The 144,179-nt window shown below is 41.0% G+C and overlaps 2 protein-coding genes across 2 annotated transcripts; both read left to right on the top strand.

Moving 5' to 3' along the window:
* Nucleotides 1-53,844: 53,844 nt before the first annotated feature.
* On the top strand, nt 53,845-115,835 carry LOC149299880 (E3 ubiquitin-protein ligase MYCBP2-like). The gene is made up of 72 exons (XM_089485804.1): nt 53,845-53,959; nt 55,433-55,591; nt 56,220-56,424; nt 56,610-56,755; nt 57,948-58,049; nt 63,058-63,177; nt 64,171-64,252; nt 64,752-64,869; nt 66,789-66,993; nt 67,300-67,453; nt 67,680-67,852; nt 68,112-68,237; nt 68,331-68,458; nt 68,841-68,932; nt 69,194-69,328; nt 69,634-69,717; nt 70,018-70,114; nt 70,837-71,029; nt 71,987-72,261; nt 72,395-72,616; nt 72,848-73,039; nt 73,249-73,455; nt 74,430-74,561; nt 75,184-75,362; nt 75,690-75,832; nt 76,260-76,360; nt 76,535-76,750; nt 76,860-77,082; nt 77,579-77,697; nt 77,993-78,080; nt 80,017-80,066; nt 80,571-80,743; nt 80,834-80,978; nt 81,456-81,662; nt 82,245-82,300; nt 82,914-83,029; nt 83,237-83,334; nt 84,027-84,143; nt 84,753-84,893; nt 86,337-86,411; nt 89,347-89,571; nt 90,247-90,379; nt 90,876-91,001; nt 95,751-95,912; nt 99,355-101,007; nt 101,141-101,310; nt 101,580-101,824; nt 102,312-102,479; nt 102,917-103,074; nt 103,301-103,500; nt 103,652-103,801; nt 103,889-104,049; nt 104,271-104,427; nt 104,687-104,911; nt 105,302-105,367; nt 105,706-105,945; nt 106,335-106,433; nt 106,695-106,775; nt 106,958-107,224; nt 108,504-108,787; nt 109,843-109,939; nt 110,124-110,243; nt 110,481-110,582; nt 110,723-110,851; nt 111,051-111,183; nt 111,808-111,911; nt 112,047-112,235; nt 113,142-113,249; nt 113,693-113,902; nt 114,333-114,440; nt 115,112-115,277; nt 115,720-115,835. The coding sequence occupies exons 1-72, from the start codon at nt 53,845-53,847 to the stop codon at nt 115,833-115,835; spliced, it is 12,261 nt and encodes a 4,086-aa protein (XP_089341930.1).
* A 20,153-nt stretch (nt 115,836-135,988) lies between these two features.
* LOC149299879 (F-box/LRR-repeat protein 3-like) lies at nt 135,989-139,843 on the top strand. Its single transcript, XM_089485927.1, has 4 exons — nt 135,989-136,351; nt 137,748-137,870; nt 138,355-138,526; nt 139,200-139,843. Exons 1-4 carry the CDS (start codon nt 135,989-135,991, stop codon nt 139,841-139,843), a joined length of 1,302 nt encoding a protein of 433 aa, XP_089342053.1.
* The last annotated feature ends 4,336 nt before the right edge of the window (nt 139,844-144,179 follow it).

Raw genomic sequence — 144,179 nt, 5'->3', positions numbered from 1 at the left:
CAACTTGTCTGTGCCATTTTTGTCCTCAAACAGCTTATCTGTGCTATTTTCATCTCCAAACAGCTTCTCAATACCCCAATCAGCTTGCCTGTGCAATTTTCATCCCCAAACAGTTTGTCTGTGCCGTATTTGCCACAAAAACACCTTCTCAGTACCCTAACAGCCTACTTGTGCTATGTTTGTCCCCAAACATCTTGTCTGGGCCACCTTTGTCTCCAAACAGCTTGTCTGTGATATTTTGTGTTCTCAAATAGCTTCACTTGTGGAATTTGTGTCCCCAAACAGCTTGTCAGTGCCCACAAACACCCAGGACCCATGTAAGGGCGGGCTTTGCCCGTTATTGTTAAACAATTATTTTACTATACAGTATAACATGCCCAAGGCAATGGCAATCATTTATATGTATACATATACTTAAGTATATACGATTACAAATGATTAATTCTGTGAGGCATTACCCTGCAAACATGCATGAAATGGACTAAAGTGTTATTTTTCAGCTAGACCCATAAACGGGCTTCCTGGAGCGCATGCCCAAAAGGGCGTAGCATCCGTGCACACTCTCTCCCTGATTAGAGGAACAGGGGAGAGGATGTCCTACCAGGGCACACTGTGGCTCTGCCCTTTTGTAGAACCACTCCATGAGGTCGGAATTACGCCGACAGATATACGGAGATAGAAAAGTGTTATTTCTCAGTAAATCTGTTTGCATTATTCTGGCCTTTTGGAGTACTTCTGCAAAAGGAAGAGCCACAGTATGCTCCATGGGGGGAGGGGGAGATGCTCTGTTTTTTTCTTGACTATACATGTACAGTGTGAAAAATTGTTTTTTGTTCAGTGGCTACACAAAGTTTAGTCTGGTCCAGCGGATTTTCAGCAAAATATTTTAATGGTCTTAACTGTAAGGGGAAAAAACAAACCTATAAGCTGACTATAAAAATAATGCAAGAAACAGCAATGTATATCTAGGTATATGCTAGTTAATGTTCTTCTTTGAGAAAAAAATATTTTGCTGCAACTCTGCACTGTCAATGTCAACACATGCTATGTGCATTTATCTGCGATGTCACACTGACCAGTAGGTGTCACTCTTCCTCTTTTATAAACATATAGCTGGACACAAAAACCTTGCATGAACTTAATTTAGCAAATATACAGAAGCATATTGCATTAAAGAGGTTTTGCTATATGTAATGTAATATCTGTTTTTCATATTTTAGGTCATATCAAGAACCTGCTATAAATGTGTAACATCTTCTTCAGCCCTAGCCACCCACTCATTTACCATTCTGTTGCACATCCCTAATGGCCCTGTGTGTCCTTTACTTGCTGCCCATGCAAACACTGTCGATTGGAGCTCCATAGCAGCCTGAGGTAAGTTCTCTGTATAGAGCTGTTGTATGCACATCATTCCAGTGCTCGCGATTAGTATATCGCAGAGCTGCGCATTCATCACAGTCAGGCCTTGGTAGCACCACACCCTGGGAGAGCTATACTGTGTGACTCCCCAATTGGTGGGGCAGGGAGGCAGACTGGATGCTGTGCATCTTTAAGTTGTTGAGACCAGGGTGGGCCAGGTGCAGAAGTAGAACAGCCAATGGCTGGACCCCTACCAATTCCCCTCACACCCTCCAATTGGTGCTCGGTTGTCTAATATCCATACTCCAGCATTTCTGAAGTCTACAGCTAAAGTTTAACTGTTCTTCAGATCTCTACTGTGCTATTATAGGTCCTGCCCCTGGCTGTCTTATGGTTTTGGTCTCTGTCTCCGGCTCAGATTCTCTGCTACAATTATCACTTCTCAACTTCCATTGCTGTTACTGATCCCTGTGACTACGCCTCTGCTTCTCCCTTCTATTGTCCCAAGACTTTACTCTAGTGCCTTGTACCTGCCTGAGTGACTCTGTCAGTGGCACCTTTTCTAGTGTCAGCCTCTCTGGTCCTGTATTTCAGGACCGCAACATAAGTGATACCTTTTATTGGGCCAACACAGAGAAATGTATAGCGAATATTACGGACTGATTAGTTTTGATTAGAAAACACAATCTCACCTAAATTTAGTACAAAACCCTATCACAGTGTACCTAATCTACATATATTTTGCATATCTGAGGTGTGTCCTCCTAACATGACATCTCTAGACCGTGCACCATCCCAGCACATGTGTGACACATTATATGGACACAGGAGAACTGTAATTGTGTTCAACCTTGAGATGCTTTAGGTTCTCAACATACAACTAGAGAAGATATTCAGCAGAGATGATCTAAGCCCCCCTAGTCAAAGTGAAAGGGTTCTTTGCGCCTACACCTACTCTTGTACATTCAAGCTGCAAGAAAACAAAATAACTAATAAATACAAGAAGGCAGTCCTGCCTTATACAATCCCCTTTTCTAGCACTGTTACAAAAATGAAAACCTAAAAACTAATTAAAGAAAGCTGGCTTTTATCATGAATTGGTTGCAATTGGATCAATTGCTTATTGCAATTTTAAATCTAGACAGAAATAAGGGTAGTCCTCAAGTTCAGACGACTATGTAAATGAATTATCCTTTTGATTGTAGTATGTAGAAAAGGCTGCACATTGAGGAAGAAGTAGCAAACTTGAACGGTTTGTCTTATGGTGATTTTTGCTCATTTTGCTGCATTGGATAGTGTGATTTAGCTATACAACTGTGTTTGTATAGAGACTTTGGAATATTTATAGAAAAATCACTCAGCGACAAAATAAAACAAAAATTGGCACCACATCTAATACAGAATTCATCAATTTTTGCATTGCCACTGGAAGAGGTTTTGTTCTTCTTTGATAAGTTTGATGTTATTTAAAACAAATAAATAAGGTCAAATTAACTTTAAAGCTCTTTTGCTCTGTCTGACATACAACAAAGACTAATGGACTATACCCATTACTGCAAACATCTCGTCTTCCACTGAATGTAAATGAAGCAACAGTGTGATTCATGGCTTACATTTTATTCATGGGATGATAAAAAAGATATATAACAATGGTTTGCCGTGTTCTTTTTGGAGCCAGAAAGTCAAATGAATAACGGAAATCACTTTCATTCACTAAGGCTCAAAAGGTGGAGAAAAAAAGTATTCAGTAATCATAGAAATAATGTTTTATTTAAATAAAAACATTGCTGCCTTGTTAAAACTATATTGTCACTTGTGACGCTATTGCATTGTGTGAGAAATACCAACCCCAAGAGGGGTAAGTGTAACTCAGGCTTCATTCTCTTAGCTTGTCAGGCATAACTTTTATTTGCCACTCTGCCCTAGTTATGCACATTGGGCACCAGATATGCCTTATACCTTCTTATATGCCACTCTGCCCCCCCCGAAATGGCTTATACCCCCTATATGCCACTCTGCCACAGATATGCCTTTTAATCCCATATTTGCCACTCTGCCTCCCAGATATGCCTTAAACACCCATATATGCCACTCTGCCTCCCTGACATGCATTTTAAACCCCTATATGCCACTCTGCCTCCAGAAAACCATTGAACCCCATCCTATATGCCACTTTTAACGCCCCCATGCCGCTCTTAACCCCCTCCATGTCACCCTTAACCCCCTCCATGCCACTCTTAACCCCCTGACTTACCAGTGCATCCCTTTAGTTGTGACCCGTGTTTAGACTCCCTGGTGTCTAGTGAGGCAGCTAGTGGAGATCTGTGCGATGCAGACATCCACTGCTGGTGGCCAGTACCTCCACCGGGGCTTCTATGACGGAGCGCCGGCATCGCATGACCTTCCGGTGCTCCACCATCACACACATAAGACTTGCCAAGCAATCAGATTGAACACACACAAAGGATCAGCCCCAGCACCTAGATTCCACATAGACACGGAACTTGACCAGATTGCATCCACAGGACATACCTAGCACACAAACTGCAAGTCCTGTGGTTGAAGCACAAGGCTCCTCCATTGTGATGTTCGCAGCTTTACTGATGAGCGCTGGGATATGATGTCATATTCCGGCGCTCAACAGCAATCGCCAGCACAACAGGGCAGAATTGAGACAGAGTCCTTACCCTCCCGCCACTTTATGAAGTCACTACCCCAATGTGGAGGTTCCCAGATATGGTAATTGACAATGCTTACATCATTGTGGTTCCTCTGAAGAGTCATTATCATTACTGTCTCAGGTCAGAACAATAGTTTAAAACATGTTAAGCAGCAACATGATGCTTTAAATATAGTAAAACTGAAAAGTAAGATAGGTATTTTATTTATAGAAAAAAACAAGATAAATATTAGATTTGGGCACCAGGGGGCTCTTCTTGTTCGTCTTCGTGCTCATCTTCGGCAAAAAAAAATCTTCGTATTCAGCGAATATTCGCCTGTTCCTGTCTTCTCTTCGGGCGAATATTCGTGGACATTCTTTGTAGTCGTTTTTTCTTAGTTTTTTCCTTTTTTATAAGGGGTTAATACAGGGTTAACGCGTACCACAGCAGCTCTGGCGCCAGGAGTTTAAATGTCCGTATGAGCAACTTTATGAGCAACCATTGGTTGATGACAGACGAACCCCCTGCTGGCGACCAATAGAGTCGCTCGTACCGTAACTTGTCCGGCAGATACCACTGGTCTCCCTGCTCTATCAGTTAAATGTCCGTATGAACGACCAATAAAGTCGCTTGTGTTCACTCTTCGTGTTCGTTTTCATGTTCGCACTCTTCGTGTTCGTTTTCATGTTCGCCCGAAGACGAATGCACAAGTCTAATCAATATGTTGTGTACAGATGTAAGATTTACAGGTAGGATTGGGAATAACATGAAATCTTATGGTGCTGCTTAAATTTAAAAAATGTTAACATTTTTGAAATAATCACACTATGGTTATTATTTTAACCATAAAAATACACTATACGTTCCCATTAATACATTTTCCCTGTAAACCTATTTGCATTTTTTTTATAATTTTGATTAAATATTCACATAGTTATTTGTACATGAGAGCTCTTCATTAATGTAATCATGTCAGCAAATGCTTTAACACTGTGCCAGCTGTTTTTTTGATATAGCATAAAAGTCCCTAGTGTCTGCTTGTCTCTGCTATATGCTATAATGCTTTTGTGTATTACTTCTAGGTACATTTATTAAAAATGGAGATTTACTCTTGTGACATAGTTATCAAGTTAATGTAAGATCTTGTCGATTCTGTTTTTTATGTTGTCTTATACACCAAGTATTTACTAAGGATTTAACTTTGTGGTCCACCACTGGCAGCAACCCCATATGGTGTTATATGGATATGAGCGACAATGATGACAAATAATTAGTCTGCATATGGTGCCACATAATGATTGCATAAAAGAGGGATAGAGCCAAGAAAGTAAATGCAATTTGTTTATGCTCTGCATTAACTCTTGATATACAGTTTAGGAAATATTATCCTTTAATATGGCTGTGTACTATTTCATATTCTATTCTCAAGGAGGTATCACCATTTTGTGCCTGATCATGTATTGAAGTGTTTGATAAATAGATAATTTTTTACAATTAGGAAGCAGGAGTCTTGTGGTTTAGCTGTGTGTTTTTAAAGCACAATTTCTTGTTCTCGTTCCTGGAAAAATCATAGTTTTTTTCTCTCTGTAGCTAGACACATCAAGGCAAAACTGAAGAAGCGTATGCAAACCTATCGTTCTGTTGCTTGGCAACAAGGATTTATGCAAGGGAAAAAAAAATTATGATATAAACATATTTTAACAGATAAAATAGCACATACTGTATATATTTGTTTGTATTGACTTCTGACAGTGAAGTATAATTCCCATATCAACTTCTCTGTGATCTGGATGTATTATTATATTACAAAACCTTCCAGACACTATCCAGATCTGATGAAGCAAGCACCAAAAAATAAAATAAGATAAAACCAAAATAAAATACAACAGAGGCAGGATAATAGAAAAAGGTAAATATCTTTTATAGACAGATTTATGTCATAGCCAAATGATAAGAAATCCCATCTAGATACCAGAGCAGCATATAACCATTTTAGTAACGAAAATGGGTCAAATCCTTATCCTCGTTAAGACTACTTGGGTATCGGGTCTGCAGATTATATATATCCAATATTATTCCTCCTTCTCGGGCATTCTCTCTATCACCTGGTGTGTATGTGTATACAGTGGGGCAAAAAAGTATTTAGTCAGCCACCAATTGTGCAAGTTCTCCCACTTACAAAGATGAGAGAGGCCTGTAATTTTCACCATAGGTACACTTCAACTATGAGAGACAGAATGAGACAACAAAGTCCATAAATCACATTGTCTGATTTTTAAAGAATTTGCAAATTATGGTGGAAAATAAGTATTTGGTCAATAACAAAAGTTCATATCAATACTTTGTTATATACCCTTTGTTGGCAATGACAGAGGTCAGACGTTTTCTGTAAGTCTTCACAAGGTTTTCACACACTGTTGCTGGTATTTTGGACCATTCCTCCATGCAGATCTCCTCTAGGGCAGTGATGTTTTGGGGCTGTCGTTGGGCAACATGGACTTTCAACTCCCTCCAAAGATTTTCTATGGGGTTGAGATCTGGAGACTAGCAAGGCCACTCCAGGACCTTGAAATGCTTCTTACAAAGCCACTCCTTCGTTGCCCGGGCGGTGTGTTTGGGATCATTGTCATGCTGAAAGACCCTGCCACGTTTCATCTTCAATGCCCCTGCTGATGGAAGGAGGTTTTCACTCAAAATCTCACGATACATGGGCCCCATTCATTCTTTCCTTTACACGGATCAGTCGTCCTGGTCCCTTTGCAGAAAAACAGCCCCAAAGCATGATGTTTCCACCCCCATGCTTCACCGTAGGTATGGTGTTCTTTGGATGCAACTCAGCATTCTTTCTCCTCCAAACACGACGAGTTGAGTTTCTACCAAAAAGTTCTACCTTGGTTTCATCTGACCATATGACATTCGCCCAATCTTCTTCTGGATCATCCAAATGCTCTCTAGCAAACTTCAGACAGGCCCGGACATGTACTGGCTTAAGCAGGGGGACACGTCTGGCACTGCATGATTTGAGTCCCTGGCGGCGTAGTGTGTTACTGATGGTAGCCTTTGTTACTTTGGTCCCAGCTCTCTGCAGGTCATTCACTAGGCCCCCCCGTGTGGTTCTGGGATTTTTGCTCACCGTTCTTGTGATCATTTTGAGATCTTGCATGGAGCCCCAGATCGAGGGAGATTATCAGTGGTCCTGTATGTCTTCCATTTTCGAATAATTGCTCCCACAGTTGATTTCTTCACACCAAGCTGCTTGCCTATTGCAGATTCAGTCTTCCCAGCCTGGTGCAGGTCTACAATTTTGTTTCTGGTGTCCTTCGACAGCTGTTTGGTCTTGGCCATAGTGGGGTTTGGAGTGTGACTGTTTGAGGTTGTGGACAGGTGTCTTTTATACTGATAACCAGTGGCATTGCCAGGGGGGGGGGCAGAGGGGGCCATGGCCCCCCCTACATTATGCTGTGCCCCCAGTGTGCCCCCCCAATTGAAACGCTATACCATTGACCCGGCCCACCGCCGGGAAACCGTAACATTTCCCAGTGTGCCGGCACACTAAGCTCCAATTGCAGCCGATGTTGCTGACAGTTTCAAAGCAGCTGTAAAACCGCCTCCGCTGGCCACTTAATAGATTGCCGGCATGCCAATCACTGACTGAGGCTCTTCGTCCCGCCCCTTTGAAGGGGCGGGCTCTTACGGAACAGTTGCTTGTCACTGTGTGACAGGGAGAAGAGCATGAGGGAGAAGAGCAGTCTGCTGTGTTACAGTGGAAGAATGAAGGCCAGCAAAAAAAGTATTTTATTTTAAATAAATAGTGGAGGTGACAGAAGGAGGGACATTAACAAGGGGGGGGCTGCATTGGGAAAATTAAATAATACAAAAAGATGGTGGCTGGGACATAATTACACATCAGGGTGGTTAGAAGGATGTCACATATATCAATACACAAATGGGGGGGGTTAATACACATGGGTATGGGGGCCATTATATTAACCAGTACAAGGGGTTGGTGCATCAATACACAAGGGAGGGGGGCTGGCTGGGGGCATCAAATAAATAAATACACAAGGGAGGGGGGCTGGCTGGGGGCATCAAATAAATAAATACACAAGGGAGGGGGGCTGGCTGGGGGCATCAAATAAATCAATACACAAGGGAGGGGGGCTGGCTGGGGGCATCAAATAAATCAATACACAAGGGTGTATTGCAAAAATGCACAAAGGGGGGGTGGCACAAATACACAAGGGTCAATACACACAAACAACAAAGCAATGTGGAAGGCATTTTTTATACTATTAGTAGGTTATCCCATCCTGATGTGGGGGTCCATGTGGCAGCAGAGCCTGTCCTGGTGTATGTGTTTGGGTGTCAGTGTGGCAGACCCTGTCCTGATATGTGTTTGGTCATCTGTTTCCTGGCACTTTACTTGCTGTAGAGGGTTAAATAGAACTTTGTAATTTGTATTTATCCAGATTTTGTGGTCACTTCAGAGGACAAAACTTTCTAGGCCTAGAAATCAGTGAGAGGAAAAGTAAAGGTTTTGTGTTATTTACTCTTATTTCAATCTGAATATATTATTAAAAGTTAGATGTTGGTTCAGAGTTTGTGAAAACGCTATTTCCCTTTGGTTTTCACAGACCAAGTGCTATTCAGCTTAGTTATATGCAGCTGTATGCATTTTGTTATCTGTGATGATGTGTTCATTTGGTGATGCAGTGCGAAGATGGTTGTGTTGCATTAATGGCTAAAAGTTTTGTGACTTTTTTGATTTCTGGGATTTTAATAATGTGATAAAAAAGAATGATTTACAGTTGTTTGGATGTCAAATAGTGTGTCAAATTCTGTTGATCTGTATCGGCTAAGTTTCCATACATTATTTATGTATACCTGCAAATACAGTTTTTTTTTTTTTTATCTTATTCAGTTGCATGTGCTCTTTCCATGTGTTGTTTATTTGAGCTATACCTGAACTACAGGGTGTAAGTAAAAGAGCGGTATGGTTTAGTGAATGAGGGGACAAAGGGACTCTGGGGATGATTACAGGGGAGAGGACCTCTCAATGTCACGGTGCAGGACTGACTCACGGTCTTCCCCTGATCTGCAGTCAGTGTGGCAAATATATATTTTTGGTGTGGTACCGGAGGGAGTGATTGCATGCAAGGGAGCGTTGAGCGGGGCCCAAGGAAATGCTTGGGTAGGGTCCAATTTTTTCACTATAAAATATATTGGCAGCAGGTTCTAATATTTATTTATATATTGGCAGCAGGGGCAAATATTTATATATGTTTTGGCAGCAGGGGCTAATATTTACTTATATATTGGCAGCAGGGTCTAATATTTATTTATATATTGACAGCAGTGTTTAATATTTATATATATTGGCTGCAAGGGCTAATATTAATATATATAGGAAGCAGGGACTAATACTATATATATCGGCAGCAGTGGCTAATATTAATATATATCGGCAGCAGGGGCTAATATATATTGGCAGCAGGAGCTAATATTAATATTTATTGGCAGCAGGGTCTAGTACAGGGGCGTCCAACATGCGGCCCGCGGGCCCTCGGCAGCCAAGATCACAAGAGCCCTGCTGCTTACTTGTGGGAGGGTCTATTGTACTGCACAGAGGAAGCGGGAGGCCACACCCCCTGCTGAAGTCTGTGAGTGGCATCGAGAGCTGTAGAGCAGGTAAGGGGGGTGGGTGTTTGAATGAGATGCGTGATTGAGGGAATGAATCTGTGAATGAATTTGTGTGTGTGTGTGTGATAACATGGATGTGTAAGTGCTGGAACCTAGGCATGATGGGACTGTGATTGCTGTTAGCAATCACACTCCTATCATGCCAAGTCAGCCAGTACATGCTGAAACCTGGCTAGCTGCCCCCTTTTGTATTGTATTGATGCTGCCAGCAGTATGGGGTCTGCACTTACAGCCACCCTGTACCAGCATGTACTGGCTGACTTGGGATGATAAGAGTGTGATTGCTAACAGCTAACAGCAATCTGCTAGCCGTAATCACAGTCCCATCATGCCTAGGTCCCAGCATGCCTAGGTCCCAGCATTTACTGGTTGTCTGGGTATAAAAGAGTGTGTTTGCTGTTAGCAATCACACTCCTATCATGCCAAGTCAGCCAGTACATGCTGAAACCTGGCTAGCTGCTCCATTTGTGTATTGATGCTGCCAGCAGTATGGGGTCTGCACTTACAGCCACCATGTACCAGCATGTACTTGCTGACTTGGGATCATAGGAGTGTGATTGCTAACAGCAATCTGCTAACAGCAGTCACAGTCCCATCATGCCTAGGTTCCAGCATTTACTGGTTGCCTGGGTATAAAAAGAGTGTGTTTGCTGTTAGCAATCACACTCCTATCATGCCATGTCATATTGTTGATTTTTTTTTCCAATTGTGGTGTGTTAACGCACTAAAATTGGACAAAAAATACAATAACTATTAATTTATATATGATTGTTGACAGCAATCACACTCCTATCATGCCCAGCCAACCAGTACATGCTGGAATCTGGGTATGCCTGAGATTGCTGTTAACAATCATAATATATAATTTTTTTGTACAATTTTGGTGTGTAACTTACTTTTATTAAAAGCGTGGGATTTTTTTATTAAGGGGGGGGTCATTTTCGGCTAAGTGAACCCTGAATTTTCGGTTTTGGTCCAGAATTTTCATTTTAGTGCATCCCTAAAATAAATAGAACTATTTCATTTTTATTTATCCAGAATCCTGAATTTGTAGTCACAAAACTTTCTAGGCCCAGAAATCAGTGAGAGGAAAAGTAAAGGTTTTGTGTCATTTACTTTATTTTAATCTGCATATCTTATTAAAGGCCATATTTTCTCACAGTGAAAAATGAGTGCGGCCCTCGCACGTATACATTTCTGATGAAGTGGCCCACTGCAAAAAAAACTTGGACACCCCTGGTCTAGTATTTATATTCATATTGGCAGCAGGGTATAGTATTTACATATATATATATCGGCAGCAAGGGCTAATATTAATATATATTGGCTGCAGGGACTAATAATATATATTGGCAGTAGGGGCTAATATTAATATATATCGGCAGCAGGGTATAATTTTTATGTATATCGGCAGCACGGTATAATATAGGTATATATATTCGCAGCAGGGGCTAATATCAATATATATCCGCAGCAGGGGTTAATATTAATATATATCGGAAGCAGGGTGTAATATTTCTATATATCGTCAGCAGGGGCTAATATTAAAGAATGAAAAATAACTGCCAGTTTAGCTGTTATTTTGAAATCATATTTCAATCACGGTCTTTACTTCAGAGATAAGTGCATATTATGCAGTTAAAAATGCACGTCTAACGTGTGTGTGTGTGTGTGTGTGTATATATATATATATATATATATATATATATATAGTGTATATCAGGGCTTGACAAATTTGTTGTGAATCTAGGCGCCAGGTAAAAAAGTTAGGAGCCAGGATTTTTTTAAACTAACAGTTGGTTAGGAGTGATCGGATCATCATCAGCCCACTTACTAAACTCACAGCATTTGACCTGGAAGCACCCTGGACTTTCAGGTCAGTGCTGTTTTTTTTTAATTATTAATTATTTTTTTTTTAACTCTTTCGATGCTGATGTTCCATTGGAGCACAGCATTGACTGATATTTAGTCCCCACAAGCTTGTGGGGAAAAATGTTAACCCCTGCAATGCCACGAATGTGTCATACACAAGTGTGGCATTGAAGGGGTTAACGCTGCACTGTCGCTCTCATGGAGCGATCAGGCAGCAGGGGGTGTTGGGGCTGGTGTCCACACTCATGTGGAGACCAAAGAACCTTCTCCCCTGTCCCTGAAGCTGCCTCTGGCAGCTGGGACTCAATTGCTGGTCTATAGACCAGCCATTGCAGGGAGGGGAGTCTTTGATGACTGCTGTAGGCTTCCATGCCTACAGGAATCTTCAAAGGGCTTGTGGGGGCTCGTTTTTGCTGTTGCTGGTCTGCCTGAGCAGCAGAGCCCCGTACAAAACGGGAATTAACCCCTAAATGGGCATTGAAGGGGTTAACGCTGCACTGTCGCTCTCATGTAGCGATCAGGCAGCAGGGGGGTGTTGGGTCAGGTCCCCACACTTGTGTGGGGAACCAATCAACACACAACCCCCTTCCCTGAAGCTGCCTGTGGCAGCTGATAACACGATTGCTGGTTTTGCAGCAACCGCAGTTTCAGCCTACAGAATCACTCTGTGGGGGTGATCTCAGGCTCGGGGCGGGCTCTGAGTGGCTGTGCTGTCTGCCCAGACTCCTGGGCAGACAGCAGCAGCAGCGCCCCCGTGTGGTTACTCAGCCTCTTACATCCACATTTTTTTATGGATGTAAGAGGCTGACAAAACCTAGGCGCCAGGACAAAATTCTCTGTCGCCATGGCGACCTGGCGCCTGGGATTTGTCGAGCCCTGGTGTATATGTACCGTTTTATAATTGGCCCCCCTACTTTGGTCCCTGGCCCCCCATGTGCCCCCCTAAATACGAAAGCTGGAGATGCCACTGCTGATAACAAGTTCAAACAGGTGCCATTAATACAGGTAACATGTGGAGGACAGAGGGGACTCTTAAAGAAGATGTTACAGGTGAGAGCCAGATATCTCGCTTGTTTGTAGGTGACCAAATACTTATTTTACCGAGGAATTTACCAATGAATTCATTAGAAATCCTACAATGTGATTTCCTGTATTCTTTTCCCCCATTCTGTCTCTCATAGTTGAAGTGTACCTATGGTGAAAATTACAGGCCTCCCTCATCTTTGTAAGTGGGAGAACTTGCACAATTGGTGGCTGACTAAATACTTTTTTGCCCCACTGTACATATTAAATGGACACAAATCTTTGCTGGGATACTACATGCCCAAATTCACAAAATGATGTCCTTTACATACCCTTGCTTACATGCAAACACTTGGTTTTTCAGCTGCAGTGGACTACAATGAATGCTGGTAGTTGAGTATGACTAAAGGCTACCCAATGATTCACTTGAGGGCCAGGGATTTTGTTTTTTCATGATTATTATCTGCCATGGCAACCAATATGTAAAACATTATCCAAAAGAAATGATGTGTTAGCAATTTTTGAGAACTGGGTGCTTCACAGTAATGTAATATTAATTAATATTCATAACATGCAATTCGCTTTAAAACAACATTGAAACTTTGTCATTATTAGTCTAATGCATTTTACCCTTTCAGCAAAGAGAAAATTAATGGAAAGTAACTAAAATTCATAATATTGACTAGTCTATTTTTAGCTGATTTAATAATCAATAATAATAAATACAGTACATTTACTCAAAAATATTACAAGGAGGTTAAGTTACTAAAGCTTTCTAGCTGTGATGCAGGAATAAGATGCTTAATATTGCAATCAGACTCAGTTGTTTCTATAGCACATTCAATAATCACATGAAAAAACATGGTGGTAGGTTATTAGAGTTATTTGAAAGTCAGAGCTCATCTTTCATCAAATACTAATGACCTTTAAATATTTACCTACTTATTTCAAGAAGGTTGCATAATACAAGAAAACATTCACTGAGCATGACCCATTGGGATCTCCAATGCAGGAAGAAAGTCAAAGTGAATAATTAGCCTTCTTACAGAGAAAATTCCTAATGAATGTTATATCAGACAAATCTCCTACTAATGCATTGGCCTATGGAAAAAAAAAAAGGTATTCCAATCAATGAAGGGGCCAATACGTATGTATACTGAGTTTGAGTCCAAAGGCATTTAAATTAATCTATAAACACCATGTAAAAACTAGCCAAGCTACACCCCACATGCAGACAAATAGGAAACCTCTCTCTACCCTCATCCCTTATGGGGCAATTGTGGACTGTCATTTGACAAACCTTTCAGTGCCCTGTTTATGGACACTTATAGTTAGACATGTATTTGCTCCTTATCCTTCCTCCTCACCACCACTTAGTTAGAAACTAGAAACATACTGTCCAAGTGGTGCAAGTATCCTGGTGTGCTCATATTACTATTACAAATAAAATATTAAATGAGCAACAAGAAAGAAATTACATGCCCCAGGTTTAAATACGTGATTAGGTTACATTTTAATAGTGCAATACTTCCTTATATCAACCTTTTACCTCATTAGAGGCTTGTTGAAGAAGGCTGAGTGCTCTGTGAGAAGGGTTCGGGAAGTAGAGAAGATGGCAAAACATAGTCACAGGGATAATTGGGCTTATATTGAAGCGCGGTATACAATGAATAAGCAGACTTTAAACACTTCTGTCACTTTTCCACAAATATTCCACTTAGCAGCTGTACTTAATAAACCCATGCAATTCATTTTACAGATTAAAAAAAGCCACAGTTATGAAGTATTAGGAATCTACTGTATGTCGTGGGAGCAGATGTCTTTACTCTTCAATCTTTTCCCCATTGTGAGGTTACTGCCATTTTGGTGGCAAGTGGTTAAGGCAGCCTTTGTAGAGACGAAGAGTAAAAGACATCAGGAGTGATTGATGTTGAATTGATAGAAATAGAATATCAATCAATATGTAACACCAATCTTCCATAAACTAGTCCCTTATTTAAAACAAAATCCCCAAAATTTCAGATTTAACTGAACTAGTATAGATAGGTAGATTGTATAGGTCATTAGTCACCTCCATTGACATCCGAACACATGAGAACATTTTCAGGGTTACAAGGACCATAATGTATTCCGTGTTAAGAGACATTTTAAAATGAATACTCAAAATCGGTGTTTTTCCTTATGCAAAGCACAATACTGCTTCTTTTTAAATTGGCTCGTTGGATGACATTGTAGTGATACATCTAAAATACGTTCCTTCTAAAATGAAACCTTATCAAATGGCTTTGCTTAGAAACCTACAATGAACATATACCTGAAGTAATTATTCACCGAGCTACAGTGTTACAATTAATTAACAGCTTTTGACATCAATTCCAATCATCAGTGGTTCCAAGCCTTTATTTTCAAAGCTAGGCTACTTTCCAAAAAAAAAAAAGAGAAAAAAGGCCTAGAGGGAAAGAGAAAACCATGACAACCTGCAAATGAAGCTCATAGGATGTCACATCACAGTGTACAATGAGGTTATTATTCCTCTGTGATCCAAGCATGTCCCTTACACATGTGAATTATGAAATATTCCCCAACAACTGGATTAAATAGTGAAAGCACATAATATTTATTGTAATGTGTGCATCTTATAAAGCAATGTCTGCTATAGAAAAGGACTTAGATATTAAATAAAATATTTTTTTTTATGAGAGCAAGCACAAAATCCTGTCTCTTCCCTCCAGCACTACAAAGCTCATAAAGTATTCTGCTGTCAAGGGAAGAAAATCTCTATCCCTTCCAGTTTCCACACTCATCTTCTAGACTTAATGATCAAGTGTAAAAGACTCTTCTTTTATACTTTCCTCAGCCTCATTAAATGAGACTACATTTATAAACTTTATAAAAAGATGTTCATAGATTACTGTATCTAGAGCCCTGATAGTTAGCCGTACATGCATATAAAAAAATGAAACAGTGATTGGTCAGAGATCAGAAATATCTACTGATTTGTTTGCTGTTTACAGCACAATCTACAAATACAAACTGTTTATAAAGTAACACTTTAAGTAATAAAGACGAACCCTCCTATGGCTAATTATATGTCATGGCTAAATGGCATTCAGTTAAAATTGATTTTCTGTTACTCTTCTCAGCGTATACCATTTAATGACTCTAATATAGAATCTAATGTAGGGTTGGGTTTTGATTTGGGAGACTGAATGTATACAAATACCTACAGGTTTAATGTAACATGCTTGCCTCCTTTTCCACGCAGATCTACTTGATTATGGTGTTCCTCATTTATTTGGCATTAAATTGGCCAACATAGTTTGAAAAAGTGCTCCTGTAAGTCATGCCACCTGCTTACAAACAGAATTATAAATATATTATGTAGACATAACACAACATACCACAAATGTTGTTATCTACTCCAAAATACAGGCAAAAAAAGTAAATTTGGTTTGTGGGTTTAGATTAATGTAAACAGGCTTCGCTTCAGGTGAAATTGCCCTAGGATATCCTGGATTTCAGCATTTTTAGAAATCTAAAATATCTCAGTTTAAATGTTGCGGTGACTAACATGCTAGAAGTGGAACCATTTATGATCTCACGTGGATTCACTGTTGACAATAAATGCTTATTTTTATAATAATTTGTGCAATTTTCTTCCATTTCTGTTTTCTATTTACGTGTTTATTTTACAAGGATGTAGCTGAAATAGCCAAATTGAAGTACCAAAAGTAATACCAGTAACATTGAGGATTCATTTTATGTATAAAGAGTTCATAAGGTTTCATTACCATGTTTTTTTCTGTCTATTGAGCGCTACCTTCTTGTAGGAATTTAAGGACATTTGAGACCTTTTATTAGTTATTACTAATTTGCTGAATTGTTGATTCTAAAATGTCTTCTCTATGTTGTAATAACACCTATTCTGGTATAGCAGGTCCACCTAAAACTACATAAGTGTAAGGACTTACCAGGAGTTGGAGCCCAGTTGCAGGAGATGACTTGTGCATTCAGATTCATATGAATTCAGCGATTGGTACAGAGCCACAAAACCGAGATCAGACATAAAAAAAAGTTTGCATCTGAAATTTGTGGCTCGACACTCACGTTCTCGTTCACGCTCTCACGTTCTCTAAATGTTTCCCTACCTTCTCTGACGGCCACGTCTGCTTCTGATGGCCACTTCTGCATCTTCATTTTCTTCATCTTCAATCTTCGCCGGCGGGGACTTCCAAAATGGTGGCGCTTGCAGTGATGTCCTCTGCCCAATTCTCCAATAAGGGGAGAAGACGTCACTGCAAGCGCTGTCGTTTTGGCAGAAGTTCCCGCCAGAGATGTTCTCAGAGATGCGGACGAAGCTAGAAGATTGAAGATAGCAGATTGAAGATAGAAGAGAAGGGAGAAGATAAAATATAGAAGATGAAGGTGCTGAAGTGGTTGGTAGAAGCGGAAGTGGTCTGCAGAGAAGGTAGGGAAAATTTAGAGAGCGTGAAAGAGAGTGTGAACAAGAATGAGAGTGAGCAAGAGTGTGAATGAGTGTGTGTGAGAGAGAATGTGGGCACCAGGCAACAAATTCATTCTCAATTTAAAAATCCCCCCGAATTTTTGACCAACCTGAATAGGCAGGGATTGTAATTTGTTAATTGTAAATGGGCCAAAAACAAACTGAAAAAAATGTCTGAATTGCTGTTGGCCCATTTGCACATATCTAGTTAAAACCATAACACTCTCCTGACAACTTAATTCCAAAATGCTGCATTTGATTTTACAGGTATGGACCACATACCTGCATTTAGATAATTTTTTAGATTCCTGTATTCATTTCTTGTAACCTTCCTGCCGTCAGCCCTGCCAGTGGGCTTCCTGCCTTGCGCCCTGCCATCGGGCTTCCAACCAAAGAGACTGTATTTACTTGTCCTGCCAGTTTCCTCAATATAGACTATTTCCTAGTATTTTGTTTCTGGTGTCTTCCTTTGTTTGCGCCTGTCTGTATCATCCCTCAGCTATGAGGCATCGTGTGGTACAGACAGACCCCCAAGTATCCCTTGCCACAGGGCTCCTACCCGATTAAAAGCAGTGAGGAGTGTACTAGAAACCAAAGCCCAGGTGAAGCCAAAGACAGGGACGCTTAGTAAACGAACCTCACACCTCACAACTTCTGGCATACTGTAATCTGGAGAGATGAGACCAAAATAGAGCTTACTGGTTACATCCCCGCTGTGAAGCATGGTGGTGGCTCATTGATGTTTTTTTTTGGGGGGGGGGGGTATGAGCTCTAAAGGCACAGAGGATCTTGTGAAAATTGATGGCAAGATGAATGCAGCATGTTATCAGAAGATACTGGCAATTTGCAGTCTTTCACATAAAAGCTGCACATGGGACACTCTTGGAGTCTTCAGCATGGCAATGATCTTGAGAACAAGGCCATGTTGACCCTCCAGTGGTTACAGCAGAAAAAAGTGAAGGTTCTGGAGTGTACATCACAGTCTCCTGACCTTAATGTCATCGAGCCACTCTGTGGAGATCTCAAACATTCGGTTCATGCAAGACCACCAAAGACTTTGCATGAACAGGAGGCATCTTGCCATGATGAGTGGGCAGCTATACAACCTGCAAGAATTTGAGGCCTCATAGACAACTATTACAAAAGACTGCTCGCTGTCATTGATACTAAAGGGGGCAATACACAGTATTAAGAACTAAGGGTATGCAGACTTTTGAACAGGGATCAATTCATATTTTTCTTTGTTGCCATGTTTTGCTTTATGATTGTGTAATTCTGTTATTACCTACAGTTGAATATGAATCCCATAAGAAATACCAAAAATGTGTTTTACCTGCTCACTCATGTTTTCTTTAAAAAGTGGTTAATATATAACCAATCATTCAAGGGTATGCAAACTTTTGATCACCACTGTATATACCGTACTGGCTCGGATAAAGGCCGCCCCCGTATATAGGCCGCCCCCTAAAAGTTTGGTGCTTTTTTAAAGAAAAAGTTTTTTTAATAGACATGCTGCCACTCTGCCCCCCCCGAGATATGCTGCCACTGTCCCCCCCCGAGATATGCTGCCACTGTCCTTCCCCCCTGAGATACGCTGCCACTGTCCTCCCTCCCCCGAGATATGCTGCCACTGTCCTCTCCCCCCCCCCGAGATATGCTGCCACTCTGCCCCCCCCCCCACTTACCAGAGCAGACTCCCGGGTGTCTTGCAGGGCCGGCGGGGGACATCTACGCAATACACGTATACAACTTCCGGTGCCGGCACTCAGCGGATGTATACGCGTATTGCGTAGATGTCCCCCGCCGGCCCCGCAAGACACCCGGGAGTCTGCTCTGGTAAGTCTTGGGGGCAGAGGTAAAACGTATCGTGCGGACGTTCACTGGCTGCGGCGATGCCCGTAAACAACCTCCGCTGCCGGCACGTCTGCACGATGTGCTTTAACAATCCCCCTTGCCGGGGACTCCCCCTGTGCAGACGTGCCGGCAGCGGAGGCTGTTTACGCGCATCGCTGCTGCCGGTGAACGTCTGCACGATGCGCTTAGACAACCTCCAGTGCCGGCACTCCCCCCGTGGAAAGTGCCGGCAGGGGAGGCTGTCTCAGCATATCAGAGAGTAGGATGAAGGTCCCCTGCACCGCTGCGGGGGATCTGTATCCTAACCCTGCTGCCTGCCCGGCGCCCGGAACTGCATGTCCCGGGCGTCGGGCGCTAGACCCAGAATATAGGCCGCACCCCTACTTTAAAGACTTAAAGTGGGGGGGGAAAGTGCGGCCTATATTCGAGCCAATACAGTATATATACGTACAACCACACACATTTTAAGTTTCCCTTTCGTAGAATGGATGTCCCAGGGGAAGATCAGACGCCTACATTAAGATTAAGTTAAGATATATATTAAGTTTATTGTTCTTTTCATTGACTGATATAACACAATTTGGTGTATATGTAAGACGTACCATAGAGGTTTATAATGGCATACTGACTGCTTAGTAAATCCAAGCGGGACAGATCTAAGGCAAGTCCTTGAATGATAAACTATACGTTTCACTTCCAAGGACAATATACTATATCATCTTTATGGGAATATACCATGCCTTCTTCATTTCCATCCTCCTAATGGATGTCTAGAAATAGGAAGGAGTCAGCTGGATGTATAGCAACAAAAATAGTGGGTGCTATCGAAAATGCTTTATTATATTATTAAATAATATATCAGATAATCTAATATTATTTAATAATATCATTTAAAATGAATATGTTTGTTTTAATGTAGCACTAAAACACAGCAGTCTTATAATGACGAATGCGGCTTAAACACATCACATTACTTTATCCCGGTTCTAAATGCCCCCCACTCTAATGCAACACATCGCGTTAAACGCCTACTACCGTTCGCACTCTTTAAACGGATCGTTCTTGCTTTGTTTTAGGCTCAGTGACGGCACCCATCAATGGCGTGACCCAGCCCAGCGAGGATACCTGCCGCCGTCTGCTATTGTTGTGTATGGGGAAGAGGTGCGATGTTGGGATAAGTAGCATTGCTCGAGCAGTGAGAAGCTGTTGCCGGCAGGGGGCGATGTGTCGCAGGGAGGAAGCTGCCAGAGGAGTAAAGTCTTCTCCCGGCATGCTCTGAGAGCCTGAGTGAGGGAGATAGGGGAGAAATAGCAGCAGCAGGCACATAATGAAGCTAAGATGGCAGCACTGAGTGTGCAGCTTTCGCTTGAGTCCGTGCCTAATTGAAGCTTGCGTCCCGTGGTCGGGTGGAGGCACCGTTTTGCTTGCCCTTGTTTCTTGTCGCAGTGCTTTGCCCCGGCCGGACTGAGAGCCCAGGAAGCCGGATAGGAGAGTCGAGGAGGTACAGGCTTGTTTGTATTTGCTGAGCCCCGGCTGCTGCACACCGGAGGATGGTGAGGAGAGCTGGGTGTGTTTTGGGACTGCGGTGAAAGCTCTACACCGCTCTGCTCGGCTGTCACGGGCCACACACCGGGGCCCCGGAAAGGAGAGAGGGAGGTCACCGGCCAGCCCCCCTCCCGGGCGGACACTCACCTACCGTGGATCCTGTGTGGGTAGATGAGCCGGGCTAACACGGACTGCTCCTCCATGGTGTCAGGGAAGTGACACGCACGCACGGCCGCTGTCTGTACTAAGTCCCCGGGAGGCCCGCTCTCTCTGCCCCAGGGAGGGGTAAAGATGATGTGCGCAGCCACCGCACCCCCACCCCCGGCTGCAGCCGCAGCCTCTACTTCTGCATCAGGAGCTGGGGGACACAGTTTCTTCTCGGTGCCTCCGTCTACAGCCACTTCCTCGTTGTGCATGGCGCGGCCGCACATGCCGGGGGCCCAGGATGGGTCCTCGGGTTCCGACTGCAGGAGCCGCTACCAGCTGCTGCTCTTCGGCAAGGCCTTGGCTGACCGCTACCGGCAGATCTGCACAGCGGCGGTGAACGACAGGGACCAGCAGGCTAGCCAGCCCGGCAGGTACTTACATTGAGCGCGGCCCTAGACAGGCCCTACGGCATATGCTGTTACTGCACAGCCCCTAGATGAGGTGGGGCACTGACAAGACGCCGGGAAGATGAGAGATGACATAACCCCAACCCCCACCGAGGGCAAATGATACATTGACCACCCGGCTTCCCTGCGTCTTATGCCAAGGGGAAGAGGGAGGGACACCAGAGGTGTGGCGCACTAACGAGTGGCGCAAGGTGTGTGCACCGGAGCCATGGGGCATTGGTGCCAGGTGCTGGGATCACGTGCCTGCCACCTTCACTCTGTCATCTCTGAGCTGATTGGCTTAGCCCACCTACATGGGAAGATGGCTGTGGGTCCTCCTGGAGGGCACTTCCCTTGTAACTAGGCAGATTCAGGAAGCTATATATACAGATGTGTATGTGTGTATATATACATATGTATACTGAAATGGTCAGCAGGCTTTCCAGACGGTCCTTGCTTATGTATTGTAAATGTCTGCTGAGCCCTTTGACAGCTGGGTTATACAGTGCTGCGGTACATGGATCGGCCCCTGTGCCGTGGCCCTTGGTATATTCAGTTCTAGCAGGTATTGCTGCTTGGCCACCTGCTTAGTTGCATGGTCCTGTAGCAATTGGAGAGGGGGTTCAGCGCAGAGCGGTAACGCGTTCTACCCGCAGCACCCTTGCAGGCTTATCTGGATTATGACTTGCTGGTTATTAACCTGGTGGCTCTGTAAGAATGCAGTAGTATTGGCCATGTTTGGGTGCAGTAGGCCTGAGTGGTCGCTGCTCCGTAATGCTCACTCGTTAGTGTGTTTCCATCGCTAGGCATGCAATGGCAGCCGGTGCATGTCGCTGGCACGTACCCAGCCCTGATACTTTGTCCTGTTGTGTTATCAGCAGCAGACACTTGTGGCTGTAGTGTGTTAGAACGAGTATCACACATACACGTCTTCGTGTATTTCTTTAAATGTGGCTGTCGGCGGGCTTGTATGTATCTGTCAAAATATACTTTTGTTCATGTACTTGCTGTGTACCTCCTTAAAATCTGTATGAGACAGTAGGAAATGTTTTCTAGCACAGATATTGAGTTGGCCTTGGTAAGGATTGCGGATTATTAGCTCATTTAGTATTGCAGTGTATCTTCTGATGACATCACTCTGAGGCTTTCAGAACAATAGGTTTGAAGCCTTCACGTCGTTGATGTTTACAGAAGCTTTTTAGCAAGTAGTATCATCATGAGAGTGCCTTCTATTACGGCTCTCATCTCTCTTGCTGTGGTCCTTGTTGTTTTTTTCACCCTGACAGCTTGGGTATCAATGAGGCAGGCCTGTCAAATGTGATTGCTGTTGTAGCTTTTGAGATGAACCTTGGCCTGTTTCACATTAACACAAATGGCTTTTTCCCACTAACCATGTGTACTGTCTAATTTTATCGCCGGTAAATAGTTTTGTAATGCATTCTGGATTACATCACACAAGGCCTTCTTCATACAGGAAGAAAATACTAATATTCCGGACGAGAGGGCGTGACTAGCAAACCCTGCCTGCCTGTTTTTGGTGCTTGTATTGTTTGCAAAGTATGTCATTATTTTGCAGCTGGCACAGGCATGAAAAAAATAAATCCACTTTTGATACGTAGGCTAGCTAGCCATCTCATTCGCAAAATGGAAAGACCCTGGGTCATAGGATGTGACAAACAAATGCAAAGCCAAATAACCCCACGCTATATTATCAACACTTCTGGGGTTCTGTAATGCCCAGATACTAATCTCCGGTGGGCACCTCCTGACTTCGCTGCCTGCTGGTGTATTTAGACTGCTGTCCATGTGCTTTGTCAACTCCACTGCTTCATTTGTTAAAACAGAGGGGTCCCAAAGTGTTGCCTTAGGGCAGAATATGTATTTGTGCTGCCAACGCATTCTCCCTTACCAGCAGTACTCGAGATTAAACCCTGCAGTGACCCATCTGTGGCACTGGCGTGTTGGTCTTCTATATCAAGACAGTCTGATATGCCAAAATAAAGTAAAGCGGGCAGGGTTAAGGTGTCTTTTTCCCAATAGAAAGTAAAGTATTTGTAATGATGAAAAAACACTATAGTTGATACACAGTGATGGCAGTTGGTGATACAAAGAAACAGAATTTGACATCAGATAAGAACTTTGGCCCATATCGTCTTACATGAAACCATCAGACCTTATTTGGTTCTTCTGCTTTAAAACTCTGTGTATAAGAAAAAATATAATCTGTAAATCTAGGATGGGTTCAAAAATAAGTGTTGTAATATATTGAAGAAAATCCAACATTAACATCAACACTCTTCTTTCTTTAACGTTGCAAGGAAAACCTTTCAATCAAAGCTTCTTATCTCTGATATTTAAGTCAAGGCATTTAGTTCTAATACTTGTTTGTTATTTCGGCCCTGTGGAGGTGAAGTTGGAGGTCGTGTGTGTGGGTAGAAAATGAGTGCAGACGTGATGTCAGACCGATGAGGTCATTTTCAAAAATGCTTTGTAGGCATTTTGTTAAGTTTCTGTTCAACTTGCTCATGCGATGACCTCAACTACATTTTTTTTTTGTTTTTGTTTTTTTTTTGTTTTTTTACATCCCAGAATACATTCTTTACAAAACATATATTTTTTTTTCTTGTCTTCAATGAAGTTACCCATGTAGCCTTATTTCCCTGCTGATGTTCCATGGAGGTTTGTGGGTTTCGCCTCTGTTACCAGGACATCGACCATTCCTGAAACGCTGTGCACTTCAGTTGATTTTAATGGCAACACATTCCTGTCGCTGATTGGGTGCTTCAAGTGACCAATCTATGGCAAGAATAATAGAAGGTGGTTGCTGCAGCAGGGCTCTCGCTTTTGTCAAGTAAGAATTCCTTATGGATTGCTTTAATATACATTCTTCTATAGTAATTTGTCAGGGACATTAAACTGTCTCTTTAATGATGTATTCAGCATAACTTTACAGTAGTTTTTATGATAGTCGGAGAGTCCTTTGAGCTAAAGGTTGCCATTGCGCTTTAATCACTGTTACAGTAGATTCCCTCGCAGATTTCCAAAGGTCATTTTTGCATAACATTCGTTGAAAATGATGACGTGTTCCTGCCTTGCAAAATACACACCTCTAACAGGCCTATGGTGGAATTATTTTACTTCATACATCAGACATAGATGCATGACTTGTATATTTGAACTGACACTGCAGTTGTCCAGGCAGCACCCCACCACTTCTGTGTCCAGACGTTTCTCGCCACCATTGATCAATGCCAAGAAAGCAAATGATGGCTGGAGTGTCTGTTTTAATGTCTCAGTTTAGTAAGGGTTTTCTTTTAGCGCAGAGAAAAGTGGTGCTTAGACTTGCCTCTGTCCCACGTTCGAAATATCATCCTAAGGCTAGGTTTCCACTTGGGTTTTTGTCCTGCGTTTTTTTTCTTGATGAAAAACGCCAAGAAAACTGCCACTGCATTTTCCTGCGTTTTGGCGTTTTTTTCTGGAGTTTTTTCTGGCGTTTTAGCCTTTCTGTGGAAATTGCTTTTTTTGACCTTAGGCAGTTTTTCCAGCCTTTACAAGTTAGACGTTTCACCCAGCTAAAAGGGATTAGGATAAATGGCAAGTATCTGCCCCCTCCTGATGCCATTTACTTGGTAGAGTTCTACTTAAACGCCCCGGCGGACCCTTTTGTCACTTTTCTGTGGTTTGTAAGGCATGCTTTATTCAGAATGTCTGCTCCTCTAGGAAGATTGGCCCCAAATGATGGTGCAAATTGTTTGCTGTTGCTTTTGGCACGCAGGATCCAGTTGATGCGTCGCGTATGTTTGTTTGTAATGGCATGTTTGTTCCAAATGGTGTAGAATTCAATATGAACTTTGTTTTGTGTGAAACTGTTTGTTTTCAGCCTATTTCTCGTAGGACACACAGATACTGGGTCCATCCTCTGCATTGTAACTGTGGAAAAAAACGCCATAAAAAACGCCAAGGCAATAAACCCACATGGCTTTTTCATGGCGTTTTTTCTCTCCCATAGACTTCTATTGGAGAAAAACGCCAAGATTTCCTTGCAAAAAACGCCAGAGTGTCAACATGCTGCGATTTTGAAAAACTGCCACAGAGCCCAAAAAAGCAGAAAAACGCCAAACGAAAAAACGCCAAACAAAAAAACGCCAAGTGGATATGGCATTCTGCGATTTCCTATTGAAGAACAGCTAACATCTGGCTGCAACGTTTTTTCACTAAAAAAACGCCAGGTGGCGCTATTGGCGTTTTTATGGGCGTTTTTAGCTAAAAAAAACCAAGTGGAAACCTAGCCTAAAGGCGCTCTCCAGCTAGGGTTTTATGTAAATTACAGCTTGGTGCCCATTTTGTATTTTATTACATGCGGTCTTTAGTTACTGGAGTTAGACGCTGCCCCCCCTCCCATCTCGCTGCTGCCTCTAGTGGAAGCAGGAAATGCCCTTAAGTACACTTTCTGTTGTATAGTGTTCCCATTGACACCAAGAAGAAACAGCCGATAAGTGTTCAGACACTATATATATAAATAATATATGTAGTGAAATAATGCTTATTATTGTTTGAACATTTGTATCTTTATCAGTTGGAGATAGACACAATAAACTAATGCTTTTGTGTTAAATTTTTTTAAATCTTTTGGATTTTACTTCTTAGGGGTCTTGTGACGCTGGTAACAATAATAGTAAAACAGCATCTTGCTTCCCTTTACTTGTGTATTTAAAAACTTCACTTTGCAGGTAGAACACGCATGCTGTCCTCTAAGTTAAATGAATGGATTACAGGAAGTATGGGGATAAATGTGTATATTGTAAATCTCAAAATGTATATTATGCTAATATAATTATTCTATTGTTCATATTAAACTCTCCTTTAGAATTCCTTAAGGGATATTAAAAATATACCGTATTTGCTCGATTATAAGACGAGGTTTTTTTCAGAGCAAATGCTCTGAAAAATACCCCTCGTCTTCTAATCGGGGTCGTCTTCTAATCAGACCTCAAATAGAGTCTGATTAGGAGACTAAGATCCAGATCCCCCGCACCGCTGCAGGGGACCTGGATCCTCCTGTCTCACCCCCCCCCCCCCATCATACACACACTTACCGGTGCTTCCTGCTGTATTGCCGGGGCAGCGGGTTGACGTCTACAGCTGGAAGGAGGTGTGGCTAGCAGCGGGGGTTGTCTGCGTCCGTCGCGCAAACCTTCCCCGACTGTCAGAGATCAGAGTTCCCCGCACCGGTGCGGGGAACTCTGATCTCTGACAGCCGGGGAAAGTATACGCGACGGACGGATACAAACCCCCGCTGCCAACTCCACCTCCTTCCGGCTGCAGCAGAAGGCGACGTCAACCCGCTGCCCCGGCTGGAAGCACCGGTAAGAGAGGGCTGAGAGGGGAGGGGAGGGGAGAGTGTGTGTGTGTGTGTTAGTTAAATGGGGGCATAGGGCATTTCTGGAGTGGCGTTAAGGGGGCATTTAATAGAGCACTCTGCCTCCTGAAATGCCTTATACACCTATATGCCACTCTGCCCCATAATATGCATTTTAACCCCCTAAATGCCAGAGTGGCATATAGGGGTATAAGGCATTTCTGGAGGCAGAGTGCTCTATACAATGCCTTTTAACTCCCTTAATGCCACTCTGCCTCCTGAAATGCCTTATACCTCCCTATATGCCACTCTGCCCCATAATATGCATTTTAACCCCCTAAATGCCAGAATGGGATATAGGGGTATAAGGCATTTCTGGAGGCAGAGTGGCATATAGGGGTATAAGGCATTTCTGGAGGCAGAGTGGCACATAGGGGGTCAAAAGGCATACCATGGGGCACAGTGGCATATAGAGGGTTAAAAGGCATATCATGGGCCACAGTGCCATATTGGAGTGGCAAGCCTGGGGGCAGATGTGCGTAACTGGGGGACAGGTTGGAAAATACAAGAAATAAAAACAAAAAAAATATTTTTCTCAATCATAACTTTTATTAAAAAAAATAGTTTACATGAATTAACATTTACTGGTAAAACTTTTTTCCTTTAGGGTCGTCTTATATTCAGGCTTTTTCTTTTTTTCCTAAGTTAATATTCAGATTTTGGGGGGTCGTCTTATAATCAGGGTCGTCTTATAATCGAGCAAATACGGTATATACAGTTGACTAAGAGGAATGTATTTGAGATGTAATGAATTCTTTATACCACATTGTCTTCCAATCTAGGTGGAAGCATTTTTTTTTGTTTGTTTTTATCCGTGACTCGGAGATGGGGTGGAAGAAGTATAATTGCATTCTCTTTGTACCGGCCATCGATAATGTTGGTGGTGTCTAGAAGCATTACACATACTGCACAATTACATCATAGGACTATTTCAGGATACTGACATAACAGCTTGGATTAACTCTTGCATGTTTTCAGGGATCGGCAATACCATGAGAAACAAACATGCAGGTTAACCTTCTGCCTTTTATAACTATGCATTTTTAAACAAATGTAGCTTTATTTTAATTTATACTTTTCTCTGGAATTCTAACTTGCCAAAGGCAGGTGATCTACTAAGAATATTTTTTTTTCTCATTATATTTAATGTAGGAGGAATTCATGTGCAACACCAACCACATTGCATAAATCATCTTCAGCACCACACAATTTTGGGAATTACCTGCTTCTGTATCTTAAACCATTTTATATTTTTGTGGCCATGGTTTTTGGTACAATGCTTATATCGTTAAAAAGGATTGATGCACAGGCAATTTTCTCCCAAATTTTCTCCCAACCTTTGTTGTGAAGGCTTTTTAGTGCTATAAGCACTATTTTATTTTCTGTCCATTTTTACCATATACGAGCTTAATTAAGATTCCCCTTTTTTTAATTTTTTGCACTGTTAGTGCAATATTTATATCTTATGTATGCCAGTGGTGTCGAAATGACAACACTGAGCTCACTGTTTTGTGTTTTGTTTTTTAATTTCTAATTTTTATTTATATTTTCATAAAAGAGCACTTTTTTCTTTATCGCTTTGTGAGGATGTGTGGGAAACCTTGTTTATCGCTCTTTCTTCCAATCTCCTCTGCACCGATTACACAGTGATCAGCAAGCAGGGCTCCATGGTCTTGCGTTGCTGATCGCGATGCTCCTTCCTACGCAAGCAGTTCATTGCTCCTATGGAATTCAATGGTAGCAACGGCAGTTAGTAGCGTGTTTTTACCTTAGCATAATTCAGCTGGGGGATGGGATGACAGAAGATTACATGCAAAGAGTTGCAAAAAATGCATTGGAGTCCATGCATCATAAACTGGAATATGATTTTTGCTTAAATATTGTCTGGGTTGGTCTTCTAGGGGCCAGTGTTGAAGTGTAGTAGAAAAAACTTGGTATATGGTGTTGACCAAATATGATTTCAAGCATACATGCTGTAAGAAAAATGACTGATACTTGAACATTACATAGTTCATAAGGTTGAAAAAAGACCAAAGTCCATCAAGTTCAACCTATATACATATTGTGTCCCTACTGTGTTGATCCAGAGGAAGGCAAAAAACCCTTATGAAGCAGATGCCAATTGCCCCATACCAGGGGGAAAATTCCTTCCCGACTCCAAATATGGCAATCAGAATAAATCCCTGGATCAACGTTCTGTCCCTATTAATCTAATATCCATAACTTGTAATATTATTGCTTTCAAGAAACACGTCCAGGCTCCTTTTGAACTCTTTTATTGAGTTTACCATCACCACTTCCTCTGGCAGAGAGTTCCATAATCTCACCGCTCTTACTGTAAAGAACCCCCGTCTGTGCTGGTGTAGAAACCTTCTTTCCTCCAGCCGTAGAGGATGTCCCCTTGTTATAGATACAGTCCTGGGTATAAATAGGTCCTGGGAGTGATCTCTGTACTGTCCCCTTATATATTTATACATAGTTATTAAGTCCCCCCTAAGCCGTCTTTTTTCCAAACTAAATAACCCCAATTCTGATAATCTTTCTGGGTACTGTAGTCCTCCCATTCCCCTTATTACTCTGGTTGCCCGTCTTTGAACCCTCTCCAGCTCCACTATATCTTTCTTGTACACTGGTGCCCAGTACTGTACACAGTATTCCATGTGTGGTCTGACTAGTGACTTGTACAGGGGTAGAATTATTTCCTTGTCGTGGGCATCTATGCCCCTTTTGATGCACCCCATGATTTTATTTGCCTTAGCAGCAGCTGCCTGACACTGGTCGCTACAGGTAAATTTACTGTTAACTAAAACTCCTAAGTCCTTTTCCATGTCAGTCGTCCCCAGTGTTTTCCCATTTAATACATATTCCCAGCCTGGATTTTTCTTCCCCATGTGCATAACCTTACATTTATCTGTGTTGAACCTCATCTGCCACATCCCAGCCCAAGCCTCCAACCTATGCAGATCCATTTGTAATCGTGCACTGTCCTCTATTGTGTTAACCACGTTACAGAGCTTAGTATCGTCTGCAAAGATTGATACTTTACTATGCAATCCCTCTACAAGGTCATTAATAAATATATTAAAAAGAATAGGACCCAAAACTGACCCCTGTGGTACCCCACTAGCAACAGTCACCCACTCAGAGTATGTACCATTAATAACCACCCTCTGTTTCCTATCACCGAGCCAGTTACTTACCCACATACACACATTCTCCCCCAGCCCAAGCATTCTCATTTTATGTACCAGCCTTTTATGTGGCACCGTATCAAATGCTTTGGAAAAATCAAGATATACGACATCCAGCGATTCACCCCGATCCAGTCTTGAGCTCACCTCCTCATAAAAGCTGATCAGGTTAGTTTGACAGGACCGATCCCTTGTAAACCCATGCTGATATGGAGTCATACACTTATTTTCATTGAGATACTCCAAAATAGCATCTCTTAGGAAACCCTCAAACAGTTTACACACAACAGAAGTTAAACTAACAGGCCTATAATTCCCCGGGTCACTTTTTGTCCCCTTTTTGAATATTGGCACAACATTTGCTATGCGCCAGTCCTGGGGAACAGACCCTGTCACTATAGAGTCCTTGAATATTAGAAATAGGGGTCTGTCTATTACATTACTTAACTCCCTTAGAACGCGGGGGTGAATGCCATCTGGACCTGGTGATTTGTCTATTTTGATTTTTTGTTAGGCGGCACTGCACTTCTTCCTGGGTTAGACAGGCGACATGTACTGGGGCATTTATCTCATCCTGCTGTATATTACCTGGCATTTCATTTTCCTCTGTGAATACAGCAGAGAAGAATATATTTAATAGATTAGCTTTTTCCTGATCCCCGTCTATAACTTCTCCCTCATTACTTTTTAAGGGGCCAACGCTTTCATTGTTAACCTTTTTACTATTTATATAGTTAAAGAACATTTGGGGGTTTGTTTTACTCTCTTTGGCAATGAGTCTTTCTGTCTCCAATTTTGCTGCTTTTATCTGATTTTGACATATTTTATTTTTTTCCCGATAGCTTTTTAGTGCTTCCTCACTGCCTTCCTGTTTTAGTAGCTTAAATGCCTTTTTTTTGCCATTTATTGCCCCCTTTACATTTTTATTTATCCACATTGGTTTTCTCTTGTTCCTGACTCTTTTATTCCCATACGGTATGTACCTTTCACAGTGAGAATTTAAGATATTCTTAAAAATCTCCCATTGAGCGTCTGTACTCTTGTTTTTGAGGACATTTTCCCAATTTACAGTGTTAAGGGCTTCTCTTAGTTGATCAAACTTTGCCCTCCTAAAGTGCATAGTTCTTGTGGCTCCTCTAAGAGTTCCCTTATTGAAGGACAAGTTATAATGCATCATATTGTGATCACTATTTCCTAGATGTCCCCTGACCTGCACATTAGTTACTCTGTCAGGTCTGTTGGTTAATATTAAGTCCAGTAGGGCGCCCCCTCTGGTCGGGTCCTGTACCATTTGGGACAGATAATTATCCTTACTTATAGTCAGAAACCGGTTTCCTTTATGAGATTCACAGGTCTCGGTTTCCCAGTTTATGTCGGGATAGTTAAAGTCCCCCATAATAACCACCTCATTGTGATTAGCTGCCTTGTTTATTTGCTTTAATAATTGATCTTCTGCTGCTTCCATTATATTTGGTGGCTTATAGCAAACCCCGATCAGTATTTTATTATTTTTCTTTCCATATATTTCTACCCATAATGACTCCACATTATCATTTCCCTCACATATATTCTCCCGCAGTGTGGCCTTTAGGCTGGACTTTACATAAAGGCAAACTCCTCCCCCTTTTCGTTTTTTCCGATCCTTCCTGAATAGACTATACCCCTGTATGTTAACCGCCCAGTCATAGCTATCATCCAACCATGTCTCTGTTATACCCACTATGTCATAATTTTCTTCAGACATTATTAACTCCAGTTCGTCAGTTTTATTGGTCAGACTTCTGGCATTAGTAAGCATACAATTTAGAGGTGTATGGTTTTTTTCCCTATGAAGCCTATCCCTATTAACTATTCTAACCCCTCCCTCTGCTCCACCCCCAGGTACATTTATAAGCCCCAGCTCTCTATCTACACTATCTTCCCCTTCTATATTGTAGTTTCCCTCCCCCCCTTTCCCTAGTTTAAACACTCCTCCACCCTTCTGACCATGTTCTCCCCAAGCACAGCTGCACCCTCCCCATTGAGGTGCAGCCCGTCCCTACCGTAGAGCCTGTATCCGACAGAGAAGTCGGCCCAGTTCTCCATGAACCCAAACCCCTCCTTCCTACACCAGCTTCTGAGCCACTTGTTTAGCTCCCTAATCTCCCGCTGCCTCTCTGGTGTGGCACGTGGTACAGGTAATATTTCAGAAAATACTACCTTGGAGGTCCTTGCCTTAAGCTTGCTACCTAAGTCCCTGAAATCATTTTTAAGGACACTCCGCCTCCCTCTCACTTTGTCATTGGTGCCAATGTGCACCATGACTGCTGGGTCTTCTCCAGCCCCTCCCAGTAATCTGTCAACCCGATCCGCGATGTGCCGAACTCGAGCGCCAGGCAGACAACACACTGTTCGGCGATCCCGGTCTTTGTGACAGATCGCCCTGTCTGTCCCCCTAATAATTGAGTCCCCCACTACCAGCACCTGTCTGGCCTGCCCTGCGCTCCTCCTTCCCTCCTTACTGGAGCAGACACCCCTCTGGTGGTCAGAGGCAGTGACTTGCTGCAGTACTGCTAACTCTGAACTAACATCCCCCTCATCTGCCAACCGGGCAAACTTGTTGGGGTGTGCTAGATCAGGACTAGCCTCCCTGGCGCTTTTCCCCCTACCCCGCCTTCTAACTGTAACCCAGCTAGCTGCCTGACTGTCCTGTACCTCCATCCCACTATCCTCCCCCACCTCCTACCTGCGAGAGAGCTTGCTCAGTGAGCAGCAGACTCCTCTCCAAGTTGTCAATAGATCTCAGTGTTGCCAGTTGCTCCTCTAGACTCAGGATTTGTGCTTCCAAATGAGCAACCCGCACACATCTCGCACAGCAATATGCACCCTCGAAGCGCTGATCAAGGATTGCATACATTGAGCAAGATGTACACCTGACCGCATTGTCAAACATGGAGGACATCTTGGCAATGGGGATAGCTCCAATAACTGGCAAAAACAGACAGTAAGGCACAAAATATATATAAATATATTATATGCAATCACAAGGATTTATACTTTACCCTCCTTCTTGCTTTTTAACTCCTTCTTTGCTTGTAACTCCTCACTTAGAGATGTCACTTAGGAGATTCGCCCCAGCTCAGGATTCGCTTGTGTGTCCAAGCTAAATGCAACTGCAAAAGCCAAGCAGAACTCACAGAGAAGGTTACTTAATTAGCAACACACCTGAAATAGCCCTTACCCTTTTTTTTTTTGCTTTTTTCAACAAAACTTTACACTGAACACAACACAAACAAACACAGTGCTCCCCCTTGCAATAGTAATGAATATACTCTCCTTCTTTGCTTGTAACTCCTCACTTAGAGATGTCACTTAGGAGATTCGCCCCAGCTCAGGATTCGCTTGTGTGTCCAAGCTAAATGCAACTGCAAAAGCCAAAAGGGGAGTACATTTGGCCTGGGAGTCCATTTTCTGTGTCCTTGACGGTGTCACGTGCCGATGAAGGGTGGTCTTCTCTGCCGTCATAAAAGCAGAAATCCGTGACTGCTCTTGCTCACAGCCAGCTAGTGGCCTCGCCCTTTCACGGAGCATAAAATTGATTTTGAATTCAGTAATTGATTTGTGTCTGCCTATCTGGATTACAAGTGTTTTTAAATTGAAGTGGTAATGCACAACATACCTGTGGGCAGTTCGCAGCTATGTAGCACAATAAAAATAATTACATTAATATAAATGTGGTTGCCAAGGAAACTAACTCTTCAGCATGCTGGTTTGTGGGCCAGTCGTATTTCCTTAGCAACGTTTTTTTTTTACTTTTTTCTGATGCCTAGCTTTGCCCCCCACACACAATGCAGTAAGTATCTACCCTCTTATTCTTTTATTGCAAAAAAACACAAAAAACAGTTATTTAGACATTGGGTAACAATGGCTGTATGCATGTTCTGCTCTGCATACTATTCTGTATGGACAGAACCTTATACTCCTTAAGCTGACTTTAACAGCAGCCACCTTTGCTGTTTGAACTGCTCGGTGTGCTGTGTGTTTTGTTGTATAATATTTAATGAAAATGTCACGTGAGTTAGTACAAATAAGCAGAGACATAGAGAAAAATCTGCCTCGTGTCAGACAGGCAAATCTTCCTGGTCTGTCTGACACCCCCACTATAGAAAAATATATATTAAAGTAATCTGTGAATAGTATAATATGCATTATGCCACAGTGCAAAACTGCCTTCTTCCATGATCCAGCATTTCTTTCCAATGGTTGGCTGCTTGAAGGAAAGTGCTCACATTCACATGGGAAGACATTACACGTGGGCTCTGGGATGTAAACAGACTCCTGCATGCGGTGTTCACCAGAGCTAGCACTCTGCAGATGAGTAGATCACATACAGGGAGATGCGGTCAAAGGCACCTAAAATATCATGACTGCAGGTTTTTGTCAGTGCTGATTTACTTTACGTTTAACAACCTCTGATTTTCAAGGACTTTCGTTGATAATGAGGGGCAGAGGGAAGCAACTCTCTGCATTATAGAGAAATGTTTTCCACTGTCACTTACTGGCAACCACAAAGAGGGGGGCCCTGATGTGGCACCGTAACTGTTTTCTTCCTTTGCCTACATTAATAGTGGTATGTTTAATGTGCTGACCAATATTGGTAGATAGCAGCTTTCAGTTGGGGAAGGGCATTTTATATTAGATTAGTGGCGATGATGCTTGGAATACAGACCACCTTTTGCCATCAGATCTCCCGTATACTTCGGTGGGTGCTTTTCATCTAGAAGGTCTATATGTGTGTGACCCATTTTTCTTTGCTTGTTGTTGCAGTTTAGACCACTAAATATGAGGGATGTAGCCATGTATGGAAAAGGATGATACATCCATATAAGATGGAACAGATATACCGTATTTGCTCGATTATAAGACGACCCAACAAATCTGAATATTAATTTGGGAAAAAAAAGAAAGCCTGAATATAAGATGACCCTATAGGAAAAAAGTTTTACCAGTAAATGTTAATTCATCAAAACTATTTTTTTTTCTTTTAATAAAAGCTATGATTGAGAAAAATATTTTGGTTTTATTTCCTTCTATTTTCCAACCTGCCCCCCAGGTATGCACATCTGCCCCAGAAATCCCTTATACCCCCTATATGCCACTGTGCCCCATGAATTGCCTTTTGACCCCCTATGTGCCACTCTGCCTCCAGAAATGCCTTATACCCCTATATGCCACTCTGGCGTTTAGAGGGTTAAAAGGCATATTATGGGGAAGTGGCATATAGGGAGGTTTAAGGCCTTCAGGAGGCAGAGTGGCATATAGAGGGTTAAAAAGGCATTTCTGGAGGCAGAGTGGCATTAAGGGGGTTAAAGGGCATTTCACAGAGCACTCTGCCTCCAGAAATGCCTTATGCCCCCCATTTAACACCTCTCCCCCCTGCCCCCAACTTACCGGTGCTTCTGACTTCCCTGTCATGTAGCCGGGGCAGCATGTAGATCCCAAGCACTTCCGCTGCAGCCGGAAAGGAGGCGTGGCTAGCAGCGGGGGTTGTCTGCGTCCATCGCGCAGACCTTCCCACGGCTGTCAGAGATCAGAGTTCCCCGCACCGGTGCGGGGAACTCTGATCTCTGACAGCCGGGGAAGGTCTGCGCGATGGACGCAGACAACCCCCGCTGCTATCTACGCCTCCTTCCTGCTGCAGCGGAAGTTGTCTACGCGAATCGCGTAGACATCTACACGCTGCCCCAGCTACACACCGGGGACTCAGAAGTACCGATAAGTGGGGCGGGGGGAGGGGGACAGGAGGATCCAGGTCCCCTGCAGCTGCGGGGGATCTGGATCTTAGTTGTCTCATGGTCAGACCTATTTGATGTCTGATTATAGACGACCCTGATTATAAGACGAGGGGTATTTTTCAGAGCATTTGCTTTGAAAAAAACCTCGTCTTATAATCGAGCAAATACGGTACTTGAGGAAAAAAAAACAGAGGTAGTTTGCAGGAGTCTTTCATTTTGCCGTCCACTTGTGATAAAGGGTATATTGGTGAGATTTCTGTGCTTGCTGTTTGGTCATCTTAGCTCTTCTTGCAGAGACTTTTCCCGGGATGGCCTTCTGTACTGAATTTGGGTATATTTAGTATATAAGCCCCAGTGTGTAAAATCTCTAAGGGAACTTCTATTTTAACCCGCACATGCTACCAGAGAAGTTGCTGTGAATAACCCCGTATTCTTTTTCTGTGGAGTCTTGGTTATGAGTCATCTGTGGATTTGCTGAGAGGCTTTCTTTCTGTAATCTTCAGCAGACACTTGACCGGAAACAAACTACATCAATGCAAGGTACAGAAAAAGAAAGCTGCCACTCATGCTCTTTATTCTGTTTACACTTTGAGCACCTTCAGAAATGTTTATTTTCCTCCTTGGTTTGGGGGAACAAATCTGGAGTATTTGCTAGCATGTAAGTGACAATAGCTAGTTTGTGTGTTAGGAACATGTAGCACAATTTCACCACGTTCTTTGTCATTATATGAAGCACAGAATTACCGTAATATTTTGATTTCTATAGTACATACTTTTATCTCTGTATATATGACAATGAAACTTTTACAGTGACCTTTTTGATTTATTATTATTTATTAAATGACTGTGTAAATCATGTTAAGTTATAACGGATGTTGAGTAAATATGTTGCTGGAAAATGCTTGAAAAATAGTACTGACCCCCCCCCCCCCCCAGAATCTGACAAAATATCACAAGTTTTCAGATATTTGTTAGGAAACATACCGGGAGGGGGGGGATACTGAATTTGCAAACTGGTGCTGATGGGTAGAGACACGCAATGTTTTTAGACAAGATTAGAACATCTTGGCTATGAGTGCTTTACAATTAGTGTGTTCATCATCTTAAAATTCTATTAACTATATATGTCTGTCTTGCCGGGTCTGTTTCCTGAGATGTCTCTACTCTCACAACAGTTGTAGTAGTGTCTCATTTTGTGCTTGACAATATGAGCATATGGCCTAAATTACAGCCACATGCAAAGTATAGTACACCATGATGTCTATGTAACCATTTCAGCACGAGACATTTGGAGACATACCACTTCATGCCAGGTTATGATATTTTATAAAATGCAGAGTGCAAGGAGCTTCTTGGCAATGGACTAATACCTGGACAACCGCCTTAACACGTCCACACTGCCCTTTTTACACCTTAACGACCAATGTTGTGCCAAATACCTCATGGGAAAACATATGGTTAAGAACCAATTATGTCCCTGGCGCTTAATGGGGATCAAGCATCGCTTTCTTTCGTCAAATGGTGTTCCTGCATTGCATTGAGGCATTCAGCAACGCCAAAAAAAAGTTGCAGGGGTTCTATGCCCTCAGGAGCAGTCACATTTGCCATATTCATTATGGCGGCTGGCTGCTTAAAAAAGAGCTTAGGAAGTGATCAGCGCCTCCTAAGATAAATCATTATTGCTGAGATGCCTTGATATAAAGGCATTAAGCAACACACACACACACACACACGAATCAAAGGCCCCCTGTAACTACTACCAAGTGCCATAGTGAAAAGAATCCTGCCTCTCGCGAGATGGTGGTCCCCAGTAAACGCTCCTATAGGATCTATCCAGACCCGCCTTAGAACAGGTACTTCAGCCAACCTAAAGGGTGAATAGAGCCTAGCTTACTAATCACTATGTGACGTCACTATGGCATCATAAGGAGAACTATCCAGCTGCAAAAAAATGAAGAAAATAAATTATTTTTATGAGCAAGCCCTTAAATTGGCACTATATCTTTACCAAAAATTCTAACACAGGAGGTGTTACAATGCCAACATTTGAAATACCCTGTGCAGGGCCGGCCCAAGACATAGTGCCGCCTGGGGTGAAGTTTGAAATGCCGTCCATTAGTCCATTTTGTAAGGACTCTTTGCATGCATTTTTTTTTTTTATTATTTCCCCTCTCGATTTGTGGTAGAAAAGGGCATACTTAAGTACGCCAGTTTGTCACAAAGGGAGCTTGCAGATGGGGAGCTGAAGAGGAAAATGAGACCAAAGTCTAGTTCCCATAAAAGGCATAAGAGCCAAAAAAACGATATCTCATCAACTTGAATTTAAACAATGTGCTGTTGAATGAATGGCTTTACAATCTCATAAGCAAAGCTGGACTTGGGTCTAAAGATAATAAAAACTGTCAGACAAATGTCTTGATAAATAGCTATGTCATTGCATCACGAGCTCCAGGGGTTCTTGTCAAGTTGACTTGAGGTTTCCTTTAATGAAGCGGCATAAGATTCTCATGGGAGTTGGATGGTTGATGTAAAACTGTGGGATTGCACTTCATAGTAAAAATACTCTTACAGTGGATATAAAAAGTCTACACACCCCAGGTTCTTGTAATGTTAAAGAATGAGACAAAGATAAATCCTATCAGAACTTTTTCCACATTTTAATGGGACCTATAACGTGAACAATTCAATTGCAAAACAAACTGAATGGACTTAGTTCACCGGTATTAGCTGCCTGGTCAGGCCGAAATGGGTTCCTGGAGAACTGGTGGTTGGGCTGGTATAATATCCACAGCGGTGTACCCGAAGGGGACGAGTCCGTCAAAAGGTCATGCCCTGGCATTAGTGCATCCTACCTTCTCTAGCATACAGGTCCTTATTCATGGTAGCTTAGTAAAGGGGACACAAGATCATGCCTCGGCCAGCGCAGATGTCTGTAGCCTCCTATCTCATGGCAGTATTTGTCACTAAGCACTGGCACATCACAATCCATTCCCGCTCTTATGATATACCACGATCCACACAACACAGTAGTAGCATTTGGTGGTAATTGTGGATGTGTAGATGTCGGACTACACTGCTAGTCTTTGCTGTATAGGAATTGTACCTAAAAATGCATTGGGTAAAACCTAGGGAAGCGATCCACGGCCCTTGTCTGAAAAGTCGTAATTATTCCAAAAGGAAATCCTTCTTTTTTTTTTTTTATGTGAGTTGTTATCCTTGTGCCAATATGAGGTTTGTGGAATACAATGTGTTTTGGGAAAATGCAAGCAAAATCCTAGAGGAAATGGCCACTGGAATTGTTACAACCTTTGCCTAAGTCTTTCTTTTTTGTTTTTCTTGTTTTAGGAATAAGAAAATTCTAAGTAAGAAAAAACTTAAAAGGAAGCAAAAGACCAAATCAAAAGGAAAAATGAGAAGCAAGGTAAGCCTCCCCTTTTCCCCCGAATTGCAAATATCTATTCCACGTTTAATTTGCAGGAATCTGGAAGCTAAAGGTGTGTGTGTGTGTGTGTGTATATATGTATATAATCTTATACTACTGTTCAAAAGTTTGGGGTCACTTGGAAATTTTCTTAACATGAAATGGATCACAATGTAGACATTGTTTATGTTGCAAATGACTATTGTAGCTAGAAGTGGCTGATTGGATATCTTCATAAGTATAGAGGCCCCTTTATCACTCCCATCGCGCCTGTGTTCCAAGGCACATTGTGTTAGCTAATTGATAATCGTTGCCAACAAATGTCATTATCGATTAGTTGAATCGATTTTATCGATTATAAGATGAGGGTTTTTTTCTGAGCAAATGTTCTAAAAAAAATAAATAAATAAATATACCCCTCGTTTTATAATCTGACCTCAAATAGAGGTTGGATAATAACGCTAAGATCCAGATCCCCCGCAGCGCTGCAGGAGACCCAGATCCTCCTCTCCAACAGCCTTTGCAGGGTGTCTGTGCGATGCGCGCAGACATCCTCCGTTACTGTCCTCCACTTCCGCCGGGGCTTCTATGATGGAGCACCAGCATGATGTGACCTTCTGGTGCTCCACCATAGAAGCCCCGGCGGAAGTATCGGCAGAGGTGGTCTGCACGCATTGCGCAACATTTGCCGGCTGCCAGAGAGGACGATCTGCTGCAGGGGACCTGGATCATTCTCTCTGGCAGCCGGTGGGCGTCTGTGCATTGTGCGCAGACATCCTCCTCTACTGCCGGCACTTCCACTGGGGCTTCTATGATGGAGCACCGGTGTCATATCACCTTCATAGAAGCTCCAGCGAAAATGCCGGCCAGAAGCAGAGGTTGTCTGTGCATCATCATGCAGATGCTCACCGTCTGGAGTACGGGGGATAAGTCTGGGGTAGCATATCAAGGGCACAGTCCTATATAGGCAGTTATAAGGCATATCAGGGGGGTTATAAGGCATTTCTGGGGGCAGAGTGGCATATAGGGGGTTAAGGCATATCAGGGGGGCCCGAGTGGCATATCTGGTGTATAAGGCATATCAGAGGGCACTATGGCATATAGGGGGTTATAATGCATATCAGTGGGGCACAGTGGCATATAGGGGCTTAGAAGGTATATCTGGGGGTATAAGGCATATCTGGGAGGCAGTGTGGCAAGAAAAAAAACCAAATGCATATATTTTTTTATTTTATTTTCCCCCGGTTACAAATGTTTATTTTATGAAGGAGTTTAGCAAGATTTAAAAATTTCAAATGTATTCCTCCATTGATCAGTTCCTGGACCCACAGTAAATGTTCAGAGGACCGATTGGAAGTAAGCAAGGCAGCTGGCAATACTTGGCAGGGCCTGCTCACTCCCAAAATACTGAGTCTGAGTGCCGAGATATGTCATTTCATGGCACTCAGATGCAGGGAGCAAGGGAACAGCAGAAGAGAGCTGCCACCGGCACATTCTATAATGGTGTGAGAAGGTTGAGGGTTTTATTTTTGTTCATTCGTAAATTAGCACATGTTAAAACATGCTACAGTTTGTAATGTATTATACACTCCTCCTATTTCCCATGGGCAAAGAACAATAGATCTAAGTAAAATATAATTTATTCAGGGTTGGGCAAATATATGTACAATGTTGAGTCTACTTCCAATGGAGAAACATCTATGAGAGAGATCACACATTCAAGAGGCAAAATAAAATGTCATTATGCCAATACTGGCATGTTTAAAAACAATCCTACATGGATTAAAAAGTTGATTACTTAAGAACTGTAAAAATTCATGTTACTGTGCTTATCTACAAACTAAAGGCCTGATATGAAGCATCCTTATGTCTGTTGATATTGCCTATTGTCCTTGACTAGCATTTAGTTTGGCACTGGTTAGTAGGACTTATGTCTCTGACTTGGGGGGGGGGGGACTACAAACCAGTTGCATGTATAAAAGCCTTAAATAAACCTAACAAGCAGTATGTACTCTCTCATAACTGTCATATGAATAACATGCATGTAAAGTGACATATTTTACATTATTGATGTTCATGTGATGTAAACATTATAGGCAAGTGTAATGTATTGCCTATAGTATTGCCTATAGTATAATGTATTGCCTATAGGCAATGTTATGGTGCCCAACCCAACAACCACATGTTGAGACTTGTGCACGTGTTCAATGCAGTGGATCTTCTGATATGTTTTCTCTCATTTAAGTGATTCTGTGGCGGTTTATGTTGTGCTCATTACGCAACGGTAAATTTTGTTGAGAAGGCTTTTTTAGAAGGTGTTTCACAGATTACGTTACACAGCATGTACCAGTCTTGTTCACATTAATACTGATCCGTTGTAATTGTTTCTGCGGAGCCAATATCTCAACGTAGGCATGTTCTTTAGGTCTGAAATCTGAGTATCTCTAGCTAGACTTCTTGTGTTGCTGTGTACTGTGTAAAAAGGATACAACAAACTCTTTCTTACAAATGTTTTCGCTTGGCATCGTCATCTTTATTGTGTGTAGTCGCCAACGGCTTCCTCAGCCTCAAGAGTCGCCTACATCGAGAACAGTTATAAACTTTTTGCTTTCTTACTTTAGTTGAGTAAGTGATTGAGAGGAACCATTTGAATATCTTACTCAGACAATACTTTTTACATCTACTGAGCTCTATGTAGTACCACAGTGAGTCCTCCTTCCACCGGTATCTGTAGAAGTTCATTCATCGAGGGAATTTAAATACCTGTGAAAGAGGCAAGATTGTTTCTGAACATAAGTCCAAGGGCCACATGTATTTTGAAGTAACTACAACAAATGTACGGCGTAGTCTGTCCATAAACCTGCAGCCGGAGAGTGTGGGTAATCTGACAGCTTTTTTTCTGTGAATTCCTTTGTGCTTCTTGTTAGCGAGTCAGCGGATCTAGTCACGCAGGGTTCTGTACTGGCCTTGCTGGTCCCTTGATATGCAATAATCTCTGCTTGCTTGTAGTTCCCAAGTGAAATTGTAACCTTGTCTCACGCATTTATTTCTGTGGTTCCCATCATTGCTACTTTCTTTTCTTATGAACTGCAGTCTTCCAGTCCCAGGGCACCTCACCAATTTCAAGGGACCTCAGCATCCTATCTCACATGAGCAAAGAACACTAGATGCAACCAACGATTAATTTCATAATCGATTAGTTGGCCGATTATTTTTTTCGATTAATTGGATAAAAAACAAACAAACGGTAGAATAATAAAAACTTTGATAAAAATGCATTTCTTGTTTTTATTTCCCAACCTGCCCCCCCCCAGATATGCACATCTGAGCCCAGGCTTGCCACACTGCCTCCCACAAATGCCTTATACCCCAGATATGTCACTCCGTCCTCCCCAGATATGCCAAAGTGCCCTCATAGATTCACAGACTCGTTCACAGCAAACTGACACAATACTTTTATAAATAAATACAGCATTAACCCCTTAACCCCTTAAGGACCGGGCTCATTTTTCGTTTTGTACCCTGTGGGACCGAGGCTGTTTTGACACTTTTGTGGTGCTTGTGTTCAGCTGTAATTTTCTCCTCACCCATTTAGTGTACCCACATAAGTTATATATTGTTTTTTTCAGGACAAGATGGGCTTTCTTCAGATTATTTTGATCGTATCATCTTATTTACTATAAAAAAAATAAAAAACACATGGTGCAAAATTGAAAAAAAAACACATTTTATGACTTTTATTTGAAAAATCTTTTTACTCACCTAAAAAAGCAAGTAAAAAAACTAGCTAAATAGATTCTACTACTTGTCCTGAGTTTAGAAATACCCAATGTTTTTATGTTTTTTTGCTGTTTTTTGTAAGTTATAGGGCAATAAGTACAAGCAGCGTTTTATGATTTCAAAATCTTTTTTAACAAATCTGGTCAGTCTGCCTCCATCTCCTCTTTGGAACATCTTTGAAGCCGGTTAACTCAATTTAACCCATTCAAACCATATGTTTTTGAAAACTAGACACCCCAGGGTATTCCAAATGCTGTTATTTTAACCCTTTCCATGCACCAATTATACAACTACACTTTGTCAAACTTTGTAATAGTAATTTTTTTTATTTTTTTTTTCCACACAAATTGTACTTTAGTTATAGATATACAGGTGCTGGTATATGTCACTGTCAAACACCCCAATATGTGTTCAGCAACATCTTCTGAGTACAGCGATACCCCACATGCATGGGTTTGTCAGATTGTTTGGCTGGTAAAAGGCTACTTTTGGGGCATGCGTAATTCAGGTGGTCATTTGGTCATTGTGCCTCCCTCTCCTCTTTGGAATATCTTTGAAGCCGGTTAACTCAATTTAACCCATTCAAACCATATATTTTTGAAAACTAGACACCCCAGGGTATTCCAAATGCTGTTATTTTAACCCTTTCCATGCACCAATTATACAACTACACTTTGTCAAACTTTGTAATAGTAATTTTTTTTTTTTTTTTTTTTTCACACAAATTGTACTTTAGTTATAGATATACAGGTCCTGGTATATGCCACTGTCAAACAACACGCCAATGTGTGTTCAGGAACATCTCCTGAGTGCAGTGATACCCGACATGCATGGGTTTGTCGGGTTGTTTCAGATTTAAAATGCCACATTTGGGAAGTGCGCTTTTTTTCTCCATTTTGGTCAGTCTGTACCTATGCCCTATCTCTGAGCTAGGCCACTCCAATTTACCCCATCAGCCATTTTTTTTATATATTAGACACCCCTTGGGTATTTGAAGTGCTTTTATTTTAACTCTTTGTTGAGATTTTTGAGAAATTTTAGCACTTGCTCAAAATAATACACTTTATTTTTTTATTTTATTTTTTTAATACTTTTGCTGGTACTGGATGGTTCATCTAGTGACATCACTGCATAATTTTTTTTAAATGTTAGCACATTTTTTTTAAATTTTTTTTTTCCATTTTTTATTTATTTTTATTTTTTTTGAATATTTTACTAATCACATAGTGATTAGAAAGCTGGGCTCCATTGACTTGCATGGTTGAATGCAGTACCTGTATTCAACCAGCAAGTGGAGCCAGTTCTCTAGAGGGTCTGGAGACCCTCTAGCGAACTTTTTCGTCTTTATTGTTTTATTTCCCGGGCCGCCGCCATCTTGCTTGATGGCGAAGATCACTGGCAGCGGCGGCTGTGACCGCTCTCCGGAGCGGTCACAGCCCACCCAGAGGTAAGTGTTTGGTGTCGCTGGATGCCTCCTGATCGAGGCATTCCAGCGACACCATTTAAGTTTAGGAGGCGATCGTTGATCGCCTCCTAAACGCTTTTAAAACGGGCGTCCGCCGCCATACAATGTATGGCGGCTGTTGACGCCCCGGGGAGGGGCCAGACATGGCCCCCGATGCCGATCTCGGCCTTGCTGAATGCCTCGACATCGAGGCATTGCAGCAAGGCCGTTTAAGCGAAGAAAGTGATCCTTGATCACTTTCTAAGCTTATTTAATTTTTTGACGGTTCAGGACCGTCAAAGGTCATTTAGTGACCTTCTTGTTATGACGGTCCTGAACCGGCAAAGGTCGCGAAGGGGTTAATCTTCACTGCCCCAGGATTTAGATTCCCCTTAGTTTCCTCCCCCCCTTTACCTCTAACTGCACCTTAAGTAAACCTTATTAAATTAACCCTGAAGACCCCATTAACATAACTGCCCCTAAATTAACCCCCACCACCCCTTTCAGCAACCCAAATATTTTATACTCTGATGAATTGCTGAGCCATGTGGACGCTATAGGAAATGGGCGGGGCCAATCTTCAGTGTGACCGCAGTGAGGGACTGGTAGAAAGAAGGGGCGTGGCCAAACAGAGACTGCAGGGAGGGACTAGGAGAAGAAAAGGGGCGGGGCTATCGTCAGAGTGATTGCAGGGAGGGACTGTAAGTAGTAACCGCTGTAAGTCACGCTGAATGAAACGGATTATATAACAATAAAACCCCACATTTTATTATCGATAAAAATCAATTCAACTAATCGATAACGAAAACCGTTGCCAACAAATTTCATTATCTATTTTATCGATTCCTTGTTGCAGCCCTAAAGAACACTAATAGGAACATAGGAATATACATAGTGGTCTGCATGCATTGCAATACAGATATACTGTATTTGCTCGATTATAAGACGACCCCCCCAAAATCTAAATATTAATTTAGAAAAAGAAAAAGCCTCTATATAAGACGACCCTATAGGTAAAAAAGTTTTCCCAGTAGATGTTAATTCGTGTAAACCATGTATTTTAATAAAAGCTATGATTGAGAAATATTTTTTTTTATTGCCTTTGATTTTCAAACCTGGCCCCCAGTTATGCCACTGTGCCCCATGATATGCCTTTTAACCCTCTATATGCCACTGTGCCCTATTGATATGCCTTTTGACCCCCCTATGTGCCACTGGCATTTAGGGGGTTAAAAGGCATATTATGGGGCAGAGTGGCATATAGGCAGGTATAAGGCATTTCAGAAGGCAGAGTGGCATATAGAGGGTTAAAAGGCACTTCTGGAGCCAGAGTGGCATGTAGAGGGTTAAAAGGCATTTCTGGAGGCAGAGTGGCATTAAGGGGGTTAAAAGGCATTTCATAGAGCACTCTGCCTACCCCCAGCCTAGAACACTCTGCGCCCCCCCCCCCCCCCCCAAGGTGCTGTCTTTGTAAAGTCTTGCAAATCGATCTGTATATTTTGCTGGCAAAACAACCAGACTCTTGATACAAAATAAGTTTGCTTATCGCCTAATTCTGCTTTGATACGTTGTATCCAAAGCATCTCGCACAGTACATTAAGGAAGCGGCTAGCAATGAGTGCCAGTGCTTCTACACTGACTCGCAGCATCCATACAGTGTGGGATGAGTACGAAGAATAACTTCAGCAATAACTTTGTGTTGGTGTCCTTGGTGGTTTCGTCACTTTACACTAGAATTGCCTTTTTTCCCCCCATGTCTTACGTGGCTCTGCCACTGAATTTGTTTCCCCATTGCCAGAAAGATACAGATTTGCAGTCTGTGTACCATGTTCTAATCCACTTATGTTATGCTTGAAATAGGCCTCCTATACCGAGCAAAGCAATTCTCTGGATGTCAGCAGACTTCTCCCAGCTCACTCCTACCTTGTTATTTTGCTTTATTTGTTTTAAATATTAATAATCTGTCTGCTTAAACCCATAGGCTGACAACCTGGAAAATGTTCTTTTCGTACCTGACCTCAAACTCCACAGCAACCCTTCAGCGTTCAATGTTTATTGCAGTGTGCGTCACTGTGTTCTGGAGTGGCAGAGGAAGGAGACCTCCCTCCTTTTGTCCTCTAAGAGCTCTGTGCAGAGTGGGGAGTCTGACAGCGATGAGGAAGAGGAGTCCAAAGACCCACCAGTCAAGCTTCCAAAGGCAAGTGTCACTGCTAGTCCAGGCAAATGCTATTCATTTAATAATATAGTATCTATTTCTCTGCGTCCCTTCATAAATGCAACCTGGTGAAAGATTACATTCAACTAATTAATTAATATGCCTAATGGCTACTTGTGAACCTCTGCAAGTCTTCTGCCATGAATTACTCAGTTTGTTTGCATTTCTACAGTGATTTTGTCACCAGAAACATGCAGATATGTGTTAGATCATAAGTTCTTAGCGTGCTGCCAAACATGACCTACCTCTTTTCTCTACTACATGTACAGCTATAACCTGTTGTAAAGGTTGGATCCAGTCCCTCCTTTTTAAATGTATGTCTGTTCTCATTTTGCCTGACTTCATATCCTCTTAACCACATATACAGTGTATTGTTTTTCTGGCAGGGTCTCGTTTGTCCTTTCTCCCAGATAGTGGGATCAATGCTGTGCTGAACATATGCAGTGCAAATTTACAGTCCCACTACATCTGTCTCTGGAAAATCTGTGAACTCAGACCCTGTTGATTTGGGTCTAATGCTAATCAGACGCACAGTGATCATGCATACTGCATGGTATGTGTTGGCTTCTTTTGTGTAGCCTGACAAAACCCTATTTTTAGTATTCTTCTGCTAAAACACCCAAGACTTAAAGACCCAGGAGAATGTTTTTACACTTTATAAGCGGAACAGACTGCACATGTTGGAGCTATCTGTATCGTTTTGGATGATCCAGTCTACCTAGCTACATAACATTACATGCCCTGACTTCCATACCACTGCTCATCATACCAGACTACTGTAAGCCACCCATCAAACTCAAAATGTAAAAAAATCTGGTGATTTAAAGATGCCATTTTGTTGCTTGTCCTACGACCACAGGGGTAAATATTCATTGTACCTGCTCGTTAAGTCTGTAACTAATCCTTATGAAAGACATAATGTGACAATAATAATGTGAAATAATAAAACAATAGTGAAAACAAGAAAGCTGATACATAGTTGTGTATATGTGACATCTGAACTTGTCTTGTGGGTTTGTGTGCAAATTAAAATCTGTGCGTGCTTTCCTTTCAATCAATTCAATACAATCCCTTTTAATTATTTTAATGGTTGTCTCCCCAGAATTACAATGCAGTTATTCAGTAATTACGCCAAAAATAAAACCTACCCCGACACCTGTCCGCAAAGGAGACCTTTTAAAACGGGGACACTTAAATTTAACAATATGTTTCTTTTGTAGCTCTGGCTACAGGCAGTGTAAACCATAAAACTGTAGGACCGATAGAGAAGTGATACAGATGTAGAATACTTTGATTTATAGCCAACGGTACGTTAAGGTCCAGTACGTAAAATCAGTTATAGTGACTTTTTTTCCCTCCTCCAAAAGTCAAATTATCTAAATGTTGTCTTTTTTTTCTTTTGTCATATTAACGAATCACCCCTTTTTATTCTACAGATAATTGAAATAGGTTTATGTGAAGTTTTTGAATTGATCAAGGAGACGCGTTTCTCGCATCCGTCACTGTGTTTGAGGAGCTTACAGGCTCTGCTGAATGTGCTGCAGGGTCAGCAGCCTGAAGGTCTCCAGTGTGAACCTCCTGAAGTATTAGGTAAGATCTGATACCCAAACCACTGGCAAACTAGAGCTCTCCAAATGCTGAAGTGTTCAGTGTCCCCTCCTGCTCTGTGGAATGCTGGGAGAACTTCTGTTCCTCCGGCTCCTTCTCGCATTGCGTAGCCTGTGTAACATAATATTGGTTTTCCACCTATTCGGTAGCGAGACTGAAGCCTGTGTAAGATTTTGCTTTGGAGGTGCACTGGTGGGTCGGTGGCTCATCTTCCTTTGATGTCATGGGACAATGATGTACCACTGGCATCATAGGGTTACTTGTACCCTGTTTTGCCGTGACTAAGATACTTGTATTATATTGTTAATTTAAGATTGGTTGGAGGCAAATGTGGTATAAGGCGGGCATTGTGGGCCAACATAATTGTGTATGATTTTGCTGTATATTTCTTTTCTTTCACTTTATTGCCCACATATATGGTCAGTCTGGACACCGTGACACAAGCACACATTTGGTATAAGTCACCTCGAAAGAGAAAAAGCGGAAGTTCTGCTTGGTCTTAGACTGGGGTTCTCCTTGTTAAATGACCAGAGTAACCCTTGAGCCATGTGTTTTATCAGCACTACGATTCCATAACGCACTTTTTTTGTTTGTGCAAAGCCACTGCTTTGTCGTTCCATCTCTCCGGCCAAAAACGATTGTTGTTTACTCTATCTGTGCCAGAAACTTGCTCATTTAGTCAATAAAAAGGGTATTGAGTGCAAGCTTTTGAGGACTCTCGGGTCTTGTCCTCATCCATATGAAGCTTGCACTCTTAATATCGGCCAATAAAGGTATCATATTGCCTCTATTTGTTTCCTGTGTTTCTATGACACGGTACCAACTCTCACCTTTTCTGAAATTTTTTGTTCCTTAACTTCTGAAATAATTAACAAGTATGATGGCAAGTCTTTTTACTCAGTAGAAGTTAACATGTTTTGGTATGAATCCCACGTAATGTGTTTGCAAGCATCTGTTTATCGTCATTCCTGTCAAGTTTTGTGTGAAAATAGCTGTTATTTTACTTGAAATTACAGTGTTTTATTTTGTGCTGTGCAAGAGTGATTTGAGATTTCTCATCGTTACGACATTAAAAGAACAGCTTTATTATAAGGATCTGGCCACTTGAATGTAGAAAAACCTCTTAAAGATGCGAGTTATCAGAGTGCACTGGCTCAGTTGCCTCTGCTCCCAAATTAAAACCTAGTGCTCGGCACCCATCTTTGTTTTATCATTCCTTTAGAAGCCAGATGGTAACACGGCTTTTTTTAATTGAAACCAAAGCACTCTCTCTTTATAGAGTTAATAACTGTCTTGTTAGAATATGCACTTTTAAAGTTTACAACTAGCATAAATCTTTGCTTAATGACAATGTTTGTGATGTCCCCTTGCAAATCCATGGGGGGGGGGGGATCGGCAGACTCCCCCCAATATGCATTTACTCCTTTCCTCACCCCAGCTAAATGGGGAGAAAGCACTTGTATTGATTGCAATGGGAGCCCTTTCCTGCTGCTGATTGAAGCAGGCAATTAAAGGCAAGTAGGCATTGGGCCATGGATGAAGAGTGCAGTTGTAGGGCTACAGCTCCGACCTCAGGTCCTATATTTATTATTTTTGGAGAGTGGATATTAAGGTATTCACACAGTACTTTAATATGCGTCCTCTAGTGTCGGGGTCATTATACTGTACTTTAAGGTAATCCAGAGCCATCCAGTTAGCATTGGGGAAAATGTGTTCAGGAAAAGCATGTACATGGCATGTAATGCCACCAAATGTAATTCCTACAACTGTGTGAATAAAATTGTGAGACTTGTCACGAGCTCTGTGCTGTTTTGGTGTCTGATATTATTCTACCGTTGTGTTTGGATCTCGTTCCGCAGAATCCCTGCTCCAGCTCATTCTGGAAATAACAGTTCGTAGTGCAGGAGTGAATGACAGTACCGGGCAGTCGCTGACCGCCATCTCTTGTGCCTGTCTCTTCAGTCTCGTCGTAGCATGGGGAGAAACAGGAAGGACCTTACAAGCTATCTCTGCTATTCTTACCAACAATGGCAGCCATGCTTGCCAAACTATTCAGGTATGTTTTATTACCGGGTTCTTTGCTTCATCGCAGGTTGTTGCTGATCCAGTGGCGTTACAGGGCCGTATATGTGTAGTATGTCCTATTTCTTTCAAATCAACAAAAATAAATCTATGATTTGTACACGCTTGCTCTGTTTCGATGATGACGCTCTTACATTTCTCTTCTGTGTAATTTTGCCTAAGATTGACCTCCGTTTTCATTTTTTTTTTCTCAGGTGCCAACTATTTTAAACTCGCTACAACGTAGTGTCCAGGCGGTTTTGGTAGGAAAAATACAGATCCAGGACTGGTTTACAAATGGGATTAAAAAAGCTGCCTTGATGCAAAAGTGGTCTCTGAAGGACATTCCTATTGACGAAGACGACCAGTGCCTCCTTCAGAGCGATGGCTTCTTCCTCTATCTTTTATGCAAAGACGGCCTTTACAAAATTGGCTCTGGATACAGTGGGACAGTGAGGGTAATATAGCTGATCTTTTACAGCTTGTGCCAGATTCTTGGTCTCTACATTATGCAACTAATTTTGGTGAAAATTATGGTAAACTATGTACAGATGATTTATTATTCTTTTTTTAACGGTTTCCTCCTAAATGCACAATCATGCAATTCCTATAGTAGACAGAAAGTTGATGCATGTCCTCATATGTCTTTCTTCTTCCTCCTGAGCCAATTGCAGTATTGATTTTAAGAGTACTAAATCTCTTTTTGGCCTGTGATTGCTTTTTATTGAATCTGGTGCTGATAAATGTTCCTGGATATTAATGGCACTTAGAGAATTATTATGTTTATAATATCTGCACGTGTGTGTGCATATACCGGTTTATTTTATGGTGTCTGGAAGTTTTATCTTGTGAATAAACTGTCTTGCAGGGGCACATATATAATTCCACGTCCCGCATTAAAAGCAGGAGAGAGAAGAAGTCTTGGTTGGGTTATGCTCAGGTATGGAGATAAGCTATTCATTGTAGTGTGCGCAGGAAACCTCATCAGCCCTTTTCTTTTTAAGCATACTGTTTCTTTTGTGAAACAGGGTTACTTGCTCTACAGAGATGTGTGCAATCACCATATGACAGCCATAAGAATAAACCCAGAGACATTGGAGCAGGATGGAACAGTGACAGTTCCAGGTAATGTGAAAAGACCCCTAATTAAAAAATTTTTTTATTTTTTTTCTATTTTTTATAAAATTACTTGGGTTTTGTCCTTGATGGATCATAAGTGGTCTGTTTTCATACTGACATGCACCTTTTCCTGTATTTTACTGGCCGCTGCTGATCATTGTGAATGATGCTACCTGATCAGAAATATTCTCCTTCAATATCATATAGAAATGTCGAGCTTTCTACACATGTAGAAAATCTAAACAGTGCAACAAAGTTAGTTTTTTTTTGTTTTGCTTTGTTTTTTTGTTTTGTTTTTTTTTGTAAGTTGTATTGACCATTCGATCTGTTGTGCTTACCAGGTATTCTATGCACACTCAGTTCTCCTTAGTGTGTAATTAAAGGAACAGTCCCCAAAATTGTATGTTCATTTTGAATGCATGTTGGAGTCTATTTTGTATGTGTTCCGTTGAAGAGACTGGTGTTTCGGATAAGCCCTTTCCTGGCTGCCTCCTCTGAAGCCAGGAAGCATTAGTACGTTAATTTCGTCCTCGTGCTTCGTGGTGCACCCATTGAAGCGACAGCCGGACCCATCAGTGTTCAGATAGCATACTTGTGATTGCTGCCATTCTCATTGATTTCAGTGGGTGTTCATGTGCAAGAAGTGTACTGAGGAATGCTCCCTGCTTTCAGCTGAGACAGCTGGGGGAAGAGTTAAATGAGACACTCTTCAGTCTCTTTTTGGAACTTCAGAAACTAAGGAATGTCCACCTCAATTTGCATACAGTAAATGCACTAAAAAGGCAGCATTACATTATTTGATTATTTGGTGCTGATGTCCAGTCAGCCGGGAGCCTTAAGTAGTAGGTACAAGCTTGGTGGGTTTTGGTGGAGGGATGCCCCCAGTCTCGGCACATCACTTATGCGGTTGCCATCCTTTTTGCCAAGAGCAGGGATATGATGTCATATCTTGGCTCTTTGCCACTGAAGCATGTGTGGCAACCCTATGGAGGCAGTGCTGGTTAAGTGGTCCCCAACTGACCCGCTCAGCGGCAGCACACGGAGGAACCAGATCACCCAATGCGGTATTCTGCCCCCTCAGGCCGGCACATGAAACTGTTCAGGGACTTGAGTGTACCGCAAACGTGAACAGAGAAACTTCTCACATTGACTTTTCTATTATGCTTATTAATTTAGATTGTAATGCTGATGGCCAGAATATCCTATTTACGGATGGAGAATTTATCAACCAGATTGCTGCTTCTAAAGACGTAAGCCCTTAACATGTTTACTGTGAAATGTTTGACATTGTTTGTCTCCCAAACATCTCATAAATATATACGGTTACTTTTTTTATTTTATTTTTTAACCTCGATCTCAATGAAGCCAATATTTGAAAAGTTTTCTGGTTTGATTTTCCGAATGCTAATGTAGCCCGAGGGCTGTTAATATGCTTACGAATTTGCGTGTGCGGCTCTTTAGTGCCAGTACAATCCACGTACTCTGAACTTTCTTTTTCTTCCTTCATTTGTATACTGCAGGATGGATTTGTGGTTCGAATATTTGCAACCAGCACAGAGCCAGTGCTGCAGCAGGAATTACAACTGAAGCTCGCGAGGAAATGCCTGCACGCCTGTGGCATCTCGCTGTTTGATCTGGAGAAAGACTTGCACATAATAAGTAAGAACATTTTTTTATTTTTTTTTTTATTTTTTTATTTTATATCAGCCTGCTGTTAAACCATTGCTTTTTCTAACTGGTAGTCCGTAGCCCCCCATCTATTTGGCCTTTTAGGATAGTTGGGCCTTAGTGACGAGTTGTAGGTAAACTGGATAAACTTTATTTTGTTATCTAAAATTACATTTTTTGTTTTTTCATATGACTGCCTCTTCAAGTACCATTGCCTTTGTGTTACCATATCTAGAGAATAAATTATGAAGATGGTCTAGTCCAGTTTCTAGTGTTAAAGCGTTACTTCCTTTGAAAATGTGCAGAGCCTCGACAAATACATAGAATTCTAATTTAATTGTAAAATGGAAATTTCAGTCTGTTTCTGGGTGTATTAGTTTTTGTTTGTCCTAACAGGCACAGGCTTTGATGAGGAGCTGGCTGTTCTCGGAGCAGGAAGAGAGTTTGCACTAATGAAAACTGCTAGTGGAAAGGTATTGAGTTGTTAATCTTAAAGTTGTATGTGTTTTTTGCAGATGATTGAATTCTCATGTTTACTTTTTTTTATCATTGTATCTCTGTAGGTTTATTACACTGGTAAGTATCAGAGCCTTGGGATCAAGCAAGGTGGACCTTCATCAGGAAAGTGGGTTGAGTTGCCCATAACCAAATCTCCAAAGATTGTCCAGTTCTCTGTTGGTCATGATGGCTCCCACGCCTTGCTCGCTGCGGATGATGGGAGTGTGTTCTTTACTGGAACAGCAAGTAAAGGAGAAGATGGGGAGTCAAGTAAGTGTCAGTCGGACAGGATGCTAGAAAAAAAAAATCGTATAGCGTGTCTGTTACACATGTAGATTTTTGGCACGTTCATGTTATACAAGTACAGATAGAATTATTTTTATGTGTATTCCCTCTGTTCGTTGGGGCTGCCATTTACAGAACATTTAACCCCAAACCTGAGTAATTTTATATGTGGCTTGCTAACACTCGTTTTACACTCAGCAGCAAAGAGCCGACGGCAGTCAAAACCCTACAAGCCAAAAAAAATGCTGAAAATGGAAGGCAAATTTGTTCTGAGCACTGCATGCAATAATGGGAGCAGTTCAGTCGTCACCAAGGATGGTGAACTTTACATGTTTGGGAAAGATGCCATTTATTCCGACAGCTCGAGTAAGTGATGGGAATAAAAAGTGATGGTTTTGCTGGCAGAGGCTGTAATTTTATTTGTATTGTAACTGGCACTCTTGTCAATTTTACAAAGCCTGCTTTTCACAGAGGCATTCAGAAGCCATTTGTTTTGTCCTGGGGAATAGTATAAATAGAGCCCCACCGTGAGGCAGTTCAGTGGGTAAAATAAAAAAAAATGTAAATCTAAAGTATGTGAAACCATCACAAACTTGCTATCCATTGGCATACCAAGTGTCCAACTTTTTTTCTTTCATCTTTATGAATAGAGTAATGTTTTCGATTCTCTACTAGGTTTTTCTTTCGTTTTCTCTAAGGCTGTCTCTGCCCTCTTTTTTTGTTTAATATTGTTTCTGACGGGATTATCATAAAGAACTTCTTAAACCCTCGCATACACCAACACGTACACCCAAGCCTGTTTTGCAGGCTTTTGTGCCAGTGGTTTTGGCTGGGGCGTTTAGCGATGAGTTGATTGCTTTAACTTGTCCGCATTAGGAACTCGTGTAGTTGAGCGTGTCGGGGGGGTTTCTTTAGTACAGCATGGTAGTGGTTTGAAAATGAATGGAACGGGCACAGTGTGTATCATTGATTCCCGAAAAGTGGATATAGGTGTCCTGGTCGCTGAAATTGAGTACAGCTTTGAGTTTGAACGGGTACACATGGCATAGTCAGCTGCCAATATACTGTATTATGTGACATCTAGATTAAAAAAAAAAAAGGTTAATATTGTCGAAAAATTGTGGATTTTCTGTCTGAGAATAATTGCCACTATTTGCTTAATATAAGTATTGTCTGTATTAATGTTAGCGCCTTCTACTGGGCAAACACTACATTCTCACTGTGCCATTGTGAAAGACGATCAAATGAGTTGGTCTTAATTATGTCGGCAGGCTTATTTTAGATTTTAATTTTATTGCAAGTGTACACAGATTGCCACTTATACAGACAAATCATCCATAGCGTCTAGAAATAGTCTTATAAAAGAATGGCAGACTCCTTTTATTTTACAAGAAGGTGTGCTCTTCTAGGAAGAGATGGACTTTACTGGTGTGTTGTACATAGTGCTTTCCAATCTACATTAATCGTGTTAATGCAGACACTATCCTAGAGCATTATTAAGATGGATATGCACTTTTAATTGTGGTCATTGAATGCGGTTGTGGACATGTCATTTACTTTGGCACTCAAATGTCAGAGAAATCAATTGACCTGTGCTGTTAAAATGAGTCAGCCTATGTGATCTGTATGCAAGTATCGTCTCATTGTGCAACTGTGTGAGGTTTACAGTAAATAAAATGTAAATCAGATTGATATACATCCGAAATACCTTTGGTTACCTTATGTTAGAATTGCTACCAAAAGAAACCCATCATCTCGGAGTGCATGGAGTGCAGCGTTTAATGCCGTGCAAGCAAACTGATGTTACATGTATGATTACAAAGCAAATCTTTTTTGCAGATTTGATAACAGACTTGAAGGGACATTTTGCGACCCAGGTGGCTATGGGGAAAGCGCATACATGCGTCTTGACAAAAAAAGGTGAAGTATGGACCTTTGGTGTCAACAACAAGGGACAGTGTGGAAGGGACACCGGTGCAATGAGCCAAGGAGGTAAAGGTAAGCAGCGTCCCCCTCACAGTTTAATACGTCTGCCCTCATTCAGTGATGAATACAGGTTACTATTGGGAAATAATGGTGTTTGTTTTGCTAGTGATATTTCAGGATATTGGACTCTGAGCCACGCACGTGCATTTCTTAGTATTAAAGCAGCTCAGTCCCTTTTCGATATTCTACATTTTTCTTATCACTGAGACTAATACATTTGTTTACTAATTATATACATGTTAGAGGTTCTCCTTAATGCTAGGCCAGTGAAGGGTATCGTCTTATATGCATATACCAGGATGTCCCTGGTTCCTTTTATAAAGAACATGGCTAGCTATACCAGCCTTAGAATGAGACAATAAAAGGAAGAGTTAGGCAGAATTTGAGATGAGTCCCTCCATTCTTCGATGGCGTGTCTATAAAAATACAAAAAATGTAAGAATGTGCTTTAATTGCTCTACTCGTAGCTTATATAAATGAGCCCGACCTCACTTGGGGCTGCCTTTTAACAAAGCTCTTTGCAACGCTGTTAGAATAGTGCCTCAAAAGGCACATCGGTTCATTTGAATGTTCTAGAAACCCCATTGTAGAGTAAGACTACTTAGGGCAGATCATATTATATATTCTGCTGCCATGCTAGGTTTTGGAGTTGAAAATATGGCCACAGCAATGGATGAAGACCTGGAGGAAGACATTGATGAAAAAGATGAGAAATCGATGATGTGTCCGCCTCGGATGCACAAGTGGAAGTTGGAGCAGTGCATGGTGTGTACGGTGTGCGGAGAGTGCACCGGTTACGGGGCGAGCTGTGTGAGCAGCGGACGACCGGAACGTGTACCGGGAGGGTAGGTACTCGGGCATTTGGTTACAGAAGTACAGGTAGCTTGCGCTACAGCATCTCGTAATAATGTGTCTTTCACTATGCTGATTTAATAGCGACATAATTACAGATCTGTTGCTCTTTGTTTCCTAAGCTAATACAATGAGGAGCACTGTTGTAGCTGGTTTCATGGGTAAATATTTATTGTAGAATCTGTGGCTGTGGTTCTGGAGAGTCTGGCTGTGGCGTGTGTGGATGTTGCAAGGCCTGTGCCCGTGAGCTGGATGGCCAAGAGGCAAGACAGAGAGGAATTCTGGATGCCGTTAAAGAAATGATACCGCTGGATCTGCTCCTAGGTAAAGGTGTGCATTTATCCTTTTTATTTTACCATCTTTTTGTTTGTTGTGAATTCTTGCTGTGTTTGGTTACTTCCTTGAATGGCTGTTGCTTAGCCTTAACAGGTCCATTTGCATTTTAAAGTACTTTTCTAATATCTTGCTCCATAAAGAATACCCTAAGCCTGATGTGTGCTGTACCGAAACAAAGCGGTCACATGGTTTTCAGCAGGGCCTTATCCTCCCATCTTTATCACCATTATGGGTGGGCACACACACACACACATTCTCTCTACCGCTGTAATTAACATTTTGGGTTACCTATCTGTCTGAGCTATGTCAGCTTTGAAGGCAAGTACATTGTAGAGAGTTACAAGGCAACTGATGGCATGTGACTATTTGGAAGGTCTGTCCAAAGAGCAAATCGCATTATTCAGATGATGCTCAGTTTAATCCAATGAGACTCTAGGCGTAAGGTGTGAAAGAGCGGTTAATGCAGAGGCATAGCGTCAATATGTAAAAGGAGTTTCAGCCTTTACAGGAATTAATTAGACCCTGAGATGTGTGATAAGGCTGACATCTTAAGAGATGAGAGAGAATTGGTATTCTGCTTTGAAATATGAATTGAGATCAGCTTCACTTTGTCCCTCTGATTAACTGCAACATAAAAGGGATTTGTGAAAGGTTGAACTTGATGTAGTGAAATTTAATTTACTAGGTTACATCACATGTGACTGCTCATTATAACTTAAATATAAGTATAATTCCATAATTTCCATGGTTCTTTTATGTTTAACACCTCGTAAACCATAAAACAGAGCCATCTAATGTGTTTCTTGCTCAAGTAACTGTCCCAAAGAAATGCGGTTTGTTTTATTTACTAGAGTGAGGTTCTAGTATGTAAAGCGTTGAAGTTATTGTAGCAGCAGCCAAATACATGTACGTTGGCAGACCTTCCGTGTTCGACTACTATGCGTGTGATTGGCCGTTGCGACCCCTTTCGATTTAGGTTGGAGCTCCATTAGGATTCTCCTTGAAATCAGAATAGCCCAGGTTTTTTTTTTGGGTTTTTTTTAACCAATTTGATTATAACATTAAACCATTTCATTACACCCCAGATTTTTTATTTCCGAGGGCTTTTATTTTAAATCTTTTTTATTTTTATTTTTTTTGCTGCAACCTTCTATCGTGCTTGATGATATTCATGTTTCAGCTGTTCCTGTGCCAGGGGTTAACATTGACGAACATCTTCAAATACGGCAGGAGGAGAAGCGGCAGCGCGTGAACAGGAGGCACAGGCTGGATGAAGGCAGAGGTAAACCTCAAACTTCAGCTTCATTTATCCAAAGCCAGAGAGATACATTATATATGTCATATCATGATTGTGTACACGTGGATGCTTGCGCAGTCTTTTGGCCCATATCCTTTCTTGTTGCCAGTAACCTATAGGTAAGCACAGGCACATCGGCAGCTTTTGGGTATAACACACAAAGATCACAGCAGAATCAAATGCAGATCCAGCCACGTCCACCTTTAAACTTTCATATACTCGTTAATATTATTTCTATACACTTTTTTTTATTTTTATATATTATGTTTTGTTTTTTAGGAATAAAAAAACCAAATGGAAATTTAGGTATGACGACTTCCTGAAAACTGGTAAAACATGGCCTTTTACTAATTACCCTGTGGGTGAATGTATTCTGCTTCTCACGTTTACTGCATCAAATGTTCTCCTTTTTTATCACAAGGTGTTTGGGGTATTAGTAGGTAAATAAAGGCCATGTGTAAGTCAATTTACAATGTCTAATTTATATATGCTAGCGCTTTAGATTTTAAATGGTTGTGTTCGTAGCACATGGAAACGTCATCACAGTCATCGCTGTTCGCCAACATCAGAAGACAGTTTGGTTGCTATGTGAGCTCTTTTTCATATGGATCACCTATGGATTCATGTTTCACATTTCCTATTGCATTTTAGATTGCATAGCAGTATTACAATTCTATTTTTTTCTAAGCACGGAACAAGATGAAATATATATAATATATATATAATATATACAGAGCCGGCCTTAGGCGTTGTGGCGCCCTGTACGGACTACTCCTCTGGCACCCCCCCCCCCCTCACTACCTGCCCCTCCCCTCTGCCCCTTCAAACTACACCCCCCCGCCCCTTCAAACTACACCCCCCCCCCTTACCTTGTTGCCGGAGTCCTGCGGTGAGAGTGGGAGGCATCCGTCTTTTCGCTCTGCCGGCATTTCATGTTGAGCGCCGGAATAGTCTGGCGCTCAACATGAGATGCCGGCACCGCGACGGAGTCACGGAGAGTAAGGGGCGCCGAGCGGTTGCTGAGAACTTCACGAGCAACCGCTCGGCGCCCCTGCCCCGGACTTGTTTTCAAAACCGATGTTTTAAGTTAAGTCCCGGGCAGGCGCCCCTGCTACCATGGCGCCCTGTGCGGTCGCACACCCCTAAGGCCGGCCCTGAATATAATTTTTTTTTTTTTTTTAATAATTTTTATTCAGATTTTTTTTTTTTTTTTACCGGAATATTGTATTAAGGAGTACTGTCCTGGGATTGTATACATTTTTAAATATCTGCTTTAACATTGAAAATGTGCCGCTGTTGTCTTAAGCAGTATACACTAAAGGGATCAGTTTTTTTTCCCCTCCTTATAGGCAGGTTGTTGTGAACATCATTCCCAAATTCAAAGACATAGGGGTAGCAATTAGACATGGTACAGAAAACCTGTGAGAAATTGGGTATGACCATTGCTAACATCCCATTACATTCAGTCTCGGTTGATTTATGACTTTTTTTTTTTTTATCTCCTAGTACTAAATGAGCACGTTATCTACGTTCGTAATCTAGCAATAGTGTATATTTGTGTAGGGGAAGTTCCAAGGTTGCTAGAGGTTACTCTACAAACATGACTGGGAATACCTCCTGTATACTCAGGGAAATCCAATACCTACTCATTGCTTTATCTACCGGTTTCTGTAGGCTTCACTTGCAGATAGTTTCATGACGTAAGAATCCATTTCCATAGTAACTCAATTCCCATTATATAATGAACATAAATATACTGATTGTTAAGATCAAGGAGAATTATTCATTCATTTACCATATTATAGTACACAGGAATCTGGTCTGATGTGGCTTATCTCTCAAGGTGGGAACACTGACAGTAGTTGGACATACAAATAGCCATCGATTGTGTCTTTGTTATAAGAGACATGTCTTTTGGGATTATTTTAATTATTCCTTGTCCAGGTGTAAAAAAAAACAAACAAAAAAAACAAACATAATACATTATAGTTTTTCGCTGACGTTTCGACATTTCTTTTTGTCCTAAATGGCCTCCTCTTAAGATATCACAAGCCATTTCATGTCGCCTTTAAATCAATACATATTTGCTGTTGGCCTGTGTAAAGCTTTATTTTAAAGGCAAAAGTAGTTCATATACAAACTTGTGAAAAGCATGCCGGTGTAGAATTTATGGCAGGATAGAAATCTAATCTCAATACCCAGCCCATACACAGCATACATTCTGCTTAATCCTCCTTTGTTCCGGTCATCCTAAAGCCTGCCGCTTTAAGGCACAACATTAAAATAGTGTGCGTCATATATATAATAATATATATTTTAGTGTTTTTTTCTAAAGGAAGGACTGAATTCATTTTACATGGAATGTTGTAACTATTATGACTATTGGGTTGTTCTTCAGATGCATTGACGGCAAAGTGTATATGTAATGAAGAGGCGCGCTCTGAAGTGTGTACGGGATTTTGGGGAGCATGCGTAGCTGTCTTACTGCAGAACCAAATGCTGCGGATGATTTTAGAATACATTGCTGTCATTGTGCAACATTGCGCTGTCATGCATTTTTTTTTTTTCTTGTTCTGTTTCATTCTTTTATTTTACGTTTAAAGATCCTGTTTTAATTTCGAGAGCTTTCCCATGCATGTGCAAAATGTCTCTCCCCAGGCCCCTATGTTTTTCCTGGTCCTAATTTTATGAACCACCGAGAGCAGGCTCTAGCCAGACTAAGATCACTTCCAGCACAGCTAAAGCATAAACGGGACAAGAAAAAAGGTATTTAGCCTTCGTTTCTAACTAGGCAGGACACCCAGCCTCCTAGCGATTTTCTGAGTAAACTCTCCTCTTTTCTGCTATGAAGATTTTCTTTATATATAATTTCCCACTCCTCTTCACTTTTCAGATTGCTTGTAAAGCTGTTCGTTTTAAAATGGAAGTTTTCATGTAATAATTTTTTTTTCTTCTGTGGATCAAATCCTGATCCTACAATGAATTAAATAAAGGTTTATTTTGTCTATTGTAGAAAAATAGGTGTCAAAATAAAAAAGGCCAAGTATATTCTACAATATTTATGCAACAATTTAACCATTTTCTACATTTTTTATTTTTTCTTCATTACAATTTTTCTTTTCAGTTTTCTAAACATAAATACTATTGTTACTTAATCTACAGATCTTGCTCGTCGCTGGTTTTAATTTGTTTTAAAAATCCTCACCCCGTTGTATTCTATTTTTTATTTTGTGTGTGTGTTTGTTCCAGTTTTGCACAAATAACTGGTAGTAGTACTGCCCCATGTAACATTAGTTTTGTGTCTTTCCAGAAAAAATATTATTTATAGAAAACTGTGCCTGTGAAGTATGTGTGTATGTTTTTGTTTTCGGCTATTCTGGGAGGGGGCTTTCAAATAGCCATTTCATTAAACAGAAGTTTTGGAGTCATGGAGTTAGAAAAGTGGATGTCATATGAAAGGCACTTATGCATGGGCGCTACTTTAATACAGGGAATTTTTTTTTTTTTTATTTTTTTTATGTACTCTGATACTTTAAGATCTAAATATGTTCGTAATCTTTGGCCTGTTAGTATCACTTTTTGTGACACTAGGGACCTAACAATAACATAAAAATATAATTTATTGGATATCTTGACCTAATGAGCTTAGCTGCCAATGCAGCTACCCGGGCTCTTTAACTCGCATAGGTAGCATCGCACATTGAAGAAGGAAATTTTGATTTCTAGGTCCTCTGTTTGAGACTTCATAACAGTGTGTGTGTGCGTGTAAAGAATCCATTTAAACAGTATTGAATAAACCGAGGTGTTCCATGTTTATGCAAGTGTTTAGTAGACCTAGCAATACTATTGACGTGTGCGACAACTGCTGCTTTTAAATGGCATTTTACTTGGATCAGCAATGTGAGCACAGGCATTGAACAATGACAAAGGGGTTTATGGGAGAGGAATTTCACTGATTCCATGGAAGAACAGTTTTAGGTTAGTTTTACCTGCCTCGTCCTAAAGTAAAATAACTAACACAAGCTGCATTAACCATACCTATATTGTGATATTTGGGCTACCTTACAAGGTGTTGTCTAGAGATGGTCGCTCAATAGTGTTTAGTCCCCAAATGTGTATATATATGTATGTACGGCTTAGAAGAAGGATCAGCAAGCTTCATTTGTTGGTATCTGTAGTCAGATTTGCATGGTTTTGGACAATATTTTTTAAGCCAACATACATTTTATTTCTTGTAATCTGGAATTCCAAAGCCTACCAGACTGTCCACATTTTAAACAGAATGAAAGCAGGTGAATTGTGCTGGACCAGATAACTTGTCTCTTCGCGAAGGCGCTGGCTGACACGTCATATGTATGAAAACTTGTATTAAGTGCAATATTTTGGGGGAGTACTGGTTGTACCGATGAGCAGCACGTGCATTAACCCTGGCATAGCAGAGCAATCTCACGTTTTTATCCCCATAACCCTGTACCCCCATTTTTAGCATATTATCCATGTCATGTTTGATGCTATAAGATGATGTAATATGTGTCACATTATTTGTGTATTCTTAGTTATAATGTTTTTTATAGTGATATCTCTTGTATGTATTCATGTTTTATGGGCTTTCAAGCAACTAGCAACAATGTTTTTTTTGTTGTTTTTTTTTTGTTTTTTTTTTTTATTAATCTTATGATTTGATTTCTCTGGGGAAATGTATTTTCTGTTGATTCAGTCTATAGAATTCTGCCTCGTTCTGTACTCCTCCTTTCCTCGTTCTCAGACACCTGACTTGCCCGTTGCCTTATAGGCGCTGATGTGATGTTTAAACTTGGTGGAACAGATTAAACACAAGTTTCACTTTCATTGCATTATAATTCTGCCTTTTCACTGGTGGTTTTTCTTTAAGAATATGTCTGTATAGTAATAAGTACAGTATTCCTATTGAGATGGTTTGACACACACTTTTTAAAGTCACCTGGAATTTTATTCCAATGTGTTTTCTTCTCAGATGAAGGCAGAGAACAAGGAGAGAAGGATGCAAGCAAAATCACAACCTACCCACCTGGATCTGTCCGCTTTGACTGTGAGCTACGGGCTGTCCAGGTTAGCTGTGGCTTCCACCATTCAGGTAAAGCATTCTCCATCTCTGGCCTGTGCTCACATGAGCGATAAAAAGCATGATATGCAACTTAAATCCCCTCTCACTGTGTGCTTAAAATCTGGAAGGCTGTCAGTGTATCTGCCGGGTAACATCTGACCTTGTTCTGATATCGGAGCCCTTCCTTTGAAGGCAGGTTATTTGGGTGTTCACTAAACATTGTAGTGTTGATCATTCCAAACCCTTGTTGTTGAAGCTTGGTTATGGTCGTTTATGAGATATATATATATTAGTGAAACAAGGGAATTGAGCTTGCCAGCTATTATGTACACCTCTGGGGTCCTATCCATTCTGCTCTGTCCTAGGGATGTATGCAAGACACTGCATTTTGGGATTGTTAAATTTTTTTATATTTTGTTTTATATATTTAATATACAGTCAGTTATTAATGTGGGAAATAATTACATTCTGTATAGAAAATCATATTTTCCTGCCATTTGCTGCAAGTTAGATAACGTAAAAAATGGGCCAGATAGTTTTTGTAAAAAGTCATAAAAAATTATTTTTTTTCTACTTCCTGAAAGAATGGAGACTTCTGTGTTTTAGGGTAAAAGGGAAGGAAATTGGGCAGCAGTCGGACAGAAATTCAAATTGGTTGCCAAGTATAATGTGGCACGCACACAAAGAAAAGCAATTAAAACATTAGTATTTCCGTTAGAAACACGGGAGGGGGGGAAATAACAAAACAATATGGTGATTAGAGAAAATGATAAAGATACAGGTCTCCGTTTAATCAAATTCATGACATTGCGTCAGTCAAAAAAATATGTGGACTAAAAGCCCCCCAAAGATTAATGCCCCAATCTACACTAACTAGCTGAAGGGCCCCGAAATTAAGATGGCGCCATTTGTCATTTTTGTGGTCTTGAATATTTGCCTTCACATATGATTAAAATCAGCATACAAGAAATGTGTGCTTGTGTTTTTTAGTTTAGTTGATACAATATCTGGTGTGTTTTTTAGTGGTCTTGATGGAGAATGGAGATGTATACACATTTGGCTATGGACAGCACGGGCAGTTGGGCCATGGCGATGTAAGCTGTAGGTGAGTATTACAGCTAATTTCTGTTCTGTACACTAAATAAACCTCTGTACTATGGATATTGCTTATAGAACTAACTTTTTTTTTTTTTCCCGCGAAACATGTATTTTGTTTTCCCCTCACCGTTGAGTTAACTTTGTCTTGCTACATTGCTGATTGATTTGGGCAAAACTTGTAAGAGTGGGAAAATAACTTCCAGGCACAATATTGACCAGATAATGCTGGTCAATTCTTAAACTAAATATCTCCCAAACAATCACACTGCTTGGGAAGGAAAAAAGCACAAGCTGCCGTAATTGCCTTTCATTAAGCTATGCTAAAAGCTGCAATGGAAAACCGTTGACTGTAATAAACTTTTCCAGCAGCACTGTGCTTATAAAAAAGAAAAAAAGAGACCAAGATTATTATGATCAAACTCCCCCCCCCCCCCCCCCGTTACTGATTTTTTTTTTTTTGTATGGTGTCAAGTTGTGGTTTAAAAGGTCTCCTTTTCTCATGGTAGGGGCTGTCCCACTCTAGTCCAGGCATTACCTGGCCCAAGTACTCAAGTCACAGCCGGCAGCAACCACACTGCTGTTCTGTTAACGGATGGTCAAGTGTTCACATTTGGAAGCTTTTCTGTAAGTACCTAGATTTCCCTACTAGCAATGAATGCAATCTTTGGCTTTCCTGATAATTTTTTGCTTTAAATATCTTCAGTGCCATATTGAATAAACCTTCTGTTACCCTTAACTTGCACCAAATTTTTCCTGCCATACAGTGGCAGTACGACTGGGTAGTGTTCTCTTCCTAGTGGACAAGAAGATAAAAGGATTTAAAGGGTTAAGTCACGGAGAACTCCTCCTACTTACCCATAAAAACAGGCTTCCCCTGAACAGAACTAGTTTTTCTTCTTGTCCCGTACAGGGACGGACTTGACGCTTTGCTGGGGAATTTTTCCCGAAGATCAGAAGTTTGGTGAGGCACACGGGTTGTTGCCTGGGGGTTTGCAGCCTCCCATTGCTCCCCGCGAGACCTCGAGGTGCGGCCCGCGAGACCTCGAGGTGCGGCCCGCGAGACCTCGAGGTGCGGCCCGCGAGACCTCGAGGTGCGGCCCGCGAGACCTCGAGGTGCGGCCCGCGAGACCTCGAGGTGCGGCCCGCGAGACCTCGAGGTGCGGCCCGCGAGACCTCGAGGTGCGGCCCGCGAGACCTCGAGGTGCGGCCCGCGTAAGATCGGCAGCCAGGGCAACCGATCTTACGCGAGCCGCACCTCAAGCCCTGCTACTTACTTGTGGGATGGTCTTCTGGACTGCACAGAGGAAGCGGAGTTCACATGACATCCTACTTCCTCTGTGCTTTAGCAGAGAAGGCAGAGGGAGGCCGCGCCCCCTGCTGAAGTCTGTGAGCGGCATCGAGGAGCTGCAGTGTAGGTAAGGGGGTGGGGAGTGTGTTTGAATGAGTGTGTGTGATTGAGGGAATTAATCTGTGAATGAATGATTATATGAATAAATGTGTGTGTGTGTGTGATAGCATGGATGTGTAAGTGCTGGAACCTAGGCATGATGGGACTGTGATTGCTGTTAGCAATCACACTCCTATCATGCCAAGTCAGCCAGTACATGCTGAAACCTGGCCGTCTGCCCCCCTTGTGTAGTGATGCTGCCAGCAGTATGGGGTCTGCACTTACAGCCACCCTGTACCAGCATGTACTGGCTGACTTGGCATGATAGGAGTGTGATTGCTAATAGCAATCACAGTCCCATAATGCCTAGGTTCCAGCATTTACTGGATGGATGTGTAAGTGCTGGAACCTAGGCATGATGGGACTGTGATTGCTGTTAGCAATCACACTCCTATCATGCCAAGTCAGCCAGTACATGCTGAAACCTGGCTAGCTGCCCCCCTTGTGTATTGATGCTGCCAGCACTATGGGGTCTGCACATCACTTAGAGCCACCCTGTAGCAGCATGTACTGGGTGACTTGGCATGATAGGAGTGTGATTGCTAACAGCAATCACAGCAAGCACAGTCCCATCATGCCTAGGTACCAGCATTTACTGTTTGCCTGGATATGATAGGAGTGTGATTGCTGTTAGCAATCACACTCCTATCATGCCAAGTCATATTGCTAATTTTGTCCAATTGTGTGTTACCTACTTCTATTAAACATGTGAGTTTTTATTATTATTTTTAAAGGTGGGGGTCATTTTCTGTTTTGGCTAAGTGAACCCTGAATGTTTTGGTCCAGAATTTTCATTTTAATTCATCCCTAGAATAAATCTAGGGAATCCTGAATTTGTAGTCGCAAAACTTTCAAGGCCCAATAATCAGTGAGAGGAAGAGTAAAGGTTTTGTGTCATTTTAATTTATTTGAATCTGCATATTTTATTAAAGGCCATATTTTTTGTCACAGTGAAAAATGAGTGCGGCCCGCGCACGTATACAATTCTGATGAAGTGACCCACTGGAGAAAAAACTTGGACACCCCTGGTCTAGAGTACTTAACAGTTACATTAGCAATATATAATTTTGTTTTGTATTTCCGACATTCTTTTCAGAAAGGACAGCTGGGAAGACCTATCTTGGATGTGCCCTATTGGAATGCAAAGCCAGCTCCCATGCCCAATATTGGCTCAAAATATGGTCGTAAAGCTACCTGGGTTGGTGCAAGCGGAGACCAAACTTTCTTGAGGATAGATGAAGCACTTATAAACTCCCATGTTTTAGCTACATCTGAAATATTTGCAAGCCGGAACATAATAGGTAAGCAAGAACACTGCATGTCGTCCCATGTGCTAATAGCCCAGTGTGGCCTTTACTACAGCACCCAGCACGTGAATGCCCATTGCAAGTACTCCTGGGTATCTATGCAAGAGGACATAAGCTAACGGGATAAAGGAGCACAATATAATCAATAACAGGGGTACAAGGGGTCTGTAATGTAATTGAGTGGTGGTGAGCTGTACGGTCAAATGATGCTGAATGATGCTGAATGTAGCTTTATTGGTTTAATTTGCTTGTATTTACTCAAGTGGATTGTGTAAATAATTAGATCTGCTCATTTTACAGGAATGGTACCTGCATCCATGAGTGAACCCCCTCCTTTCAAATGCCTGCTTATCAATAAAGTGGATGGGAGCTGTGCAACATTTAATGACTCTGAGCAAGAAGACCTGCAGGGCTTTGGCGTTTGTTTAGATCCAGTCTATGATGTTATATGGAGGTGATTTAATTGTTTTCTATAGACACAAACATAATCATGATTCCTAGACTCTAGCATATAAAATAACTCGGTGTATGAGATGTTATGCAAGTGTTATTTTCTGAGTTATTTGAATATGTTAATGTTTTTTTTGTTCTTGTAAGACCTTGAGTGAAAAAGGCATGTGCTGTTTGGTTGTCTCATGTCACGTGTAGTACTCACCCATGTTTGATGTTTCCTCTTCTAGATTCCAGGCCAGCACAAGGGAGCTTTGGTGTTATAATGCAGTCATTGCAGACTCCAGGCTGCCTTCATCACCGGAGATGCAACTAGGGTGCAGTATACTTAGTCCAGAGCTAGCACTGCCTGCTGGACAAAAGGCAGTTACCACACGCTCACATGCAGCACTGCATATCCTGGGTAAGTTTTAAATAGTGTTTATTGCGATTACGTCTGATCATTGCATGTTAAAATTGGCCCAGATTTGGTCCATCTAGTCTGCCTGCTGTAGAGACTCAAACTTTGATCAGCACTTGGTCTTGTCTTAGATGCTCAAACATAAACTAGTGGTTTCAGCCCAAGCCAAATCCTGTTTGCCCTGCCAAACACAAATACCTTGTGTTGGACCAGTTTAAGCAGAAAAAGATTCTCCTGTTTCTGAAATCCCTGTTTATCTTAGGTTGCCTCGACACTTTGGCTGCGTTGCAGGATTTGAAGATGGGTGTTTCAAGCACCGAGGAGGAAACTCAGTCAGTTATGAAAGTTTATTCCAAAGAAGACTACAGTGTTGTTAACAGGTTTGAAAGTAAGTGTCTAGATTTCCTGCATTTCAAGAGGAAGCAAGTTTTTGTTTTCCAAAGTATCAGCATACAATAATTCACATTATGATCGTTCTTAGGTCATGGTGGAGGCTGGGGGTACTCGGCCCACTCAGTGGAGGCTATTCGCTTTTGTGCTGATACTGACATCTTGCTTGGTGGTCTTGGCCTGTTTGGTGGAAGAGGGGAGTACACTGCAAAAATAAAGGTAAAAGGTTATTTGTGTCCCTGTCTCATTACAAGATAAGAAACTTCTAGATCTCTTCAGTTAGGCCACAATGCTGATCGTGCCAGGGGATGGTAGAAGTTAAAATGAAGGCTAAATTAAAGTAAATGGTATTTGGTGAAAAAACATGCAGTATTGCGATGCACACAATAGTTTGTGTCCTATAGTGCAAGTTAGCTGTACATTATTGTATTGGTGTAGTCAAGGAAGTTGGGCTGATGGCGGCTTTACTGTGTAATATGAATTGGCTTTCTGAGAAACGGATGTTCTACACATTGGAAATGTCTCCATGCAGTTAATCAATAATTGCACGTTTTGTCTAATACCTTGTGGAAATGAGCCAGAAACATGCTTTTCTTACTAGTTGTTTGAACTGGGACCTGATGGAGGCGACCATGAAACAGATGGGGACCTGCTTGCAGAGACTGATGTCCTTGCATATGACTGTGCAGCCAGGTAAGCAGTCTGGGGTTAAGCTTGTTGGCAATTAAGTGGTAATTTCTCTTGGAACCAAAATGTTGTGTCTTTGTGGTTCTGATTCTGAAATTATTTCCCCAGTGCATTTCTGTGCTTCTATAAATTCCTGTCGGAAGTCTTGTTTTAGGATAGATGAATGAGGGAGAAATGCATTTCCCACAGGAAAATACAAGAATGTCAAACGTTTCATGATTCTAAAATTACTTCTTAATGTGGCTAACTTCTGTTTTTGCACTATAGAGAAAAATATGCAATGATGTTTGATGAGCCTGTCCTGTTGCAAGCTGGTTGGTGGTACGTTGCATGGGCTCGAGTTTCTGGTCCCAGCAGCGACTGTGGCTCCCACGGTCAAGCCTCAATTACTACTGATGACGGGTAACCCTCATTTTATCGGATTCACTTCACTGCATGCACAGTTTATGGTGACCGCACAAAATAGTAACAACCACCTCGGTGCTGCATGTGTAGGCAAAATAAATCTGGTCCATGTGAGAAAAATCTATTACACAACACATTAGCTTATTATTTTTTAAGGTAATGCATTATTTTTGTAAGTTGGTAGCTTGGTTGTTCATTTTTCACTCTTTCAATTCCATTTTTTACATAAAAAGGACTTCTACGTTCATTTTCCCCATATTTACCTCATTGATATGTAATGCTTATTTTTTCCCTTTTGTCAGAGTTGTTTTCCAGTTTAAAAGTTCAAAAAAATCTAATAATGGCACAGATGTCAATGCAGGTCAAATCCCACAGCTTCTCTACAGGTATGTTCCGCTTTTCATTCTCCAGTGACTGAAGTCAATGATTATGAACCTTTTACGATCCAAATGCACCCAACTTTCTAAAAAGATAGTTGCATAGCTCAGGTTTACCTGAACTAGGTTATATTTGGTAAATTCTCAACAATGACTCTTAGTCTACACAGGACATGGATGCCCCCACACATAAAGAATGTTTTCTCCAACAATGTGCTAATTTATCCATGTTGTCTTTGTTGTCTCGTGAACAATAAGCCTAAGCTATTTTCTAGCACTTACACACAATACTTTTTTCCCTATGCACAGACTGCCTACAAGTGATGGAAGTGCTGCGAAGGGCAAACAGCAAGTCAGTGAACCCATGCATATTTTGAAGAGGTCCTTTGCACGTACTGTTTCTTTGGTGAGTGATGTATTATAACAAAATATCCTTCATGCCTTAATGACCAATGACATGTCAGAACCTCCTGAGGTCTCTGAGCTCCTCCTGCTCAGAAAATATAACAATTTATATGTCACCATGACATCATAAGGGGAAACTAAACGTCACTTTTTAGCACCTTTGTTCATTTTTCTCTAAACTTGTTTAGTATGCTCCAGTGCAGTTATAGCCCTGGGGAGGCTTATGCTTTATTGACCTCAGATTCTGAAGCCACTGGCTCAGCGTCGAATTTTGCCGTTGGTCAATTCAGATGCATGTGATGTATGTGTGGCTGCTGTGTCACCTACCACAAGTTATAGGCTGGACATCCCTCCTTTTACTGCAAATCCTGGCATCCGTATTGATGTAACAGGATTTACCCCCTTGAATTTTGTGCAGCTTCTTCAAACATATATGGTTTGATGGGGATAATTTGAATTGGCCAGCTTCAACGATATCCCAAACAGAACATAGGTGCAAGATGACATGATTTGAGGAAAAAAAGTTTTAAAATAGTAAAATGCTACTTATAAAAAATAAAATACATTTTTTTTAATCTTTTTTTTAATTGGCCTGGTTATTAAGGGGTTAATTAAAAGTAGCCATGTGATGTTTTTTACTTCTGTAACCTTATTCAAACTGCAGAATGCACATGTTGCAAAAATATTGCCTGCATTGATTCTACTGAAATATTTAATGCCTAGGAGTGTTTTGAATCCTTGCTGAGTATCCTCCATTGGAGCTGGACCACCTTGGTTCTAGGAGTGGAAGAGCTTCGTGGCCTCAAAGGTTTTCAGTATACTGCAACATTGTTGGATTTGGAACGACTACGCTTTGTGGGGACGTGCTGCTTACGCTTGTTAAGAGTCTATACATGTGAAATTTATCCTATATCAGGTAGGCATCAAGTACAGGCTGTAGTCAAGGGACTTCTCAGTTCTCCCAGATATTGTTACCCACCTGATGTTTATGTATAGTTAGACTAGCATTACCCTTTACCTTTTCTTATCAAAAATGTATACAGGGCTGAATTAGACTCACAACAGCCACACATGATGTATCTATCTCATACACACTATTCTGTACCATCGATAATACTACAGTAGCAAAAGACTATTTATTTGTCTTCTAGCCAGTTCTGATCCTTGTGTTTGGCATTTGTTCAGCCTTTAATAAAGCATTTTGGCTTAGTAACAGGCAGAGTCACTTAATTGATTTTACCCCTTATCTGGTTTTAAAAGCCTTAGTTCTTACACAATGTACTCTCCTTTAAACTGTATTTTAGATCTTGGCGTAAGCTATGTTGTAAGTTACAAAACATGTAGATGTTAAAATTTAACATAATATAAAAGTAGATATTTCTCTCTCCATGTTGTTTCATGACTTGTGCCTTTCTGTGGTTTTTTTTTTTTGCGTCTGTATTGCATCTATCTAAAAATAGCTATGCTCTTAATAACCAGGATCAGAAATGTTGGAGCTCCTGTCTAGTCTAGGAAGTGTGAAGCTTTGTGTACACAGATTAACCCAAGTAGTCTATACATGAAGCCGTATCAACTCTTAGTACCATAATATGTAGCAATCGGTTACAGAAATGTATATTACTTAGAATGATAAATGCTAAATACCTTTTTTCATAAGATCTAATGAATTTGGATCACAACCTCTGCATATTTAAGCCCGTTGATTATACATGATTTTTATTTTTATACATTTGGTAGTTGAAATGCTATTGGAGGATACAACTAAATCTCTGGCAGTCTGCTTGACATTTGTTAATCGTAACTTGTGAAATACAGACTCATCCTGATACTAGTTCCGCTCGATATTACATTTTTTGTGTAACCCTATTTGCAGCCTCCACTAAAGCAGTGGTAGACGAAACCAGCAAGCTCGCCGAGTGCATTGGGAAAACCAGGACTCTGCTGAGAAAAATACTCTCTGAAGGTGTGGATAACAGCATGACGAAGCTGGATAATGACCCCCAAGGCTACCTCAGCCAGCCCTTGAGCTTATTGGAGGCCGTTCTTCAGGAGTGCCACAACACATTCACAGCCTGCTTTCACTCCTTCTACCCAACTCCCGCCCTGCAGTGGGCCTGCCTCTGTGACTTGCTCAACTGCCTCGATCAGGTACCGGCTTACTGCGCATTCATGCATGAGTATGAGTAAAACATATGGGAAATGACGCTCCGCGTGGAGGACCGTTAATAATAATGTTGTTTGAATTCTATTTCTCTCTGAAAATTCCCCCTCTTTTGTGCAGGACATTCAGGAGGCAAACTTCAAGACTTCCAGCAGCCGTCTCTTAGCAGCGGTCATGTCTGCCCTTTGTCACACTTCTGTGAAGCTCACGTCGATTTTCCCGATTGCTTACGATGGCGAGACCCTGCTGCGCTCTATGGTGAAACAAGTCAGCACTGAAAATGACACTGCACTGGCCCATCGCTTCCCGCTGCTAGTCTCCTGCATGGAGAAACTAAGCCAGGTTTGTGCATAGATCAATACGATTGAGGGGAAATTGCACTGTAACACTTGCCAGTAATCCTAAAATGAACACTTTTCCCTTTTCAAATATTCTGCATTCATACTATTTTAGCTCACTATTTTATGCACGTGTATATGTATGTGTATAATTATACGTGTGTGTGAATAAAAATATATATATATTTTTTTTTTTTATTACTTTTCTTTACATTGTTTGCTTCCTTCCTTGCAGAGTGAGGAGAATGTATCTGGAATGACAAGCTTTCGGGAAGTCCTTGAGAAAATGCTGGTCATTGTAGTTTTGCCTGTGCGAAACAGCCTGAGGCGGGAAAATGAACTCTTCTCTTCACACCTGGTGTCCAACACTTGTGGTCTGCTCGCTAGTATCGTCAGCGAACTCACAGCATCCGCTCTTGGATCCGAGGTATTGAAATTCTATTTTTTTATTTATTTTTTTTTAAAAAAAAGCCTAATGCCATCTTAGGTATTTAAAAATACACAGTGGCAAGAGCAGGCTCCTGACTTGTAACGCCAGCAGTATTCATCACATTCCCTAGACTGCGTAGCAGCAACTAACGTAATGTCTTGAAAGCTGTTTTTTATATGTTTTGGGGGTTTGGTTTTCTTTTTCAGGTGGATGGATTAAATTCTTTGCATTCGGTGAAGTCCAGCCCCAATCGTTTTACCAAAACAAGCCAGGGCAGAAGCTGGAATACCGGAAATGGCTCTCCAGACGCCATCTGCTTCTCAGTGGACAAACCTGGACTGGTGGTGGTTGGTTTCTGTGTGTATGGTGGTGGTGGAATCCATGAGTATGAGCTAGAGGTCTTGGTGGATGATGTAAGTGTTTCTAAAGTATATTGTATTTATAGTTTTTTTGTTTTTTTTGTTTTTTGTTTTTTTTTTAACAATCATTGGTAATAAGAGGTCTCTAAGCAAGATGTAGCACAGGTGTAGCACATGATGGCATTAAAGAAATATTTGATAAAATACAAATGTAATTGATGTCAGGCAGTTAATATAAGTAATTGTTGTCGGGCATTCCTAAAAAACCACAGTGGTCAGTGACAGTAGTGAGCTTGTCTGTCCTCAAGCTAGGATATCCAACAATTGTGGCCTGTTCCCTGGCCTCGATGACAGGAGTTGTGTAGCTCTGAACTACACCAACCTCCATAATGTCTTTGCTTTTACCTTGCACATACCCTTACATCCATATCATGTCCCTTCTACCATATAATCAATCAGGAATAAAAAAAAATTTAATAACCAAGCAGTCTAGGGATTTTAATATGTTATTACATCAGGTTGCTACAGGTTTGAGTGATTCTTACGATGGTCATGATTTGCAAATAACCCTTTTAGTGATAGCTTTCTGGTTATACTGTAACAAATAATGTTTGGCTGTATTTGGCCAGCGGTGGATTTATAACAGTTCATACCAGCACACCGATAACATTTCTCTGCTGTGGGCACTTGTGTTAGCTAAGAGTTAAGGGATTTATACATGTTATGTCTTGTTGCCTTTACATGCGTAGCACAGTCAGTTATTCCAATGGTATTCTATCAAAAAGCAGTAGAAGCATATAAGCTTCCATTAAGGTTTGCATGTTTTAGAGATTGCGAAGCAGGGTTTGGAATTGGATAAAAAAGCCCCCACAGTATAGTGACATGCGCATTCACTTACTGTTTGGAGTTTTATGCCAGATACTTAAAATAAAAGGGATATGGGCTTTGTGATTGGTGCACCTAATCTGTTGGCCAAGATGATGTTCCTACGGTATTTTACAGGCCATTCTTTGTCTTTCCACCTGTAGAGTGATCACTCGGGCGATGCTGCTCACTCCCATAGATGGACATCTTTAGAGCTTGTAAAAGGCACTTACACAACTGATGACTCCCCCAGTGACATTGCTGAAGTTAGGCTGGATAAAGCTGTTCCTCTGAAGGTACGAGCTTTTCAGCATCTGAAGGAAGTCATTGCGTGTCATATCCATGTGCTTGCAGATTCTTGGAGCTGTTCAGAAATGAGTTGTTAAACTTTTTTTTTTTTTACTTTTATTTTAATAGTTACAACCACTGCTCTCACACTGTTGGGCTAAAAGTGTTATTTGTACCAAGTTCTAGTTTTCTCAAAGTCCTGTATATCACCCGCACACTAACTGTGTTACCCTTGCACGAATATTGCCTATTAGAAATACGTTGCATTTTACTGGTTTTTCCTTACCATTTATCATCACAACTACTTTTTCTAAGCTACTTATGACTTAAGGTAAAGCCTGCTATTTTAATGCATGGTGCTTAATAAATAATTGCAATTTCGCCTCCTCCCTGGTGTACCCATTGCAGCAATGATACTTAAGAAGCATTTCTCACCTTTAGTTTTTTTGGTATATGTCCCAGTATAGCAATCCAGCCACATTAGATACACTTTGTTAAGCAGAACTCAACTTTTCACTCTAACTCCAGGTCCATATTCCACTACTGCTTTTCCTCTATGTAATGCATTTCTCTGCAAAAACTATTTGGGTTTTTTTTTACTTTTTAAATTACGCCTCCCATTCTCCACAGGAAAACATGAAATATGCGGTGCGTCTGCGGAATTATGGAAGTCGCACTGCTAATGGAGATGGAGGGATGACCACAGTCCAGTGCCCAGATGGCGTGACTTTCACATTCAGCTCCTGTGGGTTGAGCAGCAATGGCACAAACCAAACACGAGGACAAATTCCACAAGTTTTGTACTATAGGTTTGTGTTTTCATAGCAATTGTGTGTGTGGCCCGTAGACTGGCAATGCAGATCAGGTTTTTCACTAAAAACAGTCAACGGTGCCAGAGAGAAGTAGAAGTCTCTGATCTGACATGACTGGGGCAGTTGAAGGGTAAATGTGGATATTCCTGGGCTTGATCAGTGTCAGGGAGGTGTGTATGTTTTTTGTTAACCAGTTTTGTTGAAATACAAGTTTAAAATAAGATTGATCTGTCTGAGATATTTTGATTTTAGTTCCACTAGCGATGAAGTGCTGTTTTAACAGCAATCCATGCTGCAGGTGTCCTAATAAACTTCTTTGTTTAGGAGTGAGTATGATGGAGACCTTCAGTCTCAACTCCTGAGCAAAGCGAACGAGGAAGATAAAAACTGCACCCGAGCGCTTTCTGTTGTGAATGCTGTTGCACGCGCTGCTAAGGACCTTCTGCACAGAGCGCTTGCTGTCGATGGTAAAGTAGCTTCTAAATATTAATTTCCTCTAAAAATGTAGATTCTCTTCGGGTTGTTAATCATACAAATTGAAAAGCCTAAAACTTACAACCAAGTGTGTGTGTGTGTATGTATATATGTATGTATGTATGTATGTATGTGTGTATATATATATATATATATATATATATATATATATATATATATATAACAGGCATCGTTGGTTTCTCATCGTACAGCTGCAAGGAATATTATATTTCCCATAGGGAAATCCTTGCCCCTCATTCTGTTATGTTGGTATTTATATGTATATTCATAGGCTGCTTTAAAATAGGCATAAAGGAAAAGTGTGATTATGAGCTCTCTTTATATTATTAAAGTAGACCTTTGTGTTTGACGGCTAAATGATTCTGCATTGTAAATGCTTCTCGTTGTGTTCCATGGCAGCTGAAGACATTCCAGAACTCCTCACTTCGTCAAGTTTATTTTCCATGCTGCTCCCTCTTCTAATAGCCTATATAGGACCAGTAGCAGCCGCTATTCCAAAGGTATGGAACAATACCCCCTGAGTGTTATAATGCAGTTTACTTCATGTGTCTATGCTCGGTGATACCCTGGAATGTAATTTTGACGTAATATTGTTTTGTGTCTCATTGTTCTTTATGTTACGGATAAAATAAAAAAAATTTTGTTCTATGCAACGATTGTATCTCTTTATTTAGGCCGCTGTTGAAGTCTTTGGCCTTGTGCAACAGCTGCTTCCTTCGGTAGCTATTCTAAATCAAAAGTATGCCCCTCCGGTCTTCAATCCTAATCAATCCACCGACAGTACGACGGGCAATCAGCCAGAACAGCTCTCTGCATGTACTACCTCCAGTCACTATGCAGTTGTGGAAAGTGAGCACCCATACAAACCAGCCAGCATAATGCAGTATAAGGTAACATGGTCATGATCACGCTGTTAAATGATATTTGAATGCCATTGAGTGAGGAACCAGGTTAATAACTTTATACCTATATCCCTAAATGCACTTGTAATCCTTCCAGGTGTCCCTTCCTGAATGTGTTCGATGGATGTCGGTGGAGTTTGACCCGCAATGTGGCACTGCTCAGCCTGAAGATGTCTTGCGCCTAATGATCCCGGGCAGGAATGCACACGCCTCAGGTTTTGGACCAAAGCTTCCAATTTATGAAAGCCTTAATTCATGGGTTGAGCTAAAGAAATTTTCAGGCTCCTCCGGGTGGCCGACATCTGTCTTAATATTGCCAGGTAAGGTTTAATGTTTTAAGAAGCATGTGCGTTGGCTATAATGCATGTCGCTGACATTTAAAATTCACTATTCTGGATACAGATTTCTAATCTAGATTCCTCTGAATTCAACAGTTTATTAACAATTAGCTTTTATGATATTATTTTTAGCAAAACATTACCTTAAAGGCACAGCAGCATTTTTTAACCATTGCAGTTCCTGCTCTGTGGACATTCATAGGGCTTTGAGGCATTTGTTTCGATTGAACTAAATACTTTTTTTTTAAAGAACACATTGATTATACTGAATAAGAGCTTGTGTCACCTAGAATCCACTGGTATGGCAGTCTAAAATGTTCAAACAAATGGTCTGCACATTTAATGTAGAAGGGTAAAAATTTAGCTTTTTATGAACTAAATGGACAAAAAAAACTTGTCATGACTCTGTGCAGTAGGTGATTCCACTAACTATGTACCTGTGCAGACGGTCTGGTGAATAATTTGGTTTTCTTTTCAGGAAATGAGGCTTTGTTTTCCCTTGAAACGGCTTCAGACTATGTCAAGGATGATAAAGCCTGTTTTTACGGCTTCAAGTGCTTTACCATTGGATATGAATTTAGTCTGGGAGTCGATGAGGTTAGTGTCTTATCACATGCAAAGCCTTTTCTGTTTTGCAGAAGGGTTAGTCGGATGCTGCGTTGGCATGCGCAGCCCTCCATGGTTTTAAGGGCTAGTGTTTAATAAAACATACAAAAACGGCATGTAGTTTCCAGCTGGTCTGAGTGTTTTTTCTTTATTTATAACCGCCTGTAAACTGGTTCTCTTTAGCCTATGCAGGTTACTTTTACAAGTAGAAAAACCTCGTGCTGTAACGTCCTACATAGCGATAAGGTGAGAATAGTGTCTAATGGAGCGTCTCTCTTTGTTCCAGGGAATCATTCAGCTAGAGAAGGAGCTGGCCAACCTGGGCGGCGTGTGTGCAGCTGCCCTGATGAAAAAGGATTTGGCTTTACCCATTGGTAAGACAAGTGAATTGACCCATTATGGTTTTAGGGATAGTGTTTATTGTAATAACCCTCTTTCACTTTGTAACGTATATTATTAATACAGTCTTATGTCTCTTGACCGTGGCTAGCGTTAACATCAAAAGTAAATTTGTATAGCCATTGGGTATTAAATCTTGAAATCTTTAGTCAGCCTTTATAATACATGACTAATGAATATGACTTTTATCTGCACCAAAAATGAATCTTCTTTAGGGCTGCAACAACGAATCGATAATAATAGATTATGAAAATCGTTGTTGACGATTAGTTGAATCGATTTTTATCAATTTATAAAATATTTTATATTTGCTCTGAAAAACTCCCTTCTATAATCCGATCTCAAATAGAGATCGGATTATAACTGTAGAATCCAGACCCCCGCAAAGCTGCAGGAGACCTGGATCCTCTCTACCACCCGGTGAGGGTCTGTGCAAAACGCGCAGATATCCTCCGCTTCTCCCCTCCCCTTCCGCTTCTCCCCTCCACTTCCGCCGGGACTTCTATTACTGAACCGGCGTCACGTGACCTTCCGGTGTGCGGCTTCCATCATGGAAGCCCCAACGGAAGCGGAGGGGAGAAGCGGCTGTCTGCGCGCATCGCACAGACCCCTACCGGCTGCCGGAGAGGATCCAGGTCCCGTGCAGCGGTGCAGGGGATTTGGATTTTAGTGCGCAACCTCCGGTACTTCATCTCACTGCCACTTCCACCTGCCCCACCAGGGGTTAATATATCAACAGAAGAAAAACAGAACAAGTAAGCAGCACTGGGTAAGTATTATCCTTATTTTTATGCTCATTTGCCCTGTTTCTTCTGTTGATATTTTAACCCCTGGTGGGGCAGGTAGAATTTTTGCGGGATCTATTAATTATGTGCATTTGTGTTTTTTATTTTTTGATTGATTTATTGTTTATATTGTCCATATATTTATATATCTTTATATTGTATTGTGTATTTTTTTTGTCTATTTAATAAATATAAAAAAACTATTTTAGCGATGTCAGTTTTTCTTATATGGGGGGGCATAAGACATATCAGGGGACACAGTGGTATCAGGGGGGACAGTGGCATAAAGGGGCTATAAGGCGTATCGGGGCACAGTGGCATATAGGGGTAAAAGGCATATCAGGGGCATGGTGGCATATCAAGGGTAAAAGGCATATAGGGGACTATAAGGCATATCAGGGGGGCACTGTGGCATATCGGGGCACTGTGGCATATATAGGGCTTTAAGGCATATTAGGGGACAGAGTGGCTTATCAGTGGCATATAGGGGGGGCTATAAGGCATATCAGGAGGGGGTATGAGGCATATCAGTGGACAGAGCGGCATATAGGAGGTATAAGGGGGCACAGTGACATCTCTGACATATAGGAGGGTATAAGGCATATATAGTGGCAGAGTAGCATATAGGGGGTGTAAGGCATTTCTGGGACAGAGAGGCAAGCTGAGGGTGAGATGTGCATAACTGGGCAAAAATAGTTTACATGAATATTTACTAGTAAAGCTTTTTTTGGTATTTTTGGGTTCTTGTTAAAATATAGCTTTAATTATTATGTCGGTAAAATAAGAAGGCAAATCGTGAAATGCCATTGTAAATTCTAAGTTTTTATTTTAAATAAATGAAAAATGTGCATATTTTTTTTTACCCCATTAATCGAAAAAATTATCTGCCAACTAATCGATTATGAAAATAATAGTTGTTTGCAGCCCTAATCTTCTTACAATTTAAGACATAGGGGCTTCATAATCGGTCTTTCCTTTTGATTGCATGCTGTAGCAGAAAAGCATTTCAATTATTTTTACTTTTGGCACTGCTCCGTTGTGTGTTCCCTTTGTCTCAAGTTGATTCTGCCGGCATGAATCTGTCAACTTCTACTAAGCGACCTGTTTCCCTATCTGCGTTTAACAGGCAGTGAATTGGAGGAAGACCTAGAAATTGTTGAAGAAGCAGCATTGCAGGTAACATTGGCCTGATGGAAATACCCTTACTAGAGCTGTCTAGTTTGGTGGGACACCTCGAATCTTCCCTGAACATTGGCCTGTCCTGTATTCAGGATATCCTTATACCCAGGACGTTCCCTGTTTAACAAAGTGGTTGAAGTGCCCTTTATGCAGTTGTAATGAGTAGTTTAATTTAATTGTTAGGATATTCTTACTGGAAATTCTTAGTTTTCTTGTTGATTGCACCACAATTGGCTCTTTGCTCTGGAATTACTTGTTCTACAGTTCAGTATGAATTTGGTTCTGTTTGCTACATGCGACGTCACTACTTTGTCACTTTACTTGGAATAATAACACTTTAGATGTAGGAATATCTTCTAGCAAAACTGAATTATAATATTTGCCAATATTATTTGGCCTGTATTAGTTACAAAGTATTGAGTTGCTTACAGGAACAGAAACCTATTTAAAAAAAAAAAAAAACAAACTGCTTTGCGTTTAAGATGTCTTAATTTTCAACAGGTGTGTAAAACCCATTCAGGAATCCTGGGGAAGGGATTAGCTCTGTCTCATTCACCAACTATCCTGGAGGCCCTGGAGGGAAACCTTCCCCTGCAAATGCAAAGCAATGAGCAGTCCTTTCTAGAAGACTTCATCACCTGCGTGCCTGGATCCAGCGGAGGGCGACTGGCAAGGTGCAGTATCCTCACGCTGGATGCCCATGTGTTGATGTGTGTATGTAATATAAATATCTATAAATATAATTTTTTACCTTGTGGCTCCAGGTGGCTTCAGCCAGATTCTTATGCTGATCCGCAGAAGACATCACTCATTCTTAATAAAGATGACATCAGATGCGGTTGGCCAACTACCATAACTGTGCAGACAAAGGATCAGTATGGAGATGTAGTTCATGTTCCCAACATGAAGGTATTTTGCATAACTCAAACGCAGAGCTGGTCATTTGATATATATCTGTTGGGAAAACATAGTTTCTAAACATGGGGGCATAACCAAATGCACCATGTGCTAAACTATGAATCTCTGTTTTGGTCTCCCGGGAGGACCCACCTAACAATATCTTCAAAAGCTCTGCCTTAAGGTGAAGCTGATAAACCAAGAAGGAAAGATTCTTTGCCAAGGCACATCAGCAAACTAGTGTGCTTGGACCTTTTAATAGATGTCCTGCTTAGACCTCTACCATGTGTTTACGACCTTCACAGTAAGGTCTTGCTCTATGGTTCTCTGGTCAGTCATCATTAACCTCTACCCACTCGGGCCATTAGGACATGAGAATTTGAAACCTAGATTAAGATTGTTTTAATGCAGTGTAACAATTTGTTCTAATGTCTGCCTCCAAATTATGAATACTTTCTAGATAACAATACTTCTATTTTTTGCTGACAGGTTGAAGTCAAAGCTGTGCCTGTATCGCAAAAAAAGACATCCTTGCAGCAAGAACAGGTGAAAAAGCTTCCACACATACCCGGCAGCCCTTCAGCTACTTCAGGCACTGATTTGACTTTTGGTGGCCTTCCTTCACCCAAATTAGAGTCGTCCTATGAACCAATGATAGTGAAGGAGGCTCGTTATATTGCAATTACCATGATGAAGGTAATTTTGTAAAAAAAAATAAAAAATAATAATGTATATTGTTGGTAAAAAAAAAAAAAGAACAAAAGAATTTATAGGAATAGATTCAGTTGTAGATGGCTAGAGTATTAACTCTGCAGTAAAACCCAAATGTTTGTCACTGACAAAATGTGGTCATTTTAGTACCAGTATGCTCCAATGAATACATTAATATTTATATTTGTGTGTATATACACACACCTACTTGGACAATATTTACAAAGGGGAAAGTGGCTAACATTTCTAGGGGTAACATTTGGCTTTAAGAGAGTCCATGGTCCATTAAAAAAAAAAAAAAATCTTGAGTGCTCCCATCCACACAACTGCATCCACCCTTTCATCATCCATAACAAAACGAAAACCTTATTTCAGCCCTACATATACCGCCTCTATTTTTTGTGCTTGGAATTGTGGACTGCTCCTCCACACATGCATCCAAAATACAAGAAAAATATATATTTGTTTCTTTGTTTCTACTGCATCTATTGTTACCCTCTCACAAGTACAAAAAGGGGAACATTGATCCGTTTTTGAAAACATAAAAGACTTCTCTGTCCTATGCAGGCCTATGAAAGCTATTCATTTGAAGAACTCCGGTATGCCTCGCCAATGCCTAAAAGGTAAGATTATTCAGTGGGGGAACTTTTATGTATTTTACATGACATTGTATTTTATTTATAAAGCACTAGCAGATAATATTGAGTATTAGTATCTATATATGAATAAAAGTATTCATGTAATGGTTTTTGCGTGGCTTGAACCAAAAGTAGAAGTTTATTTCTACATTGTAAACGATGTTCTGTTTTTTTTATGAGCTCCATCCTTAAAATTCATATTTTAATATTTCGGGTTCATGATGAATGCACATAAAACTTTTTGTCAGTACCTACTTTTTAAAGAACTGCATTGAATTAAGTTTATTGGGTGATAATCAGCATGCAATCTGACTTTCTAACTTTTCCGTTTGTTGCAAAAACAATTGGATGTATTTTACTCTTCCTTCGCATAAAAATGTGCTCCCCGCAATACACAAAGTTGTTGCTGATCCATCTGTTTGAAGCAATCGTAAAGCATTCCCCCAAGAATAATGACAAATCTTTATACAACTGTAAAAATACCAGAAAAATCAATTAAGTTAATATTTTGTATTTGTGTTTAATAAACCAAGGCTGGCTTTAGACCAGTACTTTGTACTTTTTGTATAAGCTCACAAAGACTCTTGTTTCATCAAAGGCCCAGTGAAAATATGTTAATCCGAGTTAACAATGACGGTACCTACTGTGCAAACTGGACTCCTGGAGCTGTTGGACTTTACACCATACATGTTACCATAGACGGGATAGAGATTGGTACAGTACTTTGTTTTATTATTTCAACTATATTTGCAAGAGCTATGATGCACCTAGTAATCCAAAAGGTCATTAGACAACCAAGTAATCAACTAAGCCATGTTCTTTATTCTGTTTTATGTTTTATATTCTGCAGTTAGATTAGATTGTTTAATCGTGTTGTGTAAGTGCAGTTTTGTAACTTGGGGATATGTTTGTGTGGTACAGATGCTGGTCTAGAAGTCAGAGTGAAAGACCCACCCAAAGGGATGATACCACCAGGAACCCAACTGATTAAACCTAAAGCAGAACCTCAGCCAAGCAAGGTTAGTGGCTTGCTCTAAACCGCGTGGACCAAGTATGTTGAGTCAAAGAGCTTAGTCGAGCCGCTTTTGTTTCCCACTGTTGGTGATTTCAGCTAACATATGTGAAGTTGTTGGGCATTTCTGAACATTGCTCGTTCTCTAGCTTGGGGCTTGACTTCTGGTGGATGTCTCACTTCATTTTTATTTCCCTCTTGAAAATAAGATTATGTGAGTAAACATGTACTTTTTTCCAGAATATTTCCTGCATTCTGCTTGCAAAACGGAAGTTCTACAAATTTGCACGTGAAGATATTGCTAAGTGGTCTTGTTCAGTAGCACAGTTTAAGTTGGCACCGTGGTCTATTATAAAGTGAAATAAATGTTGCTTTATAATAATGCTGCTTGTGTCACGAATGAAAATGTAAATCTACAGGGTCGTCTAGCCTTTTATTTAATACTTACCAGCGTTATATGTTGTTCTTGCCCATAATTATTCTGGAATAGTGATGCAACACGCATTCCACTTGCATTTCCAATCTCCTTTGGATATCCTCAATGCCATTATCCGATTTCAGTGAGTTGGGAAACTAGCAACAACCTGTAGCTTTTTCTGAACCTTGATATGTCTAGTCCTAATCATTGCGTTCTTCTGTGTTGTGCTCTTTCGCTTATGTTAGGTTTTCTCTCCTCTCTGTCTACCTTTTGCTTCATAGGTTCGCAAATTTGTGGCCAAGGACAGTGCAGGGCTCCGTATACGTAGCCACCCCTCCCTTCAGAGTGAGCAGATAGGCATAGTGAAAGTCAATGGGACCATCGCTTTTGTTGATGAGGTAATTCCTTAGCCGGTTCATTTAAGGTTTTAGAAAATGCTATTGGTGATTCAGACCTTGCGTTTTCCTAGTCATTCGCCTTCAGAATTCAGTAGTAAAAATAAATAAATAAATGTCCAAATAACTGAATATGCTTATTGTGGAATTATCACAAATCCTAGAACATTTTAGCTGCTTCTTAATCCTGAATACATCAAAGGCTACTTAAAGGTTGCCCTACTGAATAGTTGCAAATGTGTAGATATATGTCCTGTATGCTATGTTAAAATTTGATATCCTTAAACTAGTGTAATTGAGTCTTGTAGATAATGGGACATTGCCTTTTGTTCCCACGGCTAAATGTGTTAAATCCCCGCGATTTTCAGCACGTTCACTGCCCTGTGCAACACCTGAGAAGTTTGCTTGCATCTTTCACGTTCTCAGCTTGTTTATAGTGTTCTAATAATTACCCCCGTCACACACACTCCTGTATCTCCAGTGTTGCATGCTTGACCCCACAGCTTTGCGTCACATCTACCTATGGCTCTTCAGCAGGCCATGTAGTCCTCGCTGGCCGTGGAGCAGTTACAGGAGAGCATGGCTCGCTATTGTTGCTTGTTTCCCATCTAGATCCACAATGATGATGGTGTATGGCTAAGACTGAATGATGAGACAATAAAGAAGTATGTTCCTAACATGAATGGTTACAATGAAGCCTGGTGCCTCTCATTTAATCAACATCTTGGCAAGAGTTTGCTGGCTCCTGTTGATGTAAGTAAAAGGCGCCCGTAAACCTTATGCACAGCCATGTGGTTAGATGTACAGCTGTGGTTAAATATCTTTTTAAAGGAACAAAAATGCCCCAGTTGATGTTTTTACTTTGTGTTTTATGTATACAAGTTGCCTCTATGGAGAGTTAGTAAGCATAACTGGTTCAAACGATTTCACTTAGTATCTTAAATGGTGCACAGATTCTCCAGTATACAAAACCTCATTCGGACATATTTATCAAATAGATGGGCTCCTGTTATACCGTTGTAGGACTTAATTGTGTACAAAATAGCATCCATGCAAGCTCCGGTTTCTCTCCATATCTGAGCTGGAGAGCTTGAGTTAAATATATTCACCCATGCAATGTTGCAATCCACAGCATGTGTACTAGATGCTGTTCCTAGGCAAAGACATGGACAGTACGCCTGTAAAAAATTACCGCTGCCGTTCAGAACATGTAATCTTGGGTAGCGAGGCTTACTGACATCAAGGTGTTCTAATAGTTGCTGTGATGGTAATGTAACAGTGAGTCTGCAGCATTCATTCATGTGCACATTACTCAACACACAGTGTGGGATAACATCCCCTTTCTTGCTTTATCTGCGACACTTATTCTAATGAACATAACATGTAATTTGATTGTTTTAAAGAGTCGCAGGTCATTTTTTTAGTTCCTGGAGAAATTCTAGTTTCATATGAACTGCATGCTTTGATTAGGTATAACGTATCTTAGGCTAAATAAATGCCATTTATCTGCAGTTTCGTGTCTAAGAAGTGGCTCTGCGTTAGCTGCCCCCCCCCCCCCCCCGGGCCAGGTTCATTTGTGAAGGTTCTGAACACAGTTTAGCGCAGCAAACATGGTTTTGTAACAGAGGCTGAATGCTTTCTGCATAGAATACAATTCAAAACCAAAATATCTTAAATATCCATTGTTACTATTGTGATTGCCTTGATTGTTTATAACTATTTAAGTTAAAATCTATTGTAAGGGTCTTCCAAATTAAAGCAAATTTTAGTTATGATACAATTATTATTGTAACAAGTATCAGTAGATATTCTCAATAGCCCTCTGGTAAGTGCATGGTGTATTCTTATGATCTGATCTTAACACATTGTAATGGTTCAGTATACTGCAGTGGATCGTGTTTTTTTTGTTTTTTTTTTGTTTTTTTTTTTGTAATATTCATGTGTTTTTTTTATTCTTCTGTAAATGGCATGACACACTACATCCATTCCAAACTTTGGATGTCTGAAGCTGATTTTACCGAGCACAAAATGCGATACTCACTCTGCACGTTAAGCAATCCTCACATAAGGCATCACTGTCTGCTACAGTGGCGTTCACATATGTAAATATGTTTACTTTTTTGTCAAACTCTGTGCACCTTGCTATCCCTCTTTGCTTTTTATCTGTTCATTTCTTTCTTAAACTTTATTGCTCAGAATATATTTTATGCTAGCCAAGGAGCCAGGGATATGGACTTTTTTTCTTGGACATCCAAAGCTTTTTACACCCAGGTGAGTTCTTTTGTATCTGCTGTCACCTTTCCTGCTTCCCTTCCAACCATGTGGTCTATAAAATTGGTTCCAACTTCCTCCAGGAGCAATAGGTGCACTGTAATCAAAGGTCCAGTGATATAAAATCAATGAATATTATTTAAAATGGCAAACTGAGACGTTCAAATGTATAAAAGTTATTAGACCCAACATCGGGCTATTAATTGCTGCATAACCAGTCCTGCATGTCAGAAAAAATCAGTGATGAAAGTGGAACACAGGATTAAGGAAATTTGACATTGTTCCAAATTTTATTGTTTTATCACCAGTGTATTCAGTGTACACAAATGTAAAAAATACCAAACAAACAAGAGAAAAGCCGTATCTTTTAATAGGTTTGGAATTTGCCTCTAAAGTACAGTAGACTCGAAATTTAAACCAGGCAGAGGAAGGAATTTAAATAATTCTGTCAACAAAAAGCTTTGTTGATGACATCCACTTTAAATGTATGCTACAACAAAAAGTCTGGAAAACCTGTTAATTTGAGTGGTCATGGGAGATTTATAAAGCACAGGGTTTATAAATTAAAGGTGATTTTAGCAGAAGACAATGGAGATTTTTCATGATCATGAAAAACAGCCCCTGTGGCGGGAGGGGACCACATGTGTCGCGGGAGCAGGATTAAAAGAACAGTCCCACGCAGGGCTCTATTTGGAACGCTTCAGCTTTTACATTTCAATAATACCTCTTACAGTTGACTGTGAAATCTCATCCCTGCTAGATATTCCTAAAACTGGCTTATTGCAAAGTTGGCATCCTATCACAGCGCGATCAGTTTTTCATAAATGTTTGTAAATACAGACCGTGGCTAGGCGCTTGTTTTTGTACACCTGTGGCAATTGGCTATATTTGAAACGTCTGAATTCAGTTAAGACGTGTGTGTCCCAGTACTTTTGTCCAAAAGTGTGTGTGTGTGTGTGTGTGTCTCGCTCTCTCATCTATCTATCTATCTGCGCACACAGAGTAAATGTTTTAGGCAGATGTGAAAAAATGCTTTAAAAATACATGTTAACAGTCTATTTTCATCTTAACAAAATACAAAGTGAGAGAACAGAAGGAAAATCTAAATCAAATCAATAGCCAGATATTTTGTAGACGTATATTAGGTGTATTAAACAGTTATACCAAACAGCTGCTAATGATCACCAATTTATATGTAGATTTAAACACAATCATAAACAGAAACAGCTTTGTAGAATGAATAAAACTGGATGAGGAACAGCCAGACTCGCTAACAAGGTAATATTGCTGAAGGCAGGTTAATGTGAAAGTTCATACACCAAGACTAAGCACATCAACAAGACAGAAAGTAGTTATACAGGTAGACAGGGGTTACCAGATCTACTGTCCAGGTTTTTTTTTTGTTTTTTTAAGAAGAAGAAGAAGCAGCAGCTAAAAAAATGTAAGCAGTGTTAAGGGTCATGGATGCAGTGGTTGGACCTTTAGTGCAACAGGTGGAAGACGCATCATGTTTGCTTCCCTTTGCAATCTGAAGATGCTCCGCATTGGCACAAAACTGTTGGACCCTGGTACGCCCATCTACTGCCCAAAGAAGTCTGGTCACAAGTGGCCTTCATGGAAGGCCTTGGGCCAAAAAGCCATAGCTCCTACATGGAAACAAGATCAAGTGACTCAGCTATTCACAAAAACATCGGAACTGGGGTGCAAAAAAATGGCAGCAGGTGCTCTGGACTGATGGGTCAAAACTTTAAATATGTGGCTGTAGAAGGCAGCCGTTTGTTCACTGAAGGGCTGGGAGCGGTGCAAGAATGAGTAACATGGGTAAAAATGAAGCATGGTGGAGGTTCTTTGCAAGTTTGAGGCTGCATTACTGCAAATGGAGTTTGGTATTTGGTAAGAATTCATGGTCTCAATGATGGGATGTACAGGCAGATACTTAAAGATCATGTAGTACCATCAGGGAGGCATCTGATCGGCCCCAAATTTATTCTGCGGCATGACAACGACCCCAAACATACATCCAAAATCATTAACCATCTAAAGCTTAAAGGAGGAGTAGTCTTGGAAGTCAACATCATCAAGTCTGTCTGGGATTACATGAAGAGAGAGAAGCAACTCGGGCAGCATTTGGATTTTGTTAAATGATCATTTTAACTTTTAACATGTCTATATTTGAAAGCACTTTTTCATACCTGACTAAAGCCTTTGTGTAGTGTATGTGTGTATATATATATATATATATATATATATATATATATATATATATATATAATGCACATTGGTATAATGTTAGCAAGTATTTAATGAAGAGAGAGTGACCAGTGAACCATTAACTGTTTCCTTATTTAGTCTCTTCAAGACTGTGTAGTAACCCATGGTGTGTGGTTATTGAGGATTTAGATTTGTGCTTTATTATGCTTGATCATTTGGTTTGGTGTATTTTGTAACATCTCTGTGTATCGTTGTACACATTTTAATATCGAATGCCATAAAAAATCTGCTTTAGAAGTATTTATCTGCTATTGGTGTATATCTTTTATTGCCACGATTACATCAACACGCTGTCTTTAAGCCTTGGTGTCGTGCAGATGTCTCGACTTGTAACTGAATCTCTACCAGCACACAAATATGTATGTGATGGCAGTGCTAGTGATATTGCTATAGCAATTTAATTTGTGAAACTCTGGTTATTCATCAGTTTTCAGTTTGTTTTTTTTTATTTTCAGATGTTTTTTGAAGCAATGTTATTTGGCAGTATTTAAAACCTGCTTGCCACCTCGTTTATATTATAATATGTGTCTAATTTTATTTCCATCACTGTCATCTGGCTAATGCTGTATTTAAGATGTATGGTCTGTGAGGCTTTCTGTGTTTCTTTACCTTCAGGTCCACGCAACGGTATGACCATTGTCTTGTTTTGTTTTTTCTTTTCTAGGAGCCAGTATCCAATTCTGAGGATTTTTTCAACGATTTCAATGCTCGTTGCGCCCAAGAAATAACCATGAGAGAGCATGAAGTCCCTGTACTCAGGGGCGGGCCTGGCTTATACAAGGTAGTGAAGACCGGCCCCTCCGGTCACAACATCAGAAGCTGCCCAAACCTTAGAGGTATCCCAATTGGAATGTTAGTACTGGGAAACAAAGTCAAGGCCGTGGGCGAGGTATGGACTCTTGTAGCTTAGGGTTCATGACTTAATTGAAATCGCTAATGTCATGCAAATACTAAAGCAGGAAAACCTCATCTACCCTAGCTTTCGGTTTGCGCTGATCTTATTGGTTGCATATTGTGCCGAGGTTTGGAGTGTTCTAAATAAGCCTTAAGTGTTTGTTTTTGTTTGTAAAGACCGGAAGGTCTTGGGGAATATACTTCTACGATGTATGGATCTGCTGCCGTCGGTATTTGACTTTACTGCATTTTAGATTTCCGGGATTAAAGGCTCTTCAATTAACTTTGCTCTTTGCAGAATGTTCTTTTAAATAAAATCTTTGTGATCTTTTGGCATTTCTTTGCAAATTTGCTTCAGGGTGTAGTGTGTCATGCTATTTCTTAATCGACTTGTGGAACTGGTGAAAGCTGAATAGTTTTTTGGCTAAGCTTGCTGTCACTTGGATTGTCTTACGCTGGCTGTCTTAAATTTGAAGGCTCTCTGATATTTTAAAGGATTTCTTTACTTGCCTTGTTTAACCGTTTGCGATTCTGCTTTCATTTCAAACGCGATTCTCACTGCAATGAGCACTTTTTATGGATAACGGTAGCATGCCACATTAACCTTCACCAACTGATATGGCTCTAGATTTGGGATGTCCATAAATCTTTTGGTTTGTCTCTGCACCAGGTGGTCAGTTCTGAAGGTACATGGGTTCAGCTGGACAAGAACAGCATGGTAGAGTTTTGTGAGAATGATGAAGGCGAGGCTTGGTCCCTGGCCAGAGATCCTGGTGGCAATCAGTACCTCCGACACGAGGATGGCAAGTTACCATAATTTAACTCTTAAGTAATTTCCAGGGTAATTTGAACAATGTAACAATGAGTTATTTAAAATGGAAAGTGGTTCACTTTTTTCAGGTATCTAATAAAGTAAACTTTGCACCGAGGATTTCAAACTTGAAGACTGTGGGACCGCCAATTTCAATTATTTAGATTGATCCTCCTGTGTTAAAGCAGGGATATGCACAAACCCTAGTGCAGGGGTGTCCAACCTGCGGCCCTCCAGCTGTTGCAGGACTACATCTCACATATTGCTCTGCCAGCCCCTTAGCTAAAAGAGCATTATGGGAGGTGTAGTCCTGCAGCAGCCCTTAAGTTTGATATCTCGGCTTTACTGCAACATGTCCTTCCTGTTAATGTAAGATGCTACAATGGAGTAATCTATTGATATCTGATACATGTTATACTAGACCTATTTTCTTGAAAGTTTCCTGTTATGTCTTTTATACAAATCTGACCATTTTGTTTTGTCCACAGAGCAAGCCGGTTTGGATCAAGGCTCGCAGACTCCACCTCCAAGCCCTTTCTCCTTGCCAATATTTTGTCGTAGCACAAGTGGCAACATGATGCCTGGCTTTGATTATGGTCTTGGAAATAACAAAGGTATATTTCTTGGTGTCTTAAAATTCTCCTGCGATAACAGCCTTCAAGTATTTTTTAGATTTATTACCCTTTAGCACAGTTTGGTACAATGTGTTCTTTGTTAATTTTCAAGTGCTAAATTGCAGAGTCTAAGATACTTGTAATAAGATTATTGGGAAGATGTGGTTCGCTTCGACAATTTCTAGCTTTTACTCATTTCTAACTAGTGCTTGGACTGTTACTACATTTATCCATAGAGCACCAGCAGATTTCGTAGCGCTATTACAATAGTGGCACAGTGCAAATTAACATTAAGTTGCCAATATGTGGGGGGGTAAGATTAACACGTTAAGACATACTGGTATAGAAGGAGGGAGGCCCTATTCTGGTGATCTTTCAATCTACTAGGAACTTTAGTTTGTTCTGAGTCTATGAAAAGTATGGGTAATAGAAACTGATCTCTACGAAGCAGAGATCAGTTTACTTCGCTTGTAAATTCACCTTTAGAGTGACCATTCCATGGAATTATCTACATCACATGATACAGAGCATACGAAGGCAACCGCTCCTTTAAAGAATGACCAACCAATTCATCATGGACTGTACAGTGTTATCTTTTGTAGTACAGTGGCTCACCAACTCTTGAAGGTGGTATAACAACTGTATACGTACTGTCTGTTGTTGAACTCACTAACGTGATATACATACCTACAGTTTGCCGGTCTGGTGGAGTCCTTTCCATTCTCCCGTGCCAATGATGAGGTCTGGAGAGAGGCTATTGGACTCTCTCAGGGAACATAGTTTACTTTTTGTCTCTCATCAGCTTGCACGGCATCCATTTCTCCGGTTATTGAATAACCCAACAGGGATAGGATTTTAAAATACGTTCACCTGTACTTTTAGCAGCACAATGTATAGATAATGTTTTGTCAAAATCCACTGTACTTTACACTTTTAGCTGTATTACTATTACTGACAGCTTGTGGTTATAAGAACATGTGTTTTCAAAGTTTTGCCTCATCACTTTAGAACACTTGGTGTAAATGTTTTTGATTGCTTATTTGACTTTGCGCAACATTACAAATGTTGCAGCAGGTTCCTTGTACAATCTAATCTTAATTAAGGACAAATACCGTATTTGCTCGATTATAAGACGAGGTTTTTTTCAGAGCAAATGCTCTGAAAAATACCCCTCGTCTTCTAATCGGGGTCGTCTTCTAATCAGACCTCAAATAGAGTCTGATTAGGAGACTAAGATCCAGATCCCCCGCACCGCTGCAGGGGACCTGGATCCTCCTGTCTCACCCCCCCCCATCATACACACACTTACCGGTGCTTCCTGCTGTATTGCCGGGGCAGCGGGTTGACGTCTACGCGATCCGCGTAGACAACGTCCGCTGCAGCCGGAAGGAGGTGTGGCTAGCAGCGGGGGTTGTCTGCGTCCGTCGCGCAAACCTTCCCCGACTGTCAGAGATCAGAGTTCCCCGCACCGGTGCGGGGAACTCTGATCTCTGACAGCCGGGGAAAGTATACGCGACGGACGGATACAAACCCCCGCTGCCAACTCCACCTCCTTCCGGCTGCAGCAGAAGGCGACGTCAACCCGCTGCCCCGGCTGGAAGCACCGGTAAGAGAGGGCTGAGAGGGGAGGGGAGGGGAGAGTGTGTGTGTGTGTGTGTGTGTGTGTTAGTTAAATGGGGGTATAGGGTGTGTGTGTGTGTGTGTGTGTGTGTGTTAAATGGGGGCATAGGGCATTTCTGGAGTGGCATTAAGGGGGCATTTAATAGAGCACTCTGCCTCCTGAAATGCCTTATACACCTATATGCCACTCTGCCCCATAATATGCATTTTAACCCCCTAAATGCCAGAGTGGCATATAGGGGTATAAGGCATTTCTGGAGGCAGAGTGCTCTATACAATGCCTTTTAACTCCCTTAATGCCACTCTGCCTCCTGAAATGCCTTATACCTCCCTATATGCCACTCTGCCCCATAATATGCATTTTAACCCCCTAAATGCCAGAATGGGATATAGGGGTATAAGGCATTTCTGGAGGCAGAGTGGCATATAGGGGTATAAGGCATTTCTGGAGGCAGAGTGGCACATAGGGGGTCAAAAGGCATACCATGGGGCACAGTGGCATATAGAGGGTTAAAAGGCATATCATGGGCCACAGTGCCATATTGGAGTGGCAAGCCTGGGGGCAGATGTGCGTAACTGGGGGACAGGTTGGAAAATACAAGAAATAAAAACAAAAAAAATATTTTTCTCAATCATAGCTTTTATTAAAAAAAATAGTTTACATGAATTAACATTTACTGGTAAAACTTTTTTCCTTTAGGGTCGTCTTATATTCAGGCTTTTTCTTTTTTTCCTAAGTTAATATTCAGATTTTGGGGGGTCGTCTTATAATCAGGGTCGTCTTATAATTGAGCAAATACGGTAAGTATTCTATAAACACACTATGGGAATTTTCTCAGTAATAATGAATTCAGGTGCTCGTACTGTATTAAGTATACAGCTCTTTCTTCAAGCTCCTGTTTAGTAGCTGTGTGTGTGTCAGTGTCATGGAAAACGTTGTGCATGCAAATGTGTTGTGTACCGTGTACCAAAATATTAGTCGTTTTGGTCATATTGTATTTTGTCTGCTTACAGAAAGAGCTGCCCTTGCTGTTGAAGCTCTGATCTCACTTTCTTTGCTTTTTCAAAGATTTTTGACATAGATCAGCGAGTCACCGGGTGGCACCCAATGTGTTTTTTATGAAGATTTTGCTTACTTGGCATATACGTCTGTATGTAACAGTGTAGCTGGCTGTGATCTGAATGGCCTTTGAGAAAAATGAAAGAGCTATAGAAACACAAATTCTAAACCAAAAAAAGAACCAAATGGTCCTTATAAAGACTTTCTATAAACGCAAATTGCAACTCCTTTGCATAGCTATAGGCACTTATGCATACCCCTTCTGTAAAGTAGATTTTTTTTTTTATTAATGCGTTTTTTTAACATTGCAATTTGTTGAGCAATTATCCAGGGAAAAAAAATTATATTAAAAATGACTGCTAATATGGGTATGTTCCTCCTATAAAAAAGGATGTTGAGTCCCATTTTCACTCTGCATCGTACAAGTCCTCTTATGTAGTAAATTGCCTGTTCTTATCCTATCAAGTGAGCACTCGCTCCAGATGGTTGGGCTTGGACAGATGTCCTATCTACTTGCGATGAGGTGCTTTCAATTTGTTTGGTCAATTGGAGTAACCTTCCATTACTATAGGTATATAGGCTTCTGTATTAATATTCATTTGTTTCGCATTGCTACTTTCTGCCAAAACCAATTATCATTTGATGATCTTGTTGCACCATACGTTCCAGAATACATGTATCTACAAAAAAATACCAGATGGCGGCATTATTGCCCCTTATATTAAATGCCTATATAGCAATACTTTTTTTCTTACATCTTCTCCTTCCTTTAGTAAGTTATTCCAATGCTTTAAAAGAGATGGAATAATTCTTCCAGTAGTATAGATTTGCACATTACACAGGCTATTTTTACTTCTCTAACTTCCCCTTATTGCTTGTCTGAATGCTTTGTTATTATTGAGCCCCCTCTAATTTATTTTGTGTGCCCACAACCACTATAATCAATTTTCTAACACTATCTCTTACGATGCAATTGAACAAAAAAGGGATTCATTGACTGGATATTTTATTAGACAACTAGACGTATGGTATAGTAGGTTGAAAAAAGACTTCAGTCCATCAAGTTCAACCTTTCACACATACCTACTTCTAAAGTTGATCCAAAAGAATATTGGCTGATATTTTGCAGCCGGATATGCCTGGTGGTTGCCTTAGTAACCCTGTTTCCAGCCACCAAATGGTTACAGACCTACGTGGGTTACAAAACCCCTCTGAACTTGTTCCACCGAGATCTGTGAAAATAGTTTAATCAGCTACGTGACCTCTGCCTTAGGAGAGAAAAAGGTGTAGCTTCCAATTAAGAATAGTAGAAACTTTTACCTGGAAATCGTGGTAGCATTACTTTTGTCCTCCTTTCTCATAAGTTCCCAGAGGCCATCTTCAAGGCCTTTATTACCATCAACCGTGGCTCTGGAACCATTACGTCTGAGTTAATTGCATTTTTCCCAGAATGAACTCGCATACTTTCACCGCCGCTTACTAATGAAATGTTTCAAGCATGTTCTCTTCATTCTGTACATTTGCAAAGTTACAAAGCTTTTTTTCATGGGGTACACACCTACATTTATGCCATAACCTTGCAGAAACTGTTTTAATTCTGTATATGTTCAATAGTTCAATGAAATGTATGACGGTATGGTGGCTGATTTGGCTAGCTCCAGATATTGATACCTTCAGATCAAAGGATTTGAGGCCCACATTCTTAAAACACATAAACGTAAACCTTAAAATTAATCCAGGAGCAGGCTAATCCTTAAAATGTTTTGTTTTTTTCTACTACTGTTGTGGAAATGTAAAGAATAGTGTACAGCAGTAAAGAGTTTTTGATTGATTTGGCAATGAAGGCTTCACTTGGAATAAGGTCTCTTGTTTAAGACGTTTTTGAAATGCCTTTAAAGTCATTGTATCGTTGTGACATTCCATTTGTTTTCCTTTTGGTTTCATAGATCATTACCAGGTGAATGCCTTCTTAAACTGCAGTCTCTGAGCTAATATTTATCTCTGACTTAATCATCTGGCAAGACGTTTTTAATAATAGGTTGTAGTTTTGACTGTTTTGCCTACTGCAGGTGATCAGCTGAGTGCCATACTGAATTCCATTCAGTCACGGCCTAGTTACCCAGCTCCTGCCATCTTTGAACAAGCTGCAAAACCTCCCTCTTCCCTAGTCCACAGTCCATTTGTGTTCGGACAGTCCCCTTCCTTCCAGCCGCCTCAGCCTCCGCTTCAGAGTAAGTCTGTCAGTCTTCCGTGCCTCATCCATCCCTCCATCCCTCCATTCTATCTGAAGCAATGACCTCCATTTACATGCATGCCTATCTTTTCCCTTGTACCTCTGGATGTTGGTGTAAAACTTTTGCTCCTAATTTGTATTACATTGTTGTAATACACAGCTTAAAAAAAGCTTTAACGTTTTGTTTAAACTGGAACGCTTCTGTGCATCGCTGCAATTCATTTTTTTAAAGCTAGGCTTTCCAGAATATTTTATATTATTTTTTTAGGAATTGGGTGGCGCTTCTTAGCTATTGCGCTCTTTGCCTGTTCTGAAGTTTCGTATATTGCGCTGTCCTGAGTGTGTTTCAAACATTTTGTTTAACGTAGCACTATCTTGTGGGTAGCTTAGTCAACCACTTTTCAGGCAGGTGTAGTCACCATTGGTTTCCTGTTTAATTTTATGTTTTTGCAACAAGGCGGCCATTTTGCTTTCTTTGTTCCTAATTTCTGGTGAATATTTCTTTGTTGAAGTGGCTCTTTTACCAAAAATGACATAACAAAAGGACATTTTCACATCCCGGTGAAGGTGGTAGATCCGTGGGTCAGATGATGTGGTTAAGTTTAATATGCTATGGCAGTTTAAACATACATATGAGGTAGGTGTCCTGTACGTAAGGCAAGACCAAGGCAAAATAGGAGTTGAGGTTTTTACGGCAGGAGAACAAATAACTGAAATGCAACTTTCTCTGGGCATTTGAGATAATTTCCTGTGTTCTACGAAAGTTGTAGAATATATCTGCATGCTGTGAGGCGTGATCTTCCCAGCAGATGAGATCAAGTACATAAGCCCATACGCTTTATAAGAATTAGCTTAAAAACTGGTGGCTGTGAGGAGACCATATTACTGAAACAGTCTTGTTTTTAGTATATTGGGGGAAGAGCTTTTTCTCTTGACCTACCAACAAGTAACTTTTGTGGTGCTGCAGATCCTCGAGGTTAAGAGCCATCTGCCTTGGGTATTCTGCCTGTAGCAAATAACATTCTGATTATGGGGCCAATAGTAAAAGTAATCTGGACATCCCTAGAGTCTAGAAATGTCTGTTAACAGTTTTAATAATACAGCTTTTTAGGTATTTGTAGGTAAATTGCTTGCCATTGGCAGCAATTTTTTAACACAAATAAAAATAAAAAATTGTTAAAAGGGGCACTCCAGCGATCATTAATGGAGCTGCGTGGCCACCTTTTAAATGGGGGATTCTGCAGATGTGCATTTGTCCCTTTAGCCACCCCAAGCTATATGTTGTGCGGATGTGTTCGCCTAAAGACATCTCCTTGGACGTGATATACTTGCCTCCAGTCAGCCCTTGAGCTGGCTTGGCAAATGTGGCGGTCAAGGGTCTGTTCAGACCTCTATGCACATTCTGGGATTTCAATGGAAGTGCTTTCCTGCTTCAAGCAGCCAATCATTTGCTAGAGTCGCCAGACTGGGGAGGACCATAAATGGTCCCTTTAAGTGCAATCAGAAAGGATTAATGTATCTCCACATATAATTTAGAGGAGAAAACAAAAGAGGTGTGATACAAATAATTACATAAAGGATTATGACAGAGGGTTATGTAAGGATGTTTTACTTTACTGAGCAGGTGGTAGAGGTTGATACAGTCAGGGAGTTTAAGCAGGCATAGGATAGGTAAACGATTTCCCTGGGTTTATCAGAGTAGACCAACAGGCAACTAAGGGTTGGATTTTTACAGCAGGAAAAAATGCCTACCTAGTGCTGCACTAAAATATAGCTTTATTTTGGCTTTGAAGGAAATCCGCTTGGCCTTGCGCCCCATTTAAAGCGCCCTCTACAAACTCAACCAGTGTGCAGGGGGAAACATTGTTGGTTTTTATCGGATGGCAAATTCTATATTCCTGTGAGGAGACAGGAAGTATAAAATGATTTTTCTTTTACGTATCTTTAAATTTCCAATCTGGCGTGTTAAAATGGTAGCAACGGGTTGCTTTTTATTTTTCAAAGACTGAACCACTTTAAACAGAATTACCTCCTGATTTTGGTGAAAGGCATTACACTCTAAAATGATGATTTGTCATTAAGGGGTTAAGTTGTGCAAAGACCCCCGTCCAGACCTCCACTGACATCTAAGCTGAACCCCAACCAATCCTAAACACCCACAAAGCTCTGGAGGCTTGGCTGCTGAGTATTCAATGACATTTGGGACGTGTTTTGATTTATACCCATATATGCTCGTCGGAACGTTTGTTTTTCCTTTTGTCCTATAAAAATGATCTGCGTTTTTCTTGGTGGGTGGTTTGTCATCGCTGAAATCTATGCTGCTTCTGTGCACCTGTTTTAGACCCTTCATTGTGCAGTGTTGCTGCTTCTGACAAAACTAAGGCTGGTCCAGCTTCTGCTTTTTCATCTCTTTCTGTCAAACAAAAGGGTGGGTATGCATGCTTACCATCAGCCTGGCTCTCCGCACTTATATCCCTGCCCCGTGTATCTTACATTCTGCACTGTCATGTGCCAACCATCTGAATGATGTCATATGCCTAGAACATTAAACTTACCAGCATGTTGTGACTACTTTCTAATGGGGTGGACATTTTTTTTTTTTTAAAACAAGTGATCAAAAGCTTTAATAGTTCATTATCTATAAGTGCCAACAGTTCAAGTTTATCCGTGCAAATAGATTTCTCTGTGTATTTTTCCTAAAGATTTTGTATAGCTAAAGAAATGTTTTGTTGGGTTTTCTTTTCTGGTTGGTAGGTTGCATGCAAATACCCCCTGAATGCTTTGCATGTGCTTGTATTTTGCTGTGTGTTTTGACATAAAAAAGATGTGTTTTCCACTTTCTCCCTAACCATTCACATATGTGGATGATGGGTGCTTTTTAATTTTGAGAAATTGGAAAATGTATTTTTCAAATAGTGTTTAAAACTCTTCCCCTAACCTTTCTTACTGGGATGCTTGATTAGTACAATGAAAGGAGTAAAAATACCCTGTCATCTGCCTTGTAGTTTAGCTATTTCACCCCTATATTTTATTTATTTTGGCTGTTTTCCTTGAAGTGTTAACACAAAACCAAAAGTATGTATTAAGTATTTTTAACCGTCACACTCCTCTAATGCTCCTAAGCACTGTTATAGCATACAAGAGTTATCCTAAAATTAGTATGTACTTGCATGAACATATATAGGCTATATATCACACGTACAAGTCTGATCTTACTTAGGTGGTATTTTTGTTTGTTTTTCTTCAAAATGTGAGAGATTGTATATCTTGCTGGTAGCCTCTGGGTTGAACACCCCTGTTACAAGGGTATGTCAAATATATGTTTATACATATTTTTGTGTGCATGTATGTTAAACTGAACTGATATTTTGCAAGTGTTCATGCTGTTATGAGAACTGTTAAATAATGAATAATTTTAATTATGTGGTCTGTTGATACAGATGAAAGGGGCCAATGTACTGCTGGAGGCCGAGCAGCTACCACAGTGAATAAATCTGACTTGCCAACAAAACACAGGGTGGAGAGCAAATCTCCTAAGCCTGATGGAAGAATAAGCCGCTCTAATGCAGATCAGAAAAAGCCCAGAAGCAATGAAGGTCTCACTGCAAGTGAATCTCTCCTTCTGAAGTCTGATGCTGCCAAGCTGAGATCCGATTCTCATAGCAGATCTTTATCTCCGAATCACAACACACTTCAAATTCTGAAGTCTGACGGAAAAGCATCTTCTGGCCTCAGAGCCGAATCACCGGGTCCTGGCTCCCGTTCTTCTTCACCGAAGCCAAAGACTGTTCCTACTGGGAAGCCCAGTGCACCCAGTGCTGGAGCAACACGCTCAGCATCTCCACAGGAGAAAAGCCTACCTCAAAAACCTGTTGGTCCAGCCAAGGCGAAACTTGAACCCCCAAGGGAAAGGTCCAAGTCAGACTCCTACACACTTGACCCAGATACATTACGTAAAAAAAAAGTACCTTTCACAGAACCCTTAAGAGGACGATCGACTTCACCTAAACCAAAAAATCCCCCAAAAGATGCCAAAGCTGCAAATGGCTGTGAAAACAGAGCGCCATCTCCTCATGTTGTTCAGGAAAACCTTCACAGTGAAGTTGTCGAAGTCTGCTCTTCAAGTACGTTGAAGACCAACAGCGTCACAGACAGCACATGTGATGAAGGTACGGAGCTGAAGAGTGTAGATGAAGGGTCATCCAAAGTTCATTTCAGTATAGGTAAAGCACCTTTAAAAGAAGAGCAAGATACAAGGTCTTCTCCCAAAGTAAGCCGCAAAAGTACAGGCAGACACGTTCGACCCAAAAAGACAAACTTCCTGTTTTCGAAAAGTGAGGGTTCAAAATCTGTTGAGCCAGCAAAAGAAGCTATGTCCCCCTCTGTTGCCGAATGTGCTAGGGCTGTATTTGCAGCTTTCCTGTGGCATGAGGGTATAGTTCATGATGCAATGGCTTGTTCTTCCTTCTTGAAATTTAATCCAGAACTTTCCAAAGAACATGCCCCCATAAGAAGCAGCCTTAACAGCCAGCAACCTGTGGAGGAAAAGGAAGCAAAGTTGAAGAACAGGCACTCAATTGAAATCTCATCTGCTCTTAATATGTTTCATATTGCGCCCCATGGGCCAGACATATCAAAAATGGGCAGTATCAATAAGAACAAAGTTCTGTCGATGCTAAAAGAGCCACCACTCCATGAGAAGTGTGAAGATGGCAGACATGAGGGCTCACACTTTGATGTGTCTAATCACCACTCGGTGAAGTCTCGGTCACCTCTTCCTCTAACACTTCAGCATCTTGTAGCGTTCTGGGAGGACATTTCCTTAGCCACCATAAAAGCTGCTTCTCAAAATATGATCTTTCCTAGTCCAGGTTCATGCGCTGTGTTAAAAAAGAAAGAAGGTGACAAAGACAACAAAAAGTCCAAAAAAGAGAAGAGGAAGAAGGAAAAAGCTGAATCCAGGCCTCGTGGAAACCTGTTTGGGGAAATGGCTCAGCTTGCAGTTGGAGGTCCTGAAAAAGACACCATTTGTGAGCTATGTGGAGAGTCGCACCCTTACCCAGTGACATATCACATGAGGCAAGCCCATCCAGGTAAGGGCAACATTTATTTTAAACTATTATCCTTGCTAATTAAGCTTGCTTTTTCTAGTTAACCATGTATTTGTCTGATACATATATCTGCTGTATATGCTGCTTAATGCCATTTTTCCATTCCCACCATCAGGCTGCGGAAGGTATGCAGGAGGACAGGGATACAACAGCATTGGCCATTTTTGTGGAGGATGGGCAGGAAACTGTGGTGACGGTGGCATCGGAGGAAGCACTTGGTACTTGGTGTGTGACCGCTGCAGAGAAAAATATCTCAGAGAAAAACAGGCTGCAGTACGGGAAAAGGTAAACAGAACAAATGTCCCTTCTTGTGGAGTTTTACTTTCTAGTGTTTGTGTATACGAAGAAATGGTTGGCAGCTTAGGGTGTATTTTTTTTTTTTTTTTTTGTGGTTATAGCTTTGTCACAAAGTTTTCTCGATTCTCATGCCACGGGGACTTTTCGCATACCGTGTTGTATGGCTGCATAGAGATTACACATACCTTGATGGAAAATGAATGGAGAAAAAAATTTACATGTATTTCTAGTGCAACAACGTATTGTCGTGTTTTCAGGTCAAGCAATCTAGGAAGAAGCCTGTACAGGTGAAGACTCCACGTACTTTGCCCACCATGGAGTCCCACCAAGTAATTAAAGCCAACGCACTGTTCTTGCTGTCCTTGAGCAGTGCCGCTGAGCCAAACATTCTGTGCTACCACCATCCAAAGCCATTCCTCTCTCAGCTACCTAGTGTAAAAGAGGGCATTTCTGAGGACCTGCCACCCAAAATGCAGTGTCTCTACCTACAGACATTAGCAAGGTATGTATATCTGGTGCATTTTTTTTTAATGAACCAGATTAATCTGATTTAGCGTATGATGGCATTATAGTAAACTTTAAGCTTAAATGACTTTAAAGATATTCATAAAATTCACATTCTTGGTTATAGAGCTTCAACTGCTAGAATGGCAAACACAATTCCTGCCCTGCATTTGTCATGCAAAGTTTTTGTTTACAAATTCTTCATGGTATAAAATAAGTATTACACCACCATGTTTAGGGTTGTGCTGCTTTCATATCTGTGTTTCCCATGCCCTGTGGGTAGACGCTTCTGTAAAGTATGAGAGTAAGCAGGGAAAACTACACATACTACATTTTCATGTGCTGTCCTCCTAAATAAGGGAGAGAACTGTCATCTGTTTTCAGCATAACTAAGTTTGATTAACATTTTGTGCTTTTTGTTTAGCAATCATTTTAGAGATTTAATGGCTAAGACTCTAGTGTTTGTGTTCCTATTCTGTAAACAGGCATCATCATGAGAACTTTGTCGGATATCAGGACGACAACCTCTTCCAAGATGAAATGCGATACCTGCGTTCCACTTCTGTACCTGCCCCTTACATATCTGTAACTCCTGATGCTTGTCCAAATGTGTTTGAGGAACCGGAGAACAATATGAAATCTATGCCTCCCAGGTGCGTAACAAAAGAAATTCTGGCAAACAAGGTGCCATTATTAAAGGTTGCATGCATTTATTAGGTTTCTATGCATGTATTGTGGTGTGCATTAAAAAACACACACTCTGCTAAATGGCTGTGGTTTGTGAAAGTCTGTTAGAGATTAATAGACGTTAACAATCCTTATTTATGGATGAGGTATCTGTTTTCTAAACCGGTCTTTACGGTACAGTACATGAGCGGATAAATTAACTGCTAATGTAATTTTATGACTAATTTTGATGCACGTATAAAATATTATATTGTTGTGCATTGCCTATACCAAAATGTAATCAACTCATTAAAGAAAATAAACAATATATGGCTGACATACATTTAAGCAATAAGCTTTTCTGATTTTTGTGTGTGTGTATATATTTATATATATAATTTTTTTTAATTTTATATATATACAGTTTAGAGACAAGTCCTATAACAGACACAGACTCTGCTAAGCGGACAGTCTTCCAGAGGTCCTATTCTGTCGTCGCCTCTGAATATGACAAACAACACTCTGTTCTTCAGCCTCGAGTGAAGGCGGTTCCCAGGCGCAGAGTTAACAGTGGAGATGCTGGTGAGCTGTGGGCGCTGAGATTCTTTAGGGACATCTGTGCAAATGATCCCTCCATGAATTAATACTGTTGTTTATTTTTTTTGGTCTGTGTAGCAGACTAGAATGTTAATGGATTTAAACAGTTATTCCTTACCTGTACTTTGAGTTGGTAAATGTAATTCATAATGTTTTGGGGGTTTCAGTGTTATAAACTGAAAAGACTGTGTGTTTCATGAATGTATTACAGAAGTTGGCTCTTCCTTGCTAAGACATCCTTCCCCGGAGCTGTCCCGACTGATCTCTGCTCATAGTTCATTGTCAAAGGGTGAAAGGAACTTCCAGTGGCCTGTCTTGGCATTTGTCATCCAACATCATGATTTGGAAGGTTTAGAAATCGCCATGAAACATGCATTAAGAAAATCTGCTTGCCGAGTCTTTGCTATGGAGGTAACCGTAAAATTATTTGGCAGCAGTGCCAAACTCTCAGATCCATTTTTAATGCTGCTTCTGACAATCTATTTTATAACTTTTATGTGTTCTCTTTAGATATTCAGAAATTCAGTGGTGGGAAATAACTTTGCTTTTGTTATGCTTCTAGGCTTTCAACTGGCTACTCTGTAATGTCATTCAGACAAACTCACTCCATGACATTTTATGGCATTTCGTGGCCTCTCTGACTCCTGTTCCTATGGAGCCAGAAGAGGACGAGGATGAAGAAAATAAAGCCAACAAGGAGAATGCCGAACAAGTATGTGAAAGAATTTTAATGTCTTGGTTGTTACTTTGTGACGTTTCTATATTTTGTATTGTGCGTCATATTTTGTGTCTTCTCCAGGAAAAAGATACAAGAGTGTGTGAGCACCCACTGTCTGACATCGTAATTGCTGGGGAGGCAGCACATCCTTTGCCCGACACATTCCATCGTCTCCTCCAGACTATATCAGATCTCATGATGTCCCTTCCTGGTGGCAGTTCACTACAACAAATGGCTTTACGGTATTTAGATTTTTTTGTGTATTAGGTATATTTTATTTATGCAACTGGTGATGGTGCTTTATCTCTTTCATGTACCATACATTTGGTGACTACTGTTGCTCAGTATTTTGTGTGTTGTGGACAAGTTGTTAAAATAAAGTTAAATTGGAGAAGAATGTGGATTATTAGAGTTGTAGTGTTGAATGTCATTGCTTCTAAATGAATCTATATTTTCTTCTTAGGTGTTGGAGTCTGAAGTTTAAACAATCTGACCACCAGTTCCTTCATCAGAGTAATGTATTCCATCACATTAACAACATTCTCTCCAAATCGGATGACGGAGACAGTGAGGAGAGTTTTAATATTAGTGTACAGTCTGGTTTTGAAGCTATCAATCAGGCAAGTTTAGAATGTGTGAGCGCTTTATTATTTAGGGCGACCACACTGGTCCCTACAGAAGTTTATGCTTTTGCGTGTGTATGTCAGCAACATGTAAAAGGTATGCTTAAACACATGGCCGATGTGGTCACCCAGTTTGTTGTGCGAGTATAACACCTTGGATAACATTTGCACCTTGTAAAATGTTGGAAAACCTGACAAGACTTTCAGCTTCATGTAATGTATTTCTTCTCTGACTTGTTTATTGTTTTTTCCGTAGGAGTTATGCATGGTAACTGCTCTGAAAGACATGACCAGCATTGTGGACATAAAGACCTCAAGTCGGCCAGCTATGATTGGCAGTCTGACCGATGGATCAACGGAAACATTCTGGGAATCAGGAGACGAAGATAAAAATAAGACAAAGAGCATAACAATAAATTGCATTAAAGGCATAAATGCTCGCTACGTTTCAGTCCACGTTGATAACTCTCGAGACTTAGGGGTAATTCTACCTGCTGTAATTTCTTTCTGATACTTGGAATAGTTACAGAACTGTTTACCCGTTTAGACTGTACATGACTCTATTCTGCAGTCTTATTTTGATAAAATATTTCTTAGGCCTGCTGAAACTGGTTATCCCAGTTTTATCTGCCCTTTCAAACATGATTATGTTTTTGACACGCATTTTATCAACAGATGCATATAAGTATTTTTTAAATAAATTCCCATACTCTTCCAGGACCAGTGCAAGTAAACTAGGCTAGAGCCTTGTGCCTACTTTGGCAGGAAGATGTGATTTTGTCTTATATTGTAAAATGTGATTAAACAATAAAGCTCATCAACAATGGGCGTAATTTTCGTTTTCTTTTTTTTTTTTTTTCCCCTCTTGTAGAATAAAGTAACTTCCATGACTTTTCTCACTGGCAAAACTGTAGAAGACTTGTGCAGAATTAAACAGGTAAATTCAGTCCTTCTGTTTGCAGAATATAAGGGGAAAAAGGCCTCTTTTAAACTGTTTTGTTACAAGAATATCTACTGTGAGTTTTTTTTAAATAAATTCTGTTTTTGTTATTTTCATTAAATACATACCTTTTTGTGCTGTAAGGGACAATACACCTCTTTCAGACATGCCCCACACTGTAAGTTAACATAGTGGAATAACTGGGGCTCTCAAGTTATTGTGTTGCAGTGTGCTTTGTGTTGACTGTGATATTGTTTTTGTGTGACCTTATTCTGGAATTATGATTCTAAAAATATTTGTCGATATTCCCGGTTTAATGGCATGTTTTGACATAGGTTGATTTGGATTCTCGACACATCGGATGGGTCACAAGTGAATTACCTGGAGGGGATAATCACATCCTAAAGATTGAGCTGAAGGGCCCCGAGAATACCCTAAGAGTGCGGCAGGTGAAGGTTCTCGGCTGGAAAGATGGAGAGTCCATTAAGATAGCGGGTCAGATATCTGCAAGCGTTGCTCAGCAAAGGAACTGTGAATCGGAGACATTGCGTGTCTTTAGGCTGATAACCTCCCAGGTTAGTGCTATGTACTTAGAAATCACCGTGGATCAGCAGTATGCAAGGTTTGGAAGCTCTATAAAGCTATGGGTTATTCTTGATAAGCAGGAAAATATTTAAACAGACTTGGGTCGTTGGAGATTGTGTATAAAAAGCAGATCTGATGCTAAACGAAGAGCTGGGGTAGTGGAAATCAATGAGATTCTCCAGACTGCGCCAGAGCTGCTTTTTATTGATAGACCCTGAAATGACTTTCACCGCTGGCTTGTAATTGATGGCAAAAGGTGTTCTGTATATCATCATCTTTATGTGTAGAATTTAATTCAGGAAGCTCCAGGCCATTTCCTGAGAAATATGTAAATGGGTTTTTTTTAATTGATTTTTTGTTTTATGTTTGTTTAATTTAGGTGTTTGGCAAGTTGATTTCTGGAGATGCTGAACCAACACCAGAGCAAGAGGAAAAAGCTCTTCTGTCCTCTCCTGAAGGCGAGGAAAAGGTAACTTGTGTGTCTAGACTGCTACCTCAAGGTTTATAACAAGAGTCTGAACTAATTTGTAATTCCCGAAATTGTATGGGCTATAATTTTCTTTGTAAATAGCTCTGCCGCTTCAAAGTTACACAATTATACCATTTGTGATTTTTAACCATTTGAGTGCTTTAGGGTTGTGGCAATTTTTTGTACTGAATAACACGTTTAAAAATGATAAAATGGCACCTTTGTATGGAAATATGTTGTAAACCGTGAATGTGGTAAATTTTGTTATAGGCTCCATCAGATGCTGACCTGAAGGAGCACATGGTTGGGATAATATTTAGCAGGAGTAAGCTGACCAACTTGCAGAAACAGGCAAGTATTGCAGGAAAAATTGGTTATTTTGGTAGCTTCATATAAAACTTTCCAAAAATCAAAGTCTGTATCTCTGAGAAATGCATAAAAGTTGCACAGTATGTAAAAATGTGATGTCTTTGTGCCTGGCGATGCAGAAGATCTACAGTATTCATCATGAACAAACCTGTTTTCGCTTTCAGGTTTGTGCTCACATTGTGCAGGCCATTCGCATGGAGGCCACACGTGTCCGTGAAGAGTGGGAGCATGCCATTTCCAGCAAGGAGAATGCCAACTCGCAGCCCAATGATGAGGACGCCTCATCGGATGCATACTGCTTTGAGCTGCTCTCCATGGTGCTTGCTCTGAGTGGGTCGAATGTGGGCAGGCAGTATTTAGCCCAGCAGCTTACTTTGCTGCAAGACCTTTTCCATCTGCTACATACAGCGTCTCCTAGAGTGCAGAGACAAGTGAGTGATTGTTCTACAGTGCTCTTTAATGGAAATGTGTGCGTCTGTGGTGGGATTGGTAATTTTTGGTTTCAGATGTGTGTTATAAGTACGTTACCTCCGACTCCTTCAAAACCATCCGTGGATGGATCAGATGTCTGAAACAAGTAGCTCCTTTCCAGCCCTTGAATGGAGGCTCCTTTGGGGATTATTTACTGAAAGAAGCGTTGTTTTAGCTCCTTCACTTCACTATTTTCATGAGTCTGCAGGAGAAGTTGTGGCTTTACTCGCTCACTCACTTCACTATTCATGGTGAAGAGCCAACCCAAGTGAGTTTCTGCTAAAAAGACGAGTTTGGCTGGCCCTGTTTAATGTATATTCAAGTAAGCAAGATTTCATCTCCACCAATTGAATTATGCATTATACAGGGCCACCTCAGCCCTTCATGCTGGAGAAACTTGCTGCTGTTGGCCCTTCATAACGAATAGTGAAGTAAGAGTGTTAAACTGCTACTCAAACATACAGTTGACATGAACTTTAAAGGGGCACTCCGTTCATCATATATACTTGCTACTGCAAAGCTCACTGAAAGCATGAATTATAGAGGGGACGTTTCAAGGAGGGAAGTTCAATTAGTTAGCATCCACAGTAGGAAGGAGGGAAAAAGCATATTGTGAACAAAATACATATTTGGTGTGTGTGTGTGATATATAAGAAAGGGCTTGTATTTTATAATGTATCTATTAGGACACACTAGATGATATTTGGGTAGGGACTGTATTCTGATTATTCTAGTGTCGTTTCCTCTTGGAGTTTATTGTGATGCATCTAGCCATAGGGGTTGTGTAATGTTTTGGTTATAGGGGATCTCCTTTATATTTTAAGAGCAGACCAGGGTGTTTAAGATGACTGGAATAAAGGTTATATTTTAGTTTATTTATTTAGGGAGAATCGTCTTTCTGACCACTTTCTACTTTTACAGTCTAGCAGCTGGCTTGAGAACTCTGATGAAAAGAGGTCTTGTTGCCATAAGAATCACGACCCAATGAGTAGTAACATACAGTCTGTTGCTGTAGTGAAAAGATTACTTTTCGAGCGTTGCACCTAAATATATACATGTTATGGTAGATATTGTAGGACATCAGTACACATTTTTGTATGATTTTGTCAGTTTTTACATTCTGGTTCACACTTTATTCTGCTTACAAATCCATATGACTTTTATTGAATCGTTTCTGGAATAAGATAAGTAAAATGGTTTAAGGCATATGTATCAATGATTCCCATCTCTGTGTTGCAGGTGACTTCGTTACTGCGTCGTGTTTTACCCGAAGTGACTCCCTCTCGTTTAGCAAGCATCATTGGAGTGAAGTCTCTTCCCCCAGCCGACATTAGTGATATTATCCATTCCACAGAGAAAGGGGACTGGAATAAGCTGGGCATATTGGACATGTTGCTGGGGTGCATAGCCAAGGCTCTGACAGTCCAGCTAAAGGCCAAGGGAACACCGATCACTGGTACAGCTGGCATGAGTGCAGGGAAAGGTGTCACTACTGTTACCTTGCCAATGATCTTCAATTCTAGGTATGGAAATCATTTTTATTCATACATGAAACATGCCTGTGTAATTAATGATACCAATTGGCATCGACTGCGAATGTAGGTAGCCCCTGTTTTCCTTTGGTTTGTTTGTACTGGTCATGGCACATATCAGACCATTTATTACCCTGACTTTTTTTTAAATTAACTATCCTTTAGAACATATTGGTGAGTTACCCTGTCATCTGCCTAGAACCGTTCTGTGCTTCAGCTGGAGACTTGCCTGCCGGGCTGCGTGACAACACATAATGTAGAATAGGCACTTATAATATCAATAAAAGATTGCTCATGATTAGAGCTGTCTATTAACAGAAACGTTCACCGCACATTTTTCTTCCACAACGCACGATGTTTACACATCGGGTTACTTTGTAGAACTGTGTATACAGCCCTGCTGTTTGGATTGTTGCAGGTCTGTAGTGTGTAATCGCTTTTAGCCCTTGGGTAGCGTTTGCCATTCAAGTTTTCATTTAACATTGAGCCGACAATCTATCACTACATCCCTGCCTCCTCCTGCTGACCTATATATTGGACACGCGTTATCTTTTGTCAGTCTACATTTCTCATCTCCAACACTAAAGGTTCTTTTCTATTAATAAGTATGTGTATGCTTTATGATCACATTATGGTTTATAGTAATGGATGTAAAATATATACTGTAAGAACCTCTCATTTGGAGAAAAGAACCAAGTGAAAAGTAATAGTTGTGACTAGATTTTTATCTGAACATGTGTAAATGAGGCAGTGCATTTGGTGGTGGATTAAAATAATGCCAAATTCAGTTTTGAGTCATAAATGGACATTTGGGCTGCTGGGCATAGGGGTTTCACTCACATGGCTCCTACAAACTGCCCATGACTTACGAATGAGTTAAACCTAGTGCTAGGAGGCAGTCGGCTCTCTTCTCTGGTCTGTAATTCCATGCTTTATTTGACAGTAGACTCCTTGTGACTTTTGAGGTCAAATTGACTAGCTCCAGGGAATGTTTTCTACATTGCACCTACTGATGTGTTGTAAAACAGTTTATGTGTTTCATACAGTTATCTCCGGAGAGGTGAAAGCCACTGGTGGATGAAAGGCTCCACTCCCACTCAGATTTCAGAGATCATCATTAAATTAATCAAAGACATGGCTGCGGTAAGTTCCCATCAACCAGGTGAACGTGTTAAATTGTCTCACTACTGTTATGTGCTATCAGAAATAGCCCCAAATGTAAATGTTGCAAATGTTCTGATTTGCTATATGCCACTTTTGGATACTGTCCAGAATCCTGTAGTGATTGACCTTATTCTTCCCGTATTTCCCTTGCTTTGTCCAATAGGGACATCTTTCTGAAGCTTGGTCTAGAGTCACTAAGAATGCAATTGCAGAGACAATCATTGCACTGACAAAAATGGAGGAAGAGTATCGTTCTCCAGTACGATGCATCGCCACTACCAGGGTGAGCCTAAAGCCGTTACATCTCTACTTCTTTTTGCAGACTGCAAACCAGGACCAAATATATGGAACGTACCAGAATAAAAGACCTTACTGTTTACCTACTGTAGCACTGGCTCCTGTATCAGTTCATTATTTTTTCAGTATTGTCTTGGCATTGTCCTATGTAATTGTTAATAGCCTTTTTTTCCCATTGCATTGGCATATTAGTGAAAGTAACCCTGATTGATTATCTTAATAGCTGTGGCTGGCTGTAGCCTCTCTGTGTGTGCTAGATCAAGACCACGTGGATCGATTGTCTTCTGGCCGGTGGATGGGAAAGGATGGTCAACAGAAACAAATGGTAATCTTTTTTTAGTCCATTCATCATATAGACTGTTGAAAGGTTGTCATAGATATTAATGGTCCAGAGAAAAGCTGTCATTACTTGCATTCTCTTTTTTGTCTATCCGTTAATTTTTTTTCCCTTCCATGTCTTTTCAGCCGATGTGTGATAATCACGATGATGGTGAAACCGCGGCAATCATTTTGTGCAATGCCTGTGGGAACTTATGTACAGACTGTGATCGGTTTCTTCATTTGCACAGACGAACAAAATCGCACCAGAGACAGGTAGAATATTTAGGGGATAAAAAAAAAATCACACCTGGATATTATGATTTTAATCTGTATCCTTCACATGGGAACTGTTGATGGTGGCCCCGTTGATCGACGCTCTTTAGTCGCATCATTTTGGGGTATATGTAACAAGCTCTGTTGCCTTTTTCATTATAGTTTTATTAGTTCACCTCCTTTACGTCTGTTCCGCTAGGTGTTCAAAGAGGAGGAAGAAGCAATTAAAGTTGATCTTCACGAGGGCTGTGGCAGAACAAAGTTATTCTGGTTGATGGCGCTTGCCGATTCCAAAACCATGAAAGCAATGGTGGAGTTCAGGGAACAAACTGGTAAGTATCCTAGAAGCATTCGCCAAAGGAAAGTCCCCTGTGCCCCAATAGAAAATGTACAGTTTATTAATGGCAGCTCTGTAGACTCAAACATTAAAGTACAATTTTTTAATTAATACACATACAAATAAAATGTATTGCTACATACCATTCAAATGGTTAAACGGAAACAAGTCTTTGAGGCTGTCAAGTGCCCAGTAAAGGACTGAAGTTTGCAAATGTCCAAATTGGGTAACTGGGTTGGTTGGGGGGGGGGGGGGAGAGGCTAGTTGTACATCATGAGGATGACCCAGCCCAATTTGGTCCATTGTTTGTTCTCCAGCAAAACTCCAATATATAAGTTAGTTGATGTGAAACATACTTTTAAGGTGTAAATTAGTTGAAAATCTGTGTTGTGAATTTGTAGTTTTATCGTCTCCACTTTTTGTATCTGATGTTTTTGCTCTGTATGCTCTCTGGCCATTGTCGTCGTAATTGATTCTCCGCTATCACCAAATGAATAGGTGCTTTTTCTACCATTTCATTTAATTCCCTAATCCCATGTACAGATTTTCTGTTAAGCACCTTGCACCTTCAGAAAGAAGTAACCTGTCTTTGTCTAACTATGTTTAATTTTCTTTAAAGGAAAGCCAGCAAGCAGCAGCTCTGAAACCTGCCGTTTCTGTGGCTCTAGGAACGGGACAGAGTTATCTGCTGTGGGCAGCGTGTGCTCCGATGCCGACTGTCGGGTGAGACAGATCGAATGTGTTTGTACTAGAGTAATAACTGATTCCTAAATGGAACTTGTTGTTCAACATTCACCAGCAAAGTTTTCTGATGAAAATGGCAATATATGCTAATCTTGAATCTGTCTGGATGTGTAGGAATATGCCAAGACAGCTTGCAGCAAGACTCATCCTTGCGGACATACCTGTGGCGGTGTTAAGAATGAAGATCGCTGTTTGCCCTGCCTGCATGGCTGTGATAAAAACGCAACAAGTCTCAAACAAGACGCTGATGATATGTGCATGATCTGCTTTACAGAGGCGCTCTCAGCAGCTCCAGCTATTCAGGTAAACTTTGGGCAAGGAGGGTCTCTTTCTCTATATGTTATAATACCAGTTACGTTGGAGTTGAAAGTATGTGTGTATATATATATATATATATATATATATATATATATATATATATATATATATATATAGATAGATAGATATATGTTTACATAAACTTAAATGTCATCTGAGACTACCTTAACTTATAGGGCATGCACACTATCTTTATCAATCTACCAGTTCCTGCAGCATAAAGGGAAGTCCCATGGAACATTTTTCTACGAGTATTAAATACAGCACTGCATACCGATATAATTCATAAAACTGGAGCTTGCCATTGTAGCCAATAGTGTGATATTTAGGATGACATTGCCTAGTTGACCACCTCTCAGGTTGATTATTTATGGCAGTGCTGCTTATCCAGTGAAATCCTTTCCTCTGCAGACTTTCATTAGACTGATTGCCAAGCTGTGTGATAGAGACTGAGCCATTCTATTGTTCATCAGGGAGTCGGACGAGTGGGTCACGGTGTTTGTAAAGTAGACTGCGGCAAAATAACAGCTAGAACACATACAAATGGGAAACATGCAAACACTAGAAATGAGACAATATTGTGTGTAACTGTTACAATGTAATAATAAAAATGTTTGCTTCGGTTCCTGGAACATCCAGTACTGGCTTCCTGGTTCTAGGTCGGCTATATGCTGATAAATCGTCTAAGCCTCATAAGAAAATATTCTGTAGTATGTACTCCATGTCGTTTTTCTGAATAGATGTCGTGACAAACCTCATTTGCTTACTTTTCTGGTATTACGGTAGACTGTGTAAATGTCTTGTTTTTCATTTTATTTTTATAGCTTTATCCTTTGGTTATACCAATATTGTGTGTTTTAAACTGTGCTACCTTTTTATTCTTCTCTTAAGCTGGACTGCAGCCACGTGTTCCACTTACAATGTTGCCGGCGCGTTCTAGAAAATCGTTGGCTGGGGCCACGTATAACATTCGGCTTTATGTCCTGCCCAATATGCAAGGTAAATATTGGGGTGAAGAGCAAAGCTGCGTGCTGGAGTTTCCTAGTTTCAAATTGCATTATTTTTATAATTTTTATATACTTTCTATAACCCCTGTATGCAGTATGACTGTGAATTATAGTATACTATAGATATATTCGTCTCAGCCACCCTTGGCGTTCATGGTCTACTGCTATTGAAGTAGCAGACTTTGAAAGTTGAATTGCCAATTCCCCCTTTTTCCCTTACTTAGAATGTGAATTTTGTGTGCCCAGAGAAGCAAGAACTCCAAAGAGGGCCCATAGTATGTTTTAGAGGAGTGATAAACTTCTGGACTCTGACATCCAGGATATTAAAACATTGATCTTAATATTTTTCAGGGTTTTTGTGTTTTTTTGCTTAGTAATTGGTGTAATCAAAGTCCTAGAACTGACAACTTTGGTTGTATGCTGCTTGCTTTGCAGAACAAAATCAATCATACAGTATTAAAGGATCTTCTTGATCCAATTAAAGAACTTCACGAGGATGTTAGAAGAAAAGCTTTGATGCGGTTGGAATACGAAGGTCTGCACAAAAGTGATGCCATTACTACCCCAGGGGTCCGGTTCTACAATGACCCAGCCAGCTATGCCATGAACAGATATGCTTATTACGTCTGCTACAAGTGCAAAAAGGTATTGGTGGTGTATTTAATAAGGAATTTTTTGGGGAACACTTCTGGGAACTAAATCTACATTTGCTCCAAAAAATGTCTTAATCCAATTTATAAGGTCGTTGGAAATGTGTGTGCGTGTACAGAGTGCAAAGAAAACTCTGATCAATTCATTCTTATATAATTGGTTTATTTTTCCTTTGTTATATAAGTTTTTGTAAAATATAACTGTGTGTGTGTGTGTGTGTGTGTGTGTGTGTGAATGTCAAAAGATGCATTGTGCTTATATAGGAGGAAAAATATATTTGCGGACTATTTTAAATAATATCATGTCAAGCAAATGTTTGCCTGTTTTTCATTTTTTATGTGTTAGTGCATTGTTTGTTTTTTGGTTTATTGTTGGTGTATTGGAAAACTGCATTTTCTATATAATTTTTCTGATCCCGTTTCAGGCATACTTTGGTGGGGAGGCCCGTTGTGATGCTGAAGCAGGGCAAGGAGATGACTATGATCCCAGAGAGCTGATTTGTGGAGCATGCTCAGATGTATCCAGGGCCCAGGTAACACTTTGTGCCTATTTTCTTTGGGCATCCCAGGTAGTCTTTATGTACAAGTCTCATAAAGTACTGACACTTGTGGCATAATTTAGACATATTGGCGTGTATGTCTCTGCTTCACTAAGGCTTCAATGCATCTATTGCACACTGAGTTTGTGTTGCAATGATTCATTGATTTGTTTTTAATTGGCAGCTTGTGTGTAATTTAGACTATATACTCTTTCTTTACAATTAACGTGGTGGTAAATCTATTTAAGATTCCATCATGTGACTGTTTTTTAATCAGGCGAAAGGAAAGACGCACAGATTGGAAAGACAGTCAAAGTCCTTGGTCAGAGGCCTCCTTTTACCTATTATCAGTAGTTATCTCAGTTGACTTATGACTAAATGTAAAGTTGGAGAGTCCCTGCTGTAACTAGCGCACTAGGTTTTGCGGTTACGTTTTGCGATCTGGCTAAATCTCTGTTGGTGAGAAGGACCCTGTCGTCATACGTTTTAATCACATTATTTTACAATGCAGATTAAGTGATTATTACTAAACCATGGATCTGTTTCCAGTCAACATATTCAAAATACTGGCCTTGTTTCGATCACATTAAGAATCTAACAAGACAGTTACGACTCTTCCTTTTAACAAATATCCCCCTTTGTTTCCCCTTCTTTTTCTCTGACAGATGTGCCCAAAACATGGTACTGATTTCCTAGAATACAAGTGTCGCTACTGCTGCTCGGTGGCAGTCTTCTTCTGCTTCGGAACAACTCATTTTTGTAATGCCTGTCATGATGATTTTCAGAGAATGACTAGTATATCTAAAGAGGAACTTCCTCATTGTCCTGCAGGTCAGTACACATGTAGTTTAAACGATATTAAACAATAATTTGTAGACCATATATATAATTATATCTATTTAGATTTATTACCTGACTTACAAAAGAAAATATGTACACATTAAGGTGAATTATTTATTTTAGAAAAGTGTTACCATACTAAATGGTAAATTCCATACCAGATAAACAGTAATAAAATTAAAAAGGAGGAAGTTTATTTTAAATGGAGAAAATAAAATGCTGAAATAAGAGGTCATCAACTCAAAGTAGAGAGTGAGTTGCTTAGATTTAATGTTACGGAGATGGTGGTAGATAAATGGAACAGTCTCCCAGTGGTAGAGGCTAATGTAGCGAAAAAATCTAATCATGCATGGGGTGGGCATATGACTGTCCTGGATCTAAGATGAGACCAAATTGCAGTCGGTTATATCAGTGCTTGTTCCTCTTTTTTCAGGTCCAAAAGGCAAACAGATTGAAGGCACAGAGTGTCCCCTTCATGTGGTCCATCCTCCTACAGGAGAAGAGTTTGCCCTGGGTTGTGGAGTGTGTAGAAATGCTCACACCTTTTAATTGAGCTTGTCTACTCTTCCGGTTTTCTTTTTGATTTGTGAAGTTTTGACACAGACTCGTACAGTCTGTTGCGTCGCAGTGCCAGGCAGGTTCTGGACAACAGCCCTCGGTCAGGATGGGACCACTGGAGAGTCTGAGAACAAGGTTAAATGGGAAGAAGGCACCAGACACTACTGTGTATTCAAAATCCATGCTATCCAAACCAAACGTTAATTGTTCCTCTTAAACGCAGATGCTGATACCTGCGAGGTGTTTGCATGTGGTCATTCAGTACATCACCGTTGAAAGGGTAAAGGTTATGTAAAGATGAGTACACAGCTCGTATAGGCAGGTTCCTCACATCTGGGATCTAGAAAAGTCAGAGCAGTGAGTATTTACCTTTTCAGAGTCCTATTCAACTTCACCCACATCATGCGGAAAGTAAGAGGAGATTATTTTCGAGACTGTTAAATTAAAGCCTTCATCGCTGGAAAAGGCCTCAGCAAACAATGATGAAGTTGAAAGACATTTGAATGGCTTATAAATGTAAGAACGTATAAAGTTGTATCAAATGCTGTACATAGTACATAAAGATATCAATGTTTGTCCTGTATAAGATTTACTACATTACAACAGCAGTTTCAGTTAAACTGGGTTATGTTTGAGCCTGAAATTTTAATGAAGTGCAATACTGAGTGTGCCTCATATCTTTGCAGCCGTAAACTTTCTGGAATGTACACGTTAATAAAGCCACTGTACATTTTTATACAGTGACAGTCTGGTGAATGTTAAGGATCTTATTTAAGAGGAATGGCTTTTAAAAAAAATAAAAATAATAAATAAAGAAGTAAATCATGTTGTATGTCAGTCTAACTTTTAAATTTGTGGTCTTACGGATATTTTTACTTGCTATTCTGTGGGGATACATGTTGCAGTGTCGGGAATTATACGGTCTCCCTGTGTTTTTATATTCCCCCAAAAAATGATTTAATCTCTTCTATTTATATGACCAAAAGTATGTGGATACCTGACCATTACACCTATATGAGCTTGTTGGACATGTTCATCAGGGTTCAGGGCTCTGTGCAGGCCACTCGAGTTCCTCCACACCAAGTTCATGAAACCATGTGTTTATGGACCTTGACTTGTGCACAGGGGTACAGTCATGCTGGGACTTGAAGGGTCCTTCCCCAAACCGGTGCTACAAAGTTGGAAGCATGTCTAAAAGGTGTTTGTGTGCTGTAGCTTTACCATTATACTTTACTGGCACTAAGGGGCCTAACCCAAAGCACAGATTTTTCCATCAGAATAGCAAGGCAAGATTCATTACTCCAGAGACCATTTCCACTGCTCCATTATCCAGTGTGGCAGTGTGCTTTAACTATCCTAGCCAATGTTTTGGCATTACACATAGCAATCTCTGGCTTGCATGCAGCTGCTCAGCCACTGAAATTTCATGAAGGTCTTGATGCACTGTGCTTGTGTAGTAATTGGTGATTCTACTGATCACAGGCAATTTCTGTTTTTTTAATTTTATACGTGCTACATGCTTCATGTGCATGGTCTACTGCTTCATAGCTGTGCTGTTATTCCTAGACGGTTCCATTTTAGAAACATGATGGAACCATGTTTAACCCCGTAACGACAATTGCCGGTCCTGGCACGACACGGAAAAGCATGTGCTTTACGACAATTGACGTGCCAGGACCGGCACGTCTTTAAACAGGTGCAGAAAGCGATCTGTTTTCGTTTTCTGCACCCAAAAAACGTTGCTGAATGCCTCGACCTCGAGGCATTCAGCAACGCCGCGATCGGCACGAAGGGGCCATCTCTGGCCCCTCCACGGGGCGTCAACATCCGCCATACTTTGTATGGCGGCGGACGCCCGTTTTAAAAGCGTGTCGATCAGGAGGCATCCAGCGACACCAAACACTTACCTTTCGATGGGCTGTGACCGCTCCGGAGAGCGGTCACAGCCGCAGCTGCCGATGATCTTCGCCATCAAGCAAGATGGCCGCTGCCCTGTAACAGGAACCAACAAATTTTAAAAGTTCGCTAGATGGTCCAGACCATCTAGAGAACTTTGGCTCCACTTGCAGGTTGAATACAGGTACTGCATTCACCATGCAAGTCAATGGAACCCAGCTTTCTAATCACAGTGTGATTAGTAAAAATAAATTAAAAAATAAAATTAATAATTAGAAAAAAAATAGTAAAAAACTAGTAAAATGTAAAAATCATTTCCCACTGATGTCACTATCAGGGGAACCTCCAAGTTGAAAAAAAATGTTAACATTTTTTTTTTTTAAAAGACAAAAAAAAAAAATATATATATATAAAAAATATATTTTTGTGAGCAAGTCCTAAAATTAGCATATTAGCTTAAAACAATTCTCGCATGGAAAGAGTTAAAATACTGGCATATTAAATGCCCGTGGGGTGTCTACTTTTAAAAAAAGGTATGATTTGATGGGGTAAATTGAATTGGCCAGGTTCAACAACGTCCCAATTAACACCGGGGGAAGGATGGCCACACACCTAATTTCCAATTAGAAAAATGCACACGTACCAAATGTGGCCTTTTAGTTCCCACAAAAATGACAAACCCATGCATGTGGGGTATCACTGCACTCAGGAGATGTTGCTGAACACATTATGGGGTGTCGTGTGACAGCGGCATATACCAGGAGCTGTAAATTCATACATAAAGTAGGTGTGTGTGGGAAAAATACACACACAAAAATACTACTGCAAACTTTGAAAACATGCTGGTGGTAAAATGTGTGCATGCAAAGAGTTAAAATACCAGCATTTAAAATACCCTGTGGTGTCTAGTTTTGAAAAATATATGGTTTTGTTGGGCACACTGAAATGGCCCGGCTCAAAGATGTACCAAATAGGGCATGGGCAGTGGATCCCCAAATGCCAAAGTTCAACATTGAAAAATGCGCATGCCCCAAATGTGGCCCTTTTGCCCCCAAACGGCCAGGCAAAATCATTCATGTGAGGTATCGCTGTACTCAGGAGATGTTGCTGAACACATATTGGGGTGTTTTGTGATAGTGACATATACGAGAACTTTTTAATTCATACCTGAAGTAAAATGTGTGTGGAAAACCAAATGCAAAAAAATGACTACCACAAAGTTTGACAAAAACTGGTGGTAGATATGGTGCATGGAAAGAGTTAAAATACTAGCATTTGGAATACCCTGGGCTGTCTAGTTTTCAAAAATATATGATTTGATGGGGTAAATTGCATTGGCCGTGTTCAAAGATACCCGAAATGGCACATGGGGGGAAGAATTACCAGATTTGGAAAAAATGGCTTTGAAATAGCAAAACGCTACCTGTACTTATTGCCCCATAATGTGTAGAAAAAAGCAAAAAAACATAAAAACATTGGGTATTTCTAAACTCAGGACAAATAGTAGAATCTATTTAGCAGGTTTTTTCATTACCTTTTATAGATGAGTAAAAGATTTTTCAACTAAAAGTTAGAAACAGTCATTTTTTTCTAAATTTTTCACCATATTTTATACTTTTTTTAATAGTAAATAATATGATACAATCAAAACAATGTCATCTAAAGAAAGCCCTTCTTGTCCTGAAAAAACAATATCTAATGTGTGTGGGTTCAGTAAACGGGAAAGAAGAAAATTACAGCTAAACACAAGCAGCGCAGAAATGTTAAAAAGGCCATTGTCACGAAGGGTACAAAAAGTAAAATCAGCCTTTGTCACGAAGGGGTTAAAGTCAACAAACGCTTTAATATGACCCATTTTACTGCCGATGTTTGCCTATGGAGATGGCTGCCTTTGTTCTTGATTTTTATACACTTGTTAATGCCACACCTACTACTAACATCTAAATTCAATAGTTAGTAGTGGTGTCCACATACTTGTGGTCATACAGAGTACATTCAGCATACTTGAGCATAGAACTTTCAATCACTGGTTAGGAACGTGAAAAAGGAAAATCTAATTTAAAGGAATTGCCAATGTGGTCACTATATCATGGTAAACTCATGTGAAAATATAATTTATGAATTTGCAGAAATTAAATCTGGAAATAAGGTCATTGGTTCCTGGTTCAACAAAACATGCATTAGAGTGAAATATGTCCCTATTTTGGGGGACAGTCAACTAGATGGGACATCTCTCCGTTATGTGTCTTATAGCCCGGGCTGAGCTTCAGGAATTCTAGCCATGGAGGCCAAAAAGAAAAGACTAAGTTCCACTGCTATAAATATACGAAATAGTAGCAGCATGGTACCCAACATGGTAATGCATGTGCTGTTATGTAGAGAAACAGTATAGCACGAACGCATAATTCAAGCCTTGCAAAAATCATATGAAGCCTAACATGGCATCGCTGTAAATGTGTACTTTGTCATGGATGGACCTCAACTGGCAGTTTGGCAGAAAATAAGCATTAGCTCTCTATAGGCAGGTATGGAGAAGTCTAGAGAAGGTAAGAGGTTAAAGATGATACAACAGGGTAACTGAAATTAGAGCACCAAGTCTCCACTTGTTTCTTTAACCACTTTAATGGTAATTGTGTACTTAACATCAAACACAAACGCATGCTGTTTTTTTGTTAGTGTTTTTTGAAAATTTTACATTCCTAAGTAAGTTAAATCATGTCAGAGCTGGAACAAACTCACTGGCTACTTTTTCAGGTACACCTTGCTAGTACCCCCTCTTGCCTTCATTCTTCGTGACATACTTCGTACAAGGTGCTGGAAGCATTCAATTGGTACTAAAGGGCCCAAAGTGTGCCAAGAAAATGTCCCCCACACCATTACACCACCACCAGCAGCCTGAACCGTAGATACAAGGCAGGATGGATCCATGCTTTCATGTATACGCCAATGCTTGACCCAGCTCGAATTGAGACTCATGAGACCAGACAATGTTCCTCAAGTCTTCCATTGTCCACTTTTGGTGAGCCATGTGAATTGTAACCTCAGTGACACCCGATGTGGTCTTCTGCTGCTGTAGCCCATCTGCTTCAAGGTTCGACTGAGTTCAGAGCTGGTATTCTGCATATCTTGGTCGTAACGAGTGGTTATTTGAGTTACTGTTGCCTTTCTGCCATCTCGAACCAGTCAGCCCATTCTCCTCTGACATCAACAAGGCATTTTCGTCCACACAACTGACGCTCGCTGGATATTTTCCCTTTTTCGGACCGTTCTGAGTAAACCCTAGAGATGGTTGTGCGTGAAAATCCCAGTAGAGCAGCAGTATTCTGAAATACTCAGACCAGCCCATCTGGCACCAACAACCATGCCGCGTTCAAAGTCACTTAAATCCCCGTTCTTTCCCATTCTGTCTTGACCACGTCTTCATGCCTAAATGCCTTGAGTTGCTGCCATGTGATTGGCTTTTTGTGTTAACAAGCAATTGAACAGGTGTACCTAATAAAGTGGTCAGTGAGTGTTCTTTAAAAAGGGACATAGGTGACAAATGGTCAGTGGTTATTTTGGAGCAGTCATTAGAAAAGGGGAATCCATCTTGTTGAGTCATATCTCCCACAAGCTCCTGCAGACTTTCACAGATAACAGATCGCATACAATTCTAGGTTATGCAATTAAACAGCTGTACAGATACCTGTTAGCAACATGTGCAGTACATTGTTAAATTATTAATTGTCTATTAATAAATATGGATACTTGGAGCAATGAGCTAGAGATGACTTTAATGTGTAATAGGAGAGTGTCTCTAATTTATTCTCCTGTCGGAAACCCCTTCTATGCATTTGGCACGGTGTACCTGGCAGAACCTTGGCTTACCAGTGTGCACCTATAGTAAACTCACTGCCAGCCAGCTTGGCTTGCCCAAGAGTTTCCGGTGGTCTGGGGGCACATGGATGCATGAATAGAAAGTGCCCGATTGATTTCATCCCTCCAAGACCAACCAGCCACAGAACAGTCCCTGCTTACCTCTGAAAACAACCAGCAGGAAAGAGGTTAAATGTCTTTAATTAAGCAGTGGGAAGCACAAGGTACACCCTTAACACACCCATCTTAATGCTGTCTATCACACCTGAGACTCAAATTTATAATGCTGGCTTTTAATCGAGGGAACTCCTATGTAAATAAATAAAAACACTGGCAAAGTGAACAAGTAAAGCTTTTTTTCTCATTCATTAAAACAAGTTATGATGTACCAAAGCAGTTAGTTGAATATCCATTAACTACAGGTTTAAAGGGAAATTCCATGAGGAAAAAATATTGAGCATAAAATACAGTGCTGTGTACAGTAATGTAGGTTGGCATTGGTAAAAATCTGGTTTTATCTCTTATTCTAGGAAACTGTCTTTATTTTCAGACCTGAAGGCTGCCATTGTTATGTTTTCAGTTGATTCTTTATGGCAATGTTAACAAAGTCCCTCCATATGCACTATATATCCGTGGGAATTTTTGCTACAGAAGCATAGCATTATCCACAATATCTTGGTATGCTGAAGCCTTAAGATTTCCCTTCACTAGAAGTATGGGGCCCAACCCCTGGTAAACAGCTCCATACCATTATTCCTCCTCCACAAAACTTGGTAGAATGCAGTCAGGCAGGTAACGTTCTGGCATCTGCCAAACCTAGACTCGCCCATCAGAGTAGCATAATTCGTCACTCCACGGAACACGTTTCCACTGCTCCGGAGTCCAGTGGTGGCGTGCTTTACAGCACTTGAACCGACGCTTGGCATTGTACTTGGTGATGTGAGGCTTGAATGCAGCTGCTCGCCCATGGCAACCCATTCAATGAAGTTCCTGCCTCACAGTTTTTGTGATATTAATGCCAGTGGAAGTTTAAAACCCTTTATCTATGGAATCAGCAGAGCATTGGCGACCTTCACGAGGTCTTTTGCTTCAAGTTGCGGCTCTTCCTAAATGCTTCCCCTTTCCAAAAATGCCACTAACAGTTGACCGTGGAAAATCTAGCAGGAATGGAATTTCACGAACTGACTTATTGCAAAGGCAGCATCTATCGCAGTACCACTCTGAAATTCGCTGAGCTCTTCAGAATGACCCACTTTTTTCACAAATATTTCTAAATGCAGACTGTGTGGTGTGCTTGATTTCAGAGCCACCTTTAATATTGATTGGACCCTTGGCAAAAATTTGCCTGGGCCCCCCACACTCCCTAGCATGCAATCAAGCCCTCTGATCCAACACAAAAGTACTTCATGCACTGACTCATTCATTACTTACACATCCATGCTATCACACACATATACATATTAACATTATATATTAAACATACTCATTCACACACACACTCATTCATCCCATTTTTTCTTACCAACCGTTAGTGTTCATAGGCACTTATTTGCTTTATAAAATAAAAACAACACTGCATTTATACAGGCTCAACCGTTTCCATTAATAACTAGCATAGTGATTTATGCCAGACATGTGACTTTGTTGTGGAGGAAATTTTGCCAGAGGTTTCATCACTTGTTTGGTGATAGGAATAGAAAGAAGGCATTTGTTCGGTTTAACATGATGTGAAATAGTGGCAAGAAAAATACCTTCTATATACAGAAGGTGGGGTCAAATGGTACCTGATTTCCTGATGTTCCTGGATAACAAGAGCATTTATGGATGGAGGGAGATAAGAATTAATTGTTAATCTTTAGGTTTATACATTGGTAGAGGTTATACATTATACCTAATTAGTGATTATTTAATTGGCAAGGCAGCATATGAGAAAAATAGCTACGATACAAAGTTATTACCAAAAAATGTTATACAGCGAACCAAGTATAATAAAGAAGCGTATCAGAAAAGTTGTGCTTTTTATTCTCCATGAAGATTCATACTAGAGAAGGAGCTGTTGATTGTTTTGATGTAGGTGTTAGGCAGATGCAGGTGCCAGTCAAGTGGCTTGGGGACAATACAATTTTTTAGGAAACATGCTCTAGTTAAACATTTAGACAATAACAGGACCAACCCAATGAAAGTCTTGCTTCGAGTAATGTTTTGGTATATAACCTGTCAAGACAGGAAAATACAGGTTTACACCCTTTGGCCAATTTTAAGCCTATAAAATTATGGAATGCCCCATTCCATGTGCAGTATCAGGCAAAGTGACCTTCCAATTAACTCCTAATAACTAGTTGTTAATCATTTTTAGTTCAGTCATCTAATAATTTTGTACTATCTGATTCTTTCCTCTGAAATGTGCGCTCCATAAAATATATAATCACCCTTGTTACATTTAGTAGACAATGACATTGGTTTTGAGTGTGGATCCCAGGAACTAGGATGAGTTCCGTGGTAGCACATGGGTTTAATGGTCTCTCAAAGAACTTTACACATGGAAAACTTTCAGGGCTCTGTGTTATGTGTATTTTGCTTTATAACTCCACCAGGACCCTAAAGATCTACTATTATGTCAAAAAAAAAGGTATCAAGATAATTTGTAGGACATAATATGAAGTCCAGTGTTTTTTAAGGAAGCCTGGACAGAAAAGGAGGACAGGTGTAGCTCCACTTGTTGCTTTAACTGTGTGTCTTGCTAGGTAACACATTAAGAATGGTGAATTGTCTAGTCTAAAGACGATTTCTGCTTGGCTTGGAGATAAAACAAAAGACAAAGTTGGTATAACAGAAATGTTCAAATACCGAAAATAGAGGATAGACATGCACAAGAGAAGTCTGAAGACCAAATGTCATAAATTAAAATTAGAGGGTCAGAAATTTAGATTTCTTTAAGGAGAGGCTGTTGAAAAATTGGAACAGCACTCCAGCAGAAGTGGTAGAGATTAATCGTATATAGTGATGGTGGACATTTTCTAAACAGAAGGCCAGGCCAAGGACCAAGTACGATTTAAAGTCTAATAGTAGGTAGTAAAAACAGGCAGGTGTATTGGATTAAACAGCTCTTAGCTTTGGTCAAATGTGTTCCTTTTCAATCTAAAATTAAATGGAACTTACAGCATTGTAACACAAAAGTAGAGCAGTGAAGCTCCATCCAGGCAAATAATAATATTTTAAGCCCTAAATAAAAGATATGAATTAGAACAGTCATTTTTCACTTGTGCCCTGAACTGGTAGAAAATCAACACAATTTTCCATGAGCATAAGAAATCAATGACCCAGGCCTATATTTATTTCAAAATTTATATTGTAATATTATTATATTTAATATAATGAAAAGAAATTCCCCTGGGTACACACCTACATGAAATCACAGCTTTCAGACAGAAATATAATTAAAATGAATCATGAGAATGCAAAAAAGAACTACCTAAACAGACATTTGCATAATGTTTCCATGTGAAAAGCTCAGGAGAGGGCTGGGATCTTCTGGCCCAGGGGTCAGGTAAAGCCAAGTGGCCCCATGGGCTCCTTGACCTCCCCCATTAAATAACATATATACACTGCCACACATAATTACACATTCTCTTTACATTATTAATGTTTCCTGTTTTTAGGAATAAATGTTTACACATATTTAAGGGAAAAACAATGGTTTACAGTAAGATTTTGCATTACAAGAATATATGTTTTAAATAAATTATTATACCCAAAGAAACCAGAATCATTAACAGGAAGAAAAGCTCTTGCACATGCTCTGTATTGTCTCAATTGGTAACCAACTAAAATTCCAGATCACAATGGAGAGGGAAGTATCGCGGATAACACATATGTCCTTTAAGTAAATACAAATATGGGAAACATGCCTTAAAAATGTAAACATCTCAAACCTACTCAGCAGTAATAACTACTAAGTCCTACCTTGCACCGCCTTCTTCCCTGGCTCCATCCTCGAATTCCATGTATTTTTTGTAAGTTACCTTGTTTAGAATGTTCGTCATATGAGCAAAGGAAGAATCATAAGTAATTGATTCTTTTCTGCTGTGTTTTATTAATCATATATGCCGAATTTTTTTTTTTCTTTGTCATGATTGTCTATATGTTTGTCTTATCAAAAATGAAAATAAAGATTTATTAAATACCAAAAAAAAAAAAAGAAATATAAAAACATATATAGAAATTAGCCTTTCCTGCAGTATGTGGGATGTATAACGGAAAAACAGATTCCATTGCCTGAGTTTATGTATGCTACATCGTGCAGGGCAGCATTTTATATGTACTGGTCAGAATGGGTTGATTTTTGGTTTACCTTTCCATAAAAAGTAGATGGCCCCCTATTACAGTAGGTGATTGTGCCCCCAAAAATATAAGAGAAGCTATAACGAAACCAGATTTGTGGAAAGGCTGGAATGGGCCATACTGGAATGACCACAAACATCTGTAATATTACATGCGTCTTGTTGCTTCAAATGTAATGGATTTTTTTTTTAGATGAAACAATACATTTATCGTGCTGGAGCAGTTCTTGGCAGGGATGTGAATCATTTGTCTAGGCAAGTACTGACTTAATAGGTAGAGACATGTCTTCAAATGAAACATCTAATCTCACTGGCAAGGCTCAAAAATATCAAGGGTGGAACTCCCACTGGTGGCGGCAGTGCACACCACCAGGGCTGTGTCATCGTCACATGTCAGGACCCTGTATTTTCACAGCTGGAATGGCTGGATGCTATAGACTCTCTTCATTTTACCTCAATGGGCAGCAACATCATACAAATTAAACCTGATCTGTAGAAAACGTTGGGTGTCATGTCTTCCGTTACAATCCCATTCCCATCATGTGATTCTATGTAAAATTCAGACTTGACTTTCCTACAACATTCCTACATAAATCATCCTTTCCTGGAAGGGTGAGGCGATAGTCTGTCACACCGGGATATGATGTCATCCCCGCGCTCGGCATCAATAGCTGGTGCATAGTGATGTGGGAGCACTAAAGCAGAGGCCTGGAGTGACAGACCTCGCGCTCCCAAAATTGGATGGAGGATGGAAGGTAGATATGTGTATTTATGGGCAGGTGTGTGTAAAAGCAGTGTATGTGTATATGCGTGTTTATGGGCAGGTATGTGTAAAGGTAGTCTAGGGCAGTCGTGTGTAAGGGCAGTGTATGTGTATATGCGTGTTTATGGGCAGGTATGTGTAAAGGTAGTCTAGGGCAGTCGTGTGTAAGGGCAGTGTATGTGTATATGCGTGTTTATGGGCAGGTGTGTGTAAAGGCAAGGGTGTGTAAGGGTAGTATATGTGTATATGTATGTTTATGGGCAGGTGTCTGTAAAAAAATAGCTGGGGAGCACAATTTTCCATTCGTGCCTCAGGTGCAAAAAGAGCTACCTATGGCTCTGGGTAAGGTTATCTGAAATATAAGAGAACACCAAAGAACCAAATAAGATTTGAAGTTTTTAATGCTGGAAAGACGCAAAATAGTAAAAATAGTACTATATATACTACGAATAACTCATTTGGAGCGTCCCAAAAAAACATACAATATCTATAGTAATTCACTGTTAAAAAATGAGAGTATTCAGATTTTGCTTTACTGGAAAAGCATTCATTGTTTACAATAGGCAGTTACTGTTTGTACACTCAGTTCTGTTGTATTTCATTGATTTATTTTTTCTTTTCATGGCACTTAATAGATTCTGCCCTTGAACAATTTAAGAAAGTGTATTCTGGTCTGATAGGTGTGCTGAGTGATTTGCTTAATTAGGATTCTAACAACGATTTGCTCCAGGAAGATACAAAAAGTCGTTCAACTTAAATTTGAGAGACAATTTATAAAAGATGCATTCTTTTCCTGATTAACATTTTACTCCTATGCTTTTATTTTTTTTTTTATTAATTTAGCTAGAAGAGTAGAAAAAAAAACTCAAGGTTTCTCTGCTGACCACTGGCCCAGGGCCATCTTTTTGAGGTTTTCATATGATTTTTTTCTGTTTGCATCATGGTTTTCATAGCTTTACCTAAAATACCAGAAAAACATTTGGAGACAGTAGGCGGTAATGCAGCACAGATGAGCACCCTTTTTCCCGATAAGTCTCCCAGGGTAATGCCAGCTAGCCATGAGGCGGGGTATTGGGGCCGGTTCCCGGTTGGGTACATTTGTTGTGACATTGTACACAGCGATTACAGAACATGCCCTGCCTAGTCACTGCGCGCGCCCGCTGCCAACTCGTGACAGAGCGGAGGAGGGAGCGCGCCTCACCGTCGCCATCTTAATAGACGGGACAATAATAACAGGTTGTCAGCGTCTGGCTGGATTAACAACAACCGCCATACTTCTGCCAGCACCGCGTCTCTGGCTTGTCGTGTCACCGTGCGTGTACCGGGTAGTGCTAGCTCCGTGGTGTCGTTAGGGTGCTGTTGTGCCTGACCCCGGGAGTGTTTGTGCGGTCCGGGCCTGGCTGTCTAATGAGTACCGGGGGAGGGCTGCGCTGTGAGCGGGAGCTGAGCGAGGACAGTGCGGTTCCGGGCTAATGTGATAACGACACCGAAATAAGCAGCAAACCCGAGGGAAGCGGAGACCCAGAGCGCCAGCGTCACCGACAGCAGGTACCGAGCCCGCACCGTGTGAAGGGGAGGGGTAATAACTACCGACCACAGCAGATACAGCAGTGCGTATCGTCCCTGAATGTGTTTATTACCCGGTGTACCGTGACTTGTGTGCCTATTAAATCCAATGAAAACAGTGCTAGAACGGACATATCTAATACTGGCTTCCCTGCGCGTGTGTTTATTGCCGGTAATGGAAATGCACGGGAGTGTTGGTTAGTATACAGGCAGCACATGGACTGTCCCGTTCGGTGGCTCAGCGAAGTTTAGCGGTGTTCCTGATGCTGATCGCGGCCATCTTTTTGGTGTGAGGTGATTTAAAAAAAAAACACCAAACTTTATTTTGGGCTGTTTCTTACACACAGACATGGATTATATATAGGAGTGTCATTCTGAAACTGGCACAGGACGGGTTAATTTGCTGCAGCGTTCTTTGTATGTGTATCGGATGGCTGCTGATAACGGGGGATTACTGCTTTAGGTTGCGATGCTGATTCGCTCGTTGGGTTCATTCAGTGAAGGAAGGCTGTCTCTCACTTCAATGTACATTATAGAGGCCCAACTAATTTCAATCATTTGCTTGAATTGAAAACTTTTATTCCATTTCAGGGAAATGCCAATAACACACACACACACTGACACTTCCCGACTGATACACAAACACACTGACACTTCCCGACTGAGAGACACACACAAACACACACTAACACTTCCCGACTGAGAGACACACAAACACACACTAACACTTCCCGACTGAGAGAGACACACACTGACACTTCCCAACTGACACGCGCACACACACACACACACACTGACACTTCCCAACAGAGACACACACACACTGACACTTCCCAACTGACGTACACACACACACACTGACACTTCCCAACTGACGTACACACACACACACACACACACACTGATACGTCCCAACTGACACACTCACACACTGACACTTCCCAACTAAGAGACACACACACACACTGACTCTTCCTGACGCACACACACACACTGATACGCCCCAACTGACACACTCACACACTGACACTTCCCAACTAAGAGACACACACACACTGACACTTCCCAACTGAGAGACACTCACACTGACCCTTCCCGACTGAAGCACACACACACACTGACACTTCCCAACTGAGAGACACATACACACACTGACCCTTCCCGACTGACGCATACACGCACTGACACTTCCCAACTGAGAGACACACACACACACACTGACACTTCCCAACTGAGAGACACTCACACTGACACTTCCCAACTGAGAGACACTCACACTGACACTTCCCGACTGACGCACACACACACACTGACACTTCCCAACTGAGACACACACACACACTGACACTTCCCAACTGAGAGACACACACACACACTGACCCTTCCCGACTGACGCACACACGCACTGACACTTCCCAACTGAGAGACACACACACACACTGACACTTCCCAACTGAGAGACACACACACACACACTTCCCAACTGAGAGACACACACACACTGACACGCACGCACACACATACATACATACATACATACATATATATATATATATAATGACCCTTCACTACTGCAGAGCTTTAGCAAGTTCCATAAATCTTATTTCCATATGCCTGCTCTGTGCCATCAAACCATATTTTTAAGTCTCTTCTGGGTTTTGGCATTCCTACGATGTATTTGTGTTTGTGCGTAAATGTGTTTTCCGGCAAAAAATGAACACGTCTAATGCCAGACCCACAAAATAGAGCCATAGAGCAATAACTAAAGATGGGAGCAGTTGTTGGTTTATTCATTTATTATGTAAGGTAACTGATTTAAATTTATCGATTTATTCATGCTGCGAGGTAATGCTTTTCTTCATGCCGAATCTAAAAGCGACTATGCTGATGCCTGCGATGATTCTCCAGTTACTCGCAGTCTTTATTCCCTATCTCCGTATCATGGTTAAGGGTTCTGCTTTTCGGATGGATGTTGGTAAGCAGGATCTCGTATACCTTGTGTGGATTGAGTGTGTATTATATCTGTTGGTTTGCATTCATCTGTATAAAGAAGTGGATGGAGGAGTTCCTTCTTACATGAAGCAGTAACTGTTTGATAGAGCCGTCGGCGCAAAATCCATGTAAAAGTTCAAAGCCTTTTTAATGTTCGATTCTTTACTAATGGCGGCACTGCTGCTCTAATCTGTTCTGGACTGTAGCGAAATGACTGAAATAGTTGGTACTTCAGCCTTGCTCCACAGTCTTACCTGCCGACCGTATACATGGATTCTGACTTAGGAGGAACGGGTGTATGTCGGCCTCTCCGGTCACAGGAACGCGTTAATAGCATCATGAATCCGGCTGTCGTGTCTCCAGAGGCTGCAGAAGATGCTGAGGAATTGGTGGATAGCACTTTGGAGAATATTCCTTGTTGCCCTCATGGAAGCTGAGAAGGGCAGCAGCAGCATCTGGCGGAGCCAGCATTATTATTATTATCTTTTTTTTATATTGCGTAACCAATTCATGCAGAGCTTCAAGGTGTCTGACAAAAGTATAAGTTACAGAGTAAGGTAAAGAGAGCTCTGCTTGCAAACTTTACCCACTTACCTAATCTGTATGTGGCGCCTGTTATTACCCCGTGTTAGGGCAGAGCTTGTCAGTGTCTTTAATACATGATATGTACAGATCTGCTGTAAGCCTGGTATGTTGTGTGTTGATGGCTAACAACGTGTGTTTTGGGTGTGGGTTCAATAACTTCCTGCTTTTTATTATTGCTAAACAGTGCGAGGCGCTGATTCTTGCTGCCTTGCGTCATCTGATAACTACCTGTTATGTGCTTTGGAACTAAACGAAACCAGGGCTCGCTGGCTGGTCTTGCACTTGTTGTTGGCATTGACTTGTGATGCACGGCGTGGGGCTTTTACGGTTCTCCCTGACACCCTTCTGTAGATCGAGGCAGTGCTAATCCCGGTGAGCCATTCGTCGTCGCCTGTGTATTAGCCGGAGCTCCTGGGCCGATGTAGACAGATGCCATCAAGTGAAGAGAATGACATAGATTTGTGTCAATAGACTAGTTTATTTTAGGATATTTATCCTAATTATAATTATTTTAGGATATCGCAGCTCCCACTTATACATTTTATATAATCCTATTGCATTGATAAATAAGAAATCGGGGGGGGGGGGGCTCTTGATGATCTGGAAATGCTTCATTCACTACTTTTATAGATGCTTTTACTGAACCTTTTACTGAAACAATACCTCCCCATTAGGTTTCTATAATCTTTACAGATATACTCTGGTGGATCAACATGTGGCTGAGTTTTAGAGCTGTATAAATTATACCGCCATGTGCTTGTATATCAAGTTGCATTGGATTCCTGATTAATATACTTTATTTATAAAAATGTCTTTCATGGGGGAAAACAACTTAACACTGTCATAAATAAACTGGAGGTGTAATGGCACAACGTGTAAAGTGACCTGGGAGCTTACGTTTTATTGGCAATCGTAAATGTTAGTCTATGTTTTTTTCATCCCTTTGTTTTCATTAACCTACTTATTTTTCTGTAAGACCCGGCTTTAAAAGGACAACCCAGCTATCAAATGCAACTTAATGCATTTTCTTTACATTGTGTGAATGCATGGGGGTGGGGGTACTCAAGCATATGGACAGAAGTAGGGCTGCAACTAACAATTATTATCATAATCTATTAGTTGGTTATTTTTTTCGATTAAACGGATAAAAAATAAATGTAAATATTTCATTTATTTAAAATCATGTAATAAACAAACAGAATGTTTAAAAAAAACCAGCAGAATAAAAAAACTTTGATAAAAATGCATTTCTTGTTTTTATTTCCTAACCCCCCCCCCCCCCAGTTATGCACATTATGTTACAACCAGGAGGACATGCTTATCTAGAAACAGAATATTACTAAAGAAGCAAAGGTTTTGAGATTTTTTTTTTATTATTTTTTTTTCTGTGAACTGGTATTTGCTGGCTCTGGGTTACAGATGGAGGTGGCTCTCCTTATCAGAGCAAATTGTGAAGCAGATCAGTCTGAATCCGCAGGAGGCCTTCCTGTAACGGATCCTGCACCACAATGCCAGGGTACAGCGGTTAGTCTTGTACCGGCGTGATGCCAGGGTACAGCGGTTAGTCTTGTACCGGCGTGATGCCAGGGTACAGCGGTTAGTCTTGTACCGGCGTGATGCCAGGGTACAGCGGTTAGTCTTGTACCGGCGCGATGCCAGGGTACAGCGGTTAGTCTTGTACCGGCGGGATGCCAGGGTACAGCGGTTTGTCTTGTACCGGCGGGATGCCAGGGTACAGCGGTTTGTCTTGTACCGGCGGGATGCCAGGGTACAGCGGTTTGTTTTGTACCGGCGGGATGCCGGGGTACAGCGGTTTGTCTTGTTGTACCGGCGCGATGCCGGGGTACAGCGGTTTGTCTTGTACCGGCGGGATGCCAGGGTACAGCGGTTTGTCTTGTACCGGCGGGATGCCAGGGTACAGCGGTTTGTCTTGTACCGGCGGGATGCCAGGGTACAGCGGTTTGTTTTGTACCGGCGGGATGCCGGGGTACAGCGGTTTGTCTTGTTGTACCGGCGCGATGCCGGGGTACAGCGGTTTGTCTCGTACCGGCGTGATGCCAGGGTACAGCGGTTTGTCTTGTACCGGCGAGATGCCAGGGTACAGCAGTTGGTCTTGTTGTACCGGCGGGATGCCAGGGTACAGCGGTTAGTCTTGTTGTACCGGCGCGATGCCAGGGTACAGCGGTTGGTCTTGTACCGGCGCGATGCCAGGGTACAGCAGTTGGTCTTGTTGTACCGGCCCTATGCCAGGGTACAGCAGTGGGTCTTGTACCGGCCCTATGCCAGGGTACAGCAGTTGGTCTTGTTGTACCGGCCCTATGCCAGGATACAGCAGTGGGTCTTGTACCGGCCCTATGCCAGGGTACAGCAGTTGGTCTTGTTGTACCGGCCCTATGCCAGGGTACAGCAGTGGGTCTTGTACCGGCCCTATGCCAGGGTACAGCAGTTGGTCTTGTTGTACCGGCCCTATGCCAGGGTACAGCAGTTGGTCTTGTTGTACCGGCCCTATGCCAGGGTACAGCAGTGGGTCTTGTACCGGCCCTATGCCAGGGTACAGCAGTTGGTCTTGTACCGGCGCGATGCCAGGGTACAGCAGTTGGTCTTGCTGTAGCGGTGGGATGGAAGGTAATATGTTCTCCCACAAGTTCAAAGCAGACATACTGCGTGGTTCCTGCCGAGAAGATGTTGAATTGTTCCATTGTGCACCCGCGAAGGAAAACCCATTGAACAATTTCTGATCTTCAGGGTTAATGGGGGTCCCCAGGTCCTCAGGAGGTAAAAACCCTTTCTCCGGTCTCAATGCCAGCATCAAGCTCTCGGGAGATGGTGGGAGGAAGAAGAACGGAGGAGCTACTCTTCCCGCCTCAAGGTCTCCCCAATCAATAAACTGAAAGAAGGGATGGAAGTGGATGGTGGCAGCTTCTTTCAGCCTCTTGGAGGGTTTCTTGCACAGCATCTTCTTTATGAGGTCTTTGGTCTCAGGGTTGAGATGGTCAGGGTACAGCGGTGTGTCCTTGATGACCGATCTGGCCACCTCTTTAATGTCTGTCCCGCCGTAGAATGGTATGTCTCCCGTGGCCATCTCATACAATATAACCCCGTAGGCCCACCAGTCTATAGAGGCATTATACCTCTTACCTCGGTACATTTCCGGGGCTATGTATCCCAGGGTCCCAGCCAAACCATCAGCCGTCTGCTCTCCGAACATGTTCTCCACAGCCAGACCAAAATCTGCTATCTTAAGATGACCCTCGTTGTCCAACAGCACATTCTCTGGCTTCAAATCCCGATGGACGATGCCCTTGCTGTGGAGATACCGCAAACCACAGACTAGTTCGGCAGCGAAGAATGTGGTGATGTTGGGGTCAAGTCTGCCAAAAGTAGCAAGAAGCTTTTCCAGGTCTCCTCCATTTAGGAACTGCATGGCAAAGAACAGGGAGTCCTCTGTCTGGAAAGCGGCATGCATGTGGGTCAGGAATGGGCTCCCCACTGCCGCTTCCAACACGCGCCTCTCCACCATAGTGCTGCTCCTGTCCTCCTCAAGAAGTTGCTTCTTCTTGATTATTTTAACGGCCAAGAACTTTTTGCTGATGGTGTCGGTAGCCAGCATGACTTTGCCGAAGCCGCCCTTTCCCAACAGGCCATGGAACAGAAGGCGCTCCAAAGGAATGTCAGATTTAGATGGCTGGGAACTGGCCTCATCTCTCCTCTTCTTCGTATCGCCATGTCCCTCCGTTTTGTCTCGTTTACGCTTTCTGTCCCTGCCTTTACTTTCTTTCCTTACCTTCTTGGCCTGGTTCTTCACCTGCTTCTTGCTCTCCTTTCGTTTTCTTTTCCTGCCACAGGCCACATTAGCGCATGATGTCCCAGCGCCTTGTCCTAGGTGTCTACTATGGTTTTCTGTGGCCTGTTTTAGCATCTCTGGGTTACCTCCAAGGGGCATTTGGCTTACAGGGGGAAGTTGGTCCCGCTCCATCAGCCATAGGTCTTTCTCAGCCCCGTGGTCACCCTTTCTCTGTCGCTCCACTGCTTTTGCTCTCCTTTTCTTATCAGTTTTCTCCATTGAAGTCTTTTTAAACTTCTTTTTTGTGCGTTTCATACTTGTGTTGCTCAATGAAACAACACAACTTTAACACAAAATCTCAGGGATTGACAAAACTGACCTAATCCTCTAAAGGTTTGAGAGTAATGGCAACGTTGTAAAGCATCGCCTGAATACATGAAATGTCACAGAATCCTTCTGTCACATTATCGGTTGTGATGTCATATGTCTGCCAGTGAATGTGCTGGGCTTCCAAGTCTGTTTTGTTATACAGTATATATGAATACTTTTTATCTTTTTTCGCTATCGTCATTTATAAAATCCCAAATATTATCTTCATGCAGTGACTGTTCAGGTATGGCTATATACAGTAATATACCCCCCAGCGCGGCATGCAGTACTATAACCCCCCCCCAGCTCTGCATGCAGTACTATAACCCCCCCAGCTCTGCATGCAGTACTATAACCCCCCCCAGCTCTGCATGCAGTACTATAACCCCCCCAGCTCTGCATGCAGTACTATAACCCCCCCAGCTCTGCATGCAGTACTATAACCCCACCAGCGCTGCATACAGTATTATAACCCCCGCATACAGTTGCCTTGGTGGCCAGAAACCATCATGAATCCAGCAACCTATGCTTTCCTATGGGATGTGGTGTAGTGGGTGCCGGAGACATTTAATGCATGGCGCTTGCCTCACCGCACCCCCGCAGAAATGAACAGGGTGACTGATCCACGATGGCAGCAGATAGGGAGCGGCGCGGCTGAGTGGGGGAGTAGTGTATGTGTGCGTACTATAGTGCCAGAGTCGGTATGTCTACTGTACTGTAGTGCCATTGTGTTAGAGTGTAATTTTATATGGATAGTGTTGTGCTGTTTGTTACAGTATAGCATTGGCATGAACGTCCGCATATAGCGTTATAGCTTGTGTGTGTTACTGTAAGGTGTGTTGTTGTTTTTTTTTTGTTTTTGTTTTCTCCTCCAGAACTGAAAGCCATGCTGTCCTATTGCAGCGTCCTGTAGTAATTTCCTGGCTGTTTGCTATACAAGTCATTATAACATTTCTGGCCTTACTTTTAAATGTCTTATTATTTTGTTTGCAGGATGAAAAAGGGACGAAAGGCCAGTGAGGCCAGCATTGGTTTTTCTGGAGGACAGCTGGAGGAACGTTCAAAAAAGCAGAAGAAAACAGATAAATTTGCTGATTTACCCAAAATGCACGACTGGGGCAATCTGCTCCCAGATATAATACTGCAGATTTTTCAGTATTTACCGCTGTTGGACCGTGCACATGCCTCACAAGTCTGCCGAAACTGGAATCATGTTTTTCACATGCCTGACCTGTGGAGATGTTTTGAATTCGAACTGAACCAACCAGCTACATCTTACCTGAAGGCAACACATCCAGATCTGATCAAGCAGATCATTAAGAGGCACTCAAATCATTTACAATATGTCAGCTTTAAGGTGAGTGGGTACTGTATAGAATAAACTTCAAGTGTTTTTTGCCACAGTAGCAGTTGGAAGTATCATGAGTCAAGGGGCATCTCATCTCAACAGTTTTTTGTTTTTCTTCTCTAAAATGACCTGCCATATGACTGTTAGTAAAAATGCACTTTTTGCTAACAAAGTGGAAGGTAGCTGGCATTTGTAGAGTTTTGATTAATTTCATATACGTTTGAGGAGATCTGAAATATATTTGTTCTTAATGGGAGCCTATTTTTAAATGTTTTGCTTTTATTTCATTTGATGTTATTATGGTGACATTACAGGAGTCCATTTAATTACAAATTTTTAATTCATTTTTTATTTTAGAGGGCGAAACGGTTTCAGTTGCCCTGCGTTTCTGATTACCGTACGTCTCAACAGAGAGGTTTCAGTAGGGTCTGTCATCTACAGCCACTTTTCTAGTACTTCATAGTACAAAGCAGTCTGCACTTGTGCTATGGAGAACTCTCAACTTTAAATACTTAAATGATTTAACAAAATACAGAGTGGAAATTTTATTTCAACGACCAATGAGTCATAACCTAAATCTAGCAGGTCAAAAGCTTAGGTGCAATATAACGGTGTTTTAGTTTACTAAGGGGGTGAAGGATAAGTAGAACAACCACCCAGCAGAAGTGGTAGAGGCTAATACAGTGAGAGAGTATAACCGCTTTATGCCTCTATGGACGTACAAGGTGACGAGATTCTCGTTTAGGATGTATCTTTCTGCCTTATTTGCAGCGGCAAGAATATTTAAACTTGGTTTAAATGCTTATGGCTATCCTCAATCTAACGCAAAAAACAAGCAGACTAGGTGGGCCGCACGGTTCTACCTGCCACCAATTTCTGTTTCGTGATTACATAGGGTTGTTTTTTTTTGTTTGTTTTTTTTATCTCTGTCGTAGGAAGAACCCTGCTTACAACAGGATAATAGTCATATTCTTAAAGGGAGACTCAGGCTGTCTCATTCGCTCTAATGCTTATGCTAGCAGTGTGATTTCCATGTTCTCCTTTATACATTTGCTGCTTTCCCCACCCCTACTATCTTTCCCGCTGGAAATGTGTTCATCCAACCTCTTCTCTGCTTTCCTCCTGTGCTCAGGGAACACTATGAAAAAAGCTCCATTGGTGGCAAAAAAGTACATTGCAATACCAGCTTTCAACTAAAAGACCATTTTTATTCTACATCACTGCTCATAGCTGCTGTGCGTGTCTGTGAGATGAGCTCCGCTGGGAACGGCTGTGCTGTATCCTAAATCTCGTTTAACTCCGTGTCAAATTATTCCTCCTCAATGCTGCCATTTATTTTATTTCCCCTTATCTTTCATGTACTTTTATTTTGAAGCAATGATGAACCTTCTTCTTTTATTTTCAGGTTGATAGTAGTAAAGAATCAGCAGAAGCTGCTTGTGATATCCTGTCCCAGCTTGTAAACTGCTCTCTGAAAACTCTTGGACTTATTTCCACTGCTAGACCAAGCTTCATGGATTTACCAAAGGTACGCTAACACGTGAAATATATTGTATTGTAATCTATACAGATATTAAAGGGGAAGTCCCGTGGAAGAAACATATGCTGAGTATTTCTTATAGTATGTTTAATTTGCAGTTAAACCAGATTGGCTTTAAGTCATAATTTCAGATTCTAATACATAAAAATTACTCAACTGTAAGTTCTGCTTGTAGCTTGTATTTTCAAAAACATGTTTATTATTTGTTGTAAGCTTAAGGTGCCTTTTCAAAAGCTTATATCTGTAAATCTGTTAAGCTTTGTACATCCTTTGTGGTGCTCAAATTATGAGTGGTGTCATCAAAATGTAATTTTACTAGATAACTTTTTTGTTTTATAAAATCCCCCAAATATCTTTATTTCTGTGTGTGTGTTGAAAACAAATGTCTTACTTAATTTGTGCCATTTAATATTTTCCTTGGACTAACACAGAAGAAAAGTAGATTTGATTTTTGTTGTTGTTGTTGTTGCAGTCACACTTCATATCTGCTCTTACGGTCGTGTTTGTAAACTCAAAATCCCTTTCATCGCTCAAAATTGACGACACTCCTGTCGATGACCCATCTTTGAAGGTACTTGTGGCAAACAACAGCGACACGTTGAAGCTTCTAAAGATGAGCAGTTGCCCGCATGTTTCTCCAGCAGGTGAGGCTGATTCTATTGTTCCAAAACTTGAAGGGATTGCTTTCCAAGAGTAGTGAAAATGCGTGTTTTTACACAAGGTTGCAAGGGAGGCTTCTGATCTCCTCATCACAGCTGTACCCAGCTCCACTTATCCCAAATGAGCAGAACCGTACAGTTGGTAGCGACCAAGAGGAGGCAGCCGTGGGCACTGCTTAGTCCAGAGCTAGGGTTGTGCCTGTCCTAAATATATGGTTGCATAAAAAGGTGTTTGTATTGCAAGATGGTTGGCTTATTACAATCTAAAACTATTTCAAACTTTCAATTTGAAAAGCAGCTACTTAGAGGCAAGTATCTGTTATACAGCTTCATATTAATACATAATGTACTTTTCAATGTTTCAGGGGTTCAGATTTTTAATTTGGTCTACTTTAAAATAGAATTCTTTTTAAATGTAACACCCTTCAAACATGTCAACCTATGGCCAGTGTTTACAACATAATTATCTTGATATGGTAGTGCATACCAGTCTGTCCAGTTATGTACGGCCCCTGTAACCATTGAGCCCTTATGAGGCAAATCGCGTGCGTAACATAACTCTCCCCTCTTCATGTCAAAGGCAATGGCCTATAATCTTATGAATATAACGGTTTTGTCCAGTGTTATATTTAATAATGATTTAATCTTCTCATTCTAGGTATCCTATGTGTGGCTGATCAGTGTCATGGTTTGCGGGAGTTGGCCTTGAACTATTATTTGCTGAGTGATGAGTTGCTTCTCGCGTTATCTTCGGAGAAACATGTCCGGTTGGAGCACCTTCGTATTGATGTTGTGAGCGAGAATCCAGGACAAACACATTTCCGCACAATTCAGAAAAGCAGCTGGGATGCTTTGATAAAGCATTCTCCTAAAGTGAACCTGGTCATGTACTTCTTTCTCTATGAAGAGGAGTTTGATCCGTTTTTCCGCTATGAAACCCCAGTTACTCATCTATACTTTGGGAGATCCGTAAGCAAAGAAGTGCTTGGAAGAGTTGGCATGACGTGTCCTCGGCTGGTGGAGCTTGTTGTGTGTGCAAATGGACTCCGGCCTCTCGATGAAGAGTTGATTCGTATCGCAGAGCGTTGCAAGAGTCTGACAGCCATTGGACTTGGAGAGTGTGAAGTCTCTTGCTCAGCTTTTGTTGAGTTTGTAAAGATGTGCGGTGGCCGTCTCTCCCAGCTTTCCATAATGGAGGAAGTCTTAATCCCAGATCAGAAATATAATTTGGAGCAGATTCACTGGGAAGTGTCAAAGCACCTTGGCCGAGTTTGGTTCCCAGATATGATGCCTACCTGGTAGAAACCAAAACTGGTATTCAACCCACTGGTTATTTGAAAGAGCACCTTTTCAGATTTAATGCATGAGAACCTACTATATTTCTTCATTCACTGCTTCGTTTAGAAAATGTATGGAGATAATTTATACATGAAGAATTGCAATAGGGACCATCACGCTGCATTGGGTTTTGTTTTGTATATTTTATGTCGGGTTAAAATATATTGTGTAAAAATAAATGACGAGACTAGGTGTAACTGGGGTGAACTTTTTGTAAGTGATTTCCTTTCATTGTAAAATATTTGGCTTTATTATAAACCATGAAACATAATTGTTGTTTTTATAAAGTTTATTTTCTCCTTCTGTATTCTTTCTGAATGCTTTGTTTAATGATATTTCTTGCTTCGAACCCAAAAACAAGTAAACATTTTGTTGATGGGAACTTGAGTTCATCACAGGACATCGGACTGAACACTTGTATAAATTGCATCCTCGGTGGAACAGCGATCTCTGTATCTGACCTATTCAGTAAGTCAACTAGTGTTGTCCTACAGGTGCCGTCTTCTCATGAAATGAAACCATCAAGCAAGTTTTAGGTTTATTGTCCCAAGCTATAGTCAGAAGTTCTACTCTTCTACTTGATATAATGCAGTTGAAGAAACGGTAAAGGAAATTCTAAAGCATCCTCATGATACAGACATTTATTGTATTATGTAGTGCAGGGCTCGACAAATCCCAGGCGCCAGGTCGCCATGGCGACTCAGAATTTTATTCCTGGTGCCTAGGAGTTTGTCAGCCTCTTAAATCCACAAAAAAAATGCCCCCACGTCACCACGCGGGGGCGCTGCTGCTGCTGTCTGCCCAGGAGTCTGGGCAGACAGCACAGCCACTCAGAGCCCGCCCCCCGAGCCTGAGATCACTCACACGGAGTGATCCTGTAGGCTGAAACTGCGATTGCAGGAAAACCTGCAATAGCGTTTTCAGCTGTCACAGGCAGCTTCAGGAAAGGGGGTTCAGTGTTGATTGGGTCCCCACACAAGTGTGGGGATCTGACACAACATCCCCCTGCTGCCTGATCGCTCCATGAGAGCGACAGGGCAGCGTTAACCCCTTCAATGCTGCGATTGCGGCATTTTAGGGGTTAATTCACATTTTGTACGGGGCTCTGCTGCTGGTGGTCTGCCTGGAAGCCCAGGCAGGCCAGCAACAGCAAAAACGAGGACCTTTGACTCCTGTAGGCATGGAAGCCTACAGCAGTCATCAGAGAGACTCCCCCCTGCAATGGCTGGTCTATAGAGGCAGAGGCAGCTTCAGGGACAGGGGGAGAGTGTGGAGAGCAGCCCCAACACCACCCTGCTGCCTGATCGCTCCATGAGAGCGACAGTGCAGCGTTAACCCCTTCAATTCCACAATTGTGTATAACACATTCGTGGCATTGCAGGGGTTAACATTTGTCCCCACAAGCTTGTGGGGACTAAATATCAGTCAATGCTGTGCTCCAATGGAACATCAGCATTGAAAGCGTTAAAAAAAAATAAAAAAAATATATATATATTTATCAAAAATAATAATTAAAAAAACCAACAAAAAACAGCACTGACCTAAAAGTCCAGGGTGCTTCCAGGTCAAATGCTGTGAGTTTAGTAAGTGGGCTGATGATGATCAGATCACTCCTAACCAACTGTTAGTTTAAAAAAAATCCTGGCTCCTAACTTTTTTAGCTGGCGCCTAGATTCACAACAAATTTGTCAAGCCCTGATGTAGTGTGCTTTAATCCATTAATCTGTAATGACACTGGTTTTATGTCAAATACAGTAGTAGGAGGCTTTCTATCCAACTCTTGAGAGTTCACAGGGATGAGATCTTTTGTTTTTCAGTTATGATTACAGAAGACTTGAGAACTCCATTAGGGTTTATGTACTAAAGAGGGGCTCCATATGATGAATTCATAATGCATTATTCTAAAGGGCAATTCCTGACCAGCTCATCCTACAAGGAGTTCTGGCCTAGCCCTTCACCTAATATGCAAGGTGGTTTAGAAGAACATTTTCTTTGTCTTATGTATTATAGAGGGATTGTGAGATTTCATGACCTTTAAGGCATTTATAAAGGTATTTATCTAAAAATCTGTAAAATAAACAGGTGGTATGAATGGAACTTGTTGTGGTGAGCTAACAGTATAGTTTCACTCAATCAAGTGATACTGAGCAGTATAACGCTTGGCTCTTATGGAGTGGTACTCCATTTTCCCATAAAAGCATGAATGCAGGATTTGCGGATGGTAGGCCCCTCTACAACTTCTTCTAGCGCTTTAGCTGACATACTACCTTAACTTCCACAATGGCCTTCATGACTCTTTGCCCCATGAAGCCGATGTGTATGTATGACGTCCGCGCGTGTATGACAACATACGTGAATCTCCCTGGACATTGAGGACAGCTTGATCCACCACCATGGCATGAAATTGGATCAAGATGGTAAGATACGAAGAGGGGGGAGTATTGCTGTGTGTGTGTGTGTGTGTGTGTGTATATATATATATATATATATATATATAAACAGATGCAGCTATGGCAGAATGGTAAAATGGATTGTACACCTGTGTATATTTGGAGTTAAGACAATGTATTATTTGCAAAAATCTGCTTTCTATAAGAAAAATTTTTTTTTACTGTGTATCACTTTACACACGTACAGTTTGGTTTCCAGTTTCCGTATTTAGTTGGCGGCGGGTATCGTAATAAAGCGGCTGGAAGTAGTGAATCCCGCAGAGCCTCATCCGTTTTAACGTCCGCTGGGTTTGGATTTCTGTAAGGGAGTAGGATTTTTCTTTTTCTGCATCGTGTTAATGTGCGTGTCCTAATTCTTCATATAATTAATAAAGGCTGATAGGAATAAGCACTCATTTACCAATTTATTATTCCAATTAATAAAGTGCTCATAATACAGATTTATTGTGCATTATTTATGAGCCTCTTTGCTTGTAATGTTTTAACAATTTCCCCAATTTAGCTTACCGGCTAATTTGTATTTCGGGAAGTTGTTTCGTTAGGGAGATGTGTAGCATTTCTATAATTTTGGGCTCCTTGAACTGTCAAAAATTGTTACAAAACTTTCTGCTGATTAAAGAGAGATTTTGTACGAAATGATATTTGTCAATATTTTTAGCAATAGTTTGCGTACATTTGTACAAAGTCAGTGTTTCTGATGTTTTGTATGCTTTGTTTAAACATTGATTTTGCATAAATATTATAAAGCGGCATTCGGGGGTTAAATATAGAATGCACAATTTACTGTAACGTGAAGAATTAAGTAAAATGAGATGTTTGAAATATTAACACCTTGTTAGCCTGTTCATTGAAAAGCTCTCCCTGTCTCAGGCATACCATGACTTTACTTATGGCTGGTGTGTAGAGTTAACCCCTTCATGAACAAAGGTCACGTTGCTGCAAAGCCTCCATGTGCAGGCGTTCAGCAACACCGAAATCTGCTCCAGGGACCCGTGTGGCGTCAACATTTGCCATATGCAATAGGGTGGGGGACACCTGATTTTAAAGTGCTTATGAGGCGATCGGACAGCTTCACTCACAAAGGGTACAAAAAGAATAAAAGCAGCCTGATCCTTAAGGGGTTAACTAACCATTTCATGAAACAGTACACAAGGGGATGCTAGTGTCTGTACTTGTTATGAGTTATAGAGTTTCTGTTTTCATTAATATTTATAACACTCTGATATTCCGCTACCAAGGGGATCTGCAAGCTTAACCACACTGATGTTTTATGAAATCAAGTGTAAAGAACACTGTGCCACATATGTATCCTCTGGAAGCAAGTTGAAATGCGACAGAAACACTTCGTATGGATGTATTAAATAATAGAAAAGGGGTTCACTACTGGCTATGGAGGAAGATGGCCTTTTTATTTATTTATACATGAAATTGTGTTTAATCCCAAACCAATATTTTAGGAACATAAACCACCTGATTTAGCTCCACGCAGTCTGATATTTTAATCTATCAAAAAGGCCTACAGATGAACAACTATGATTTAGATACACAAAATAATTCTGATGTTCATGTTATATTTATATACACACACACACACTATATACCTACACAAGATGTAGGAGTCCTACTACTATATAAACACACACACTCGCTGGCCACTTTATTAGGTACACTTTTTCAATTGCTTGTTAACACAAATAGCTAATCAGCCAATCACATGGCAGCAAGTCAATGCATTAAGGCCTGTAGACGTTGTCAAGACCACTTGCTGACGTTCAAACCGAGCATCGGAATGGGGAAGAAAGGGGATTTAAGTGACTTTGAACGTGGCATGGTTGTTGGTGCCAGACAGG

This window comes from Sceloporus occidentalis, unplaced genomic scaffold, assembly GCF_023333645.1.
Source record: "Sceloporus occidentalis isolate IW3139 unplaced genomic scaffold, rSceOcc1.0.p SCAF_27, whole genome shotgun sequence".
Taxonomy (NCBI): domain Eukaryota; kingdom Metazoa; phylum Chordata; class Lepidosauria; order Squamata; family Phrynosomatidae; genus Sceloporus; species Sceloporus occidentalis.
This window is presented reverse-complemented; position numbering and strand designations above follow the sequence as displayed.

Bases quoted from the DNA above. Each gene is read 5' to 3' on its own strand.
- LOC149299879 (XM_089485927.1), top strand. From the start codon at position 135,989: ATGAAAAAGGGACGAAAGGCCAGTGAGGCCAGCATTGGTTTTTCTGGA. The intron at 136,352-137,747 runs GTGAGTGGGTAC...TTTTATTTTCAG, and splicing joins TACAATATGTCAGCTTTAAG to GTTGATAGTAGTAAAGAATC. The intron at 138,527-139,199 runs GTGAGGCTGATT...TTCTCATTCTAG, and splicing joins CCCGCATGTTTCTCCAGCAG to GTATCCTATGTGTGGCTGAT.
- LOC149299880 (XM_089485804.1), top strand. From the start codon at position 53,845: ATGGAAGGCAAATTTGTTCTGAGCACTGCATGCAATAATGGGAGCAGT. The intron at 95,913-99,354 runs GTAAGTCTGTCA...CTGTTGATACAG, and splicing joins GCCTCAGCCTCCGCTTCAGA to ATGAAAGGGGCCAATGTACT. The intron at 101,008-101,140 runs GTAAGGGCAACA...TCCCACCATCAG, and splicing joins CATGAGGCAAGCCCATCCAG to GCTGCGGAAGGTATGCAGGA.